This window comes from Lygodium microphyllum, chromosome 8 (genome assembly GCF_053477565.2).
Source record: "Lygodium microphyllum isolate KBCC chromosome 8, Lygodium_microphyllum_v1.1.10, whole genome shotgun sequence".
NCBI lineage: Eukaryota > Viridiplantae > Streptophyta > Polypodiopsida > Schizaeales > Lygodiaceae > Lygodium > Lygodium microphyllum.
In genome coordinates this window covers 17,692,861-17,837,039 of record NC_141142.1, presented here as the reverse complement: position 1 = coordinate 17,837,039, position 144,179 = coordinate 17,692,861, and the positions used below count along the sequence as shown (strand labels likewise).

Genomic DNA, 144,179 nt, shown 5'->3' with positions numbered 1-144,179 from the left:
CAAGGGTTTGTGCAAACCTCAATGCACCATAAACATAGATCTATGCAAGGTCATCTATGGTTGCGGAAGGAATTTACCTATGATCCCTTATGAGTTAGTTAACTAATGAAAAATAAATTCAAGCTACTTGTTGAAAGGAACTCACACACATGCCAAATCGATATACCCTCTATCTTCATGCATAAGGGAGAAGACAATTAGTACATGGACTTTTGGATATGAATTATCCATACCCGACATTGTATTCGTATTTGCGAAAATACCCTGGCTAGTGGCTCCATTGTTGGGTGTGAGATTACCGTTGGTGCGTGTCTCCCTCCATTTGGGGGCCATACTTTAGCTTATGTATCTCCCCCTTTCTCTGTCTCTCATTGGAGAGATGATGTGTTGAGGTGACTTCCCCTGATTCGGACATGGGCTCAATTCACAGGGAAAGGGAATAAATTGCAAGAAAGAGACAGAGTGTGTGGCCACCCTCTTCGGAGGGGAAGGGTGTCAAGAATCTCATGATGGGGGACTTTTCTTGAACTGTTGCGCCAAACGCACACTGTATCCACAAGAGGAAGCTCACTCAAGAACACAAGAAGAGAGATGGAGGCCAAAACGTTTTCTTGCTGGTTTTTTCTTCTTCTACACACTATACAATGTACACAAAGTATAGATAAGATACAACATAAAGGAAAATGTCCTTCTAAGTCAAACAGTGCATAACCAGCTACACTAATCGACTGGCGCTATATATTTTCCAGCTGTTAGTAGGTGTAACAACCTAAATATAATAAGTGATAAGTCAATAGCCATGTGAGTGTCATAATGACCACCAACATGCTAAGTGTAGACGTGCAGACCCATCTACCCAAGCGGTCCATCATCAATGTCCGCATGTGTTGAGCTTGCCATCTCAATACTCCCCCTCAAGCTCAACTCTATCTCTACAATTCCAAGTAAGCTTTCGAACTTTCAAAGCTTCTCTGCACTCAATGCCTTTGTGAAAATGTCAGCTATCTGATCCTGTGTACTAACATATACCAAGTCAATCTCTCATGCAAGTACCTTCTCTCTCACAAAGTGGTAGTGCACCTCAATGTATTTTGTCCTAGCATGGAAGACTTAATTCCTAGCTAACTGTATGCTACTCATGTTGTCATAATGAATGACAACAACTGGACCATCTCCCTGCATATCAAAATCACCTAATAACTTTTGTAGTCATACCACCTCACATGCTGCCATAGCAACACCTCTATACTTAGCCTCTGTACTCGATAAAGCAACTATAGGTTTCTTTTTGCTGCTCCATGTAATTCTGCACTACTAAGGGAAAACATGAATCCACTAGTAGATCTTCTGTCTGACATGCTACCAACCCAATCTGCATCTGTGTATCCAAAGACATGTACGTCCTTACCTACCTCATAAAAAAGTCCATAATGTAAAGTGGCCCTTCACATATCTCAATATACGTCTAACTGCATCCAAATGAGGCTTTCTAGGCATTTGCATAAACTAACTGACAAGGCCAACAACATAGCTCAAGTCTGGCCTTGTGATAGTCATGTAAATCAAACTCCCTACTATCCTCCTGAACATAGTAGGGTCTTCTATCTCATCCCCAAAGTTGGCACTCAACTTTACATTTTGCTCTAATGGTACTAAAAGAGGCTTATATGCTGTCATACCATACTTGGATAACATATCCAAGCCATACTGCCTTTGGGATAGCCATATACCAACATCACATCTGATCACCTCAATACCAAGAAATTATCTCAGCTCACCCAAATCTTTCATCTCAAACTTCTTCTTCAAGAAGTCCTTAACTTCAGCAATCCCATTGTCACTGTCACCTATAATAATCAAGTCATCCACATAGATGACTATGATGACCAATCTGCATCTCCCTTTCTCACATAAAGTGAGTGATCAACATCAAAAATACAAAATCCAATATTGACAAGATACTCTCTAATCTTGTCAGACCATGCTCTAGGTGCTTGCTTCAACCCATAGAGCGCCTTCTTTAACCTACACACATATGTGGGATGATCTAAATCCTCATAACCTATTGGCTGCTCCATATACACTTCTTCTTGCAATTCACCATGCAAGAAGGCATTCTTAACATCCATTTGCTGCAAACTTCAACCTTTGGCTGTTGCCAAGGCAATCACACATCTAAGAGTTGCCGTCCTAGCAACCGGAGTGAATGTCTCTTCATAATATATGCCATATGTTTGAGCATCGCCTTTTGCAACCAGCCTAGCTTTATACCTACTAACTGAACCATTTGCATTATCTTGACTTTGTAAACCCACTTACAGTCAATAGCTTTCTTACCCTTAGGTAAAGGTACCAAATCCCAAGTCTTATTGGCTTCTATTCAGCCATCTCCTCATCCATTGTTGCATCCCAATGAGCATGACCAATAGCATCCTCAAAACAAGTGGGCTCAACATCCTCAACTAGTTTCACCATATAAGCATAATGTGAGCTGCATAACCTTCAAAACTAAATTTTTTAATAGGGTATATGACCCTACTAGATTTGCGTACCACGAGATCGCTCAATTGAGCCTTTACATTACTATGAGCTCTTTGTACACCTAGTGTCCTGGCTGAAGGAATACCAAGCTCATCATCCAAACTCTCTGAACCACTAGGATCTCCATCAAATCCCAAATGACTGGTAGATATATCATTACCATCTAGCACTTTCTTCTTTCCTTTGTCCTTCCTGGCAACACTTATAGATCCACCTAAAGATTTGGGGCTACTCCTTAGTCTCCCAAACCAAGGGCTCAATGTAGGTATAGTACCAGATACTGTTTCTAGTCCATTAAGACTCCGTGATTCTTGTTTTTCTTTCTGCACATAATTGTCCTGATCATTATCATCATCTAATACATCACCACTAGGTGCATACCAGCTCCCCATCTCATCAAAGATAACATTCCTGCTCACTTTGAACTCATCTGAATAGGGTTATAACAATGATACCCTTTCTCCTCTAAAGAGTATCCAATAAAAATGTTTTTTTTTTCCTTTGAATCAAGCTTCTTCCGTAGTTCATCTGGCACATGAACATATGCAACACATCCAAATACATTCAAGTGCGATACATCGAACTTCTTACCAATAAAGCATTCTTTAGGAGTCATCCCATGAACTGCATAGCTGTGGGGGTTCTATTCATAATATAGATAGCAGTATGGATAGCCTCAGACCAAAAATGTTTGGGCATATTCTTTTCAGCCACCACCATTAATGTCTGTGCGACTTCTGCAATATGCCTATTTTTTCTTTCTGCAACCCCATTTTGCTGTGGGTTATACCTGCAAAGTAAATTGCCTCTTTATCCCGTGAGTCCTCAAGAAGCCATTAAACTCATTAAAGAGGTACTCTCCCCCTCCATGTGATCTCAAGCACTTCACTTTTAAGCATGTTTCTATTTCAACAGCTATCTTAAAATATTTGAAGTGCTCAAACACATCACTCTTTTCCTTCATGAAGTATACCCATAACTTCCTTGAATAGTCATCAATAAATGTGACAAAGTATTTGTTGCCACCAAGAGATACTTTATGTGTATGGCCCCAAACATCTGTATGCACTACATCAAGTATTTTTCTACTAACTTCTCTATCATGTGAGAAGGGTTGTCTTGCCTGCTTACCAAACTGGCATGCTTCACAGACTTTATGCAATTTTGCAACTCTAAATGAAGGCAACCCTATAACCAATCCTCTGGACTGCATTAATTTCAACCTTTTCACATTTGCATGTCCAATACGTTTATGCCATATTTCAATATCTGCAACTACTCCTTTTCCTTTAGCATACATAGCAGCATCCATTGTAGGAATTCTAGCATCTAAAGTGAACATGCGACCAACTCTACTTTCTTTTGCGACCAACTTGCACTTATCATTAAAGTCTTCTACAAAACAACCTTTTGCATTGAATCGAGCCTTCAACCCCTGCTCTACCATTTGGCCAACAGGCATTAGATTCTTTATGATTGATGAAACATGTAATACATCTCTCAGACTTTTTGTCTAGCCATCATACAAGGACAAGGGAACCTTTCCAATGTGTGAAATTGGGTGGCATGAATCATCACCCGTCTGCACATAACTTGGATTTTGTAAGTCCTGCATCTCTCCAAACCATTCAACATGGCCCCCTTGCCAAGTCCAGAATGGAGTTGAAGACTGCTATGAGCCCAATTTCTAGGGTGTTGGATGATCCTATTCTAGATGCTGGATAGAAATTATGGTGCCACCGGGTACTTCTGTTGGAAAAAATGGATACATAACTCTCCTCTATGGGCAAGAGACAAAGATTAATGGAAAATAAGTTAAGAAAATTGTTTGTTAAAATTATTGCTTGCACTATTTTTGTGTTTGTACTATAAGTTACACAAGCAAACCTTGTTCCTAAAAGGCCTAATTAATGAAGGTGACTTTGAATGTCATACATAAATGTGATATGACCTAATTAGAAAACTAAAGCTATCAAGGGAAGCAGGTGGGCAGAACCTGACGGGTCTGTCCTATAGTAAGGTGGTCCAAGAGAACTGGGAGGCTTCTCACAAGGTTTTACCATCCTTTGACCTTGAGGTATGGTTAAGCTAGAACCCAATTCATGTTGTTTTTGTTGGGGTAAAGGGGCCTCCGCCGTGCCACCCCGTGTATTACTACACTGACAGTACCCACCACTGCACACTGCAGGTGGCGGGTGCCCGTCACGTCACTTTATTCTTTACATTTATTTTTTAGTGACTGGTAAATAAAGGAAGGCTCGGTCACACATTGTGACTATTGGAGTTCCCATTTCTTGTCTCTCTCTTTCTTACTCTTGCTCTCCCGCCATAGCTCGTGTGCAAGCTTTGATCCTTCTCACCTTTCAACTGGTATCAAAGCTTGGCTTCCTCTTGCTCGAGCTCGACTCGGTGCTTCTCTACCTTCGCATCGACTCCCTTCACGCATTGGATCTCCATCCCAGTAACCATATACGATCTCCCCGAGCTCCCGTCATTCCCCGGCTTCTCGAGCACCTTCAAGGCATTGATACTGAGGTATTTGATCATTCTTTCAGGGTTTTATTTCAGTCTACAGGTTGTAAACAGCAAGGGCAGCCGTGGCTTCAAACCCTTGAAGCTTATTCCCCTCATATTGTGCCTTACACCTATCAAGGCTCAAAGAGGCTTGTCATAGGCCTTTGATAGGCCCTTCTTGAGCCCCCCATTATACCCTTTTCAGCCCATGTGGAGCAGCAACAAGTTCAGCACCAACAAGGCAGATTGCACCATTTTTTTCTAGGCTGTTAGCACTTGTCTACTTTAGCTCCACACTTGGCCATTGCTTCTTGATCTCTACCTTGATCAAGAGGGCTATAGACTTCATGTTTGATGTCATTCAAGCTTTGGGCATTGGTCTTGATCATTCGGGGCTGATTTCTTCAGATTTGGGACTGTCATAAACTGTCATAATAGGCTGAAAATAGGGTAGCACCATTGGCATTAGCATTTGTTGCTTATACTCCATTCCGGTTGTGCTATTTGATGCCCGTATGCGGTCTACATGATGCCTAGTGCCTTGGGAATGTATGCACATGATTATGCCATGATTTTGGCCTGAAATATTGGCTGATTTGGGACTATTATTTACTGTTATACAGTGCTGGAAACAGGGCAGCCACATTTGGCATTGGCATTTGATGCTTATACTCTACTCCGGTTACCTTGTTTGATGCCCGTATGCGGTCTACATGATGTCTAATGTCTTGGGAATGTATGCATTCGATTTGCCCATGATTTGGCATTGTTTTTGGGCTAGAAATTGATAGTTTTGGACTGTTTAGAGCTGCTGTACATGAGTGAGCTGAAGCTCATTTGTCATATGTATTGCTTCTCTATCGATACCGGATGTATGCTATGGGTTATGTCATGATGTATTACACTTTGGGGATCGACTTCAAACTCATGATCGTGATTCTGGAATGCTTTTAAGCATCGCATTTGCTCCATTATTATTGGTTTTTCATTGGCAATTTGGTCGACTTGACTGGCATTTGGACCGCTTATGCCTATTGTCTGTACTTGACGGATAAGCTCTATGCATTACATGCTTTGGTACGTGGTTGATGCCTCTTAGTTCGTCCATGCTTGACAGATATTTTGGAGCTCCGATTTGGATGTTTTGAGCACTTTCGACTCACAAGCATATTGACTTTGGCTTGCTACTGGATGTATTGACTTGACAAAGATCTTGCCATTGGGATTATGTCTTGCTTAGTGGTTGCTACATCAGTTGCTTCATGTATGTCATGCTCTTGGGAAGCGTATGACGCATTGACTTGGTTACTTGTCACTGGTACTTTGTCTTGGGTTGCTTGAGCCCTTAACTTGATTGTACGCCTTTTGTGCCAGTGGGAGCATCTTGCATGCTTACTTGACCTTGAGTAGGGATTACATGCTATTGGAGCAGTCTATGTCATTGAGCAGTTATGGATGTATTGAGACTTTGGGATTATACTCCAACAATTGGATGTTGCATTGAGTATATGTCTTAGTTCACAGGATGCTTATGAGCTGAGTCTCAATTTTGGATCCGCTTTCTTTTGAGCAGACACCTATTTGTGTCAGGTTTTGGCAGTTGGTTCTATATTTTGCCTAGATTGTCTGGGGTGTGCCTCTTACTGGCAGATGCTATTTGACATCTCTCGGTGTTATGCTCATGTATTTTCACTGTCATTTGGCTTTGCTTTGTCCTCTTTATGCCGGCTTTGGACCTAGCATTGTTTAGTTGACATTAGATCCAGTTTTGGGACAGTTTGCTCTCATTATTGCAATTCTGAAATTTATTATAGCAAGCATTTATTGGTGGACTGAGCATTATTTTTTATGCTAAAATATCTTGATTTGGTGTACCGCACCTAGTACTAAGTGGGCAGCATCTTTTGGCACACTTTTCTCGCCATTTGAAGCTCATTTCAGTGGATTTTGGGCATTTTCTGCAGTAAAACAGCCAGCAGTTTTACATTGTCTGTGCATTTCCAGGCTGCATTATGGCATCCTCTTCGACTGGTAATGCCATATTTAACATCACAAAGTTGGATGGTACCAACTACTCTTATTGGAAGAGTCAAATTTGGCAGGTCTTGGTGCGGAAATCTCAAATTAAGCCACTTCGGTTGAGTGGGGAGCCGCCTGAAACTATGGACAATGACGACTGGCTTGAACTTGATGAGCTATGCAAGTCCATGATTATATTGTCTCTCACTGAACATGTACATTATAATGTATTTGAGGAAGCACAGAGTGCATGGGCTCTATGGAATAAGATCAAGAATCTTTATGATAAGAAAGGCGAGTCAGATGTACTGGTTGAAGCAGCTTATGGATCTGCGCATGAAGGATAATGCGACTATGTCTACTCACTTGAGCCAGTTCCATGCTATACTGAAGAACCTGACTTCGTAGGATATCACCTTTGGAGAGGAAGTAACTCCTCTTTTCTTGCTTGGGACTCTGAATGAGTAAAGAGGTTGAGAAACACATCCCTCTTATTTCCCATTCTCCTTGAACCAAGTGCGGCTTGGGTTTGCTTCAGATTATGTATCTCTACGTAAAGTAGGATGTCTAGAATCCAATGCTAGAATATTGTTAGGAGATCTTGACCTCCTAGAAGCCATCACACTAGCTGCCCATGTGGGGGATAAGGGACTGCATGCCACGCCCCCCTTATAAAACCCCCTCCCATAATAACCCTCCCCCCCCCCCCCCCAATCTTAATAAAGAGGGGGATAGGAAGCCTTGGAGGGCCTGGACCTGCTGGTGACCATGAGGGGAAGAGAGAGAGAGAGAGGAAGAGAAAGAAGACATGTGAGAAGAAGAAGAAGAAGAAGAAGAAGAAGAAGAAGAAGAAAAAGAAGAGGAGGAGGAGGAGGAGGAGGAGGAGGAGGGAGAGGGAGAGGAGAAGAAGAAGATAAGAAGAAGAAGAAGAGAGGGAGAGAGAGGGAGAAGAAGAGAAGAAAAGGAGAGAGAGAGAGAGAGGAGAGAAGGAGGAGAAGAAGAAGAGAAGAAGAAGAAGAGAGGGAGAAGAAGAGAAGAAGAGTAAGATAGAGGGAGAGAGAGAGAGAAGAGAAGATAAGGAGGAGAAGAAGAAGAGGGAGAGAGAGAGAGAGAGAGAGAGAGAAAGGAAGAAGAACAAGACAGAAAAAGAGAGAGAGAGAGAGAGGGAGAGAGATTTTTTCCCTTCCCCTCCTTAGACGGTTGCCACATACTCCATCTCTTTCCTGCAATTTATTCCCTTTCCCCGCATATTGAGCCCCCATCGCAATCAAGGGAAGTCACCTTGGCACATCATCTCTCCAATGAGAGACAGAGAAAGGGAGAGATAAATAAGCTGAGGTATGGCCCCCAAATAGAGGGAGACATGCACCAACGATAATCTTGTACCCAACAATGGAGCCACCGACCACGGCATTTCTGCGAATAAGAATACAACGTCAGGTATGGATAATTCATATCCAAATGTCTAGTACTAATTTCCATCTCCGCTATTCATGAAGACAAAGGGTATATCGCTTTCTCCGATAGGTAAATTCATTTCACAACCATAGATTACCTTGCATAGATCTATGTTTATGGCGCATTGAGGTTCGTACAAACCCATGTACTCAAATACTTTGCATCCCTATGCTACACGATAAAGTCATATGTGGCATAAAAGAACATAGTAACCACAGGGTTCATTCGCATAATTTATAGCACAGACACGAAAACAAAGCAAGCAGACCTTTTGACAAACAAGTTTCTTAACTTATCTTCAAGTTAATCTTTGTCTCCTGCCCATACAAGAGAAATTATGTATCCCTTCTATCCAATACAAGTACCCGGTCCAAATGACATGGCACCAAAATTTCCATCCTTTAGCTAGAATAGGATCTTTCAATGCCCTAGACGTTGGGGTCATGGCAATCTACATTTGCGCTCCAGTCTAGGCAAGGGTTGTCTAGATCTCCACTGACCCCAAGCGACCTAGGAGTGAGACACAACTTCCGTGGTTGGCCTTTTTACCACTCGACCTTTGGCCCATGAATCGAGTAAAGCCCTCTCGAGGTAATCCGCAGTGCAATCTTGGAGATGATCCACCCATGCAAAATATCTTTCCTTAATTAATCCAATTAAGAATCAAGCACAATTAAGGAAATCAGTCTAATATCATCTTCCAGTGAAGCATTCCTTTATTTCCCATGGCTACTTGTCATTACTGACCTTTGCCATGCTTTTACCATCAAACACAAGCACTTGGAATATTTATCCAAATCACAATGCAACAACAAATTGATTGTAAAAAGCATTTAGGGTGTTGTTCAATCAACCAACAAAACTAATTGTATTTTTCCCAAACAATACAAGAATAGACGCGATAATAATTCCATCACATATTCGCTCTCCCCCTTGGGATCAAAGAGCGATTCTATGCAAAATTTACTTAATACTTGTATGCACAATTCCTAATGCTATTCTTTTTACGATTATGCTATTCATAACCCCTGACCAATTTCTCTATCAATGAATAAGCCATACACAAATAAGTGCAATTAACTTCCCTTGATACATGCACTTTGCAAACTCCATCTTTTGAATATGTGAGAATAGGCCTATCCCTTCCCATGACCTATTCTCGTACATCATAGTATGGAGCCTAATGTATCTCATGCAAGAATCAAAGCAAGTATCTATCAATTTAGAAATACATTACTTAGGATCGAAACCACGGTTGGATTGGTAGGGATGCCCTCGCCCAAGGCTCCGTTATAATCGTTGTCAATGTTGTCCAAGTAGTTGCATTGCATGGAAATGAATCCATGAACTTGCATGTTGCATGCGAAGATGCTTGCATTTGTAAGTCGGGTTAAGTGCCACTGAAGGGATTAAGTCAACATTAGTCTTATGACATTTGTCATACATGAACTTCATTTATCAAAGTTGTATCTAGAAAAGGTTGCATGTCACATTAAAGCTTGAAATTCAATTGCATTAAACGAAAGGTTGTAGGCAAAGCTCTTGATGTAAATCTATATAGGTTTTATGCGAGTCAATCATCATGATTTTTTCAAGGAAAAGAAATGGTCATTGCAAACTTTATAATTGCATAGAAGTAAAAGTCTATGATTCGCATACTTGCATGGAATGATGCATCTTAAATCTATTTGTTTGCATCTCTTTTGAGCAAAGATCATTCTTGTCGCAAGACAAGTAGATCATTTTAGGGAGATGACTTATAATGGTATAACCCTCAAGGGATTCGTAAAAGCATAACTAGTCGGTACGATGAACACCTCAAAGTGCTAGGTAGGGTTTAGTACATTAAAAATTCTACCTAGTATCACACTTGGGACGCCAAGTTGAGCCTTTCGAACCCAAAGGTCCTACCCACATTCATGGAATGCTTAGGTTAATTGGACGCCCATACAATAACCATCTAGGGTTTTACCCTAAGGATCGATCGACCTAATACTAAACTTCCGATTAAGTTTAGAATCTCTAGGACCAAACGTTATTGGCCTAGTAAGGTTAGGGATTCGGTGGGGTCAAGAGGACTCCCAAGCCCTACATCTTGACATAAGTTGCAATGTCGCATGGCTTCGTGTTGATATCTCAAGATAGATTTGCCACTCCTTGGAACAAGGTTGGCATGTTCTAGTGCAAGTCTAACTTGCAAGAGGATGAGCAGTCATCCTACTACATCACCCTTCTTGGGCTGATTTGCCAAGTTAGGGGAAGTTATGTATTGCCTAGCAAGTAAAGGATCAATCAAGTCAGGGCGATGAAGCTACCCAAGATTTAGTGTCTTAGTTTAAGGAACCTAAGGTGTTGGTTAATTTGGGTTAATAGGGTATAACTCTAACCCAAGGATACAAGAGTACATAAACAATGAAACCCTTGGGGATCTTGCCAAGTCGCAATTGATCTCGGATTGAATGTTGGATGCATTCGAAGAAAAGGATTCACACCTTAGCAATTGGCCAAATAAAACAACCACTAGATTGATTGTGTTTGTACAGTCTAGGAGCACTGTTTGTATTGCTTTGCTCAAAGAACTAAAGATGGAAAAATAATTAATGCTTTAGGTTGAAGGCTTGGAGGAAGAGGCAGCATCAGTGGATTGATTGTGTTTGTACAGTCTAGCAGCACTGTTTGTATTGCTTTGCTCAAAGAACTAAAGATGGAAAAATAATTAATGCTTCAAGTTGAAGGCCTGGAGGGAGAGGCAACATCAGTTACCCCCGACTATTTTCTTGACCCTAACCAAGAGGGTTGTTAGCCGCACCGGGAATGTGGACCGAACCCACCACGAGAGATCTCTCCGTTGGGCACTACTTGGAACAGGAGGACGTTTGGGTTCCAGAGGGGGATCTGGCCGTAAATCCCTTGCCTTCTCGGTCCTGCACAAGAGGCCGACGTGACTCGGGATTGGATCTCGAGGCCTGCATACTAGTCTACGAGCGAAAACTTGAATTATTAATCCCTGAGGATTATTGGATTTTCTTCGGGCAGATTATGGATTAGCCTTAGGTTTGGATTATATAATGTATTCCAAAGATAAATAAGATCAATTGTTGTAAAGGAAATTATTTGACATTGTTTTTCTATGTCAGTGCTAAGAATATGTGAGGGAACCGATGACTGATTGGCTAATTAAGGAAGCTATTTTATGTGTGTCCAACTAAATGTTGTAGGTAATTAGACAACTAAAGCAACCTTGAGGAAAGTGTGGTAGATGTGACCATGGGTCCATTCTACGGATGGATGGTCTCCCGGTTGGCCAGGAACTTTTCTCAAAGAAGTTGACAGCAAGGAACGTTGACCTAGTATCTAGGATACTAGAGTTCCGATTTGTGTTAGTTTAGGGGAACGGAATGGGACTATGCCTTATGGGCAGAGAGGTCGAGCTTCGCATCCCTCTCATTTTCCATTCTCCTTGAACCAAGTGCAGCATGAATCCGCTTCGACCCTGACGTTTCTGTGTAAAGTAGTTCAACGCTAGCTGTTGTTCTAGCAATTTGACCACTAGGAGAACCCTAATTCGATTCGGTCCTAAGTGGGAACGGCCGGAATGCTTCCGCTTCATGGGCAGACTCGGGAAGACCTAGATTGCAAACCCCATGACATTCCATGTGAGTGTCGGGCGGCGCCTTCTGGACTCTCTTCCTGATGGGCTGCTAAGATGTGTCCTGCAAGTGAATAGGTGGACACGTTACATGGATGAATACATGACTACCTAATGTGTTGACTTGGACCCCAATCAATACCATTTTAGGAGATTGAAGTTGTGACTATATTCTATAGATAAAGGGATCAACATATATCACTCCCCCCTTGTTTCTCACCCACTATGAACTAAGTGTGGCATTGATCTACTTCTATTTGAGATAACTTGTAAATACAATGGCTCAATGACTGATGCTAGATAAGGTATTAGGTAACCTTAGCCTTAGTCTAGGTATTTGAATTAAGGTTGATCCTTATAGGTTATGGCTGAAACCTTTTGTTGCAAAGTGTACTCAAGAGAGCCTAGGAAACAAACCTTGTGTTATTCTAAGGAGAACTTGGTGATGTCACTTGGGAAAAGTCTCTTGATGGGCTACTGAATTGTGCCATTGAGAGCTCCTCGGTCAGGCATGTTACACATGGTATTGGAGAAAAATGAATAAGTTATAATAAGCTATACATGTGTTTCCTTAACATTTTGACTTGAAAATTCAAGAGAAAATAAACTGGAGCTATCCTAAAAGGAGTAGCCTAAATGAATTGGTCTTGTTTATCATGCACCTTTTAACAATATGGATGCTAATGTCCAAGAAAAGAAGTTATTCTTGAAGTAGGTTAAGCCACTTGAGTTCACCAAAAAAGGATCCAATGTTGAGATTGATATTGAAGTCTAGATGGAAACCCTTGAAGATTATTTTAATACATCATGATCAAGTGCTACTAAAAAAAGCTATGATTGCCAAGTTGAAGCTCATAGGTGAGGCACACTTGTGGTGAAAGTAGTGGTACTGAGACAATGCTACCACTGAAATGCTCGTAAGTTGGGAGGATATTAAGAAGGCCATAAGATAGAGATACTTGCTACCTTCCTATCATACTATCAAGATGAACAAGCTATTTTTCTTGAGCATCATACATTATAAAATGGACCAGCAAAAGATAGCTATCCTTAGGTTAAGGCTTCGATCAAAAGAGACTGAAAGATCTACTCAACTACTAGTTTCTTTAACCAACATTATTACACATGGGCATGGAGAAGGCAAATATGGATATTTCTCACTTGATCTACGGCCTCATGATCCTAACTTCACAATTACCTCATTGTACTTTGTGCTTTAAGAACTTGGAGAAACTACATAGGCATGCAAATGGTGATCTACAAGTAGATGGAATGCCGAGATCAACTTTTGTGCTACTAAATGCCCTCAACTCAAAAAAAGAACTGGACCACCATCAAGATGTTGCACAAAATAAATCGTGCATGGAAGATAATACACCACATGATGACCATCACCATTTCAAATGATTGCGAAATAACTTAGTACTTTAACTTGATAATTGTGGATTAGAAAATAAAAATTGCTATCTCTTTGCATATCTATCATTGCTTCTTGCATTATGAACATTCAAGATGATCCAGCTTGGGTTTCTCATGGTGGGTCATGCACATGAAGACATTGATGCAATGTTCATCAAGTTTTCAGAGAAGTTAAGGACAAGCATGACCTTCACTTTTCCTCATCTTATGAAACATTTTCAATCATGCTAGATAGCAAGCCCTACACCTTTCTTATTAACACATGTGCTTGACTTTAAGAGATACATTGAGGGATACTTGTGTGATTCCAAAGATACACTTGTTGGTCACTCAAAACCTCTTCAATTTTTGTTTTATATGCAAGGAGATACACCTGTCATGCAATATAAGATGCATCCAAAGTCCCCAGACTAGTTATAAGATAAGGTGGCATTGAATTATGGAAAAGAGACTTTGTAGGAAAGCCTACTCTTCCAAAGGGTGTTCCAATGTTGCTGACCATGTTTGAGTACATTAAGGATCATCATGAAGTAGTAAGTGGAGTTAAAGATTATTTGAAGTATTGAAAAAGATGGTGGTGAAATGTACAAGGACCTGAGGTAGAGTTCACAAAGTTTATAACACCAGTGGTTGATTATTGGAAACATATGATCTATGCTCTTCAAACTCCAAATGTCCAAGTATATATATTTTTCATGGATTTTTGGCCAAGAACACAAAGCTATGTAAGCAATATAGATGTAGATAATGCAGATGAATTTATTGGATTGGAAGAGTTGAATGACCACTATTGTGGTCCTCTGAGAAAATGACCCAAACATGCATTTCAACCAATGCTTGATGTTAAGAAATATGACTTTATGCTTGTCAGACCTTCAGATCCAGTATATCTAATATGGCTTGGTTTTGCACAAAGTGAGACCATGGATATAAATAGAAATTCCAAAAACTTCAACAAGGTATGTATACAACATTGGGCACCAATTTGTAGTCGTCAAAATGCTACAGATGTAGAGGTGTATCTTAATTATAGGGATAAATATTGGATATGCACAAAAAAAAAATCCTAAACAATGGAAAACAATAGATAGCATTGTCTTCTCCTAGATGAAGAAAGGTACAAAATCTCCCAAAATTTTTAAAATTCCCCCAAAGATTTTATTGAAGGCCAAAAAAAGTCTACAAGAGTTCATCGCGAGTGACTGAAGGTTTTCAAGGATATTAAAACTAAGTTGTTTATTAACACCACCTTTTTGAGTTTTTTTCAATCTCTTGGAAACAACCACAAGCAATAATATGTTCCATTGCACCAAGTTCCAAATCAATGAAAATCCCAAAATTCACAAAATCCACTTTGATTTGGAAATCCCATATTGATGGGAAATTTCCAAATTCCCGAATATGGAGTTAGCACCTTGTTGTCTTGTCTTGGCAAGCCATTCTTTCTTTCCATCTTTCCCTTTCTTCCTAGTTTACATACAATATATGTACGGAAATTTTGCATTTGTTGATTCGATAAGCCAAATATACACTTCATTGATTTTAAATTACCTACAAGATGCCATTCAACTTGATAGTCCCCAAATCCTTCAACATGTAAAGTTGCTCCATTATTTTACTTTTGAATAACACTGGATATATTAGTGAGGTTCATGATCCTCCTTTGGTACTTTAAATGTTACAAGACACCATATTTCATTCTCCGATTGCACACTAAAGTATAAAGAATAGTTTTCATTGATGTTGGGATCAAATGCTTGATTCATATATATTATACTACACATTTAAGTTTTTGCCCCTTGATAATCTCACTCTCGTCAAGTTTGAGGAAAAATTAAGCTTTCCTCTACACTCTTCCAAAGACATATTATAGAACTTCACCTTAGACACGTGCACCCTACATATATCCAATACAAAATTATTGGATGCATTCAATACAAAGGTAACTTCTTTGGAACCATACTTCAATATGTGTGTGTATTCTAGATGTGTAGGCTCACCAATTAGTTCTAAAACTTTCTCATTTATTTATTGTTTAGCCTTCTTCACGTAAAACGGTTTTGGCAGAGGTTCTCCTCACTTAGTTTTGAAGACATGCTTGAAACTTGTGTCTAACTGTTGATAGAGCCTACTATATGCTCAGAACTTAGTTCCACCTTGTCACATAATCCTTGAGCATCTATAGCAATAAACAAGTTTCTTACATCCCTAAGATATTCACTTGCGACACCATCCACAATATCCTAGAATTTACAATTTTCCAATGCATTTTTTTACCATATCCTTGCTAAGGACTTTAGCAATAGTGTCATTCTCTACGTGAGGAAACATGTTTCTCATTGTAGCAAATTGAGCATATATTCATCTATGATATTGTCCACTTACTTTGGTTAATTGGTAAATTGGTTTAACTAATCAGATACATTGACATGCTTAGTTGAAAGTGGGCCCAATCTCCAAAGTTTTTATGAGCTTATTCTTTCAGTTTCTATTCTCCTTCTCCAACTCCATAATTTTAGACTATAACTCAATACCTATGTAGCATGCATAGCATCTTCAATGACAAAAATTTCTTGTTGTAGACTCTAATTGTCCCTATCCTTCTTAGCCAACAATCTAACTTTTTCCATCAAAGAATGCACACACCCTTGTAATATTGTCTCCATATTTGTTAAGGCTTGATGAACCCATGATGTGTTGATCCTTGTGTCACAAGTCTACATGTGTATCCATACAATCCTTCATTGCCTTCACAAACTTTATAAATGATGTAAGCTCATTAAATTGTGGTGGCCTTTGAATTAGTGGATCAGGTGGATAAATGCACCCATCAACCCAAAGATCCACATTTTTTTCACTTGTATTTCTTTCTTGTTGCATCTTGTATCTTATCACATCATTCCTTTCTACATTTCTTTTGAGTAGTGGTGCATATTCATCCTCCAATTGAAAGTGGATATCTCTCTTTCTCTTAGTACATCATCCTACACCTCCATTCTACAAAAAAAAAAGAAAGACAATTTTAACTTGGATTAACATTCAAATCACATAATTGCACCCCTTTGATTCACTATATATGTATTCTTTTTTACCCAATTAGATCTTGACTCTTTCACTTGATTTCAGTCGTGATAGGCCCTAATAAACCCCTAGTTAGTCTCTAATCCTATCTTGGAATCAACTTCTTATTAGGCTCTAATCTTATCTTTTGTTCTATCCAAAATATACTCTCTCTCACTCTCTCTCTCTCAACAAGAATTGATCAAAGATTATTAAACACAGTATACAAAAGCTTGGATAGTGAAGAGCAATAACATCATCCTATCTTCTGTCTGAATATACTCTCTGTCACTCTATCACTTATTTTCTTAGTTCATCTCACACAGTCATATACTCTCTCTCTCTCTCTCTCTCTCTCTCTCTCTCTCTCTCTCTCTCTCTCTCTCTCTCTCTCTCTCTCTTGTTGCTTAAGGATTAAACAATAATTGTGAAGAATAATAACATCACAAAGATTGAAAAATAAAGATACCTCCATTATCACTTGATTGCTTGTAGTATACACTATTGAAGAGGGAGATTGCTTATGGTATAGTGTTGAGAAGAGGGAGATTACTTGTAGTAGTGTAGAGAGTGTTGTCGGTAGAGATTATTTGATTTCAGCAAATGGTATCAAAAGCACTCCTCAATGCTACTTCAGAAGATTTCGTACGCAAGAAACCACATTCTTGAGGGAAAGAGAAGAGTACATTAAATTTGAGATAAAAGTAGAGCCTTTAGAGAGAAGGAAAAAATGCCCATAAATGGGCATATACTTGTCCAAAAGAGATAAAAATTTACAAGGAAACTCTGAGTCAAAAAGGTATCTTTGGGTAAAAAATAATCTTAAAATATGGTGTACATCAACTTATACTATTTTTTAACTTCCGTCCTTTTAAGAAGCGAGAATGAGAATGATTCTAGTATATTTTAATATTGAAAAGTCATGAGGTATTAAAGAGTCATTTATCAATGATTGGCTTCATTTTTGGAGAAGATGGAATTGTATTTTTTAGTTGTGAGGATTTTGAGAAAAAGTGAGAAATTCTATTAAAAATACAAATACTAGATTTGCTTGATTATGGAAGATATCTTATTATAACATTATTTTCACTACAAGGATATGGAGGCATAGCGATGCCGCTTTCCAACGCAAAATAGTGGCGTCACTATTTGCGTCGCTATTAGCGTCAATGCTCAGACAAAAAAAACGCAGGCTGAAACCCGAGTGTATTATTTTACGCGAGTACAAGAAAGAGAGATTGAAAGAGAGAGTGAAAGGGAGAGCAAACTCCATCTTGCATTTGAGAGGGAGAGGAAGAGAAAGAGAGAAAGAGGGAAAGTGAAAGCTTCTCACCGTCATCGCCGCCGTTCGCGAAGAAGAGAAGGAAGTGTACGGAGGGCGAAGAGGAGCCGCCATCACAAAGAGGAGCCGCAGAATCCATCCTCGAGCCTTTACAGTGAGTGCATTGTTCATTCTTGCCTTGTTTTTGTGCTTTCTCTTTTTCTTTTACTTGTTTTTGTTAAAAATCATGTGTATTGAGAGAGGGAGAGGAAATGAGAGAGGGAGAGAAAGAAAAAAAAGAAAAGAATGAACGAGAGAGAGAGGGAGAAAACATTGAACATAATAGGGAAAGAGAGAGGAAGAGGGAGAGGGAGAGGGAGAGGGAGGGAGAGGAAATGAGAGAGGGAGAGGAAGAGAGAAAAGGAAAGAAGGAACGAGAGAGAGGGAGAAAACATTAAACATAATAGGGAAAGAGAGAAAGAGAGGAAGAGGAAGAGAAAGGGAGAGAGAGAAGGAGGGAGAGGTTGTTGTTGTTGTTTTATTTCTTCTTTTCTTCTTTTATTGTTTGTTATTGTTGTGGTAGTCGTAGTAGTGGTAGTGGTAGTGGTAGCGATAGCGGTAGTTGTTTAATTTCTTATTTTCTTGTTTGTTATTTTTGTGGTTGTCGTAGTAGCGATAGCAGTAGTTTTTGTTTAATTTCTTATTTTATTATTTGTTGTTGTTGTGGTAGTGGTAGTAGTAGTAGTGGTACTGGTGGTAGTGATAGTAGTAGTTGTTGCTTAATTTCTTCTCTTCTAGTTTGTTGTTGTTGTGGTAGTCGTAGTCGTCGTAGTCATGATTGTAGTAGTAGTACTAGTAGTAGTAATAGTAGTTTTCTTGTTTGTTGTTGTTGTAGTAGTAGTAGTTTTTTTTCTTTTCTTGTTTATTGTTGTTTAGTTTTCTTGTTTGTTGTCGTTGTTGTTGTTGTTGTGATAGTAGTAGTTTTTTCTTCTTCTCTTGTTTGTTGTTATTGTAGTAGTAGTAGTTGTTGTTGTTGTTGTTGTTATTGTTTTTTCGTCCTTTTTTGTTTATTGTAGTGATAGTGGTTTGTTGTTGTGCTAGTCATAGTCGTCGTAGTCATGGTTGTAGTAGTAGTAGTAGCAGTAGTGGTTTTTTTGTTTGTTGTTATTGTTGTTGTTGTTGTTGTTGTTGTTGTTATTGTAGTAGTAGTAGTTTTTTTTTTTCTTTTCTTGTTTATTGTTGTTTAGTTTTCTTGTTTGTTGTTGTTGTAGTAGTGGTAGTAGTAGAAGTTTTTTCTTCTTTTCTTGTTTGTTGTTGTTGTTGTTGTTGTTGTTGTTGTTGTTATTGTTGTTGTTGTTGTCGTTTTTGTTGTTGATTTTTCTTCTATTCTTGTTTATTGTAGTGGTAGTGGTAATGGTAGTGGTAGAGAGAGAGAGTTGTTGTGGTGGTCGTAGTCATCATAGTTGTGATTGTAGTACTAGTACTAGTAGTAGTAATAGTAGTTTTCTTGTTTGTTGTTATTGTAGTAGTAGTAGTTTTTTTTTCTTTTCTTGTTTATTGTTGTTTAGTTTTCTTGTTTTTTTTGTAGTAGTAGTAGTTTTTTCTTCTTTTCTTGTTTATTGTTATTTTAGTAGTAGTAGTTGTTGTTATTGTTGTTGTTGTTATTTTTTCTTTCTTTTATGTTTATTATAATGGTAGTGGTAGTGATAGTGGTTTGTCGTAGTCGTAGTCGTAGTCGTAATCGTAGTCATAGTCATAGTCATAGTCATAGTCATGGTCATGGTCATAGTCGTAGTCGTAGTCATACTCGTCATAGTTGTGGTTGTAGTAGTAGTGGTGGTTTTCTTGTTTTTTGTTGTTGTTGTTGTTGTTGTTTTTTTGTTTTCTTATTTATTGTTGTTTAGTTTTCTTGTTTGTTGTTGTTGTTGTTGTAGTAGTGGTAGTAGTAGTAGTTTTTTCTTCTTTTCTTGTTTTTTGTTGTTGTAGTAGTTGTTGTTGTTGTTATTGTTGTTGTTGTTTTTTCTTCTTTTCTCGTTTATTGTAGTGGTAGTGATAGTGGTAGTGATAGAGAGAGAAAGATCTTTTATTAAAGGAAATGAGAGAGGGGGAGGAAGAGAAAAATGAAGAAGGAACAAGAGAGAGGGAATAAACATACAACATAATAAAGAAAGAGAAAAAGAGGGAGAGATGGAAGAAGAGGAGAGAATAAATGGATAAAAAACAAAGAGACAGTGGTGGCAAGGTCCGGTGAGGTCCGGTGCAATACCACAAGACGGGAAACACTCCGACATACATTAATTTGTGGATGGGTGGAGACTTTACATACATTAATTTTTGCTGAGTTACAAGAGAAGAAATCCATTCTCAAACAATTTAAGAAAGAAAAAAAGAATGATAACAAAAACAAATTGTTTATCGTAACGTAGATAAAATGGAAAACGATGAAGGTGGTGATGTTCAAGATCACGAGACATATCTTAATCAACATGTCCCATGTCCTTGCTCTCAATGTAAGCTAACATTTAGACGAAAACATTGATTGTCCATAGAACACGTACGACGCTTCGCGGCGAGTTTCAATCTGAGATCATTGATCAGGCAATCTTAGATTTTGAGCAAACGGTAAGAAAAGTTTTTATCAATCATGCATTGTATTTGCAAGCTAATTGAATACCATATACAAAAAGATTGGGTGTGGCTAGCAAATTTTCTATCCATGGAAGTGACATCTCGTCCCAAGGAGGAGTGCACCCTTTGTGGCCAATTAGAAGAGTTTGTAGGCATGCGATGGATGGAGTGCCTGAGCCAATCCACTACTTGGAAGATACTAACCAATCTATACCATCAATACCAAAGAAGACAGTCGAGACTTACCTACATGGAACCTGAGATGGAGGCAATGATCAATGCATTGATTCCCATGGATGTCGAGACTTTTCATCCGCTTAGAGAGGAAGCATCCATACCATTATATGATGGGTGCTGAGTATCTCACCTGAAGACACTAGCACTCCTAAGTGTGCAAGCAAAATACAGGTGGAACAATACGAGTGTGACCGAGTTAATCAGGTACCTTGTACATACGCTTCGTTGATTTTTTTTTGGCACTATCATTAAAAACATTTGTGATTTTTCAAGGTGTTTTATGATTTTTTTCAAGTTACTGAAGTATCATATATTACCACTTGAAAATACCATGCCTGAGTCTCGTGACAAGGCACGACATGTTTTACGAAAGCTTGGCATGGACTACAATAGCATCCATGCATGTATCAACGATTGCATATTTTTTCGAGGAGAATACAAGACTATGGAGACATGTCCAAAGTGTGGTTCTCACAGGTATCGACAAGACTTGCAAGGGCAAACCATCCCTCAAAAAGTTCTTAGACACTTTCTGCTTATCCCCCGCATAAACCACATGTTTCGTACGTCTGGCATGGCAAGCTTGACAACGTGGCATGCGCAGAATAGGTCCACAGTTGGAGTTCAACGAATATCAGTGGATTCATGTGCATGGAGCCACATTGACTCTATCTTCCCAAGCTTTGCTCGAGAGCCAAGGAATCTTCAGCTCGGTCTTGCAATGGATGGTGTGAACCCATTCGGTCTGCACTCAACTTCTTACAGTGTGTGGCCTATAGTCCTTGCCAACTACAATATCCCTCCATGGCTTTCTACAAAGAAAGGACATCTCATCCTTAGCTTAATCATTCCCAGCCACTACAAAGTCAAAAATATGGACGTGTGTCTTTGTCCATTAGTTGATGAGATTAAGATTTTGTGGGAGGAGGGGGTCACCATGCAAGATATGAGCAAGCGCGATGGTTGACAGTCCGCCAATATTCGAGCCATTCTCATATGGACGATGCATGACTTTCCAGGATTCGAAGAGTGCTCAAGTAAGTAGGCTTCCGTTCTCGTCGGTAATATCTATCATAACTCATTCAAGTTTGTATTCACTGGATAGAGGTGTTGGGACAGGTCTGGTTACCTCAAGTTATCATGCATGTCCATTGTGCGGGCCACCACATTTAGACTCCCAAAGGTTATGAACCATGAAGAAGATGGTATATCAAGGACACGCCGCTTTCTTGCCAAAGGGTCATGAAATTAGGGAAGGTTTTCTTGGATGACCTCCAACACGTATAAATGCCCAAAGTTGATACAAGCTGAAAATGGTCCACATGGAGTCACATCCAAACGGAATGCGATGATTCTCATTTTTCTACGAGTTGCTATATTGGACCCACCTATAGATCAACCACTTGTTGGATCCCATACATATTTTCAAGAGCGTGGACAGCTTGCTATGGGACCACATCACAAGAAAGAGAGGCACTATAGGGGCATAAATGGATTTGAAGGAGGTAGGCAAGATGGAGGTGCTTTACAGTCGAGTGTTGATGGTCGCTTGCAACTACCTTGCGCTCCTTGTATTTTTTCCACTAAAGAAGAGCACATTATAAAGCAAATAGTCAAGTCTATCTGCACTCCAAAGGGTATGATGCATTCTCTCAGGTCTGGTTTTCTAAAGACGACTAATTATCAGGGCTAAAATCCCATGATTAGCATAAGATATGTCAGGTTTGTACTAGAAATGAATTGTAAGTATCCTGTGTATTTTGATATTTGGAGTGTAGTCATTGTTCATAATGCTTTCTCATTTGTGGCAGTTTGTACTACCGATTGCAATCACAGGATGCCTTCCTCTAGAAATACGCGGGGCAATTTACATGTCAAATTTAGTGCAATGGATCTCACAGAAGGAGATTAAGATATCCTCTATTGAATCCGCGAAGCAGGGGGAAGCAGTGGATACGGTCTGTCTCTTTGAGAAATACCTACCTACCAACATGCTCACGATACAAATCCACCTTCTTGTGCATCTCGTAGATAAAGTGGAGATTGTTGGACCTGTCCATACGTGATGAATGTTCATCTTGGAGCGCTTCATGAAAACCATGAAAGGCTTTGTGCAACAACGAGCTCGGCCAAAAGGTAGCATGGCTGAAGGTTGGTTGGTATCTAAGGTGCTAGTGCATATTTCACAATGGCTACCAATAGTGGATTCAGACAACAGTATGCTATGGTCACTAAAGGACGATGATAGAATAACCGGGGATGTGGTGGTTGGAAGTGGGGTAGAAAAAAGAATGGATACTGCAATGGAGAAGAAAGTAAATTGCTTTTGTGTATTGCACCATGCCTCTATGGAGATATGGCTCGCTAGGTACCAACAAGCTAGGAAAGATCGAGAGAAAGCACGATCTAAATTTTGATGTAGTACACACCATCGACCAATTTGATATCCCGAGGGCATGGAGAAGATACCACGGTTTATGTCAACACAATGGTTGCATGGAGCTTTGACCGCAATGTCTTGTGAAGGGGCGGAGGTCTCAACCGAGGAGTGGGAATTCTCAAGGAGATGTAGTCCAAAGGTGATGGCGTGTTTAGGATTTGTTCTATATTTCATATGCAACAACTAATTGAGTGTTTCAATGTACAGTACAAAATATATAGTGCAGTGTGGTCGCGCGGACGACATTCCCGCACAGAGTGTATTGACAAAATGCACTCCACAACAGATTGTGGTATCATGACAAGGTTCGAGCAAGAGAGCCGATGATGAGCAATGGATCTAAACATGGTTATAGATGAGATTGAGTATTTTGGAAACTTGCAAAGTATTGTTACGGTAGATTACATAGCTTCTCCATGATACTATTCGATGTACAGTGGTTCAAAGTGGTACTTAAAGGAGCTGGAGCAACAGTTCGATGAGGTCCATCTGGATTTCTCAAAATAGATTCTGAAAAAAAATGGACAAATTTGTGCGACACATTTGTGTTGTCGGACCATTGTGAACAAGTGCATAAACTCATTTGTTTTTTAATTGTATTACGACATGGTACATATAACAATAGTTAAATATCTCTTGTACATGATTGTGAACATGTAATATTCTATCCAAACCCCCGACAACCTCGATGGTGGTATGTTATATCTTCAGCTCCCCAAAGCGTGAGAGTATATGATCAAAGTGATGTTCCGAGTATAGATGAGAAAAATATGCAAATAGAAGGGTCGATATTGCAAGGGGTAAAGGCCACCAAAAGCTTGGAGCATGTAGAGGAGCCAGCATCGAGTAACAATGATGGAAATATAGGAGTCTAAGAATTCTTTGAGAACAAGGTGGACTCATCCTTTTGTGGTGACATGTCTATCGACCTTCTAGTGTATGTCGAGTTGTGTCAGGAGATCGACATGGCACCATAGGATACTTCATACATGGAGCATCCACCTACTCAATTCGTTAACGAATCGCTTATAAGTATACATAAGATTTTTTAAGATTTACATTACCATGCTTTGTATGATTTAAATTGATTATGTTAACATTACTTTTTGTTTGTGCAGGTGACCTTTGTGGATATTTAGATCATCATGATGAGTCGAGAGATGAGCGATGAGGAGCTATAGGAGATCTTCATGCGCATGTCTCCAAATCAGATGGCAAGATTCAGAGACTTGGTGGACCATGAGCTATCTCAGACATCGTCAAGCCGCTCTATTAGATCTACTTCGGCGCGATCTGATGCTTCAGTTTCGAGCAGACGAGGTCGATGCTCCAAACTTTGGCCATACAGAGGGAGTCGTTCAGGGCGATGCTACAGAGATCCAGATGCAATGAGCCCACGGTCGGCTTGGGATACAGGTGTTACTCCTCGCTCTCGTGGCAATTCCAGAGACCATGGCTCAGGTGGTTGTTGTGGAGGCACGAACGCAGTGTCTTCATCTCGTCGTTCTACTGGAGTTGCGTCACCTCTGGGATTTGTCACACTTGTGGGGACGTCTACTTCACTCACTCCAGCTTTTTCTCAGTCGTCCACAGGTGGCACCCCTATGGGTGCTACTCCGATAGGTACTACCCTAGTCGGTACACCAAATGTATAGGGGTCTCCTGGATATGCCTAGGAGAATGGTCATAGGTGGAAGAGAACCCATCTTAGGCATACCCCAAAGGGGTATGCCTACCTTGTACATGATAGGTCAGGAGCCATCATCATGAATGATGAGGGAAGGAGGGTGATGGCTCACATGAGAGAGTTGTGCCAACAAGTTTTTTGGCACAACTTCTTAGATCATTGGAAGAACATATCGGAGGGGAGCAAGGACTACATAGTAGCATCCTTGCATAAGGAGTTTCTGGTACCAGCCACAGCAGATAGGTTTTCTTTGGGCTGGATGATGAAATGTATGTGTGCATATATGTCACACAGAGGATCGGACGCACGCAAGGTACTCAAGAGTGGGGCTGCAAAGCCTGAGTGGCTAGACACCAATGACTGGGGCCGACTCAAGAAGGAGGCTACAGATGTCAAGATTGTGGGAGAGAAGGAAGGAGTCCCAATTGAAGCTTTCTTGCTTGCGCAATGGGGGAATACACACAAAGGTGGAGGCTGAAAACAATTTTCCTCTTCTTAGTTGTGGAAGCCAAAAGAACTCAAGTACAAAGAAATAGAAGAACCCTATATATGGGTCTCAAACCAAACTCAACTAACTAAGGTGGCATACTAACTGAGCCACGAACTAGAGTAGATAAGGATAGCTATCATATAGCTATTATTCATGGGCGGTGTACCAACCGCATCTGCAACTGACAAGTCGGTGACATAAATACACAACGGTCACCTTGGCGTATCACGAGTGGAGCTCGATATCTCAACACTCCCCCTCAAGCTCAATCCCAATTCCTGCACACCAAGCAGGTCTCTGAAGTTTCGCAGCTTCTCTACGCCCAATGCCTTCGTGAATATGTCAACTACTTGATCCTCTGTGCTGACATAAACTAGATCAATAAGACCTAATAAAACCCTCTCTCACACATAGTGATAATGCACCTCAATGTGCTATGTTCTAGCATGATAGACTGGGTTATTTACCAAGTGTATACTACTCATGTTGTCACAATAAATGACAACTGGCCCATCTGTAGACTGATGCATATCATAAAGTAGCTTATGCAACCAAGATACCTCACATGCAGCCATTGTTGCACCCCTGTACTCAGCCTCTGTGCTCGACAAGGCAACTGTAGGCTGTTTCTTGCTGCTCCAAGTGACTGCAGCACTCCCAAAAGAGAACACATATCCACTGGTAGATCATCTATCAGAAATACTACCAACCCAATCAGCATCAATGTATCCATGCAACTGTATCTGAATCCCAGTCTCATAAAATAGTCCATACTGCAATGTGGACTTCACATACCTGAGTATGCGTCTAGTTGCATCCAAATGTGGTTTCCTTGGAGCCTGCATAAACTGACTTACCAATCCCACAACATAGCTCAAATCTGGCCTGGTAATAGTCATATAAATCAAACTTCCTACTATGCGTCTGTACATAGTAGGGTCTTCTAGAAGCTCACCTGCATCTGTGCTCAGCTTCACATTCTGCTCCAAAGGAACTGAAATAGGCTTACAGCCTGTCATCCCATATTTGGACAGCATGTCCAATCCATACTACCTTTGCACGAGCTGTATCCCACTTGGTAATCTAATCGCCTCAATGCCCAAGAAATAACGCAGCTCTCCCAAATCCTTCATCTCAAACTTCTGCTTCAATAGCATTTTCACATGAAGGATATCTTCATCACTATCACCTGTCATAATCAAATCATCAACATAAATGACAAGTAGCATAATATCTTTCTCTGTTTTTCTCACATAAAGTGAGAAATCTGCCTTGGAAATCTGAAAGCCAATAGTGACAAGATACTGTCCTATCTTGTCAGACCATGCTCTAGGTGCTTGCTTCAAGCCATACAAGGCTTTCTTCAACCTGTAAACAAACGCAGGATGAACAGCATGCACATAACCTAGTGGCTGCTCCCATATAGACCTCTTCTTGCAAATCACCATGCAAGAAGGCATTCTTGACATCCATCTGATGTAAAGACCATCCCTTTGATGCAGCCATAGCAATGACTGCTCTTACGGTTGCCATCCTTGCAACCGGACTGAATGTTTCTTCATAGTCAATGCCATATGTTTATGCATACCCCTTGACTACTAATCTTGCCTTGTATCTGTTCACAGAACCATCTGCATTGTGCTTCACCTTATAAACCCACTTACAGCCAATTACATTTTTATCTTTAGGCAAAGGTACCAATTCCCATGTAGCATTTGCTTCCAAGGCATCCATTTCTTCATCCATGGCTTTCTCCCATTTTTCTTTTCCCATGGCTTGCTCAAAAGAAGTGGGTTCTGGTTCCTGTATCACTTTGACCATATATGCATAGTGAATGGCTGTAAATCCATCATATTTCAGCCTATCCACAGGATACCTAACTCTCGTAGACCTGCGCAAAGTAGGTTCACTCCCAGATGCTCTCAAAACATCCCTGGTCTTCCTTACTCTAAGTGTAACAATAGAAGGAATACCCAACTCATCATCAATGCTCTGTTCTGAGCCACTAGATTCACCATCCACATAAGAGTGACCTGCATTCACATCAAACATGGGCTGATCAACCTTCTCTTTTCCTTTTCGTGATACCTGCATACCACTATCTGCATTGCTTTGAGAAGATTCTCCTAATCTCAATCTGCCTGTCCATGGCGAAGAATGTGAACCACTGCTAGAGGATGCTCCAGGTCCACTAATATTTTGTGACTGCTGCTATGAATTCTGTGCAGCATTACCATTTTGTGCATCTACATCATCAATCACATTTACTGGTTTATACTAGCTACTCATCTCATCAAAAATAACATCTCTGCTCACTGTAAACTTACGAGTAGAAGGGTTATAGCATCTATACCCTTTTTGCTGCAGAGAGTAACCAATAAAGATGCACTTCTCAGCTTTTGGATCCAACTTGGATCTCAACTCATCTGGCACATGTACATAGGCAATGCAACCAAAATTTTTCAAATGAGAAATTCTGGTTTCCTACCAGTGTACCTCTCCTCTGGATTCATTCCATGTATTGCTGCAGTGGGAGTCATGTTCATTATGTAGACTGCTGTAGCAACTGCTTCATCCCAATAAAAATCTGGCAAGTCTTTTTCATTGAGCATGGCACGAGATACCTCTCCAATATACCTGTTTTTCCTTTCTGCAATTCCATTTTGTTGTGGGGTATGACTGCATGAATATTGCTGCTTTATGCCATGCTCCTGCAGGAACCTTGCAAACTCATTTGAGAGGTACTCTCCCCCTCCATCTGACCTTAGGCATTTTATCTGCAGGCCTATTTCTTTTTCAACCATTGCTTTAAGAGTTTTGAAATGCCCAAAAACTTCACTTTTCTTTTTCATAAAATACACCCAAACTTTTTTGCTATAGTCATCAATAAAACTGACAAAATAATGACAGCCTCCAAGAGATGCAGCTTTAGTTGTCCACACATCAGAGTGGATTAATTCCAATGGCTTCTTACTCTCTTGAACATGTCTAGGAAATGGTTTCCTTGCCTGTTTTCCAAACTGATAAGCTTCACATACCTTATGCATTTCTGCAACCTTGAATTTCGGCAAACCTGCAACAATATTTTGGGCCTGCATTGATTTAAGTCATTGTACATTAACATGACCAATGCGTTTATGCCAGATATCAATATCTGCAACTACACCAGTCCCATGTGCAAACATTGTTGTACTCAATTCAGACATGTCTACATCCAATGTAAACATTCTGCCCTTCTTCTTTCCTTTTGCTATCAAGTGACCTTTATTTTTCATATCCTCAACAAAGCATCCATGAGGATTAAATCTGACCTGCAACCCCTGCTCAACCATTTGACCAACAGAAACCAGATTCTTGGTGATATTCGGGACATGAAATACATCGGACAGGTATTTCTTTTTCCCATCCTGCATAGACAAATGAATTTTTCCAATCTGCACAATAGGATGTGCAGTATCATCACCAGTCTCCACAAATCCTGGTTTTTTCATTTTTCTTGCATCCTCCATCCATTCTGCATGACCTGTCATGTGGTTTGATGCACCTGAGTCAACATACCATACATCATTGCTTTCTTCTGCACTTGTCACGGAATTGTTCATGTGCTGCACCATAAACAAGTGCTCATTTTTGTCATCACCCTGTCTACTAGAAGATGCATAATTCCCTTGTTGCAGTTTTCCATTCATGATGTCATTCTGCTTTTTATAACAGTCTTTAGCCATATGACCCATTTTACCACAGTAGTAGCATTCAACATTACTGTTTGCATTTTGGCCTCTTTGCCATCCACCACGACCTCTTTGGCTCCCCCTGCCTCTAAAGTTACCACGTCCTCCTCCATAGGACTAGTTTTCTTGAGTTTGCTACATATTTTGATTTCTACCACGGCCTCCATATCGGCCTCCTCTACCTCTGCCTCTACCTCTTCCAGCATTTGAGTAGAAGACAGCTTCTTTTGAAGTTCCTCCTGAAGAAGATGCACCACCATTTCTCTGCTCCTCAGAAATTAGAAGAGCAATCAACTCCTCAAAATCAGGAAATCTTTCACAGACGGAAATGGATGTTCGGAACTGTGCATAATCCTTTCCTAGACCATTCAAGGTCACAGAAACTAAATCATCATCTTCCACTGGCGACCCAATGGAAGCAAGTGCATCTGCAATCTTCTTCACCTTCATGTGGTAGTCATTGATGCTCATATTTTCTCTTTGCACATCATGCAACTCTTGCTTGAGCTGCATTTTCCTGGCTTGTGTATTTGTGCTATACATTTTTGACAAAGTATCCCATGCCTCCTTTGGCGTACTTGCATCTTGAATATGCACAATCATAGAGTCTGAAATGCTGATAGACAGCCAGTACATAACTTTCCTGGCTCTCTCATGCCATGCTTTAAATGCCTGCATTTGCTGTTGATTGGGAATATCAGGAAGAACTGGTTCTTTTTCATTTCCTGCAACAAATTCCCAATATCCTTTTCCCATAAGGAAATTCGTCATTCTAAACTTCCATGCTTGAAAGTTGTTCTTGTCAAGCTTTTCAATGACAATCTGTGAGAGAGAATCAGACGCCATTACAAAACACTGCAAAAAATTCTGTCACTGCAAAGAACACAGCTTCAGCCTCACAAAGGCAAATCTGCAAAACTGACGAAAGTGGTATTTGACCACACAGTCACTTCCTAGTGACGATTTTGCATCAACAGGCAACAGGGATGATTCTGTAACTCCCAATGTCTCTGCGCACAAGCATACGATGCAATTTCTACAGTAACTTTTCACCGACCTATAGAACAGTGGCTGTACAGCATAAAACTGGGCCTTTTCCTGAGTGCGTGCAGAAAGCTTCCGCCTCCAAAACAGGCCCCGAAATGGCCTCAAATCAAAAAAACAAGGTCGCCAAGGGCTAAAGCCTATCCCACAGCATATACTGCCCTCTTGCTTCACCGCGAAGGGTGTCTCAACCTGAGACAATGCACTCCTGTACTTTCCGGCTATGCTACCTGCAGAGATCTGCTCCCAAAACAGAAAATGAAAGCAACACTGCTCCTCTTACCAGAACACCGCGAGCTTGGCTTGCTTTCTTGAGCTCCTTACCACGAACAAGGCTCTGATACCATGTCAAGATTGTGGGAGAGAAGGAAGGAGTCCCAATTGAAGCTTTCTTGCTTGCGCAATGGGGGAATACACACAAAGGTGGAGGCTGAAAACAATTTTCCTCTTCTTAGTTGTGGAAGCCAAAAGAACTCAAGTACAAAGAAATAGAAGAACCCTATATATGGGTCTCAAACCAAACTCAACTAACTAAGGTGGCATACTAACTGAGCCACGAACTAGAGTAGATAAGGATAGCTATCATATAGCTATTATTCATGGGCGGTGTACCAACCGCGTCTGCAACTGACAAGTCGGTGACATAAATATACAACGGTCACCCTGGCGTATCACGAGTGGAGCTCGATATCTCAACAGATTCTCCAAGACGTTGGAGATAGCAGCACGAGGCAGCAAGGGCATGACTAGAGGCCAGAGTGGTCCATCATCTTGGGAGTGGTGGCCACAGGACATATCCAGAGGACTTTGTAAGTTTTTCTTTTATTTTGCTTGCTTATTTTTTTGCAATATCCTTTGTACTGACAATCATATTTCTAACAGTTGTATTTTGTTTTCTTTGCAGCACTCCATTACAAATCGCGATCCCACTAGCCTTGAAACTCGATATGCAGAGAGGCACGGTCTCACTGCATTGATCGACCGATTGTATGGACACGGCGGCCCTGTAATTCACTCATCTTTCTTATATGTAGTTACCATGTTTAATTAGAATGCATTATTGTATGGTGGATTGATGTGTAGTTGTTTCTTTTTTTGCAGAGTCCATTCCATGCTCCTTTGCGGCGAGACGAGGTTTCGGATGGCGATGATCTATAGCTCACCCTTGTATCCTTGGAGCTCACACACTCTTCTTTTTTAGTCACGTGATCTGTGTAGACATTTTCTATGTAGTAATAGTATCTTGCCATGATTGTACCGGTCGCTTTCATTATGCGATCATGTATTTATTTCATGTATCAATGTTATGATTTAAGTATACTTTATCTTTATACATATTTCTAAAACTATTTTGTATGGCCCAAATAGCTACCCTACCACAAATTTTTTTCTCCCTGTTACCATCACTATTAGCGTCGCAAATTTACTGCACGCGTCACTATTAGCATCATTATTAGCGTTGTTATCAGTGTTGTTATTTGCGTTGATATCAGCGATGCTGATATCGGCATAAATATCAACGATGATAACGACACAAATACCGACTGTTCTATGGCATTGCCAATAATGATGCTTTTTGTGACGACGAGGGCAAATTTCTTTATTAACATTTTCATCTCTTTTAACGTCGGTATAAGGCCTATATCTTATAGTGTTTGGAATCTCTTTTTGGAGAGAGAGAGAGAGAGAGAGAGAGAGAGAGAGAGAGAGAGGTGAGAGAAACCCCTTAAGGGGCAAAAAGGAGAGTCCAAATTTCTCTTAATGAAATCCAATGTTAACAAGATATTCTCTGATCTTGTCAAACCATGCTCAAAGTCCTTGCTTAAGCCCATAGAGCACCTTCTTTAACTTGAACCTATATGTAGGATTCTCTAAATCCTCATAATCTATTTGGTACTCCATATATACCTCATTTTGTGATTCACCATGCAAAAAATAAATTATTTACATCCATTTACTGCAAACTTTGACCTTTGATTGTTTCCAAAGCAATCACACATCTAACAATGACCATCCTACCAACTAGACTAGATACCTCCTTATAATCTATCCCATATGCTTAAGCATGGACTTTTGTAACCATCCTAGCCTTATACCTACTAACAAAACCATTTTTATTATGCTTAATTTTGTAGATCCACAACCAATAGCTTTCTTGCACTTAGGCAATGGTAATAGATTATCCCAAGTCTTGTTAGCCTCCAATGCAGCCATCTCCTCATCCATTACTACATTTCAATGAGCATGACCAACAACATCCTCAAAAGAAACATATTCAACCACCTTTACCATATAAGCATAATGGTGAGTTGCATAACCTTCAAAGCCAAATCTTTTAATAGGGTATTTGACCTTACTAGGCTTACATACTCCTGAGTCACTCAATGGAGCCTTTACATTACCATGTGCTCTATATACATCTAGTATCTTGACTGAAGAAATACCAAAATTATCATGCAAATTCTCTAAACTAATGGAATCTTCATCAAACCCTAAATGGCTAGCATATGTATCATTATCATCTGACACTTTCTTCTTTCCTTTATCTTTACTTGTAACTTTAGTAAATACACTTGAAGATGTGGGACTCCTTAGTCTCCCAAACCAAGGGTTGCTCCAAGGGCTAACTCTAGATCTGCTCCTTAGTCTCCCAAAACAAGGGGTGTGACCAAGGGTTAGCTGTAGATCTAGTACTAAACAATTTTTTTAGTCCACTAAGGCTCTATGGCTCTTGCCTTTCTTTCTACACATGACTATCATGACCTGCATCATCCAATGTGTCACCACTAGATCCATATCAACTGCTCATCTCATTAAAAAAAAAGCATCCCTACTCATGTTGAACTCCCATGTGACAGGATTATAACATCGATATGCTTTCTATTCTAGAAATTATCCATTGAAAGTATATTTTTCATCCTTTGGATCAAGCTTCTTTTGCATCTCATTTGGTATATGAACATATGTAATACAATCAAACAGTTTCAAGTGTGATACATCAAGCTTTTTATCTATAAAGAATTCCTTGGGGATCATTCCATGAACTGCAGTTGTTGTGAGATTTTTATTCATAATATAACCAACAGTATTAATAGATTTAGACAAAAAATGTCCTGAACCAAATTCTTTTCAGCCACATCAATGCCCTTGCAACTTCTACAATATGCCTATTTTCCTCTTTGCAACTACATTTCATTGTAGGATAAACATATAAGTAAACTATCTCTTTATCCCATGAGACCTCAAGAAGTCATTAAACTCATTAGCGAGTTCTCCTTCTCCATTTGACCTCAAACAATTAACTTTCAAGTCTATTTCTATTTCAACAACAATTCTGAAACTTTTGAAGTGCTCAAATACATCCCTCTTTTTCTTCATGAGATACACCCACAACTTTCTCAAATAAACATTAATAAAATTAAAAAATATCTATTGCCACTAAGATATATATTTTGTGTATGCCCCTTGACATCTACATGCACAACATCAAGTATATTCCTACTCACATCTCTTTCATGTGAAAAAGGTTGTCTTGCATGCTTACCAACTTTACATGCTTCACATACTTTATGAAATTCTACAAATGTAAATCATGCAAACCTATAACCAATCCTTTGGAATGCATTAATTTCATCATTTTCAAATTTATATATTCAATATATTTGTGCCATATTTCAATTTTTACAACCACTCCTTTACCTTTAACATACATAGCATCATTCACAGTAGGAATTCCAACATCTAAAGTAAACATGCAACCAACTATATTTCATTTTGTGACCAACCTATAATTATAATTAAAATATTTTATTAAATAAAATTTTATATTAAACTAAACATGCAACCGTTGCTCTACCACCTAATTAATAGACACTAAATTGCACATGTAATACATCCGAAGCCTCTTTGCCTAACCATCACACAAAGACAATGAAACTTTTCTAATGTATTAAATTGGGTGGCATGGACCTAGATTTTGTAAATCATGTCTCTCTCTAAACCATTGAGTATGACTGGTTATATGACTAGATATACTTAAATCAACATACTATACATCATCATGTGTTTTCTTTCCTATAACATCATTCACGCAACAAGACATCCAACCCTAATATCATTTTCTAGGAAAACATTCCTTTATCCCCATGGGAACTTGTCATCGCAGACCCTTGCCATACATTTAGCATAAATCACAAGCACTTGGAACAATCATCCAAACAACAAACTAACAACCACTTGAATGTAAAAGCATTTAGGATTTTGTTGGATTAACCGATAAAAAACCAATTGTATTCTTGCCAAACAATGCAAGAATAGTCACAATAACATTACCATCGCATATATGTTCTTCCCTGGGATCAAATAGTGAATCTATGTAAAATTTACTTAACACTTGTATGCATAATTTTTAATGTCATGATTATGCCATTCATAACCCTTGACTGATTCCTCCTTGTAATTGCTCTATCAACGAACAAGCCATATGCAACTAGGGATATGGAATATGCGGTATTTAGTGCTTGCAAGAGAAGATCTAACCAATCAAGTTGAAGGTGTAGTTTTTCTTTCTTTCTTGGTTGATACGGGGTTTTGGGTGCTTGCTTGTTGCATCACATGAAGTTTTCAATCGCATATGTGTAGAGGTCATGCCGAATTTTTTCTAGGATGTGGGTTGTTTGGGGTGGTAAATTGGTTAGCTATATTTCTGTGTGTTCTTCTTTTCATTGATTTCCTTTTTATAGCTATTTTTGTTATTTTGCAGGCATTCTTTGTGATTGTCTATGTTTGTGGTGTGTGTGTTTTCCATCTGAATGGCGCCTCACGCTCCTCCTATCCAGTATGTCTCATTGATTAGTAGGGATTATTCTTCCCTACTAGCTTTTGAGCCTATAGCAAAAGCCGAACTTGCAACTTTCGTGGCTGCTTCATTCCCATTGATTCGAGATGATCCATCCCTATGTGATGAGTTTCTTGCATCATACAATAAGAAGTCGGGCATGGTTCATGGTGCTTCCATGGTGTTGACACCCCGAGGATTAGGGAAGGCTTTGTCTCTTCCCTATAAAGGAGAGCCCTTTGTTACAGCCAGACAATTATTCTCCAATGATGAGATTATCAAGTTGTTACAGAAGCAGACTAAAGAGATTCTGGATGTCAAGAAAGTGATAAACACTTTAGGAGTATATTTTTCCATGATCACTGACCCTCTTTGGAAGTTAGTCTGCCAATTCCTCCAAGATAGGTTTATGCCTGCCAAAACACCATCCCATTATTTGTCCAAAGAACTCTTTACCGCTTCGAGGATGGTGTTAAAAGGGGTGGCCATTGATTGGAGTACTTACCTGCTTACAAAGATGGACCAACATTTTGTCAAAGTAACCAAAGGGAATGTCACAAATGTCACCTATGGTTCCTACTTATATGCTTTCCTGACATACTGAGGCCTTAAGAAGGGTGTGCTACCACCTCCTCCATCTGATCCAGTTCCTCCCCCTCCACCTTCAAAAGAGTCAGAACCTATTGACATAGAGGATCTTGATTCCCCTCCTCCATTGGTCATTCAGTGGAAGCGCTTGAAGCGTAATTCATACATGAATAATATCAATTTGTTGGATGTGTTTGAAAATGAATCCAAAAACACATGCTCAAATGGCTTGTCTATACTCCAAGCTTCTTGCGAAGATAGCTCATCTCTGAAATGCAAATTCAACTACATTCCAAGCTTATGAAGATGGCTTGCCAATCAGAGATCATATAAGAAAGATCTCTACAAGTGTGAGCCACAACAAGGCTCCCTTCTAGACCATTATGCTTGCGACTCATAACTCCTCACTTAGACATTGCTCTGATGCCATCAAAATATGAAGGGAGAGAGAGGGAACTTGAGCTCTTACAAGACACACAACACATAGAGAATGCATACAATACAAGATAGGAAGCTAAAAACCCTAGTCCTTCTTCTTTCTTTTATTCACTATAATAGTCTACCAAGAATAAAGAGAGAGTACAACATACATAATATACAATTGGTCCATAGTGTGAACAGGTTAACTAGAAAGATGACTAGATAGATATCACATAACTCCAGTAGGTGGACTAATTGATGTCTAGCTATAAAGTATTACTAAAATTATATGCCGATGTAGGTATTGACCATGATAGTGATATGAATGCAAAAATGGTCATCCAAGTACGTGTGTCAATTCATATTGATCTTGACATCTCAACATGTGGTGAAGCCCTTTTTAGATTCATTTGAGCTAGAAGCTTCCCCCACAAAGATTCCTTCAAGCTCCTCCCATTCTATAGAAAAAGGTAAAGCTCTCTTATCTAATGGCCATTTGGGGTGGGCATCCAATATTACCCTCCTTTTTCCATGACCAAAAATAAAAAAACATGCAAGGATATCATGTAAAGAATCAACTTGTAAGATCCAAAACCTTCCAACAAGTAGAAGTTGACAACTCAACATTCTTGCATATCTAAAGACTCAAAAATTGAGAGTGCACCCAACATTACAACAAACTAGGAAATTAACCCTTCTAACTACCTCAAAATATCATCAACTATTTTAGAATAATAGTGTTATCCTTCTAAATGGGAAATCCTAGTATTTCCAATGGATCCAAATTGATTATGTTTATGTAAGAACAAGGATCCACCATTACATTATTAATCAGAATACCATTGATATAGCCTTGGATCCTTAGGCAATGCATCTCAACATGATCCAGTCATTCATTTCTCTTAGGAAGCTTGCCATGGGTAACTTATGGAATTGCATGTGTAGGGGGAGGGGGTTTTTTTGAAAAAGTGCATAAGCATATACGTTAGGGATAGGGCCTCATTAGTTTCCCCCTCCAACCTTAAAAGTTAAGGGTGGGGGGGGGGGGGGGGGGGTGCAAGGGGGCCCCATAAATATTTTCTCATATGTGACATGTCTCCTTTACAAAGGGTGAACTCCATGCGTCATTTCTAATCCAATTGGACCTTAAAAGCTCAACAATGTATCCCATTTGCAAGATCTTTTTGAACTCCTACACTTATGCACTTTTGAACTCCTACACTTATGTAGAGAAGAGTTGTATCATGATGCTTCTAGCCTCACTTGTGGTTTCATAACTTACAAAGCGGTGGCTAACTAAGCAAGAATTTGGCCTACTTCATGGAATTATTCATGATCATGCATGCAATTGTGGTAATCATTGATTAGGGGTCCCATGAACTTGCAAATTGGAGCTACTCAGCAATGACTACAATGGAGTATAACCCATAAGCACCATATTAGGCACCACTCTAGGGATTGAGAATGTTTGGCCTCTTACTACATGTGCATCTTGAATTCTTGACTAAGCAAGAATTTGGCCTACCTCATGGAATTATTCATGATCCTACATGCAATTTGGTCATCCTTGATTAGGGATCCCATCAACTTGCAAATTGGAGCTACTCAGCAATGACTACAATGGATTATAACCCATAAGCACCATATTAGGCACCACTCTAGGGATTGGGAATGTCTAGCCTCTTACTGCATGAGCATCTTGAATTCTTGACTCACAATCTTCTACACTTCTGATAGGCATATCCAAATCTGGAAGATTTATACTATTGAGATGATTTGGATTGTAAAATCTAATCCTCTCAAGAAAAGTTTCCATTTTTCCATACGAGGCAAAGGAATTAAACTATTAAGCCAAGACCTCTTATAACTTCTTGGAATAGGCTCTTACACTCTCATTAAACTCTTGTCATGTTTCATTTAGGACTTGTAGTGAGTAGTGTCCACCTCTTAGGAAAACTCCCCATGGAAAGTAGCACAGAATTCATTATAGTGATGGTTAACAAGTTCAATGCAAGCCAATAGTATCATTTTACTACATTCTCCTTTAAAGTCATACTCAAGAATATCATGTGTTGTGCCTCTTCATTAATTTGTCAACTAACCATAAGTTTTCAAAATTCGAGGATATGTAACTATGGGATTTCATTAGATCCTTTCCCATTGAATATCCCTTAGCATGTAGAGTTGCTATTCTACCTAGATTATTCTAAATTCTTGAGATGAGACCAATGGTGGTGGCTAAGGTGTAGCCTATCACTATAAGAGTTGTTATTGTACAACTAGAAGAGCCACTTCATAGAATTAGCTCATCACAAGATTGTGGAATTGGGGCTATAATATGATCGAGTTTAGGTAAAGATGTAAGCTACAACTTCTTTGAATACTAATACTAGCACTCTTCTTGACATGAGGGATTGATATACCCGTGGCTTTTAAAGGCTAGTTCTCTTCTTTTTTATGTGTTCTTGCAATCATGAACATTGACTTCGAGAAACATAAAGGCTTTTTAATGCATATATTTAGTTATTTAGGGACACACACACACACACACACACACACACACACACACACACACACACACACACACACACACACACACACACACACACACACACACACACACACACACACACACACACACACACACACACACACACACACACACACACACACACACACACACACACACACACACACACACACACACACACACACACACACACACACACACACACACACACACACACACACACACACACACGTGTGCATTCACATATACGTGGTTGATCATGCCCTAATGAAATATATTCATGAAAATGATAGAGGAAAAACACACATGTACATATAGAGGGTCTTATAAACCATTGACAATGCATTGGAGAGTCGTATGTGTTTTCTAGGCCCTCACATTAATATAACATGAATGTCAATGCTCATAATACATTTATAAGTTTTGAAAATAGCTTTATTGGGTGTGATCCTTGTGGATGCTAGACTCCTACTATCCATCGAAACATATCACCATGTTACAACACATGAAAGTTTGTCCCAGTTTTGAGCACTTTTTCAAAAGCACATTTATTAGAATTTTATAAGTAGCACCAAAGGTCTAGTCTTGAATATTAAAAAACTCAATGACTTTCACATGGAGGAGGGGACTTCTATATATAATCATTTAAATTATTGTAATACAATATTTTATCGAATTTTGTCAACATAGAAGATTGCATCTAAGAGCTCAATGAAGCATATGTTTTGGCTTGTTACTTTGCCTAAAAGTTGGGATACTTTTAGAGCTACACTTAGTAACTCTGTCCGTTGGTGGATTGAGTGGTTGCAAAGCAGCTTGCTTACAAAATAGGTAAACAAGAAAAATATTACAAGTTTCAAAAAAGTGCACTTACAATCAAAGGGAGGTCTATTGCAAGGGAAGAAATCATGTGATAGGGGGAACTCAAGGAGTAAATCTCACGTGAGGAAAGATGTGCAATGCAAACAACAAAGAGGATCATATCAAGAGGGACTAACTCAAGTGGAAAAGAAAGAATAAAGGAAAGTGAAAGAGTGATGATATCATTTCTTGTTACTCCTCATAGGAAGTGTTTTACTTCAGATGATGCTAGAAGAAATGGACATGTCTCTTTAGGGAACAACTTTTATTGTAGCATTGTTGAAGTGGGAAATGTATACTTGTCATTTGCTAATTGTTTCTCCTTTTTTTGTACTTAAGAATGTTAGACTTGAAGAAAAGTTTGGTAACTACTGGATAGTTGGATGACTATGGTTACTCTGTGATATTTGATAATTATGATTGAAAGATATACAAAGGATCCCTCGTCATTGCCAAAGGGCCAAAATCTAGAACCATGTACTCTTTGCATGCATATAGTGTAAAAGACCAAATTGTAGCTATTCCAGAATAGCCATGTGTATCATTATCATATCATCGGTTAGGCCATATATATGTTAATGAGATTTCTTTTGTGTTTGTAGTATCTTCTATCTTTCGATTTTTCTAATCTTGGAATGTGTGAGCATTGTATGTATGGAAAATATATTAAAGTGTTACATATAAAAAGTGTTAGTACTAGAAAATCCAAATGTCTAGAACTAGTACATAGTGATGTATGTGGACCTATTCCTATTGTTTGTTTGAGTGGGGAATCTCATTTTGTTACTTGCATTGACAATGCCACTATGCATGTGGTGGTATTTCATATTCATAAAAATAACGATGTCTTTGATGCATTCCAAAAGTTATTGGCCTATGTATAAAATTAGTCTCATTAGGAAAGAAGCTAACTTATGCTTCAAAACTTATAATGGTAGAGAGTATCCTCTCATGCATTTCAAAAATTTTGCAATACGAATGGCATCAAAAGGGAGTTAACTACTCCCAAAAAAACTAGCCAAATTAGGGTGATTCAAAAAATCAATAGGACTACTCAAGAGAGGATTCATAGTATGCTATTTATTGCATGTCTCACACCTTGGGCTGAAATTGTCAAAGCAACTACTCATTTGACTAACAAGTCATCTACCAAGCCATTGGATAGTAAAATTCTAGAAGAGGTGTGGTCCAGCAAGAGACTCTATTGTAATCACCTATAGGTGTTTGGTTGTGAAGCTTATATGCGTATCTTTAAGGACAAGCAAAGCAAGCTTGATCCTAATTTGACTATGCGCATTTTTCTTAGATACAATGATTTAAGTGAGACAAGTTACTATCTTTGGAATCTTGAAGCTAAGAAGATAGTGCATAGCCATGATGTTATAAGTGATAAGATGTATAAATAGCCCATTGAGACAATTGAGATATGCATGTTGGTATTCTAAAAGGATGGACAACCACTATATGAGAAAAATTTATAACTTATCCCACATGATTCAAGGCTTGGATAGCTAGGATATATTGAGATGGAAGTCCCACAAGCAAGTAGACAATTGGGACAACTAGGGGATCAAGTTGAGCCAATGTCGAGACCATTATGAGAGTCTCTAGATCTCCAGAGAGATATACTCTCTCTTAACTATGTCATGGTTAGAGATGGTGAAGAGCCTTCATGATGTGTTGTTGCTATGACTAGGATGAGATTCAAAAGTGGATGAAGGCTAAATAGTTAAAGATGAACTCTTTAGTCAAGAATGCTACTTGGAAATTGTTGATTTCTTTGCCTAAGGGCAAGCATGCATTATGATGCAAATGTACTTATAAGGTGAAAATGTCTCCATCATGATTCACAACCAATGAATTCAAGAAAGAGAAAGGAATAGACTTTGATGAGATATTCTCACCAATAGTTAAGATGGCCATGCTTCGTATGGTAATTGTATTGGTTGCCAAGGATGATATAGAGCCTGTGGTGCAAATGGATGTTTCGCAAGTTTTCTTATCGGAGGATTTGCACAAAGATATCTATATGTAATAGCTAAATGACTTTGTTGTGAAAGGCAAGGAATAATTGTATGCAAGCTACACAAGAGCTTATGTGGATTAAACAAGGCACCCAATGATTGGTATCATAAGTTAAATACCTTCATGAGCTCTCAATGATACACCAGGAGTGAGATCAATTATTGCTTGTATACATTGAAGGCTATGGATGGCAGCCTTATGCTCTTGATACTTTATGTGAACGATATACCCATTGCTAGAAAGACACTCATGGATGTGGATGCATTAAAGAAAAGGTGCTACATGACCTTTGATATAAAGGACTTAGGGAATGCATGTCATTTCCTTAGTATGTGAATCACATGAAATACAGACAAGAAGATTCTCTATCCATCACAAAAGGAATACACTGAGAAGAGACTTCATCATTTTTAAAAGATACATGAGCAAAAGAATATTTGAAAGATGTACTCACATTCACATATACTACACTTTCATGGATCACTTGATTGCACCCATGTATGGCCTTATCCACCACAGACTAAATATGTTGCAACCACTACAACATGCAAGTGGCTTATTTATCTAGTATGAGATTTTGGGATTACAAGAGAGACCCATTTTGTATTGTGATAATTAGAGGTTCATCCAATTGATACAAAATCATTTCTTTCATACAAAGAGGAAGCGTACTGAGATGAAGTATCACTTCATCAAGTAGACAAGCATATGTTGCAACCACTAAGGCATGCAAGAAACCCATATCACTTACTTGTCTAGTGGGAGATTTTGGGATTGCAAGAGAGATACCCATTTTGTATTTTGATAATCAAAGGTTCATCCAATTGATACAAAATCTTATCTTTCATACAAAGACAAAGCGCATTGAAGTAAAGTATCACTTCATCAAGTAGGTGCTTTTGAGGACAAGTAGATTGAGCTTATCAAGATTCATATAAATAAAAATCATGCAAATCTTCTCACAAAGAGTTTGTCTTTTGAGCATTTTACACAATGTAAACTACTAATGGGCATTCGATATGTTAAAGGCACCCAAGGATTGGTATTAAAAGAGGTCTATGTAATGTTGATGGTGGAAATCCAACCTACGTGTGTTTCGCCTACAAGTTAGATAGAGCAACTAGCTTGAGGCACATTGTATCAAGTTGTTTCGATGGTTAAGTATTAAGAAGAATAAGAATAATGGGCCCTAGTAAATATTGCTAGAATATTTCATGACAATAGATTTCTAGAATATTCCCTAGCAACAAACCCCTAAAATATATCTAGAGAGAATGTCTCTAATAGATTCTTAGAGAGAATATTTTAGGAGATTTCAAAAATATATCCTAATGATAAATTCTTTTAAGATAGATTCTTAAACTATTTTCTAATGATATATTCTTAGAATATTCCTAGATACCTCATATTCTGCAACATTCCTACATAATATTTTGAAACATTCCTAAAGAAAACATTTCAAAACATGGGATATTCTAGAACACTTTTAGAGTATATACTCCAAAGTACTCCTTGTCCTTAGCACATGTAAAATGATGACCTTCCTAGAGCCATAATTGATTCTTCTTTCTAGTCAAAGTTCATCTAGCAAAGCTTTAGGTTCTTCACCTATAATCTGTGGGTTCTTTATCTAAGCTTCAATGTGGAAGCACACGGGTGGACAAACCATCAGTTGTATGAGTCTGCTTTAAAAGAAGTCCCAACTCTCTCATTTGTTGTGTACTAGATCTATCCTCCTCTCTATAGAGTCTATCCATTGCATCATGTAACACACGGTTAAAAGGAGAAGGGGGCTCTTAAGGATCAAAGATATAAGAGAGTAAAAGGATTCAACAGTGAAAGGAGTGATGTCTACATCATCAAGCAATTCTAAAGCTTCAAGTAGTGTTTCAAACATTGAGGATTTCCCATCATCCTTCGCTAGAGGCATCAAACTACACTCTTGGAAATTCAAAAATAATTGCCTCTTGAGATTTTGAAATGAGACAATGAACCTTTTGAATATTTTTTGCATGTTTTAGGAAAAGGGTTTGTCCAAGAACCAAAACGAATAACGAAACAAACACATTTAAGCCTTGTTTGAGCATAAAGTCGTATGCTTGAGGAGTGTGCATTTGAGCTCTTAGCCATAGGTTATTTGTGCCTTGCAAGAGAGCAATAGAAAGGAGTTTTGCTTTTTGCATTGCCATGTGAATTAGTGCCTTCACATGCCTTCATAATTTATAGATGGCTTTAGGCTTTCTATGTTTTTTTTGGTGCAAGTGTATGCTTGAATTGCTTTCAAAAGCATGGGAAGCAACCTTGTCTCAAGTTCAGATTTGCTCATTGAGAAACCTTGTTGCGAAATTATTCTATTGACATCTTTGAGAGGTGAATTATGACTTATGATAGATTGGCCACTCCTTATTGCGATGCTTTTATTTGCTCTTATAGATCATTTTAAGGCATGCTGAAAACCGGGAAGTTTAAATTGAGCAACAGTCCTGGTGTTGAAATCTTCGTCCGGAGATTAACTTCCTTGTACTGATGTCTTTCCTCCATAGATAAATGCGCATTGCCCAACGAAGCCTCAGAGCTTCCCTCTCATAAACATTATGGCAATGCTGTGTACCCATCTTTCTTCTCTTCCCTTGAGAAGAATTCACTAAGGGGCTCGGAGGGCACAGGAATGAGCTTAACTAAAAAGGCTACAAAGAGACTGAAGAATCCCATCCCAACACTGACCGCCCACTGCAGTGCACTGAGAGGTACTGTACTTGCTAAACTCCCAACAAACTCGACAATCACAATTTGGATAGCCACGGTCGAGACAATGACTCCCAAAAACGCTTTATTAGTCAAGATATTACTGAACACGTTCAGCTTCTCCATCTCACGCGAGTTGATCTCATTGAATACCTGTTCAATTCCAGATTAGCCGTGCTATGCCTGATATCGGATGTGTTCAAGAAGGCATGACCAGAGAAAGAAAACCACAATGCATACTATAGACCTCACCTGTAAGAAAACAAAGGAGTTGAAAATCATAGTTCTTAGTTCATCTGCTGCATCATCACCTGTTAGATTCAGGATATCTCTGCCTCGAAATTGCAGGACCCATAGAACTACCAACTGATAGAGTGCCTGACCAAAAATGTTTTTCCACATTACATTGGTGATGAAAGTTCCTTTTCGCCCAACCGGCGGCCTCTCCATCAAGGCATCATATGGAGCTTCAGTTGCCAATGCCAATGCCCCAAGTGTGTCCATAATAAGATTCACCCATAGCAATTGGACTGCAGTCAGAGGGGCATCTCCTGCAAAAAGTAAAGAAGCAATTGCTCAACAAAATTTTACATCAAGTACCCACAGGCACACAATAGAATACACCAGAAAGGTGCAATAAGGTACCCTGCCACATTTAAATAGCTTGAAATTTAGACATTGGGTGTACCTGTAATGCAAGCAGATACAAAATTTATAATCAAAGCTACGACATTCACTGTGAGTTGAAACTGCACAAACTTCTGGATGTTGGTGTACACAGAGCGACCCCATTTTGCAACATTTACTATAGTCGTGAAATTGTCGTCCAATATTATTACATCTGCACTCGATCTTGCTACCTGCAAGCAAATGTACGGCAAACAAGATTGATGGAGTTTGTCTTGTCAAAGCTACCTGGAGTTCATCCACGAATCCATATGACACCCATTCAGTCACATTCAACACACGAGCCAACATTCAGCCATGGGAGGATTTTATGTGCTTGGCAAGCAACACCTAAACATTAGTGTCATGGACCACAGAAAATTCAGGAAATTTGCAAATTATTGAAGGTGAGGCAACATACCAGAGAGAACTTCAGCTAACCTAAGAAATCCAGAAAATATATCCAGTTGCAGTCAAAAATGATGGACATTTTGTAACTACTCTGATCAAAGAAAGTCAAACACAACCTCGTATGCTGAAAACAATTTTGGTGTAGAAGAAAGGCAAGCTCAGAACAGCATCACTTCGAGAAATGAAACTGCAGGAGAAGGTTCTTGCAAAACAAACAGTCTAACATGCCTCAACTGCCTTAAAGCAAGGCCCAAACAAGCTTGGATTCAAAGAGCAACTGGATATCTTGGATGCCAGGACTAAGCCTCCCCTATGGAGACCTTAATCTTTGGTAAAATGTCTAGAAATGTGCTTTCAGGACTGCCATATACCTGACCTTCAGAAGCTAGAGAGTGCAACTTAATATTCAGGCAATTCTCCACATCTTAAAAACAACACAAAAAAGATCACGCTTGTCTCCTATGGATGCTTGTAACTGAACACTCAATGTGGTTGAGCACATCCTCTTCAACATATCGATTCCATTTAGCTCCAAACTGAATCAAGTGTCCATGTCCACATTGCAGAATTTTCACAAGAACAAGAATAGTCCATACCCACCTCTGTGCCGGCAATACCCATTGCAAGTCCAACATCGGCTTCGTGAAGAGCTGGTGCATCGTTTGTCCCATCACCTGTAACAGCAACAACTTCTTCTTGTTCTTTCAAATGTTGTACTAGCAATAACTTGTCAAATGGTGAGGACCTTGCTATAACCTGCAAGCAATTAAAAGTTCCATATTTAGATTGCAAAAAAAGGAATTTAAACTTGACATTTAATACATCTAATAAACACCAGCGATCTTAATGGAATCTTTAAGTGACAAAATTCTGGATTTTTCACACTCCACCTATGGCCTCAGCTAAAGGAGGACTAAATTTCCAAGACCAGAAAACATTTTTGTCCTCTAGGATGTCAGTCACAGTGCAAGCTTTATTGGCTTCATTGAGGATAATAGTCCAAGACTCCAGAAAGTTAGCTACTAGGTGTTACAGATTTGATCACCTCCAACAGGGGTACAGGCATGTGCCCAGCAGTTTGCCTTGTATAGGAGCAGGTCAGGCAGCAATTTTGCGCAGTTGCCAGGTTTGGGCAGTGATTTGGGCAGGCAGATTGAAACAGGCAAGCAAGGTTGTCTCTGTACGTAGTACGGACTGATCCATATGGTACAATTCGTACGGTGCGGTACAGTACGCATCCGTACGCTTTAGTATGAAAAAATGGACACTTGTTGGCCACTCTCCTTTATGTCTACAACTTTCTTTTTTTCTTTTTCCTTTCTTTTTTTTTCTTCTTTCTTTCTTATTTCTCCCCCGAGCCTTCTCACACCCTCTTTTTCTCTCAAGCCTCTCCTCTCTCTCTCTCTCTCTCTCTCAACCTTCTCTCCCCCGAGGCACATTCACATCACGATTGCTCGGTACATGCAAATTGGCATGATGACTCAGTCGGAGGTAGCTTGCATAGTCTTGGTGGATTCCATAGACTGAGGGGGAGATACCCTACACTCTTGATCTTTTTAAACTTAGGTCTTTTTCCAACTTTTTCAGTTATTTCAATTTCCATACATCTCATTCCAATATACCATGTAAACTTACACATAAATTTTATCTCTTCTTATTTGATGAGAGATGATGATACCAGTTGTATTGGTTATGGTCTCATAGGCCACTCTGGCCTTTTAGAGACGTTAATAGATCTTTCTTCTTTCTTTCTCTCTCTCTCTCTCTAGCCTCTTCCTCTCTCTAGTTGCACCAGTACCACGTACAAAAGGTTTGATACTATACCATACTTTAGGTACCGTACCTTACGCATTAGTACCATAAGGTACCAACTTAATGGATACATCTTTCCCATTCGAACTGCACTTCACTTTGGGACATGCTAAATGCTCCTTATATTAATATGATTCTCCCATGAGATTAGGTTATTTGAGATTTAAGCAATTCCTCTCAACCTTCTCTCTCTCAAGCCCACACTTCTCTTATTTGTATGATCATGCATGTATGATGAATCCACTCCCATCTATGTAGTTATAAGTTGTAGGTAGCAGTAGCACATGTTACGCATTAGGTTTTGGCATGTTACCCTCAAGTACTCATCTTATATACTCTAATAGCATTGCTATTTAGACTTGAAATATCTATATTATTATCTTTAGTCCAATATAATCAAGTTTTTTTTTTCGTACTAATATCGTACCGTACCTTATAAAATCTTAAGGTACCATTTAGTACCATATTCTATCGTATCGTACCTTTCATGCCTAACGACTACGTAGGCAGGTCGGACAGTTTTGCCACATGGCAAGGTGCATTTTTCAAAGTAGTTTTTCCACTTTATTTTACTGTTTTTCCAGCAGTGGGCCTGTTTACTGCAGTAGTCAGCCAGGTTTGACTAGCCGACCTGATCAGATTATTGTATTCTTTTCACCTATTTAGGCTGGCCTGTCCCCGGGGCACAGTCACTTCAGTTCTCATGCAGGTTGAGAGAGATCTCCAGCCAGTCACACAGTTCTTGTATGTAACTGCCTTCAGTATCCAGCATTCATTCTCTGCAATCTTCAGCTTTCTACTCTCTCTCTCTCTCTCTCTCTCTCTCTCTCTCTCTCTCTCTCCATGTTCACTTCTTTCTTTCAGTCCGGTCATACACCAAATCCCTTTGGCCGTTCTTATTATAAAATTCATCAATAATATCACCAAAGCTTGTGGGTCTCGTGCAATCTGCAAATAGACAAAGAGGGACCATAAGAGGAGCAAGCTTAAGAAGACTAAGACTTTCAAGTCTGGGGATAAGGACATAAAGTTTGACTCTTACTCCAGTACTCTTACTCCGGTAAGAGAGATCCTACTAAGGCGTTAGCCTTTGTCAGGCAATTTGAAGTTGTTTTTTCTGATGGTAATTTCTCAGAAAAGTCCAAGCTACGGCATGTAGGCATGCACTTGAAAGACACCGCTAGCAATTGGTGATTGACAGTCATTTTGGAGGGGAAGGAAACCTACGACTTGGGAAAAGTTCAAGAAGAAGTTTTATGCTCAGTTCTTGCCTCCTGATTTTGAGAATGATGTTAAGAAGGAGTGGGATTGGCTAGGCCAGAAAGAGCATGAAAAAGTCACTAGTTATGTGGACAAGTTTTGGTCTACTCTTCTCAAGGTTACTCCTTTCATGGAGATCAGTGATGAAAAGAATAAAATGAAGTTTGAAGCTGGCCTACTCCCTCATTTACACAGAACCATGAAGGTGTATCTATTAGCAGAGTATTTGTCAGCTCATGTGTGAGTCTGAGCTTGATCTGGGCTGGGCATTTTTTATTAGGTATTTTAGGTATTTTTTTGTTGTGGCATTTTATGCCAGTGGAGCATTTTATGCACCAGTCGGCCAGCATTAAATGCTGTCCGACCAGCATTATTGCTCCCCACTTTTTCAGCCTATTTATACTCAGTGGCTCCTCCTCAGTCAGTAACATCATCTTCACCATCTGCAGACTCTGTGGAGAGAGGAGCCAGTGCCAGTGCCCACGCAGCCAGTGACTCACTGTTGTATGCGACTGTCTCGTGTTCAGATATATGGATTCCATTTCCCGTGCATACATCTGAGTTCTCATCTGTATCGTGTTCTTTCTTTTCTCTTTTTGTCTTGTGTTTCAGCAGTTTATTTCAGCACATGTTTATGCTTCCATCGCTGCTCCACTTTTGACATGATATCAGTTTTCAGGATTTGTGTTTCTGCTGTGTTTTCTTGCTGATTTCAGGACTGTTTTGTACCCCTACTGATCAGACGACTGCTGTCGCAGCCAGGCGACCTGTTTTGGGGTTGTTTTCAGCCTGCGTTTTTTGCAGTTTTGCCATCGCCTGCTGCCTCCGCACCCTCTGCTGCCTGCGTTTTTCATCTGTAGCTGCTGGTGACAGTTTTCTACCTGTTTTTCTCCAGTTTACAGCCTGCGTTTTGCTGATTCAGCGTCTCTCGTGGCTGGGTGACTGTTACTTCAGGCCGTTTTTGCTGTTTTTGACAGTTTTTGACTGATTTTTTAACTTTCTGCAGCAAATTTTGTCTTCTATTGATCAGATTTTGGGTTATATTGCATGTGAACTCTCATTTTCTGTAGTCTGTGCTTGTGTTTTGGCTGTGTTTCCTCTCTAAATTCCATCTCTTCTCTACTTCTCTTCTTATCCTCTCCATATGGCTCCTCCGTGCACTTCCACTGATGATAAGTTACATGGACCTGATTATCTCACATGGAGTGCTGTCATGAAAGCTTGGTTTGTGCAGAAGCGGTTATGGTACATCGTCTATGGAGCTACTCCTCCTCTCCGTCCTTTTCCTCTTCCTGAAGACTTTGATGAGGACAACCATGAGACATCCTTGAGATTACAGGGGCGGCTTCCAGCACATTATGGAGGTGAGGCTTATGTAGCTTCAGAGAGGGGTAACGGGAAGGCGAAGTCGAAGGCCCAGTGTTACCAATGTGGCAAGAAGGGACATTTGCGGAAGGACTGCAAGAAGTTAGCGGCTTCCAGGAAGAGGGAGCAGAAGACGAAGCGGGATGTTGACTCTACCGATGAGTCCTCTCCTTCATCAGACTCCGACTCCGATCCTCTGACCAAGGTGAAGTCCAAGGTGCGGAAGGGATCCTCTTCTTTGGATCGCGGGAAGGGCTTGGTGGCCCCTTCCTCGGCTGCTTTCTAGTGGTGGTGATGAGGTCATCCCTCACGACTCTCTTGTGCCAGAGAGGGAGTGTGAGCGGGTGTTCAGATGGGGCAGCGGCGCCTCATCTATATTTTTATACAGGTACACAGGTTCCAGAGAGGGACGTCCCTGACGCATCGACTTCAGTCTGGCGGAATCAAATCCTGGAGCTGGGATTGACATCCAGGTTCATGCTGAGCTGGTTATCTGACAGAGAGCGGGAGGCTTTCGTCTGGAGCTCACATGAGGGGACACTTTGGCGGTCTGGCCAAAGGCTCCATGGTCACCTATGTTCAGAGGCATTTTTGACAGGATGGTCTTGTATGCTCCTGCGAGACATTGATGGTGGACACAGAGACATGCTATGATCTTCTCTATTTTCAGATGTTTGGTACGATCGACATCGACATCAGGTTCTCTCCGAGGCACCTTGGTGGTGGCTTGATCACCCACTGCTTGGGTATCCATGGTTCTACTTGGTGGTTCTATGTTGTATAGTTTCTGATCCCTTTTCATTGTACTATTGTATTGTATCAGATCACTCATGATCTGAGAGAGGGTGTTAGCAGAGTATTTGTCAGCTCATGTGTGAGTCTGAGCTTGATCTGGGCTGGGCATTTTTTATTAGGTATTTTAGGTATTTTTCTGTTGTGGCATTTTATGCCAGTGGAGCATTTTATGCACCAGTCGGCCAGCATTAAATGCTGTCCAACCAGCATTATTGCTCCCCACTTTTTCAGCCTATTTATACTCAGTGGCTCCTCCTCAGTCAGTAACATCATCTTCACCATCTGCAGACTCTGTGGAGAGAGGAGCCAGTGCCAATGCCCACGCAGCCAGTGACTCACTGTTGTATGCGACTGTCTCGTGTTCAGATATATGGATTCCATTTTCCGTGCATACATCTGAGTTCTCATCTGTATCGTGTTCTTTCTTTTCTCTTTTTGTCTTGTGTTTCAGCAGTTTATTTCAGCACATGTTTATGCTTCCATCGCTGCTCCACTTCTGACAGTATCCACATGAAACCTTATCTCGCATGATGGAGTCTGCCATCATAGCTGAAATTTTGCATACACTTGGTACATCTCGAAAGTTGGAGACGGGTTCTTACAGAGCTAGACAAGAGCAGCTCTATGATCAACCAAGAGACAAGACTAATCGAAGAAGACCTACCTTTATCCATGACCAATATTCAAAGCCAAAGGGTAACAAGAAGAAGCGCAAGTATCTCTCACCCTCTGAGAAACAAAAGTACAAAGAGGAAGGAAGGTGCTTTCTTTGTGGTAAGTTAGGGCATATGAAGCCTGATTGTCCTCACAAAAGAAAGGAAGCAAATGTGGTTAAAGATTCTCCTCCGCCATCCTCAAATTTTGTTCCGGATGTGCAAGCTAACACTCATTCAAATGAGAAGAAAAGACAACTCTTAAAGGGTTGGGGGACACTCAATAATCAATGAGTTTTGATACTCTTTGATCCATGGTCCACAGATAATTTTGTGTCAACAGATACTGCTAAAAGGCTACAAATTCCACCAGATCGATTGGAAACACCAATTGGATCAGGTTCGGCATTTGAAGAACTTACAACCAATTCTACTCCTATTCAAGGGAAGTTGAATCTTAGAATTGGGGATTACCGCGACCAAGAATCTTTTCTACTTGCACCCATAGGTAACTGTGATGTTATCTTAGGCATGCCTTGGCATTACAAGATTAGACCTCTCCCCGATTTTGTTAAAAAGACCCTTGCATTTCAATTCAAGGGTCGGAACATAGTATGCATTGCTAATGCTAGAGATTGGCCTGTGCCAATGGTTAGTCATGTTAGCATTTCTAAAGAAATGAAGAGAGCTATTTCTCCGTACATGATTTTTGTGAGAGAGTTAAAAGAAACTAATGATTCAAGGACACTTGGTGCCTCTAATGAACACACAATACCAACTAATGCTTCTAAGTCTCAAACTTTTAAAAAACCCCTCTTTAATTGATCAAGCTAGACATGAGTTTGTTAAACAGTATGAAGATTGTTTTAGTGATTCACTCCCAGGAGAGTTACCTCCTAAGCGCCTGGAAGATCACACAATTGATCTTATCCCAGGTAGTTCACCACCTAACCAACCGCCTTACCGAGTAAGTGCAAGTCAGCAAGACGAGATCCTAACACAAGTAAACGAATTGTTGGAAAAAGGGTTAGTTCAATCTAGCTCTTCTCCATACTGCTCTCCAGCCTTACTTGTTCAAAAGAAAGACGGTTCTTTCCATATGTGCATAGACTACAAATCTTTGAACAAGATCACAATCAAGAATCGTTTTCCTATCCCAAGGATAGATGATATCTTGGATAAGTTGCAAGGGGCTAGTATCTTTAGTCGCATTGATCTCAAGGGCGACTATCACCAAATACGGATAGCACTTGAAGATGTTCATAAGACAGCTTTTCATATGACATTAGGACTATACGAGTTCTTAGTCATGCCATTTGGTTTGACTAATGCACCCGCCACATTCAATCGAATGATGGAGAGAATTTTCAGACCTCACTCAAAGTTCACAGGTGTCTTCTTTGATGATATTCTAATATTTTCAGAGTCTGAAGAAGAGCATAGAAAACATATATCTATTGTTTTTCAAGAGCTTCGAAAGCATAAACCACAGGTCAATGCTAAGAAGAGTGAATTTTTCCTTTCCGAAATTCATTACTTAGGCCATATTTCTCACAATTTGGTGAGAATGGATCCTGAGAAAATTCGAGCCATTGTTAAATGGCCTACACCTACTTTTGTACATGAAGTTAGAAGTTTCTTGGGCCTATATTCATACTATAGGAGGTTCATACAAGATTTTGCGTATGTTGCATCTCCTCTACATGACCTTACTAAGAAGCGAATGCCTTTTTACTAGGGATCAAGGCAACTACAAGCCTTTGAAAGAATTAAGTTTCTTGTGACTCAAGAACCAATTCTCATAGTTTCGGATCTTCAAAAACCTTTTGAAGTTCACTGCGATGCTTCTGAGGATTGCATTGGAGCTGTGCTTAACCAAGAGCATCATGCAGTAGCATTTGAGAGCCGACGCCTCAAGGACCATGAGCTATATGCTCCAGTATATGAGAAAGAGCTTATGGCGGTGGTACATGCTCTTCAAGTATGGAAACACTATTTACTTGGTGTAGACTTTGTTATTAAAATGAATCACCAAAGTCTAAGATACTTCCTCACTCAAAAGAAGCTCTCAGAGAAACAGATGTGTTGGGCAAATTTCTTATCTATGTTTCATTTTCAAATCCATCACATATCTGGAACTAAGAATGTGGTTGCAGATGCTCTATCACGGCAACCTCGAGTGAATGCAATCACAACTATTTACCATAACGAGTTCATGGATTTACCCAAAATGTATACAGCTGATTTCGACTTCTCAACCATATGGGATCAGCTTAACTCAGGTCAGTCAATTACACCTTACTTGATTCGAGATGGTTATTTGAATCATCATCAAGCAATTTGTGTAGCATTACCATTGCGACACAAGGTAATGGATGAACCACATGCATCTCCATATGCTGGACATAGGGGTATTCTACCCACTACTCAAGCATTGGAAAGATATTTCTTTTGGCCCACTCTTAGAGCTGACATTGCCTTGGAAAAGTGTAGCTATGGACTTTATCATGGAGCTTCCTTGCACACAAGCATGCAATGATGCAATATGGACTATCATTGATAGATTCAGTAAGCAAGCTCACTTTATACTTGTGCGAAAGACAATCAAAGCCGATCATATGGCTAAGCTATTCATTGCTCATATTTTCAAGCATCATGGCATACCTAAGTCCATTATAAGTGATCGAGATCCCCGCATGACCAGCCTCTTTTGGCAAGCTCTCTTTGAGAACCTCAGGACAAAGTTAAAGTTTTCATCCTATTATCATCCTCAAACGGATGGGCAGAGTGAAAGTGCTAATTCTACTGTTTTGGACCTTTTGAAATCCTATGTCTTTGATAATCAAAGAGAATGAGAAAAGTATTTGTCTTTAGTAGAGTTTGCATACAATAATACGGTGCACTCTAGTACTGGCAAGGCACCCTTGAGATCATCTATGGTAAGCCTCATTTACCACCCATTCTTCTTACGAAGGATAAGATCTTTGCAGCAGATGAGTTTGTTAGAGACATTGATACAACTTTCACTCAAGTAAAAGCTGCTATCCAAAGAACACAAGAGAAGCATAAACACGAAGCAGATAAGCACCGTCGTAAGTTAGATCTTAAGTTGGGACAGTATGTTCTTCTTAAGTTTGAGAAGGCTCGCTTGAAGAAGCAGAAAGGTCAAAAGGGTAAAGTGGTTAAGCTTTCTAATCGCTATTATGGCCCTTTCAAGATTACAGATAAGATAAACGATGTGACTTTTTGTTTGGATCTACCAAGTCATTGGAACATTCATAATGCTTTCCATATAAGTTCACTACGTCCCTATATTGGAGAACCCCCAATGGAACCAATCAAGGAGGATTTACCTGACATAGAAGAAACAGAAGAGTTCCTTGTGCCTGAAAGAATTTTATACCATCAGGACAATACTCTAAGATCAAGTAAGGTATTACGGAAGTATCTGGTTAAGTTTAAGAATTATCCCCCATTGGATGCTCAGTTTATGACTGAGAGAGAACTACAAGACTTTCCAGATCTTCTTAACGACTATGTATCTCCTCTACATTTGAGATCAACTGTTTCGAAGCCAAAGGGATGTCACTAAATTGATTACTTATTACGCATTTTCTATTTAATAAATTCATGTCAATAATTTAATGACTCGCTTTTCTTTAAGTGTTGATGTTGATCTAGCGTGGCCATGAGACCATTTAGAGACCAGTATCCCTAGTGCATTACTTAATGGGGTAATCATAGCACTGTGACGGGGATATCTGGTACAAGCAATACAAGTTATGAAGGGGGGAAGAAGTGTATGCCAAGTGTAAGAGTGTACACAAGAACCAATGAGTTACACATAAATGAAGATGGATTGAGTTCTAAGAAGAGGAAGCGCATTAGCATTGTGTATATGTATTTATGTGTACATCCAAGGACGCTTGGAAATGTTTACTTGTGTGTAATGAGCATTGCATTCATTTGGGGTCATCCTCTCCCCTACAAGTCAAGGTTTAAGGTCTTTTCTTTCATTGAGAAAGACGAGAGAGGGAATTCTCTCACTAAGAAAGACGAGAGACGTGATCCTCTGGAAGTGAGGAGAGAAGTGATTTTCTCATTCTAAGGTCTAAAATGACACAAGCTTTTGTATGGAATTCAATCTTAAGGTTGAGGCCCAAGGCAATCTAATAAACTCTCCTTATCTATGACTCAAGGTGGTTGCATGGACCACAAGTTAAGAGTACAATTTAAAAAACAGTTTTTTGAAAAATCCATTTTTAAAATATCTCAAAATAGAAAAACGATCTCTAAAAACGGGCCGCAAAGATTATCGAAAACAGCGAGATCTACAACTTTCGTGTTGGATGTTTTTTCATCCAAACAATGCACAAAGAGATATCTCGAAATTAGAGCTGCAGAGTGGAACAACCATATCTTGCATGAAGATCAACTCAACTCTCTCTCCAAGAAGAGAAGCTCTTGAAAGCCTATAAAAGAGGAGGCTCTCCTTGGGTGTAAGGGGGAGGTGAAGGAAGCATCACTTTGCATGTATCCAAGAGAAGAAGAGAAGGTGCAAGTGCTACGGAAGCCCTACTGAAATCAAGTGCTGTGAAAGCTCTGCTGAAATCAAGTTCCAAGAGGAGAAGAGAAGGTGCAAGTGCTACGGAAGCTCTGCTGAAATCAAGCACCAAGAGGAGAGCCCTACACATATTGTGTAGGAGAGAAGGAGACTCAAGAAGGATCAAAAGGTGCCAACTTCCAAGTTGTGCAAGTGTTAGCCGGTTGTATACCGTGCAAGAAACCGTGATCTTGTTTCCAAGATCTACAAGTAAGAACTGGCTTATGTGTAACGGAGGAGCTTGCTCCTTGTCAATAATATAACTCCACAAGGGGGGGGACTGGCCCATCTTCCAGTCCCTAGTGTGTTGCCAATTTCTCTACCTCTCTCTCTGTATCTTTCTTTTCTCTCATCTATTCTCCCTTTGTGCCAACATAATATTCGCCATATATATTTTAAGTATATAAGAAAGTCGAGTGTGTATCTCGGATTCTATAACAGTTAAAGTGGAGCAGGCTGAGGTGCCCGTTGTGCACATCCTCCTAGAGGAGGAGTACCTGGAGCCACAACTCTAGGTCTAGCTTCTTCTCCACTGACATAATCCCAAAGATTTTTTGCCACAAGTACATTCTTCATCATGAAGGACCAAAGTGAATAGTTATTTCCATTCAATCTGTCCTCCTTGGATGCATAGATGAAAACATCTCCTCCATGATTTGCCATGATTTTTAATTACCAAATAAAGATGAAAAGAGCAATGTCGAAGCAGGACCACACTGGAAATCTGAAAATTTTCAGAAATTGTAAGAAATAACTTTCTGCAATTAGTGTACAGAGATGGACTTTGTCAAAATTGTTTGTTATGCACGCAGTCCAACATGCAATCGATGTTCAGCAACATTGTACCAGCAAAATCCCCAAAATTTCTTGCCTCGGATTTTTCAAAACAGTCTTTCAGTGACTATAACTGCAGTGCATATGCCAATGTTCCTAGAAAATAAAAAACCCCAAAAATTTTATAAATGTGTCCCAAACACGTTTTTTAATGCTGTGCTAGTGGCATAGGAACCCCTGCTTCCAAAAATTGCAGCTGGAATTTAAAAAAACATATACCACAGAAATCACGTATTGTCAGGCGGCAGATGTCAGGCGGGCTGACTTGCGCTTCAGACGGCCGTGTCAGGCAAGTGACGTGGGGACTATCGGGCGAGCTATACGTCGAAGGCTAGAGTTGGAGCGCTTCAGATGGGCTGTTGCGTCCCTCACGGCGTGGTCAGCGGATCAAACAAGTGGCGAGCTGCGGGTCAGAGACTACGGGAGGGCACAGACGGCTGCACGCGAGCGTGACAATTGGTGACGAGCGTTTGGCAGGTTCGTGCAGCAACTAGCAGGCAACATGGTGGCTGCAAATTGATGTGGCAAAGGGAGTGTCGCAGTAGGACTGGTAGCAAAGCACTGACAAAGCATAGGTACGATGGCCAGAGAGCAGGCGGGGCAGTGGTATTGAGCAAGGAGCTGCTGGAGACTGAACAGAGCCAAGGCAGAGTTGGACTGAGCAAGAAGCTCCCGGAGGCTGAGCAGATCTGGGCGGAACCTAAGCTAAGCAGAGTAGAGCCAATGCTCTGATACCAAATGTGAGAGAGGAAAGGATTGAAGCTCAGCACAAAAAACCAGTAGACAGTAGAGAGTGAAGCACGACACCCAATGCGATAGACTAAAAGAGTGTAAGCTGAAAGCACAAGGTATAACCCTTAAACCTTAGGGTTGTAGGGGGTGTTCACACCCGAACACGGTAAGTGCCCGTAAGTATGTGTCATAAGCACATACGAAATAATACCATAAGTCTGGGGTAAAAAACCTCTCCTACCAAGAGTAAAAAGTGCCCTAGTGTCCTATTGATCACCGACACTCCTATGTGAGCGTAGGCGTAAGTGAGGCGTGAGTAAAATACCCAACACTTAGAAGAGAAGCAGACAAGAAGAAATAGTGGTGTGGATGTTATAGCCTCTAAGCAGGCTTTTATGGCATGACAAAGGGCAAGGACAACCAAGCAAAGAATGCTCCGCAAAGCTCTGGGACTTCAGGCACTTCAGAGGGTAATAAGAAACAACGGGACACACAAGCCAAGAAGGGCAAATGCCATTATTGCAAAAAGCCAGGCCACTACATTACTGAGTGTAGAAAGCGCATAGCCAAGGAGAAGAAAAAGAAGTAAGGGATGTCTATTTCTGATGCTCCTTCCACTACTACTAAGTCAATATCCTTTGTTGCACACACGGACTATTGTTTTTATACATGCAGTTATGACTCTTCTTAGACCGATAGAGCATTTAGCTCTACTAAGGATACAAGCACATGGTTTTTTGACATTGGTGCTTCTAGGCACATCACATCTCGCAAAGATTTTTTTTGATTCTGTTGGTGCAGCTCCAATTGGCAAGTCTGTACAGTGTGCCAACAATGTATCATACCCTGTTAGAGGTATTGGGGAGATTGTGCTCACAGCCATTGATGGCTCTATTCTCTGCCTACATTATGCTTTGTTTGTGCTAGGTATAAAGAAGAATTTGTTATCTATTTATTCTTTGGCACACTATAGATTGCAGGTCACCTCTGAGATGTATGTGGCCCTATTTAGACAAAGTCATTGGGTGGATGTTACTATTTTGTGACTTTTATTGATGACTTTACTCGCTTTTGCTGGGTCTATTCTTTAGTAAAAAAGTCAAAAGTGTATGATGCATTTTTGGCTTTTGTAGTACTTGTTGAGAACCAATTTGACTATAAAGTAAAGACTCTCCATTCGGACGGAGGGGGGAAATATATGTCCTCTATGCTAAATTCTTTTTTGAAGCAGAAGGGCATTGTTTATCAATTCACTATTGCTTATACTCCACAGCAGAATGGGGTTGCAAATAGGAAGAATCGGTCACTCATGGAGATGGCCAGATGTATGCTAAAAGCAACGAGCTTGCCACACAGTTTTTGGATGGAAGCCGTTATATGTGCTTGCCATGTTTTAAACAGATGTCCCACCAAAGCATTAAAGAATGTCACACCTTTTGAGGCTTGGAACAGCCATAAATCTTCTGTTGGGCACTTTCGCACTTTTGGGTGTCTTACATATGCACATATTCCCAAGGTACTTAGAAAAAAGTTGGATAACAAGGCTATCAAATGCATTTTTGTGGGGTTGGAACGGCCGGAAACCTTCTGTTGAGCACTTTCTTACTTTTGGGTGTCTTGCATATGCACATATTCCCAAGGTACTTAGAAAAAAGTTGGATAACAAGGCTGTCAAATACATTTTTGTGGGGTGCAGCAGTGAGAACAAAGGATACAGACTATATGATCTTGTCTCTAAAAAGGTATTTGTTAGTAGGGATGTATTTTTTGATGAAAAATCAGAATTATCCCTTGCCGGTTCTGACACATATCAGGCTGCCAGTGATGTATTTGAAGGGCTGCTGCCCATTTCATTTGGTGATTCCGCTGGAGTTTCAGCAAGTGAACTTAATGTTCAGCCACCTCCTCCATTGGAAAATGTAGAAAATCAGCCAATGGCTGATCTGAATATTCAGCAAAGTGCTGAATCTAAAATTCAGTGAGAGCTAGTGCTCAATCAAAAGGCAAGACAAATACCTAGATGGTATTTACAGACTATGAAAGATAGTCATTTGGATGCTCCCATGGCTGGTCGTACTAGAAGGCAAGCTCGTATGCATGATACTGCACATACCATGGAGTTTGTTATGGCAGCAAATACAGTTGATGATGAGGAGCTTGAATGTTTTGAGGATGCACAACATAGTGTGCATTGGATGGCAGCAATGCAAGCTGAGTTTGATTCCATCATTAAGAATCAAACATGGGATTTAGTGTCTTTGTCTATTGGAAAGAAAGCCATTGGAACGAAATGGATCTACAAGCTGAAAAGAAATCCAAATGGATCCATTGACAAATATAAAGCCAAGCTTGTAGCCAAAAGCTATGCACAAAAGAAAGGCATTGACTATGAGGAGACATTTGCTCCTACCTCCCGCATGACTAACATCAGGTTTATGGTTGCTATGGATGGACTATGAATCAATTAGATATAAAGACAACATTTTTACATGGGAAACTTCATGAAGAAGTATATGTACAGCAGCCCATTGGTTTTGCAGTTGAGGGATCCGAACACTTGGTCTGTAAGCTGAAAAAGGCTTTATATGGCTTGAAACAAGCTTCTAGAGCTTGGTATGCAAAGATTGATGCTTTTTTACTCGGCCAAGGGTTTATAAACAGCTCATCAAAGTCTACTCTTTACGTATGTAAAGAGGGGGGATCCATGGTAATCATTTGTCTATATGTTGATGACCTTTTGCTTACAGGGATACATGCTTATCAGATTTCAGCATCTAAACAAAATTTGCAGCAAAATTTTGAGATGTCAGACTTGGGGTCTTTGCATTATTACTTGGGCATTCAGTTCATACATGATGCTAGAGGTATTGGTTTATCACAGTCAAGATACATTAGTAAACTCCTTGAGAGGTTTGGCATACAAGATTGCAAGCCAGTCTGTACACCGATGGAACCTTGACTGATGCTGTCATTGCATGATGACAATGATTTGTTTAATATACACACATATGCTCCAACAGTTGGATGCCTTATCTACCTATGCAACACTAGGCCAGACATACAGTTTGCAATTTCAGTCCTGAGAAGATATATGCATCAACCACGCATGTCACATTGGCAAACTGTCAAGCGTGTTTTCCGTTACTTGTAGGGTACTAGATCTCTTGGATTGCTTTATGCCAAGGAGGAACCACTGTACTTACATGCTTATAGTGATTTTGATTGGGCTGGTGATTATGATTCACGTCACTCTACTAGTAGTAATTGTTTCTTTCTAGGCTCATCTTGCATATCTTGGCTTAGAAAGAAATTGTCCACCGTTGCCACATCGTCATGTGAAGCTAAATACAAGGCAGCTTTCACTACCACAATTGAATGTGTATGGCTTAGACTTGCTGGCCGATTTGGATGTATCTATCACGGGGCCTACTCCTTTGTTCACTGACACTCAGAGAGCCATTGCAGTGGCACGGAAACCAATGTTTCATGCACACATGAAACAGATTGAGATACATTATCACTTTGCCAGAGAGAGGCTACATTCAGGAGATATCAGCCTTGTCTATTGTCCTACCACCAGTAATGTGGCAGGCATCTTCACCAAAGCTCTTCCTCATTATAAATTTGAAGCATTTCGCAATGCTTTAAATTTGATCTTGTTTGGTGGCGGATGACCCTTGTATTTTGATCACTCTTCACTCCAAGGGGGTTTTGTTGGAATTCACTCATGCCTACGCTCACAGAGGACTGTCGGTGATCAGTAGGACACTAGGGCACTTTTTACTCTCCGTAAGAGAGGTTTTTTCCCCCATATTTATTCTCTTTATTTTATGTGCTTATGTTACACATTTACAAGCACTTATCATGTTGTACACACTTTCGGGTGTGAACACCCCCTTACAACCCTAAGGTTTAAGGGTTGTACCTTATACTTTCATCTTACACCTTTCAATCAATTGCATTGGGTGTCGTGCTTCACTCTCCACACTATCTACTCCACTCTCAACTGAGCTTTGATCCTCTCCATCTCTCACAATGGCAAGGCCTAGTTGTGCCTTCAATTCCTCTACATCATCAGTTTTACTCATAGAAGCTATCACAATAGGCTTTTGGTATACTTCCTGTTGCAAAGAGATCAACACGGACTGCAACTTTCTCTTGCTCGATCATGCCTTTTTTGTGCCTTCTTTTACATTTCCTCTTCCCTTCTAAGTCTGCTTCAATTTTCACGGACTACAACTTTCTCTTGCTCGATCATGCATTTTTTGTGCCTTCTTTTACATTTCCTCTTCCCTTCTAAGTCTGCTTCAATCCGAAGATGAACTTGTCTCATCCTTGCTCCTTTTTCTCTTATTCTTTCTTATTTTGCTTTGCTTCCCTTCTCCTTTTTCGTAAGGAGGATTCTACTCTATATTGCATGGAGGTGAGACTCCCCTAGGTGGAAGAGGAGCACGAGGTAGCATTGAAATCCCCATGATAGATGGTACATTATTAAAAAAACGCCATGTTTCTTGTCCTGGTGAGAATACTGTCATATTCAATAATACTTGCTATTACATTTGCAAATGTAAGTTTTGCTCCAAAGCTTTCCTTAGAACCTTGCAAGCTCCAATGATGGATTCACCAACAACATCCAACCATAGACCATTCAAATCATACTTAACTATTTTGCCCATCATAATGCCTTCCATGAGGCCTTTGGGAATCTTAGTTATGTAAGAGCTTGCCTTGATGTAGGTAAACACATGGTGAAAATTTTGTGCAGTTACTTATAAATCCTCCTCAAGGATGGTGGTGAACAATACTCATCTTGATTGACTTTAGATTTATCATCCCACCTCTATGTTACATTAGGGGTTTGAAATGAGCCTCCCTTCTCCAAAAGGGTGGCAATAACCTAATTAAGCACTAACTACAGCAAGCATTAAATTCACATAAACTAAAAATACAAATGTTAGCAAATAATCTTGGATAGTAGACTCCCATTTGACCCCAAAACTTATGCCCCTTGTGGTATTTCTTTAGCTTTTATTAAATTTCATAAAGTACACTGAGGTTTGGCTCCAATCCGCTTCACTATCCCATGTCTCTTGCTGTCAAAAATGACCGGCAAGCCTTCAATCTGATTTGCCCCTTGATCAAACAAGGGACTAGCCTATGGTTGACCTTTGGCTGGTCAAACTGAGCCCAAAATTCAATTTGGATGGCTGGCTTCTTGAAATCTCTAGCAATTCCTTGAATTCCAGCTGTTGATTCCAAGCACTAAGCCTTCAATTTTCTAGCACATGACCAAGGTGGCTGTTAAACAATAGTTTATGCAATAAACTAGGTTCTAAAGCAGCAAATTCTTAAACTCAGCACCTCCAATGGCTGTAATGGCTGAGATTTTTTGAGAAACTTTGGAAAATGGCTAGAGAATGAGAGAGAAAGTTGAGGAGAGAGAAATTTTCAATTCTATGACAAGAAATTGGCCTATCATTGTGACTTACTTGACTTGCATAACACGTGTGCACCTCACATTTGCACATTTGATTAATAACTAAACCAAATGCTAAGCAAAGCATAAAAAATTCACATCCCCATGACAAAACTTCCCCTTGAAATCCTTGCAATCTCCGATTGCATTGCACTCTGCCAAAAGCAATATAGTGGACTAGAATTTTCCATAAGGCATCATGATAAGACAACATCATCTGCTATTGCTTAACCGTGCTACTGCCAAACACTTACTGAAAATTTCCAGCAAGCATAGCCAGTGAACCCAACCTTCCTTCTTGGATAGGGTAGTAATTCCTAATCAAGTAATTAATTACAGCAATCAATAAACAGGCATAAACTGAAATGCACACTTTAACTTAATAATCTTGGACAATAGACACCCTGTTGGCCCCAAAACTAGCACATCTTTCGATATTTCTTTAACTTTGGATTGGATACAAGTTGAGATTCCACAACTTGCTTGTTTGATCCAAAAGCCCCTTAGATGCAATCAGCACAAAAAATTGGGCAAATTGCCCCTTAAATTTCACCCAAGACTTGCTCTAATTGGATCCCAAATAGTCAAATGCTGCCCCAAATTCACAATGGATGGGTTGGCATCTGAAATCCCTCACAATACCACAAATTGCAAGTGTTGATTTTGGTGTACAATGCCTTACACGAGTGGCACATGTCCCAGGGTGGTTGCTAAACCTTAATTTCTACAAAAATTTAGAGTTTACAATAGAATTCCCTCTGTTGTCCTCCAAATCTAGCTGAGATCTGTTCCAAATGGCTGAGATAAGCTCAAATCTTTTGAGAATGGGCTGGAGAGAGTGAGAGAATGTCAAAGAGAGAGAGACAGAAAAAAAAAATCAGATATTCTTCGTAGAGAAACCCTCCAGAATGGTTGTTGCCTATCAAATCTGCCCTAGAAACTGTCATCTACTGCCAAAGAATCCAAAAACTGCTGTCACCAGTCCTAGATGGTCCTCCTACTGTCACATTCTTGCTAAGGCCCCCAAATGGTTGTCACCTACAACAATCTGCTGAATTCTGATCAGAAATCTGATCTACAGCACCTCTTGCTCTTCCACAAGCTGAAAACTCCTTGAATGGTTGAAATCAGGTCCCAAAAACGTTTCCTCGGTTTGCAGGGGTAACTTGTGCCAAGTGGCAGGCTTCTAAACCCAATTTTCAACATTATCCAGCCATTAAAATATTTTTCAGAATCAAGTCATTCTAAAAATTAATTTCAGCCCTTCTAACCCTACCCAAAATTAAATGTAGCCATCCATAACAAAATTAGCTAGGCCATTTGCAACCTAGAGTGGTCCCCAACCTCTGTGACACTTAGATTGGCATTAATTGATTAATTAATGCTAGTCCCTAGTATTACCACTAATACTTATTGGCCAAACAACCATCCTAGGGTCCAAACTAGCACCAATTGGCCACCAAAGCCCAACTGCATAACTTATTACAACTTTTGGCTTTGACACCCACTACATCCTTCGAGTCCTTGGCCTCTTAACATGTAATAACTGCCATGTGCATCACATGTGCTAAATAACCTTGCAGATTTAATTAGTAACTTAATCAAATGTTATCAACAAGATTAAAGCATCTCAAAAATTTCACGTCCCCGTGACAAACCTCCCCGATTGAAACTAGGCCCAAAAACGTTTTCTTAGTTTACATGGGTATTTATGCCAAGTGGCAACCTTCTAAACCCAATTTTTAGCATTATCCAGCCACTTACAGCTCGAAGTAGCAAACAAAACCGGCTAGAATCAGGTTGATGAAGCTTCATGAAGAGAATGATAACCACAAATCCTGAAAAAGTTGGCTTAGGTCGTCCTAAATGGATTTGCAAAGATTGCAGCTATAATAGGATGCATGAATGAGGACTCATTGACCAACCCTGGATACGATTGCAAAACAATACCGTTGGCAAGTGGAGAGCCGAGTATGGCCACAACGATTTCTGGTTGATAAGAAAAGCTAAATAGTAAACATTTTCATGGACTGCATCAATTGAATTGCATACATATCAGAGCCATGGCTTGCTTCTGTGTTCTTGTTTCTTCATACCCATAATTGGAATTATGATGGTCAACACCTTTTCATTTGTTCCCTAATGTAGTGCATGGAGTCGTCAAACTTATGCCATCCTATACCCCTTCGAAATATCTTCATTGAATTACTTTCCTAAAGTATCAACTTAGTTTGCCATGTCAAGTTTCATAAGTATGTAGTCCTATGAAAAGAGTGGGAATGAACTTCCATTGGGAAAGTAAGGGCAAAGGAGAACCCTATTAATAATCCTGAAAAGTGTGCTTAAAGCTCAAGTTGCATAAGCTCGTAGCCCTCTCCTTTAAAGATTCTTGAGTCTATTCCTCTTGGTCCGTGAGTTGTGATGCTTATAAAATTTAGTTTGTTTCCCTCTCTTTGAAGACTCTTGTTCAACAACAAATACCTTCTTCTTCCATCTTGCTTTCCTACATATCCTCAGCAAATTGTGGCTAAACATGAAGCTCCTCGATATCTCTAGTAAACCCAACATGAAACAACCATGTCAAGCAAGATGGGAGATTCAGTGGGATCTATAGGTATGCCTAAGTCTATAGATGATATGAGGCATCTTTTGCAAGCTTTGGACATGTATATGCAGCAGCAGCAACAGTAACATTAGTAGGAATTGCAACAATAGCAGCAGTTGCATCAACAACAAATCATGCAGCACATGCAATTGCAGGCTACTGTGTAGTATGAGAATGTTGCAACGAAAGCTATGGAAGTTGTGATTCATGAAAAAAACTCGTTTGATGGTTGGTAGAAATGTATCAGGTTATTTGAAATTGTATAAGGCACTGATTGACTTCTTTGGAGTCCCTGCGTACTTGTTGAGTCAATTTTTTGTTCATCTTGTGACCTCTTCATTGAAATTACACATTAACGAGCTCTATAGGCAAGATGCTTCATGGGATATATTCAAGAAAGCATTGAAGGAGGAGTATTTCTTGGAGGACCTAGGGTTGGATACCCAAAGGTCTAGGGAGTGGGTGTATAAGCCTAATAAAGGGCTAATTGCATTAGAGCTGCTTCGGACTTTCAAAGAGAAGTTTAGTCATTCGGATGTTGCAGAGCAAGAAACTTTGCAATCAAAAACAATCAAATTATTTTTGCAAGCAACTAGCATTACAAGGAGAATTGGGGGAACTACTAGAAGATAGAACTAAGCCGATGGGGGCTTAAAACACATTGGCAAGATGCAAAGAATTCAATCTCTGCATTGATAAAGGTTTTTTTGCTCCTATGCCTTCTCTAGCTTCTACTTCTATTACTCCTCTCTTACAGCCTAAGCCGCTGCCTAGGCCACAACCTTTGGCTTCTGCACTAGTTGCAGAAAAGAATGATGCTTTGAAAAGATTGATTAAGGGTTTTGAGGATCTGCAAATTGAAATGACTCAGTTGGTAGATTCTAGGTGAGGTAGGCCTTCACAAGCTCGCCTAGAAAACCTTTTGTGAGGTGATGTATATGGTATGATAATCCTGAACATGAGTGCAAAGACTATGAGTCTTTCAAGGATGTTGAATAGAAGAAGTTGGTTTTTTGGCAAGATAAAAAGATATGTGCATATATGATTGGTAAACCTATTGCTCTTAATTTTGGGAAAGGTGGTATGAGAAAGATCTTTGAGGATATGTCTGCTTGTACGTCTTATGTAGCCACACGTGATGCTTCAGCCTATGGTATTCAAATTGAAAAGAAACCGGAAAGCAAATCAAAGTTATGGTCTTTTGCATTGCAATCTGCAAATAAGGGTAAAGTGCAACAAACTGATTTATTTAATGCACGGAAGTATATCAAATCAAAAACTAGATAGGATTCTCCAATTGACACATGTTGGGTCTATGTATATTTAGCAAAAACTCAAGGTGCAAAGGTGATCGTCGAGGAGAAATGAAAGAGGGATGATGGAGCTCTTGGTAGTTCCAAAAAGACTAAAGGGGGTGAGCCTTCATCACTGCCTTCTAGACCAAAGCCTGTTCATAGTACAGAAAATTTATAGAAACAGATAGGGTATAAGCTTACTTCAAATATTGAGTCAACTACTAATCTTAAGAAGGTGCCAGAAGAAAGGAACTTGAACAACAAGGTTGAGTTCACTCTAGGAGAGGTTTTGGGCATTGCAAAAAGAGAGTTTAACAAGGAGATTATAGATATCATCAAAAGGAAGAAACAAGTGATTCAGACTTCAAAGGAACCTATTATGCACGGCATTATGATTGAGGAGCTCGCTGAGGAGAGTGATGATGATGTTACTATTGAGGGTGCTACAAAATGCATGAAGATTGTGAAGAATGTACAACCAGTGCACTATGCAAAGGATGATGCACATGTGATGATTCCCCGCAATCATTTCTCTAGGAGTCATTGGGCATGAGCAACCACGAAGACACTGATAAAGATTGGTGAGATGGAGAAGCCATGTGTTGCATTGCTTAATCATGGATCGAAGATAAATGTCACAGTACACAGTCTATATAAGAGTGCAAAATGGCCTGTTGATGTTGAGCATGGTTGGCTAATGAGAGCTACTAACAACACTACAGGAGAGCTTTATGTTGCATGTCTGAGTATGAGAGTGACTATAGGAGATGTACAAGATGATTACCATTTTTCTGTACACAATTCATGCTCTTATGATGTTATTTTGGGACAGCATTTTATCACTGAGACATAGATAGAGACAAAAGCAATTAATGATGGTTCTGCTTATGCACAAGTTCACAATAAAGCTGGGAGAAGAGCTGTGCAATTTATGATAGTCTCTATTAATCATCCAAAAAATAGGAACACCTTGTAGGATTTCCCTCTTTCTGCAAGAGAGCCAAATTTACATTAGGTACCACTATCCTACACAAGACGACAATGATGCAAGGAGGTGTTGAGCTAAAAATGCATTAGCTTCACTTGAACAGCCCCAAAACATACTTAATTAATGGAGTAACCTTATTAATTTAAAATAAATGTGTTCCTAGAGAGTGTGTGTGTCCCATAAGCACAAAGCCACTTGGGAGGGCCCAAACTTTCTATAAATAGGTATGGTGCCCTCCATTCAGCTATATAATCTCGTTTTTGCAAGTTTCAAGTGTTTTCAGCTTGCTACCCACACCCCTTTCGCAGAGGACATCGCAGTCTCAGCTGTCCCTTGCTGTCATCTACAGTCTGGCGCCTGTTTCCAGCCTTCCACCCGCAGTTTGCAGCTATTTACAGCAGAGTGACTATTGCTGATCACTCTCCAACTACTGCCTGCTCAGTTTTCTCTCTCCTCCCTGCTGCCACTGCTGTTTTTCTCTCTCCTCAGCCTGTTGCAGCAGATTTTCTCTCTCCTCAGCTTATCACAGCAGATTTTCTCTCTCCACTGCCTGCGTTCAACTGATTTTCTCTCTCCACAGCCTGCGTTTGCTGTTTTTCTCTCTCTACAACATGCATTTACTACACACTCTCTCTCTAGACTGCTATGTGCTTCAGGTCCAACCATACACAGGCTGCGTTTACTGTTATTCGACATCCGGAGGCTGCCTTGCTGCGATTCGAGATCTGTTCGGAGTACAACACACTCTCCAACTCATTACCCCTGCCCTGCTTCTTGAGATATAGGAGTTCGAGGTTCAATATTCATTCACTACATAGTGTGTTTGCTGCATAAGCATTGTATATTCAACAATCATATCACTTCATTTATTTTCTGTGTTCATTGTCTCTGAGTTACCATAACCCTAATTGTGTTCTTTTATCAGTCTGTGCATTGTCGTACGGTTTCTGTTTGTGTCTCTGTGTTAGGGTATTTCTTTACATGGTATCAGAGCAAGGTTCTCTGAGAGAAACCTAGGCCTTGATCTGAAAGCTCTCCGTAGAAGCAAGAACAACAATAGATTCAAATGACTTTGAACACAACAACACCAATTGAGTCTCCAAAAACATCTATGCTGAGAACCAAGCAAGAGCGGGCAAATCAACTTGCTCCACAAAGTTCCGACATGGTGAAAGACACTTCTGACCACAAGGAAGAAACAACGTTATGTAAGTTGTCCAATGAAGAATATCACATGATCATGGCTTACAAACAAAAGAAGATTGAGGAGCTCAACCAAAGAATTTCTCTTCAAGAAAAGCTACTCAATGAAGGTATACATGATTTTTTCTCTTCAGATTTTGTGCGTAAGTCTGATAATGTTGCAACGCCATCGAGACCTCCATCAAGGATGGGCCCCCCCTGTTGGAGAAAGAGATCCGGAGTATATTCCATTCTTTCATTCTCTTCCATCTACTCCGGTGCAAGGTACTTTAGATTCGTCTTTTGTTCCTTCGTCTTTTACCTCTTCTATTTTACTATATACTGGTAGAAATCACGAGGAAGAAAGAGTACAGTCTATTGACTACAGAAAAGGTTCTCTTGAGGACCAATTCTTATATATTAACACACATCGTGGGGATTATAAGAAAAAGCCAAGTACTTCTTCTTCTAGCCTTCCTTCGTTTTACTTTACTTCTCAAAATCAAAATGAATTTGGTGTTCCTATTCCTTCATTACATGGTGCATCTTCATCATCATCTTTTTATTTTCAATCATTAAATGGAAAAAATGAACAAAATGCATCTTCACCTTTCACTCCACAAATTCAAAACTCTCCCATCCCACCATCTTCTTCTGCTGCTTCTCCACTTCCATTCATACCGTTCACATTCCCATTTCAGACACCTCATGTTGCACTACACATCACACCGAGGGGTTATGGAAACATAGGCACACCTTTTAGGACCTCATCCTTGTCTTAGCCGGGTGGCATTCCACCTTCTTCTCACACACTTTTGGGACCATTGCAGCCTAGGTATTCTTTCCAATCTCTCCCGAGTGTGGATCAATTTGGTACCACAGTTTTCCTCCATGGCCTTACCTAGTGGACCTTCTGGTCAACTTGTTGTGCCCCAGCCGAACCTTGGACAGGGCTTACGTGTCCCAATGCCTCCACCTACACCGGCACCTTATGGAAACATTCATATTCCAGTGCCTCCACCTCAATCGGCACTCATTGAACATTCACAACCCATTTCTACCTGCCCATCTCTTCCCTCTCCTTCTTCTTATCAAACCCCTCTACCACCACCACCATCTTATTCCACCGATCCATCTTACCCCACTTTCCTGAAACCTCATGGTTCTACCTCATCTTCAGCCAAGCATGCATTCAATGGCAAGACTCGTTTCAATGGGTCGAACTTTACCACTTGGTCGAACTTGATGAGACATGTCCTTGACTCACAGAACCTATGGGACCTTGTGTAGGGGTTGGAACCCCAACCCGATCCTGCACTTGTTCCATACGAGGTTGTCCGATCATGGAAGGCTAGGAATGCCTCTGTTGTTGTTGAGCTGATGCAAGGCTTATTGCCTAAGTTTCATTCTCAGCTTCAGCATTTTGACTTAGCGTCAGAGGGATGGACACACTTGATTGACTGCTACGCGGCTTACGATAGGATCCGTCATATCAATCTTAACCATGAGGTTCAAAATTTCAAAATCTCTGACCGGAATGACTTGAAAGTAAAGTTGGCTAGGTATCGGTGTCTTCTTGCTGAATTCTCCACTACGGGGACTTTCAAGTTCTCTGACAATTAGGTCACACTGTTTCTAAACAAACTTCCCAGGAAATACTTCAATTTTGTGAAAGGTATAGTTTCAAAGCCTACCATGCCTACTTTCTATGAATTTGAGTGTCAACTATTGCGTTATGCACGGTTGTTCGATCAATTTCATACAAATAATCCCTCAGAGGAGGCTCCTGTTGCTCCGAAGATCAAAAACAAAATCAATCCGAAGAATCACAAGAAAACTCCCAGTCACAACTCAAACCAAGGTGGCATAATGTACCTGAAAAGAATAGGTATTGTCAACATTGTCAAAAGGCTGGCCATTTTTACGACGAGTGTCGATATCAAAGGCAAAAGGCACAGCACCAAAATCTAAGTCTAAGACCTCAGTCCCTTAGTTAGGCAACCCCAAACAGGGGAGGTAGGGTGATGGCAAGGGGTAGTTTAAAGCTCAGACTCACACTGCCACCGATTAACCATCTCATTCGACAACGTTCTCAACTCCAGAGAGCTTGTCTGACTGGTCTGCAACAACCCACATCGTCTCCTTAGAGACATAAGATGCAAGTCTCATCCATATCTATGAGTTGCCTCCTGACAAGGTTTCTACAGAGGCCCCCTCGTCACACTCGAGCACTTCAGCTCTTATTTGGATTGTGGATAGTGGAACTACACATCACACATGACTCCTATAGAGGACATCTTCTATACCTGATCCCTTTCAATCGGGCAGATCCGCGTAGGAAATAACTTCTTGGTCAAGATTCAAACTCAAGGTTGCGCTAGTTTTGCCACTGACAAGGATTCGGATCTGGCTTCGCTGGACAATGTATATCATGTTCCTCAGCTTGGGAGGGTGAACTTGTTATCTATTCAACAACTTTGCCGGTTGGGACAAGTAGTTTTCTTTACACCAACCACAGTCGAGATCCTTGACTCTTAGACTAGTTTAGCAATTGTTCACGGTGAGACACAGCCTAATGGCCTATACCACATGACACACTTTCTAACCGAGCCGACAGCCAAGGGCTCCGTGTTTCATAGCCTCCAAGGCCACATCTCGGGAGCCTACGAACAATGAGCGTCTTTGGCATTTTCACTTAGGGCATCTTGCTTATGACTCTCTTTATGAGTTGGCACGTTGTGAGCTAGTTGAGAGCCTTCCCCTCCTGAAGCTATAGCTCGTGATGTCTGTAAAGCTTGTCAACTCCCGAAGCAGCAGCGTACCCCTTTCCCTCAACAGTCCACACATCGTACTAAGGCGCCTCTTAGATTGATTCATGTTGATCTTTGTGGGCTGACATCCGCTGCCACCTTAAACGGCACGCTGTACTTCTTTTTTATAGTGGATGGTCATTCTAGATACATGTGGGTATACTTCCTCAAGGATAAGTTAGATGCTTTCACATATTTTTCTGCTTAGGTGCTACTGGTTCATAACCAAACTAGATGTCGTGTTGACTGCATGAGGAGTGATAGCGGTGGTGAGTTTATCTCCCACGAGTTTTCCGAGTTTCTACAACAACATGACATCTCTCGCCAGCTCACCTCTACCAACTCCTCCTCTCAAAATGGAGTCATAGAGCATAGGAACCAGACAGTCATGGAAATGGCACGCTCTATACTGTTCGCAGTAGAGCTCCCTGAGCACCTTTGGGTTAACACTACAGTGTACATCCTCAACCGGTGCCCGACTGTGGCTCTTCCTCAAAAGATCCCGTATGAGGCATTCTTTGGCTCTCGGCCTATTATTTTCCACTTCAGAGTCTTTGGATGTGGTGCCTACACACACATGCCTGATGATAAGATAGAAAAGCTCACTTTCTGAGCTGATCTCCTTATTTTTGTCGAATATTCCTCTGAAGCGAAAGCCTATCGATCCTCGGACAAATAAGGTGATCGTTCGGAGGGATGTCGTTTTTTATGAGAGGGATATCATGCAATCCTCTATACCGGATTCCGATCCGATTCCTCCTTCCACATCATCGGAGATCGTGCCTACTGAGCTTGGTCTACTTCCCACTCTTGACATTCCTGCAAATTTTTCAGCCCCTAGGTCCCCTCCGTGAGACCCTTACCTCATTGGTACTAGCAGACCATGCAGGATTCAGGAATCTTACCACCGGATTCCACTCCGAAGGGACCTAGAAGATCTGCCCGACTTGCTCCTCAAGCATCATTTGCATCGTTGTTTACAGCTAATTACATAGCGCATTCTGAGCCTGATACATGGCAAGAGGCTCTTCAGCAGCACCCTCAATGGCGAGAGGCCATGGAGGAGCTAGAGAGTATTGACCGAAATGAGACTTGGACATTGGTGGATCGTTCGAGCCACAAAAAAGTCATCGGGACAAAGTGGATTTTTAGGACCAAGCTGAAAGCTTATGGGACTTTAGACAAGTATAAGGCTCGCCTTGTAGTGCGAGGGTTTCGACAGAAGCATGGCATTGATTATGAAGGGACTTGTCCCTACTGCGCGGTTAGCATCTTTCTAGTTGCTTCTTGCGCTAGCCCCTCACCAAGGTTGGCTAATACATCATACGGATGTCAAGACTGCCTTCTTGAATGGTTTTCTCGAGGAGGAAGTCTATGTGGAGCAGCCATCGGGCTTTCCTTCTGGAACCCGCGGAATAAGGTATTCCTCTTGCAAAAAGCTCTTTATGGGCTGAAGCAAGCGCCGCGGTCTTGGTTCCATAGAATGGATGAGTACTTATAGACTCATGAATACCATTCTACCCCTTATGACCCGAACTTATTTGTTCGATCTACTAAAGAGAAGGTCAGCTATATCCCACTGTACATTGATGACTTACTCATCACAGGCTCAAATTTTGTTGCCATCGTAGAAATTAAGGAAAAGCTTAGTACTACCTTTGAGATAACAAACCTTGGTTTGTTGTCTTATTTCTTGGGGATGGAGGTAGTTTGATCTGGGGGCTGTATTTTTGTGTCACAACAGAAGTACGCACTTCAGATTATTGTGGATGGAGGTAGTTTGATCATGACACCACAGACACATCATATGGGAGTCCACTTTCACTTTTCCAAAGAGAATGTTGAGCTAGGCACTATCCACCTAGAGTTTGTGCCTTCATCAAATAATTTTGCAGACATCTTGACCAAAGTGGTCAACCGGTCGGTTCTTCAGTACTTGCTACCCAGGATCAACTTGGGTACAATGTACACCCTCCCCTACTTCTTCAGATTAATGGGGAGAGGGTGCTTCCCTCTTGCTTTCCCTTCCTGTTTGAGAGGAAGCAGCTTCTTCTCTTGATAGTGACAGTGATGATGCTTACAGTTTTTAGGCATTCATTTATTCTTTTGTATTATATTATGGACATTTGTAACTTCATCTACACTGTCAAGATGATATGATTGTAAAAGGGCGCTTGGGCAAGTGAACAATTCCCTTGCGAGGGCACTGTCCAAGTGGCACTGTTGCATAGCATTTTGTGTGAGCATGACATCTTGCATCTTCCTTTGCATTACCTCATGCATTGGCATTCTATTCATGTAAACATGTATCTGTGCACATTTATCCCTTTTCGGTCTTTTGGAGTGATCGACACTAGATCCACCATATTCGTAGCATTACACATGGCAGTCTCCAAGGCAGTTTTTCCCTAGCTTGCTTGCTTGCTTCACTTATTTACAATATCCACACCTTAGTCGTTTTCCTTCTTCACTGACACTCAGTAATAGTAGGGATAGTATGCTTGTTTTGTGAAGGTCTTGAATCTCTTATCACTCTCCCATATTGGGGCACGGATATTCAATAGGACGAAAACCGATTTGCAACCCTCATTTAATGCTAAATCTATCAAATCTAAAAAGCCCTCAAAACCAAAAAAAAGTCCATAGTTGATTTTATCCGCCTTAATAGAGCTTGGTAGGCTACTGGGCAAGCGACGTGCACCCTTTGTCCGATGCCCTGTCCTCCTTGGGGTGATCACTTGGGGCTCCCTTGGTAAGATAACCATCACCTCTATAGTCTTAGTAGACCACTGAGCAGCCGATACACACCCTTTGTCTAATGCTCTAACTACTTTGGGGTGGGGGATGCCTTGGAGTAAAAGAAAAGAAAAAGGGCTTGGCTTGCCTTCATTCTCGTGGCACCATTGTTGAACTTGAGAGGGGGTCTTGAGCTAGAAATGCATTAACTTCACTTAAGCAGCCCCAAAACATGCTTAATTAATGAAGTAACCTTGTTTATTTAAAAGAAATGCATTTCTAGAGAGTGTTTGTGTCTCATAAGCACAAACCCACTTGGGAGGGCCTAAACTTTCTATAAATAGGTATGCTGCCATCCATTCAGTTATATTATCTCGTTTTTGCAGGTTTCAGGTATTTTTAACTTGCTGCGCACACCCCTTTCGTGGAGGACATCGAAGTCTCAGCTATCCCTTGCTGTCGTCTACAGTTTGGCGCCTGTTTTCAGCCTTCCACCCGCAATTTGCAGCTGTTTACAGCAGAGCGACTGTTGTTGATCACTCTCCAGCTGCCGCCTACTCAGTTTTCTCTCTCCTCCTTGCTCTCGCTGCTGTTTTTCTCTCCTCAGCCTGTTGCAGGAGATTTTCTCTCTTCACTGTGCCTACGTTCAGCTGATTTTCTCTCTCCACAGCCTGCATTTGCTGTTTACAGCCTACGTTTGCTGTTTCTCTCTCTACAGCCTGTGTTTACTATACACTCTCTCTCTAGAAAGCCGTCTACTTCAAGTCCAGCCATACACAAGCTGCATTTACTCTTGTTTGACATCCAAAGGCTACCTTGCTGCAATTCGGGATCCGTTCGGAGTACGACACACTCTCCAACTCATTACCCCTACCCTGATCCTTGAGATACAAGAGTTCGAGATTCAATACTCATTCACTGCATAGTGTGTTTGCTGCATAAGCATTGTATATTCAAAAGTCATATTACTTCATTTATTTTCTATGCTCATTGTCTCTGAGTTACCCTAACCCTACTATGTTATTTTATCAATCTGTGCTTTGTCGTACAATTTCTGTTTGTGTTTCTGTGTTAGGGTATTTCTTTACAGGAGGGAAAAGCTCTCACCTCCTAACAGTAATCCTTTTTCTTTAGGCTTTATTGGCCTCATAGCAAAGAAATCTGTTTGCTTTCATAAGGTTGTGGGGTTACCTAGAGTTGCCAATAAGTATATATGCAGAAAAGAGAGGAAATTGAAGAAAACAAGTTTATTGTTGGACGATAAGGGCATTGATGGATTGTATGATGAATTATTTTGTGTGGATACTATTATTGAGCTTGAGGATGTGCTGAAACTGAGATGCAGAGTGATTCTAGTTTTGTACTTGCATTCCCTTGACATGTATTATGAGATTGTTGGCTTTATGTAGCAAAAAGGATTGAGTACTGAGCATATTCAGCAAAAAGTCATTGGTTAAAGTAGTTTAGCATATGGAAAGGAACGCTGAATTATTTCAAACATCATAGTTGAGTGTTGTGCATTTACAACAAGAGTTGGATTCAAAAGAGGAGAAGAATGAAGCCAAGGTGCAAACTAAGTACAAAACTGTGGATAGAAAGGTGAAGCGAGTTGCTGGTCCATCTCATTTAGACAATGATGAGCAAATGAAGAGGACTGCAAAGTAGCCAAGTTTGAGAGATCCTACAAACTAAAGATTGGAAGTGGAGAGTTCTTACTTCTTGCTGAAGGACAATGTTTTATGCAGATATTGGAGAAACATGGTAGGGCATTTGCATTTTATCCACATGAGATTGGGTATGTAGATCCTTAGATTGTGGCTCCAATGGTGGTATTCACTATTCCTCACATTCCTCGAAATGTTCAACCTTTTTCAATGCCTAAATCGTATCTACCAAAAGTGATTGAGTGGCTGAATGAGAGGATTTGAATGGGAATATTTGAGCCATCTTCAACACCCTATTTAAATCAATGGTTCACAATGCCTTAGAAGAATGAATCTCTTAGATTTATTCAGATTTGCAGCCAATGAACAGGGGGACTATCAGGAATGTTGGTGTAGGTCTAGTTGTGAATGAGTTTGCTGAGGCTTTTGCAAGGCAAGCTATCTATTCTCTTGGTGATCTTTATTTAGGGTATGATCAGTTTCAGCTTGCCCTGGAGAGTAGAGATTCGATCACCATGAAAACCCAATTGGGCCTTATCAAGATATGCACTTTGCCACAGGGGGCTACAAATTCTATAGCACATATGGTGAGCACCCTAAACAATGTCCTGCATAATTCTATCCCTCAAATTGCAATCCATTCCTGGATTGCATGCCTATTAAGGGTTGCGCTGAAGAAGAGAAGGACGAGACATTGGATGTTCATGGATGCAGACACTTTGTGGTAGACCATATTATGGATTCTAAGAAGATTTCGTCTAGTTTAGAATAGGTGAATCTGACTTTATCAAGGCTGAAATCTATTTTTGGGGTAGCCGGTACTTATTGTTGGGCATATGTGTGGCTACTATGGCAAGAAACCTTCGCTTGCTAAAGTGGCTGCCATCAAGATTACGGAGACTTATACTTCAATCTCAGAGGTGAGGAGGTTTCTTGGAGCATGCATCTTTTATATGATTTGGATTCCGCACTTTGCTCATATTGTTGATAAATAGTATTAGTTGCTTCGAAAGGGGTAGAAGTTCTTTTGGGATGAGAAGCACAATAAAGCTATGAGGAAGCTAAAGAAGCTATTGCAAATTGCTCCCACTCTTAGGTAGGTAGATTATGCTTGTGGGAGGCCTATTGTGCAAGCTTAGAGGGGATGGATATCGTGGCATTGCACATTCACTCATGAAGAACCTTAGAAGGTGGATGTTTGACAATCGATTAGTAGGAATAAAGTCAGCATTACTTTCCACATGTTTTGGTTTGACTAGCAAAGTAGGTTGTACAGATAGTGCCACTTGATTTGGTTTTCTGTTAATGAGGTTGAATAATAAGATGAGCATGAAGGACTCAAGCACCAAGAAGAGCATTGGGAACTTGCAGATGGACATGGAGTGAATGAAGTGGGGATCATGAGTGTCGTATGCCAAAGGAAGAGTTGGAGTAATGTGATGTCGCTACACATATTTATTTCACCTCGATGGAGGATGTTTTTTGCCTACCCACATCCTTGCATGTTATGAGATGTTTGCAGAAAGTAGTTATGTTTGTCTTGAGGACTTAAAGAACAAGAGAGGGAAGGTGTAAAGTGAGCCTTATGCATGCCTACATGCCTATGAAGGAGGGTAAACAGAAAGTTGGATTTTGGTGGGCAATGAGTGGTTTTTCTTGGGGGAAACTATGGCATGCTGATTTGGTGGAAATGAGAAAAGGAGGGCATACTTTTAGGTGTGTGCATGATAGGGAAAGAGGGAGAACGTAGGCGCTTGCATGAGAATGGTTTTGTAGAGGGACAAGATGTCGATGAGAACGTAGGCGCTTTGAAAAGAAAGGGGGAGGGGGGGGGGAAGGGGGGGAAGCACTTATCCTCCATCTTTAGAGGGTTGAAGGGACTTAGTGTCTCCTTCTTTGTTTTTGAATTCTCTATCTTGGAGTCCTATCTCTCCCAATCGCAGAGAGACAAGTTTAAACTCTCTCTTCTTCCTCATCACCGAGAAGTGAAGAGCAAGAATCCTGTGAAGACTATACAGAATCAGAGTTTGATGGATGCCGACATAGCCATTTCAATGGAGCTTTCCTTTTGATGATATCAAAAGATGACGTACCAGCGAGACAGTAGGGTTGGCGGGGAGGAACACGGAGTGAACTCGGCAAACATGGAGAAGAGAAGAGAAGAGAGAACCCTAATGAATGGAATGATGAAGATCTAAATCATGGAGTGAATGTGATACAAGGGAACAAGGGTGCCATAGCACAAGGAAGATGATGAAGACAGCCACAAACCACGAACCGCAATGTCCTCCTAAAGGGGTGTGAGGGTAGTGGAGAGGCTAGAGAGAAGAGGTGACGGACTGAATGAATCAACCGTGGTGGATGAATGAGAGAGTGGCCTATAAATAGGCACAGTCAGTCTAGGATAGCGCCCCTTTTTGGGGCTGCAAACCCTAAATGCAAACCCTAGACGCAAAACCCAGAAACGCAAAAAACGCAAACTATGGGTAAAGGGTGAAGGGTTTCTCAACACCCCCTCTCAAGCCCAAAAAGGGGAACAAGAGAAGAGTGAGGTGGAGATGCAATGCTACATGCTGAAGAATGCTCATGCAGCAGGTACCACTTGGACAGTGTCCCTCGTAGGGAAATTGTTCACTTGTCCGAGCACCCTAGTACAAAGATGATGAAAACATACAATGCATAGAAGGAATGTTGGACTTTGTGTGGTGCCGAGAACCATAAGGATATACCCGTACTCGATCTCGGGAGGTGGCTCCATGCTGAGTAACTGACCAAGGCAAGAAGAAGAGAAGGAAGAAGATGTAGGGGATCCCTAACATCCAAGATTTCCATCGGAAAGGGAACCTGTAGTAAAGAACAGTAGACAAAGTGAACTAGAAAACCCGAAACTCAACCTCGGGAGCCACTAGCTCCATGCATCCATGCTAGAAGGAATACGAAGGCCTCATCACCAAGTCGCGGCTGAACCTCAGAGATCCCGATCTAAGTGGTACCTGGAGATCCTAGGTATCAGTAGAAGAGATGACTGGTCAAAGACAGCCACCCCAAGAAAGTAGAGGATGGGTGAAGCGCTTCATGTGGAATAGGTTCCCCCTCTGAGGTGGGAGGTGGAGGGGCCCCCACTGAAGTCAAAGAAGAAGTAGATACCCTCTCTGAGAGAAAAGAAATAACATCCCCCTCTGAAGTAGATAGGAAATCCAAAACTCATGGATCACGGACTCCAAAATGTCTGATGACGAAGGAAGTGCCGCCGGTCGTGCCAAAGAAGGTATCTGGGGTGCTGAAAAGCTCCCACAGGTGGCCTCTCGAACTTGAGGAATCGAGGGTGGGGAAGAGTGGGGCTCAGAATGAGCAAGAGGTGGGCAATAGTCGTTGTCTCTCAGTGGAGCAGACTGGGTAGCCGAAGAAGAGGAAGGAGTCGAGCAACCACTGTCTCTCGAAGGAGCAGACTGACGAGGAGACGGTATCAAACAATCACTGTCTCTCAATGGAGCAGACTGTAGATCCGTAGGTCATGGAAGCCACAGTACCCGAAAATAGATGGGAGAAGACTGCCGCTGGCATTGCAACGATCTCCAGGAGGTCAAAGCGCCAATCGATCCTCCATGTGCTCAAAAGGACTTAGTACGCATCGGATGAGTCTTATTGCCTTGAGCATAGTACTCTGATAGCCGACGCAGAACGATCTCTGTGGCCCAGAAAAGAGAGGTGGCACAAGGAGTGCTTGGTGGAAGATGCATATACTCCGGGAGAGGTGGGGAGCAAAGGTTGAAGTCGGCAAGCATCGGTGGTGTGTCCGGTGATGCCATAGTAGGAGCACCCAATAGTCTGGTCATCTGTTGGTAAAGAAGCCATGGATACCAGTATGCCTTGCTGAAGAAGGAAGAGGTCAGCCACCATGAACCACGAACCGCAATGTCTGCCTCAAGGGGTGTAAGGGCAGTGTAAAGCATGAACCGCAATGTCCGCCTCAAGGGGTGGGAGGGTAGTGGAAGGGATGGAAGTGAGCTACAAGTGGGAGGAGGATGCGACTAACAATAAGAGGTTGCAACCAGTAGAAAAACGCAGGTGAGGAGAGAGAAAAACTAAAAACGAGGCACGACAACCTGCAAGAGAGAGAAAGACTAAAAATAGAGCCTGCAAGAGAGAGAAAGACTAAAAACGTAGGCAACAGAAGAGAGAAAGACTAAAAACGCAAGCAGGACAGCCTGCAGGAAAGAAAAAGACTAAAAACGCAGGGAAAAACAGCGACAGTAGTCAATATGCTGAAATCAGCTTCAAATAGTGTGTGATAGGCTGGAAACAGGCGCCAAACTGTTCTAGACAGCAATGGCCAGCTTGGACCGCGATGTCCTCTGCGTCGAGGTGTGGGCAGCAAGCTAAAATACCTAAAATCTACAAAAAACGAGAATTTGATTCAGCGGCAGAAGAAGAAGAGAAGTGGATGCCGAACCCGCCACCAATCTTTGCCTTCACTAGAGTGGAGGATCTTCGCTGCTAGGTGAGCAGATCCAGCTCTAATACCATGTCAAAAGATGACGTACCAGCGAGACAGTAGGGTTGGCGGGGAGGAACATGGAGAAGAGAAGAGAAGAGAAGAGAGAAGAAACTCTGATGAATGGAATGATGAAGATCTAAATCATGGAGTGAATGTGATACAAGGGAACAAGGGTGCCGTAGCACAAGGAAGATAATGAAGACAGCCACGAATCACGAACCGCAATGTCCTCCTGAAGGGGTGTGAGGGTAGTGGAGAGGCTAGAGAGAAGAGGTGACAGACTGAATGAATCAACCATGGTGGATGAATGAGAGAGTGGCCTATAAATAGGCGCAGTCAGTCTAGGATGGTGCCCCTTTTTGGGGCTGCAAACCCTAAACGCAAAACGCAGAAACGCAAAAAACGCAAACTGCGGGTGAAGGGTGAAGGGTTTCTCAATAGATGATACTTTCAACCCCATTCGAGAGATATGCAGGAGCAAAACGGTGACAAGTGGAAGCCATGATGACAAAAAGATGAGTGTGCTGAAAGGAAGCAATTGCAACTACATGCCAACCTGAGGTGAAACTGATACTATCTTTGAGAATTCTGACTGCAGCAATCTGGGGAAGGCAAAGAGAATACTGGAAACCCACATTCTCACATAATCCGACGTCGTATGCAGAAGCTTGGGTTTACATGATAAAGGACGAAGGAGCGCATGCAAAGAAGAGGATGGTAATTGGATCAAAATGGCAAATTAAAATACTCCGCATTGAAGGACCTTACAGCTCAAAGTAGCAGACAAGACTGGCTAGAATCAGGTTGATGAAGCTTCATGAAGCTGATGATAATCACAAAGCTTGAAAAAGTTAGCTCAGGTCGTCCTAAATGGGTTTGCAAAGATTGCAGCAATAATAGGGTGCATGATTGAGGACTCATCAACCAACTGTGGGCACGATTGCAAAACAATACCGTTGGCAAGTGGAAAGCCGAGTGTGGCCGCAGCAATTTTCGGTTGATAAGAAAAGCTAAATAGTAAATGTCTTCATGGACTGCATCAACTGAGTTCCATACATATCAGAGCCATGGCCAGCTTCTGTGTTCTTGTCTCTTCATACCCATCACTGAAATTATGATGGTCAACATCTTTTCATTTGTTCCCTGATGTAGTGCATGGAGTTGTCAAAGTTATGACATCCTATACCCCTTAGAAATCTCTTCATTGAATTACTTTCCTAAAGTATCAGCTTAGTTTGCCATGTCAAGTTCCACAAATATGTAGTCTTATGAAAAGAGTAGGAATGAACTTTCATTTGTCATTGAAGTTGTTGTATGTATATCCCAGCTTAGGTTTCTAGGACCCAAGGGTGGGAAAGTAAGGGCAAAGGAGAACCCTATTAATAATCATGAAAAGTTTGCTTAAATCTCAAGTTGCATAAGCTCGTAGCCCTCTCCTTTGAAGATTCTCAAGTCTATTCCTCTTGGTCCATGAGTTGTGATACTTATAAAATTTAGTTTGTTTCCCTCTCTTTGAAGACTCTTGTTCAACGGCAAACACTCTCTTCTTCCGTCTTGCTTTCCTACATATCCTCAGCAGATTGTGGCTAGACACGAAGCTCCTCGACAACATGTGCATAAGAGTTCTTGCTTGGCCCATGTCAAGGGCCTTTCTAGGAGCTTTTCATGCACTTAAGTTTGAATTTCAAAGTTGGCATAAAGTTGTGCACAAGCAAGTGATGTTAACATAACATCCAATTTCATGAGGCACTTAATTACCTGTGGTTGATCTTCTTTTTGCACCATCTCTCCTGCCAGCTCCATGAGAGATCCCAGAGATCCCTTAATCAGCTTAGGCTTTAACTTTCCTGGAGGTTCTAGTTGAGAAGAGCACATCTTGCGAATTGATGAGTTCTCTATTTTGGTTTGTCTTAAAGCTGGTGGCCTGTGTTATTGAAGCAATGGGGACTTGTACCTTAGCTGAAGTGACAGGGTTATTCATAGGCTTGCGGCCAAGGGCTGAGACTGATTGGGCTCCACTTTGGATTTGGTAGCAATAACCACCGGTTCAGTGGGTTTGGTAGTCAAAGATGACTACTTGCTCAGATCTTAGGATTGATTGGAAATAGTCTTGGCCTTAGAAGGCCCAAGTATATCCGTGGTAACAATCACAAAGGGAGGTTGTCGGTCCTTGGGAAATTCCTTGGCAGTCCCTTGAGGATTCTTGGATTGGGCAACAGGACTAGGCTATTGCTCCTAGGTCTGGGGTTTTTGTTTGGGCAATGAAGGTTCTTAGTTTTGTGAGACTTTGGATATTGGGATGAACTAGCAATTGCCTTGGGGCCTGGGCAATTGCATGCCTACATTGGATGGGTCTACTATCTCCCTTGTTGGATATTCCCTTTCAGATTGAGTAGCATCATGAGAAAGTTGCAATTTCGTTTCCTCCTTTGAGTAGTGCCTTGATTAATTCCTTCAACATTTCCTTGCTGTGCCCACTAGATTTCAACGGTGACTTTGAGGCCGGTTTCTTGCCTTTCCCTTGAGAATAGACAAGAGTTTCTTTACTGAAAGTTGTGATTATCTTGACATTGTGTAAGCTTGAGTGAATCCAGTGTGCTTCATAGTCCACTTTGTACTTGGTTGAGGGCTCGAAAATTCTTCGAAGTAGGACTTTCTGCACCACATCTTCTCGATTTGGAAGCACATAGAACATTGTTGGCATGCTTTCAATCTCTCTGGTCATGAGAATCTCACACTTCCCTAGTAGAGAATATGGTGTTCCTCTATAAGGATTGATAGTTGATTTGTTGGCACAAGTTCAGGTTGTCCGATCTCAATCCAAGCATAAGTCAAAATTTTGAAATCTGCACCCGCATCTATGAGAGTATTTGTGGCATGCTCTCGCTCAGCAGTGAGTTTGATCCTAAGAAATGCAAGGGCGAACAATTCTTCATCATCAAGGTCAATGTTTATGGTTTTGACATTTTGAATTGAAATGTCAAGCCATGTAGACCCAAATGGCTGCTATCGGATGCCTTGTGTTCAAGACAATCACAACACATATAAGTGATAATGCACTCAATGCATCTTGGGTCGTCGGTCCTTTTGGTTCAAGGGGATTTTTGCTTCATCAAACTGTAGCGTGCTACATGCCCAAGTTGATTGCAGCTCCCACAAAATATGGTTTTGCCTGTTCTTATGGCGGGATACATTCGTTGTGTCAAGTTGTGAGATGACTCCAAGACTCTTGAACCTTGTACTATCCTTCTAAGTTGGTCTCATACTCTTTGCACTTCGTCTTATATCTGTGCAAAATCTTTTTGAAGTTGGCAAGGACTTCCATGTTTCTAGGCACAATTCCTTTATCTGTCTTTACAGCATTTGAAGAGTCAATGATCTCTAGTTCGAAGTCTAGGGCACTCTCATATTTAGTGGAGGTGACATCAGAGCCTACGGCACTCTCACATTTTGACAATGCATCCTAGTGTTCTATATTTATCAGCGAGGTGATGAGGTTGTCCCCACGTTCACATTCAGCAAACCACTTAATGATGAGGTCCTTGAGAGCAGCTAACGACGACTTCTCAATGGCATCTAGGCTTGTAAACCACATTCCCTGTTTTTCACCCAAGCAAAGTCCAAAAGGCTTACATTTGTGTTGCATCAGTGGTGAGGTTCTAGCCTCACACACCTCCTCGAACTACTACATGAAGCTATAAGGATCATCTCCCGTCCTATACTTTGCTATTTGCTTGATAACAAGGGGAATTGCAGACTATTTCTACTAGCAAGCTCCGAGCTATACATGATCCAACTTGGAGCATGTCTGAGTTGTCGAAAAGTTGGCATCGTACTAAGCTAGATATAGTCATAAGATGACCCTACCAAACCTATGTTCAAGAGCATATGTCATATTCCATTCGACTCAACTTGCATCATCACTAGCTGCTACTACAAATCCAATGTGAGGCCTAAAAGTTTTCTGGACATACTTGTACCCTAACCCTCGAGATCATGAGGTTTGCTCTATTGCTTAGGTTGCTAAGGTTCTAATATCAAAGCATGCAGGTCTTTGAAAGCTCTCCAAGGACTCCCAAAGGTCCATTGGAACACCTTCTAGGTAATCTGAGTTACCCATGGTGCTAACATTGAGTTTCAAAATCTCTTCATTGACAAGTTTGATGACTTGTCCCATTAGTTCTAGAACTAGAATGTTCTCAATCTTTCGATTCTCTATTGGTCATTCTAGGCTAGGACTCCTGTCCTTTTTCGAGGCCGAGACCTCTTGGCCACTACCCAAACGCATGCACTTGTAGTTTTGCTAAACTCTTATTTAGCAAGATAGATCGTGATGGGGTCTTGACTTGTGGAGCCTTGTCTCTAGTTTTTGGCTCATTCTTTGTTTCCTTATTCGAACTTGATGTTCCTTTCCTCACTTAGATATTTCGGTTCCTTTTAGTGCCTTGGTTCCTTGTGATTGCGACAATGATCAATCAATTCTTCCTTGGTGCAAGAGATATGTACTTGTGCACACATAGGCTTTTCTTCTTCCCAATCAATGTGATGCTCAATAGTCAAGCGATTCCTCTCATTTATGCAAGATGATGAATTCAAGGTTTTGTGCTCAAAGTCATGGCTCTTCTTGGTGTTCAAGTCTCATTGCCTTGTGGTAGCAAGGGTTTGGATGATGTAGAGGTTTATAGTGACTTGAATGCAACCTATTATAGGGACCAGCAGGCTAGGAGCCAAAGGCAAAGCACGGAGTTGCGTGAGGTACAGCGAGTGCTGAACTTAGCAGGTAGAAACCGAACAGATCACGAGAGAGCCCTAGAAGGAGACTTGACGTTGAGCAAGCTTCTCATGAAGCGACTGCTAGATAACACGGCAGCAGAGCAAAGTGCCGCGGTACTAGCGACATCGCTGCTCGCAGGATTAGGAGCGAACCAAGGCTCAAAGAGCCAATCTAAAATCCCTATTGTTGCCAAGCAACTCGACAAATACCAACCCCACGATGATCCATACAGCTTTGTAGAGCAGTTCGAGCAAGTCTGCGAAGCCAATCCTAGTGGGTTTTTTTACCATGAATGTTTCGTTGCGAGGCAGACTCAAGAATAGGTGACAAACCTCGTAACATTCTGTGGGAGTGCTAGGTGGTGTCACTTAGATTCGTCGACCGTTAAAAATGTGCCTAGAAAACTAGTAGGCGGCACGTTACAATTGGTATTAGAGCCAACCAACAAATAAAAAAATTAAGATAGGAATAAATCGATAAGAGTGAAGTGATGTTTTCACTAGAAAATATTTTTTCTTTCACTCACTTGTGGATTGTTGCTACTTCTAGATCTATGAGGCATGGAGCAGGTTCCTCATATTTCATATCGTGTTTAGGATAGCTATGAACTTTTCAAGTTATCACAAACGATCCGACATGATGGGGATCCTAGATCGACTCTACAACCCTTCACCGATGTATGCAGAAAGGTGTTGGACTTGGAGCGCGGGTTGCAACCCTAGGGTGGATGCTAACCCTAGGATGGTGCCCTAAAGTATATGAACCTGTCCTATCAAGCAAGGTTGTATCTGTGTCTAGGGGTTTAACATAGAGGACATCTAAGAAGCTAGAATTAGAAAAGAGTGTCATGCAACAAGATTCTTAAGGTGCACAGACTAGTGAAGACATAAGCTAGGCCTAGGATTGTGTGGTTCCTAAGGGATTGTGATCCTAAAGGAGAAAGGGGTGTGTGACTCCTTAAGGACTATAAGAATCCAAGTAGGGTGATGACTTGGAGTAGTCTAAAATTGTGGGAAAAAGACCTAGGGGTTCATGAATGCCTAAGGATAGGTCTTGGTGGCTATCCTAAGACATGGGCTACCCAGGACTAGGGGAGTGTGCCTGAGTGTCGCACAAAGAGGGGGTAAACCGTAGCCTAGTGCTCTAGCCTTGTGTAAGGGTTGTGTCCACGTAACTTAGGTGTGCTCATTATACATGTGAGAGTCTATGAGGTGGGTTTCTACAATGATACCTACCTAGATGTGTAGACTATACGTGTTAAGGCTGTATAAGTATGTGAAGATGGTTTGTGCTTATGGGCGTGGGACTTGCAATGAGTACGAGTCGACTGCAGAAGATGTTATGATTGCGAGCCAATAATAGGAATGTGAGTGAGCATCAACTCGTGTATGGTTGGTGGATGGTGTATATGGTGGCAATCATCATGAGATTATGATTGTGAGTGATGAATAGCAATGATTGCGAGTACAAACTCAATTATTAGCGACTGGAGGAGTTGGGAGTGATTGCGAGTGAGCGTGAGCAATGATTGCCAGTGAGGGAACTTGACAATGAATGTGAGTGAGCGACAGTACATCTGTGTACTTCTAAGGTGTGAATGCAGGGCTTACCTGGAGTGGAGATCCTACCTAACCTGGGATGCTCGGCCTAAACAAGGCGAAGTGTGTGCCCCAAGGTGTGTTGGAAGTGGTCGAGCTAGGGCTACAAGTGGGTAGACGAGTGTGGTTGTAACTGGGTGTCTAGTCAGTGGGAGTGAAGAGGGTCAACCTGTGACGATTGCAAGCATGGACTCACCATCAATGCAAGGATGATTGCAAGATGATTGTGAGTACGTGACTCACAATGATTGCGCATGTGGGCGATGTAAATGGGTGAACTGCCTCCTCTGCTTGAGAGTGCAAGGGAAGCTTATAATTGCAACTACCACTTGCCCTGGATCACAAGTGGGTGAAGTCCAATGACTGCGAGTGCAAGAGACTATCAAGCCTTGGTGATGAGTGCGAGTTGCCGGCAATGGTTGGGAGCAGCGATTGTCAACCGCACTGATGATTGCGAGTAGATTTCCCTCACGGTGTTACAGATATTTGTTTCATCTCTCTATGAGTTCTATTGTGAAGATGCCCTTATATACCATGTTCCACCCGATTGTCACCTAAGAATGTGATGTTGTACCTAACCTTGAGGCATATGAGCTTCTGACCAAAGCTATAGTGTGGTGTGTTCTTCTTGGGATTGGAGTTGTTTACAGTTGGTTGTGCTCCGGTGGTTATTCATATATGCATCACAGTCCCCTCAGACCAGAGCACCTAAGAGTCCTATAAAAAGAATTCATTGGTTCATTTGTGCCACATTGTGTGTGATTACCACACTTGGATCTAGGCCTGATGGCTGTCACGTTGCACATCAGGATGGTGCAACAGCCCTTGAGACATGAGTGTGGCCCGTTATGTTGTTGGTCCCAAACTCAAAGGAGAGCCCATTTGGCCATATGACCGGGAGATGAGTATGATGTCCATTTCCTTATATGTTTTTCTACATGAGTATGGCTTGTCTTGTGACTTGTGTGATTGGATCCTAGGTACACATTTCATTTATATATGGTGAAATGTGAATGGGTCAGTGATGATGGCAAACATTGACAGGGTGGCATGCCTAAAGGAAGAGAAGAGATAGAACTGATTCCAAACAAGAACCCCTAAAAGTATCTCTCAATCATAGGTGGGGTTGAGAAATTACACGAGTGAAAATTAAGCATGATTATCCTTGAAGATTCAAGCTGGCAAGGTAAAACAAAATTAGTTATGAGGGAAAATATCAGGTTTGAAATTTCTGCCACAGCCAACTAATTGGATTCTAAATGAAACCAAATGCGAAGTATAACTAATCATAACAGAATCAGAAGAAAAGCTTTTCTTCAGCACCATACAAACCAAAAGTTTTAATTTCTGAAAGAACTAGATGTATAACTTGAACCTTGACCATAGAAATGCTACTAACCTGAACGCTCGGAACCTTCTCCAGCATTTCTGTCGGACTCCATCGCCGAAAATCAGGGCCTTCCACAGCCAAACCCTCATCTGTGAGAATATTGCACTCACGAGCAATAGCCTTTGCTGTCTCCAGATTATCACCTGTTACCATTCTCACTTGAATGCCAGCTTTGAAACAAAGATTTACCGCATCCTTTACTCCAGGTCGGATAGGGTCCTTTATTCCTATGATGGCCAAACATGTCATACCCTTTGCAGAAAGCTCTTCATCTTCCTGAGGCAAGCTATCAAAGTCTACATAAGCCAAACATAGGGTGCGGAGAGCCTCTTTAGCAAATTCTGCAATGACATTTTCCAGATTCTGGGTCTCCACAGAATCTAGAGGAATTGAAAACCCATTTTCATCCATTCTATACTTGCACATTCTCAACACAATTTCTGAAGCACCTTTGCAATAAGATCTATAAGCACCATCTCTCAATTTCACAAGAACAGACATTTTTTTAGTGGTTGAGCTGAAGGGTTCGACTTGGAGGATTTCACAAGCTGATCTTACTTCATGAAAGTCACCTCCAAGCAATAAACCAAATTCTAGGATTGCTGCTTCAGTAGGTGTTCCCTGCACTTGAAGTTGACGAGCAGTTTCGACAACATCTCCAGTTGTATTCAAAAAAATATGTCCCAGTAACAGTTTCAAAGCTCCTTCAGAAATATTTGAAGCTACACTTTCTGCCACACTAACACAACCAGCACAACAAACCTTAACAACTGTCATTTGGTTGCTTGTCAGTGTTCCCGTCTTGTCACTGCAAATACATGTAGCAGAACCCATGGTTTCGCATGATGACAGATTTCGAACAAGTGCCTTATCAGTAATCATCTGTTGCATAGCATAAGCAAGGCTTAATGTAACCGCAAGTGGAAGTCCTTCAGGTACTGCAACCACAAGTATGGTAACTGCAATTGCAAAGTAATTAACAATTTCTGAAAAGTATTGCATTCTCCAAGTGAAACCCTCCTCAAACCTTGCTACAAAAAAGCGTACCAGAAGGACAATGAAAGTGAGAAGAGCAAAAACTAGGCCAATTTTACCAATAGTAGTTGCAACTCCATTCAGACGAACCTGCAGTGGTGTCTCTGTGTCACCACCTTCACTAAGTTTTGACATAAGTTTGCCCCATTCAGTTCTCATTCCAACACCTGTCACAAGCATTCTTCCTGTCCCATTGACAACCTTGCTTCCTGACAAAAGAAAAGGTTCATCTTTACTGGGATGAACAGGCTCACTTTCTCCTGTCAGACTAGATTGATCAATGGTCAAAGAGTAGCCTGACAGAAAAACGCCATCAGCAGGAATTTGATCCCCAGTTGATAGATGAACTACATCCCCTACAACAATTTCTTGGATGAACACTGTCATTTTCCGACCACCTCGGACAACTTGCACTTTTATCTTCTTATTTTCCTTCTCCAAATTTCGGAACTGTAAAGACTGCCTATAATCACTGGTTGCTGTGACAAAAACCACAATAAAAACACTAGCAAGGATCCCAACACCATCATACCAGCCTTGAGTCAAACCCTCAGTTGGTATACCAACAGCTAGTGATACTGCTGCACATACTACTAGTACAATTAATGTCAAGTCTTGAGAAGCCTCCCAAACAAAGAGCCAAAATCCTTTTGGAGGTTTTTCATCATACACGTTCAAATGGAAAACCTGGATTCTTCTGGTTATATCATCTTCAGTACCTAAAATTCCCTGATCAAATGAGTCAACACCAAGCTTTGCAGCAATACCTTCTGCACCACCCAGTTTCTTATAGTGTCCAGGTCTCTCTTGTATACCTTTCAGATGATTTGCAGTCAAGAGAGGCGTGTTATCTGAAGAATTTCCAAACATCCAAGTAAAAAATTAAATGGATGGTTCACTGATAGAGAACCAATGTTACTCAAGGTATCAGGGTAAGAAACATTACCTAGAAATACAACAAGTGCCTTGGCTGCTAGGAAAGCAACCCTTATCATGTCTTGGGCCTGCAAAAGTTATCTGTTCAATGTGAGTCCAAACAATCAAGAGCTCCAAAATGATAAATATCACGCATGGAATGTCATTTATTAAACCATGTTAATTAAGTGCACTGCTTCAAACTCTCGATATTCAGGAAAAGTTGTGGTAGTGACAAAGTGTTTCATTGAGATTTCATTTTGACAGACTATGGGTCCATCTCGTGCCATGGTTCCTTGATGAAGCAGCAAGCCAAGGTAGACCTCTGTCTCAGGACTGATCCCTCGGAGACTTGCAAAAGAGACGACATGCACAAAAAGGGTACAAGTAGGGAAAAAGCAAACTAGGAAACTTGCAGGGACAAAGAAAATTTGTAAGGCTAACACATAATCAACTGCACTGAAGAGGAAAGGAGGTAATTGATGGAGATGTTCAAGGCAAGTGGCTTTGGTAGCCTGAAAGGTACATGCGCAAAAACCAAGCCATCACAATTCAACATAAGCAGGGGCTTGTGTGTCTCCCCATTAGAATTTCTCGGTAAGGTAAGTGAAAATAATTCCAATTATGTGATGTTGAGTACGCAAGGATCAAGACAGAGTGCTCGCAGCTGAGGTATGCACAGCGAGAGAGTGAGTGAGTGTAGAGTAGAGAGTGAGAGCTCGACACTCGATGTGGGTACAATGACAAAGTGTACCACTTTAGGTTTTTGATAATATATATAAAGTACATGTGTAAAGGTACGTGCACACCCAAACACTGTAAAAGGCACAGTGACCCTTTATTCCCAACAACCTCCCACCTAAAGGCAACATGCCTGAAGGTAGAGGAAAGAATCAACTAAGTCTATATATGTACAAAGCTGAAATACACATATACTAACCAACCCCCATCCTCTGGCAATAATGAGCAAACCGCTTTGCTAGAAGACCCTTCGTGACTGCAGGGTTATTATCTATGTGTACCTTGACAAGCTCAATGCTCTTGTTGTCAAGTATATCCCTGATAAAATAATATTCCACCCATATGTGCTTTGTCTTTGCATGAAAAACAGGATTCCATATTAGCATGATAGCACTCTGACTATCACAGTGGAGGATAGGAACCTCTGTAATCCCAGCTCTCTCACCAAAACGTGAAAGCCATAAAGCCTCCTTGCATGCCTCAATGGCAACCATATACCCTGCCCTTGTAGTAGACAATGCAACATACTTTTGCAGCCTGGATATCCAAGAGATTGCTCCCCCTATGAACGCAAACATATATCCTGAAGTAAACTTCCTACAGTCAGGATGACCAGCATAGTCTATATCCATGAAGCCAACAACCAATGACTTCTACTTTCCAAAGCAGATACACAAGTCCTTTGTGCCCTTCAAGTATCTCATGATACCCTTCACTACTTCCTAATGCTTTTTGCCAAGATATGCCATGTACTTGCTAACCGCTCCCACCGCAAATGCAATATCAGGACGTGTAGTAATCATAGCATATATTAAGCTACCAACAACAGCTAAAGCATAAGGAATCTTGGCCATCTTAGCCTTTTCATAATCAAATGTAGGACTTTCATTTGCGCTAAGTTTCACATATGGAGACAACGGTACACCAATGGCTTCCCACCTCTATAATGAAATGCTGCAAAACCTTAATGATATACTCATGTTGTGACAAATAGAGAAGGCCTTGCAATCTGTCCCTAAGTATATATATGCCAAGAATATGATTGGCCTCACCAAGATCCTTCATATCAAAGCTGATGTGTAGGCTTTGTTTCAAGAAGTCCAAGGCATGAACATCCCTGCCTGCAATCAACATATTATCCACATAGAGAACCAAGAGAGGCAAGCTGCCATCTCCTGCCTTCTTGGTATATAAGTAGTAATCAACTTGAGATCTATGGAATCCATGAGATTGCATTAAAGTATCAAATTCATGACAACATTCTCGTGGTGTCTGTTTCAGCCCATACAAACTCTTGTTGAGTTTATAAACCATGTGTTCTTTCCCCTTTGCAACAAAACCCTCAAGCTGCTGTATATAGATCTCCTCATGCACATCACCATGTAAGAAAGCTGTTTTACATCCATCTATATGAGTTCCATGTCTTCAAATGCAACCAAGCCCAAAATGGTTCGCAAAGTAGTCATTTTAACTATAGGAGAAAAATTTTCATCAAAATCAATTCCATGTTCTTGCTTGTATCCTTTAGCAACCAATCGTGCCTTTTACCTTGGCAAAGAACCAAAAGTGACTTTCATTTTGTAAATCCATTTGCATAGTAGCACTTTTTTTCCTTTAGGCAAATGCATCAAATTCCAAGTGCCATTTTTCATAAGAGGTTTCATCTTTTATAGCATAGCCTTATGCCGTTTCTTGCTATCTTTTATGTCCGTTGCTTCCTTGAAGCATGACGGCTCACAACAATCTGTCAACATGACATAATCGGCCACATAACTGACACCAAGAACAAACATATCTGGCTATCTTTGCATTCTAGCCGACCTATGGACCCAATGATCAAGATTTGTTGGTTGTTCAGCTTGCAAATCTACATTAACAGCTTGCTGTTCTGCAAGCTTAGCATGCTATATAGCTGGTTTTGGTTGTTCCAAAAGCATTTGTTATTGCTGAAATTGTGGTACATCATGGGTAATATCTTACTGATCATTTTCAGCATCATTCCTTGCATTTTCAAGGCCATTTACAGCAGGTATTTGTTGTTATCCAACGGGCATTCTTTGTCGTCCTATTGGTATATCTTCCCGGAATACAACCCTTTTGACTTCCTTAGTCTTTTCAAGCTATTTGTACATGCAATTTTCCCAGAAGATAACATCATTGCTGCATACAATTTTCCTTTTTTCGGGATCCCATAACCTATAACCCATTTCACCCTCATCACCATATCCTAGGAAAATACATCTACAGAGCTTTGGATCAAGTTTGTTGCATTCTTCCTTGCGAATGTGCACAAATGCCTTGTAGCCAAACACTCTCAAGTGAGCATACGAAAGTGGCTTGCCCGCTAACCACACTTCTTAAAGGACTCCCCTCTCCCAAAGACTTGTTTGGTGATTGATTAATCAAGTGTATAGTTTTAATAACAACCTTTGCCTAAATCCATGTAGTAAAGCAACATGTGACAGCATTGTACGGACCCTATCTTGAATGGTATTGTTCATACGCTCTATAACACCATTTTGGATGGATTGTGAGGGGCGATAAGCTCCCTTTTAATCCCTTTGCTGTCACAAAAGTCTTGAAAGGCTTTGGACACATATTCCCCATCATTGTCAAAGTAAAGGCACTTTAATGTCTTACTGGTCTAATTTTCAGCAAGTGTCAAGAATTTTTTAAATTTATCCAAGGCCCCGTCTTTACGACGGATTGAATAAACCCATACTTTACATGTGGCATCAAAAGTAATGAAATACTTCTTTTCCCCTAGAGATAACCCTGGCATCTAACATACATCTGAATGTACCAACTCTAAGGGTGAAGACTTAAGAGAGAGATTTATTATGTGACATTTGAGCATGCTTACCATAAATACAATGATCACATTGATCATAATCAACATATCTCAAAGACGGTAAATAACCCAAACGAGAAAACATTTTCATTCCAATTTGACTCCTGTGTCCCAACTAGCTATGCCACAAAGAAACACTTGGCTACTCGATTATGGCAACTACATGGTCACGCATGCTAGATACATGCACAAGATAGAAAGTATCACCGTTGGAGCCCTTGGCAACAATGCAAGAGCCTTTACAAATTTTCCATTCGCTATCCCCAAAGGTGGTGTAATAGCCTTCGTCATCTAGCTCCCCTGTGCTTATCAAGCTCTTCTTGAGCTGAGGTACATGCCTCACATTATGCAAAACAAATACGGAGATATGCTAAAATTCCAATTTCACGCTGTCAGTACCTACAATTTAACGTGCATAGTTTTTTTGACTTGCAAAAGCTTGCTATTTTGCAAGATCCAACTCTCAGAACCCAAATCTGATGGCTCCTTGGCTTCGAAAGGGGGGTAAAACCCCAGGACACCTAATCCCAAATCTCCCAATTCACTTCTTCTTCTTCTTCCAATTCAAAGTGCACTTTTCAATATATCAACTGCCATCACAACGCGCGTGATTTCGCCCATCTTTCTTTTTCATGAAAAATCCCATAACGGGCTGAAAAAGCAACTTGTTTTTTGCATGGCATCCTAATCTAGAAGCTTTTCTAATTTTTTTGGATTTTTATAATCAATAATATCAAAAATAAGCTAAAATTGTCCAAAAATCTAGTATTTTTGGATCATTCATGCCACTCACACTAGTACTAATGACTCAAATCACATTGACTCTCTTGATCAATAAGAAAGTCGGATGATGATACACTCCAAAGTTTTTCACACTGTGCCCACGAAGTGGCATGACACCGTTGGCTCTGAAAGAGGGATAAAATACCAAGACACCTGGCCAGAATTCTCCCAAATCACTCCTTCTTTTCCCAGTTCGGAGTATTGTTCACTGCCTGAAAACTGCGATTGGACATCGCACGATTTCGCCAATCCTTGTTTTTGCATAAAATCCCCTAAAAATGACTGAAAGCCACTTGCTTTTTTTTAACAAGTTATCCTATTCTAAAAGTTGTCAACTTTTGGATATTTACAAAAAATAATATCTAAAATATTTTTAAAATGCTAAACTTATCCAAAAATCTAGTATTTTTTAACCATCCACATTACGAATGGCATTGACTCTCTAGATCAATAAGAAAGCCAAATGACAATGCACTCTAGAGTTTTTGACACTATATCCGCGTAGCGGCACAATATCCACCGTCGGAGCGTTTGGGGTCGAAAGTCTACCACAGGGATAAGAGACAAAAGGGTGAAGGGAGATTCAAGGAGAGGAGTAGACAGAAGAGAAGGGGTTTAAAGAAATAGAAGATGTAGAAAAATACTCATAGAGATAAAGTCTGACAATTTATTTCTGCATCCTGAGAAGATAAATCTCTTGTAGACCAAAAACGTGCATAAAACAATAGCTTCCTCGGTCACGAGGTGGTGATACTTTTTACAGTTGCTTTTCTTATTTACTTATATAAATATTTTTTTTTCTTTTCTTTTGTTGTTGTTGCTTCTTACCCCCAGGGTTCTCTTGGAATAAGCCGGGATCTTTGCATGGCCAGAAGAGGCAGTCATTGGGACAAATTGGACTAATCGTTTGTCTGAGCCTTAGGACCGGTTCCATATTGAATGGGCACTGAATAATAGAATGCCAGTGGTTTGGAACTATGTGCTTAGCCATTGGAGATGGTGCAAGACAATGAGCCTGGCCAAGACAAAAGATGCACATGTGAGAATGCTCACAGAATAAAAGTCACCGTAACTGAGCCACATTACACTTTTTGATATGGTCACAATGATAAAAGTTGCTAAAAACAACTTGAGGAATGCAAGGGTCACCATCCCTAAAATTTAGAAACTTACTATTTTTAGACCCCAGAATCTGTTCGCGTCATTATCTTCATTTTTGCATGAGGATTAATTCTCTAGTCTGTGCCAAGGTCAAATTTTGCACCGATCATGGAGAATTTTAGACCAGAAGATTTAAACATGAAAATTGTTACATGTATGCCATGTGGCACAAATTCCCAAAAGAGAGAGAGAGAGAGAGCATTAAAAAAAAACGTAATAGGTAAAAGGGGCAGATGGGAGAATGAAGTTTGAAACCTTCAATGGTATGCAAGATAAGCTGAAAGCTTTGACATTTATATAGCAATTTGATGCAGCTTATATAAGAGGGAATTTTACTGAGACTTCTAAGGTGCGGAAGGCTACAACTTTTTTGAAAGGTAATGCTTTGCAGTGGTGGAACATATTGTTGATGCAAGGATATGCACCTACCACTTGGGTCCATTTTAAACAGTTGTTTGCAGCCTCATGGTTAACTAACATGTTAGAAGCAGATGTCATGACTGCATGGCATAAATTGGACGCGGCAAATTGTACAAATTTAGAAGAGTACAATAAGAAATTTTGGGAAGTACTTTTGCCCGTGAGTTCTTACAGGACAGTACCCCTGTCAGAACAAATTGAAAAGTATTGTTGTGGCTTGCTCAAAGCCATCAGGGATTTTTATACCAAGACTAGGGTTACAAATATGGTACAATTAATTGAAAATGCTAGTGTGGAAAATGCATTGTTGAAAGGAAAAGCTGACAACTTTAAAGGCACTGAAAGGAAGGATTCTCAGTTTAAGCAAGATCCTGGCAAGAAGAATAAGCAATTTCCAGAAAAGACCAGCTTTACAAAGAAGTCTTTTTGGAAGAAAAGATTTCAGCAACAACCTCAGACTTCTTTTAAACAGGGTAAAGGACAGAAGAGGCCACTTTTTGGTAAATCATTTGAAGAAAGAAAGGCTTTAATGATGGATGGTAAATGCTTTATATGTGAACATAAAGGCCATATTGCTTCTAAGTGCCCACAGCAATCTTCTAAAGATGTGAAGGATAAAGATGCGCCAAGTAAAAAGAAGCCCAGCATTGGCTTAGTGCCCGATATGGTGGGAGATCAATCAGTTCATGATGCTATAGAATTATGCAGAGCTTGGGGAAAGATCAGAGATTCCACAGTGCTTTTTTTTTTTAATCCTGGAGCTCATGCAAACTTTCTCTCACCGGCATTAGCAGCTAAGCTAGATATACATCCCGAGGAAATGGGACCAGTTGGGTAGGCTAGTTTGGCATGCCCAAGACATACTGAACCTGTCACCCCCATTCTTGGCAAACTTCGTATGCATATTCAGAGCTATGTGGACATAGAGGAGTTCCATATTATGCCTTCAGAGGGCTGTGATGTTCTGTTGGGCATCCGATGGTGCCACAGGAAACATGCTATCTTGGATACTTACAATAGAACGATTACTCTTGTACATAGGGGCAAGACTCATGTGTTAGATGTGAAGCTTAAAGGAGAGTCTGTCCCAATTGTTTCTACTTCTACAATTACTTCTATAATGAAAAATCATATTTCTGCGTACTTGGTTTTTGCAAAGAAAGTTAATGAAGTTGACAGTAATGTGTCTGTACTAGATGAAAGTAGAAGGGTTTTCTTGGATAAATTTAGTGACTATTTCTCAGATTTGTTACTAGGAGAGTTACCCCCTAAGAGGCCTAAAGATCATACCATAGATCTTATTCCAGCGACTAGTCCGCCCAATAGGCCACCATACAAGGTTAGTGCAGTGCAGCAGAAAGAGATTATGACACAGGTTAATGAGCTTTTAGAGAAGGGACTAATTCAGCCCAGTAGTTCTCCGTTTTGTTCACCCGTGTTGTTAGTTAAGAAAAAGGAATGCTCTTGGCGAATGTGTATTGACTACAGAGCCTTGAATAAGAACACGATCAAGAATAGGTTTCCAATTCCGAGGATAGATGACATTCTTGATCGATTTACAAAGAGCAAGAATTTTTAGGAGGATAGATTTGAAAAGTGGGTACCATCAAATCAGAATCAAGCCAGAGGATGTCCATAAGATTGCTTTTAGAACAACATTTGGTCTCTATGAATTTTTAGTCATGCCGTTTGGATTGACCAATGCTCCTGCTACGTTTAACAAGATGATGGATAGAATTTTCCACCCTTATCGAAGTTTTGTTGGCACATTCTTTGATGATATGATTATCTTTTCAAAGAATAAAGAGGAGCATAGAAAACACCTAGTTGCAGTCTTTAATGAGCTTAAGCGTAACAGATTGCTCATTAATGGTAAGAAGAGTGAATTCTTTTTGGAAGAGATTCACTTCCTTGGGCACATAGGTTCTAAAGATGGTGTGAAGATGGATCCTACAAAGATAGAAGCAATTGTCTCTTGGCCAAACTTGAAAACCGTTCATGATGTCCACAATTTTCTTGGCATATACTCTTACTACAGAAGATTTGTAAGACACTTTGCAGAGATTACTTCTCCTTTACATGCGCTTGAAAAGAAGGATGTCAAATGGCAATGGACTGACAAAGAGAAATCAGCATTTAGATGTTTGAAGGGGAAAATGACTATAGATCCAGTACTTATTTTGCCAGATCTATCTAAGCCATTCGTAGTGCAGTATGATGCATGTGGAAACAGCATTGGTGCTGTATTAATGCAGAATGGCCGAGTTGTGGTATACGAGAGTAGAGTACTTTCTATCATTGAAAGGACTTACCAAATTTATGAGAAAGAATTATTGGTTGTGATCCATGTACTCTCTAGTTGGAAGCACTATTTGCTTGGTACTGATTTTGTAATGCAAACGGATCATCAAACACTTAGATACTTTCTCACACAGGCTAAATTGTCAGAGAAACACATGCATTGGGCAAATTTCCTATCTATGTTTCATTTTCAAAAAGTACATGTGGAAGGCAAGAAGAATGTAGTTGCAGATGCTTTATCTCGCAAACCACAGGTGTCAACTGTTTCAATTCCTTATCACCATGAATCGGATTATATGAAAGAGTAGCATGCTGATGATGAAGATTTCTCTGAAATCTATAAAAAGTTGATCAATGGCCAACATCATGATCATTATGTGTTCAAAGAAGGCTTTATCATGATGCATGGAAGACTATGCATTACAAAACAATTAAGGCCAAAATTTTTATTAGAAAGTCATGCTCCACCATATGCAGGACATCGTGGTATTGATGCTACAGTCAAAGCAGTAGAGACTTTCGTCTATTGGCCATCCTTGAGATCTAATGTTGATGCATATGTCAGATCTTGCCTTGTATACCAAAAGATCAAATTTAATCGACAGAAGGCACCAGGGTTATTGCAACCACTACCTATTCCAAAAAGGCCATGGGAAAGTATTGCCATGGATTTCATTTTTGATCTTCCAAGAACTTCTTCAGGGAATGATGGAATCTAGACTATCATTTGCAGATTCAGCAAACACACACATTTCATTCCTGTAAGGAAAAAGATTAAGTCAGAATACATGGTAAAGATATTTATGCAAAATATCTTCAAGTACCATGGAATGCCACGGTCAATTGTGAGTGATAGAGACCCAAGAATGACTAGCTTGTTTTGGAAAGCATTGTTTGAAAACATGGACACTACGCTGAAATTTTCATCTTCTTTTCATCCACAAACTGATGGACAGTCTGAAGAAGCAAATTTGATTGTTTTAGATCTACTGAAGTGTTATGTTTCAGATCATAAGACTTCTTGGGAACACTACTTGCCATTGGTTGAGTATGCATACAATAATATAGTGCACTCATCTACTGGCAAAGCACCTTTTGAGATTGTGGAAGGTGGAAAGAAATTGCCTCCCATTTTACTAACAAAAGATAACATCTTTGAAGCAGATCGTTATGTAAAAGATTGGGAAGAAGCATATAAAAATGTCAAGTATGCCCTAGAAAAGTCACAAGCTAAACAAAAGAGCTGCTGACAGTCATCATCGGGAGCTCTTGTTCAAAAAGGATGATTGGGTCTTATTGCGTTTTGAAAAGGCACGTTTGAGAAAACAGAATGGCAAGGAACATTTGTTTCCAAAGCTGAGTATGCATTACTATGGCCCTTTTCAAGTCTCACAGAAGATCAATGACGTAGCATATGGGCTGAAATTGCCAAAGAATTGGAAAATTCATAATACATTCCATGTGAGCCAATTGAGGTCTTTTATTGGTGAAGTGCCAGAAGATATGGTTCAAGAGAAACAGCCTGAAGTAGAGGAATTAGATGAGATTCTAGTTCCTGAGGAGATCCTGGCACATAAGGATAGGAAAGTGAAAGGTAGAGTTATAAAAAGATTTTTGGTGAAGTTCAAGAACTATTCACCAATGGATGCCAAATGGATGGAAGAGGCTGAATTGGTAGATTCACCTCAATTATTGCAACTTTACCGAGAAGCTTTCTTACTGGAATCTACAGTGACTTAGAATGCTTTTTGAAGCAATGTACATTCTCTATTGTACAGTTGAATACTCATCTCATTGAATAATGCACAATGTATGGTTTACATTTAGCATTAACATGTGTATCATTGAATGAAATCTCAGTGCTTTGAAGTTGTATTTGTTACACTTCAATTGAATGAATATGCATATTGTGACACTAATAGTTCGCGCATACGTGCTATCGCCCTATGTTGCATCCGGAAACATGTATATTAGAAAGACTCCTAGTAATCATAGTTGGATACAAGATGTAATCCTCCACGTATGTGAGACTTGAACTTGCAATGACACAAATGGTAGTGGGAAAACTCCTACCATTGCCATGTGTCATCTGTTAGCAAGTAATACATGCGATGGCACTAATAACATGGAGAATCTTGTTATTGCCCTGTGTCATCCATTAGCATGTGTGGCATGAAATCGAGGTCACCTACTTCTTTCAAGAGGGGGGTATGTCACCAAGTGGTGATACTTTTTACAATTGCTTTTCTTATTTACTTGTATAAATATTTTATTTTTCTTTTATTTTGTTGTTGTTGCTTCTTACCCCCAAAGTCATCTTGGAATAAGCCGGGATCTTTGCATGGCCAAAAGAGATAGCCATTGGGACAAATTGGACTAATCGTTTGTCTGAGCCTTAGGACCGGTTCCATATTGAATGGGCACTGAAGAATAGAATGCCAGTGGTTTGGGACTATGTGCTTAGCCACTGGAGATGGTGCAAGACGATGAGCCTAGCCAAGACAGAAGATGCACATTTGAGAATACTCACAGAATAAAAGTCACCGTAACTGAGCCACATTACACTTTTTGATGTGGTCACAATGATTAAAGTTGCTCAGAACAACTTGAGGAATGCAGGGGTCACCATCCCTAAAATTTAGGGACTTACTATTTTTGGACCCCAGAATCTGTTCGAGTCATTATCTTCCTTTTTGCATGAGGATTAATTCTTTGGTCTGTGCCGAGGTCAAATTTTGCACCGATCATGGAGAATTTTAGACCAGAATGTTTAAACGGGAAAATTGTTGCATGCATGCCATGTGGCACAAATTCCTGAGAGAGAGAGAGAGAGAGAGAGAGAGATTATATTAACGTCTCTAAAAGGCCAATGTGGCCTATGAGACCAAAGCAATACATGCAATGATGGTGTGTTTCTCATCTGGAACGAGAAAATATGAAAAACATGCCTATAAGACTAAAAAAATGAAATAGTGTCCTATAAAAGGGAAACATGTCAATGATCTAAAAGTGAAAGTAGAAAAAGGAAAACTCTCCATCAATGAGATGTTTGTCCTCTAAGGAGGTGTATCTCTACATGGCTGAGGCATCTCAGCATCTGTCTCCTATGGCGCTCAATGATGGCTTTAATTTGTCTATGGTGTGGATCTCTAGGCCTTCCTCCGGGTGGACGTGGGCGCTTAGACCGGCTAAGTGCCACTGCTCTATCCAAAGGGACACCTACAGAAGATGAGGTCCAATGATGATGTACTCCTGTAGGCTGTGTGGCAGTAGTAGTGGTATCTACCATACTCTGTCGTGTATCAGTGAAAAAGTCAATGACTGCTCTCTGTCTATATGAGCCGAGCTGTGGGGGCCGCCTACTCCGTAGAATTGTTACTCTGCGCCTCTGGAGCTCCAAGAGGAAGAATCCCAAGCATCTCTGATCCTCAAACTGCATGATCCGTCTCAAGGGTCCAAAACCCTCTCGAAACAGACAGTGGTATCTACCTCGTATATCATAATATAAAGTGCATCGGCAGATGTAGTGTTCCTCTGTCTGTGGCTCTCTGTCGCATAGTGGGCATATGCGTTCCTCTATCTGTATACCCTCCCATATGCCTATCTCAATCCTCAGGTGGTGGGATGAGGTGCGGATCTAACCAATAATTGTGCGTAGTCCATGAGGCAGCTACGTGTCCATGTAATTGGGTCGGGTGATGAAACCATCCTCAAATACCTAAAGAAAGTGGGTCTAGTAGTATGCCATCCTCGTGCCACGGAGGGAGGGGGGTGGGAGACAGGTCTTCTCCGTATCTAACTTCAGTATGTCTGCTCTGATCACATGGTTTAGCTCTGATCGGCTTAGGTAAAATCCAAGGCTATAGTCAAAGGGGGGTAGTCTGCAGCCCATGTAGACTTATCCATGTACTCATTTGAGCATACCAACAATGTCTGTCACCATCTGCTGCTAGTTTTCTAGAAGAGGCCAGGGCTAGTAGTGGGTATCTATCTTGGGGGAGCTCCCATAGTCTATGTATGAAAGTCACTACCTGGACCAAGCCCTCAACCACCATGGGTGATGCTCCCAACTCAGCTCTGATAATCTCATGTGGGGTCGAGCTCTTCGCTCGTATCATACGTGAGATCATCATGACCAGTGGTCTTTCCATGTGCTCCCACCCGTCATAGTATTCCTTCTCTGGTCCATCCTAGTCCCCCAAAGGCTGTCTCCTCGTGTGAAAGAGACTCCGACCCCAAATAGCTGCCCCATATAGGAGTGTGGGTGTAACCAGGGTGTCAAAAAGCCACAATTTGGTGCGCGGCTCATGAAATTGTATGTGAGCACATTGCCTCTCCAATGCACCTAAGGCTGCATATGCTTTTGCCAAACGAGCCTCTGATATCTCTCTCCAAGAGAACTCTGGTCCCTTCAATGTGACCCCCAAATAGACATACTGCCTAACCATCTCCACTGGCTCTCCATCAAAAGTAAACTGGTGCTCAGCTCTTGTCACCCAAGCAGCTGAAGTGTTAAATACCATAACTTTAGTTTTCCCAAGGTTCACCTTAAGATCTCTATCTCTACAAAAAGCTGATAATGCATCCAAGTGTCTGTTTAGTCCCTCAGGTGAGTCAGATATAAGTACAATATCGTCAGCATAAAGCAGTAATGGTATCAGCACTCCAGCTAGGCTGGCTCCGGCTCCACCAGTTCTGTCCACATATTCTGAAATTTCATCTATGTACAACCCAAATAGTGTCAGTGAAAGTGGACAACCTTGTTTCACCCCAATGGTGCTATTGACTGTATCTGAGATGCCCTCAGGTGTTCGTACTCTGCCTGTCACTGTCTCATACAAGGCATAGATACTCCACTGTATCTCTACAGGCACATCAATGTTTTGCATTCTTCTCATGAGTCTAGCACGTGGCACTGTGTCAAAGGCCTTGCAAAAGTCCACAAAACAGCAGTAGATCTTTTTCTCGAATGCCTTGCCTTCTTCAATGATTGCCCTCAATGTAAAGATTCGCCACAGCCCTCTGATCCTGCACGTCCACTCTGTGTATTTTGTGTGACTCTACAGGCAGTTCTGTTGTTGCAGACCTGCGATAGCCTGGTTCTGCACTCGCGCAGAACGTGCAGAGAGAGAGAGAGAGAGAGCGCCTGCGCTGTTTCTGCCTTCCGTGAGCTCTGTGTTTCCCTGTCGTCCTGAGAGCTCTGTCCCTGCACGCCTGCCACCTGTTCGTGTGCCGCCCAGTCCTGTTCCTGAGACACAGACGCCTTGTTGGGAGAAGGGACAGCTCTGTCCTAGACAGACACAGTCCTGCCGTCCGGGCAGTCTTCAGCACACCCCGCTTGAAGGTCGTCTTACTTGCGGATTGTGGCTCTGCATCTGACCTGCACAAGTGGTGATACAACATGGCTGGTCTGGATATGGCCTTTATCGACCAAACGATGGCAGCCCTTGGTCCGGATTCTGACAGAGGAACCAAAGGATATGGTTCCTTGCACAGAGGAGATGCCCCCTGGTCTTGACTTCCAGCCTGCGAGCAAACGTACCAAGCATACTTCGGAAGACACAATGGATCATCAGGAACGTTCTTATGCTCAGGTTGCTTTTGATTCTGTGGATTCTCGGGATGTTGAATGGGATCATTTGTTGGAGTTTGCCAACACTCTGCTTGGTGATTATGTTCAACATAATCATGAAGCGTTTTCTGACTCTGGAACTAAAGATGTTCTGGAAGCCACTGTGGACCCGAAAAACATCTTGCGTTCATTCTCAGTGTCTTATGAACGTGCTGTTATACTCTTCTTCACTAGTAGGATCCCAGTGCTTTCCCATATTCGCCAGTGGCTGCAAAGTCTACTACAAGGGGAGTGTGTTGAAGACTTCACTGGTAGGATCCCAGTGCTTTCCCATATTCACCAGTGGCTGCAAAGTCTACTACAAGGGGAGTGTGTTGAAGAGATTCTTGTTGGGCCCCGAGGCTTTAATGAGGTGCTGTTGAAATCTGAGAAGCATCGTGCCGATCTGCTATCTAAACTGCCATTGTTCTTTGATCCCCGTTTGGTCCATGTTGTGCCATGGCACCCAATGGCAGATTTTCAGCCCCTGCTTCAACATAAATGCCCGGTGTGGGTTGAAGTGGAAAACTGTCCGGCTGTCTATTGGCCACTGTTAAAGGATGCCATGGCCATTGTGGGCACTGTTTTGGTTCCCCTGAGCCTCAGGGCCATGAATCGTAACCATTTGTGCATGCTATGGGACACTGCTCGAAAAAGGCCTGCTTGGTTACGTCTTAATTGCTCGGGCATGCATCCTTTGCACTTTCGTTTGAAATGGGGTAACTTTGCAGGGCATTGTTTTTCGTGTGGAAAATTTGGGCATTTTATGGCCAAATGTCCAGCGAAGCAACCGCTTCAGATGCTGAGCATGTTTTGCCTCCAATGGAAGATATGGTGCTTGATGCTCCGTCGCAGGATGCACCCAGCCACCTAAAGTTTTGGATAAAGACAAACAACATGTTTCGGGTTTGGATTCCCGTGACAATGACTGGGTGGATGCACGTGCAAAAAAAGGTAAAAGATTTTATGCTGGCATGGCGGATACTGTGCCTAATGCTTCACAAGATTCCTTACGTACTTATACGCACAGGAAAGACATGTTGTCTTCAAAGGACACTACTCATGCTAGGGTTTCTTCGGCTCCTCGCAATCAGCCTACTAGGAAAGTATATACGGATGGTCCCAAGGACCCACCTGCTAAGTTGGCTTTTGATGCTAGAGGTAATGTGATTACCCCATGGGATCGTTGGTATCCTCGTTCCATCTCCAAGACAGTGGATACACCATCTACCCCGAAATCTGGCCGTCAGAACTCTTTTGCCGTGTTAGCTGATTTTTTGGATGAGGGAGTTCTTGACATTCTAGCAGAAAAGGTTAAATCGAGACAAGCCTTGCCTCGTTCCTGATTTCTTTTTTGAATACACATGAAGATAGCCATGTGGAATGTGCGAGGCATTTGTTCTCGCAATAAGCAACATGCCATGTGGAGTTTATTGCATGAGAATCAGTGGAATGTCTTATGTGCTGTTGAGCACAAGAGTCATGGTGAAGCAGGAAAAGTTGCAGATTGCAATGGGTTTCGCTTGTTTTATGTAGGGACACATGCCATACACTATTCTAGTGTGCTTATGATTGTCCATGAGAAATATCAGTCGGTTCTTATTAAAAATGATGTACATGGTCATTTTGTGGTGATTGAAGTTTTATTTGAAGGAGAAATCTTATGGTTACTTGGGCTCTATGCTCCAAATGACCCTTTATCCCGCCGGGATCTTTGGAATACTTTGCAGACCTCCTTGTCACTTGGCAGACGGGGTTTTTTGATGGGGGATTTTAATATGTGTGTTGATCCTTCGCAATCCACATCAGAACATTCGGTGATGGACGCGCCGGAAAGCCGTGTGTGGAATGCGTTTGCTCTTGCCGTACTTAAGCAAGATCTCTGGTCATGACTACACCCTTCTTCTACAGGGTTTACTTTTCATTCGGCCCAGTATACAACTACATGGTCACGGTTGGACCGCATGTACATCATGCAGGATTATGCTTTTCTTCCTCAAATGCCGGAAATGAAAGTGTTGCAACAATATGCCTTGTCGGACCATTTTCCTCTACAGCTTGAGATACTTGTTCAACCCATTGCACCTTTTAAGCAATTTCTGAACAGACTCCCTTTGCGTTTCAACTCGTCTTATTTGAAGCATTCAATCTTTCAGGGTTATATGCAGCAATTGATTGATAGATTTTTATTGGACTTCTCCTCTCAGGGCAATGCTTCTTTTGAAAGATTGCTCTCTAATGTGCAACGGGTTATTCGGCAGTATGGGATCCATCATGCCTCTCTTTGACGGCGGCATCGACAAGCAATGGAGGAATTATTGGCTTTGGTTCGTTCTCTACTGGTGGAGACTCCAAATGATGTATTTCTGCTGCCATTGGCTATGCGTTTGGCTGATCTTATTAAAGAGTTTCAGTTGAAATCTTATCAGTAGGCCAAACTGCAAAATTTGACTGAGAATTTGCAAGACAATGCTTGTCAAACTCATAAGTTCTTTCGAGCTCTCCATGCATCGCCTGCTCGAGAGAATATGACTAGACTCCAGGATGCAAAAGGTCAAATGGTCATTGATCCTCAGACTCTTGTGAATATGTGCAGGAATTATTTTCTAGACCTTCTTGGTTTTACTCCTTCACCTTCGGACCAAATTACTCATGCCCGCTCAGTTTTCTATGATTTGGTCTGCAATCAGGTTCCATATGACATGCAAACTACTTTGGAGACAGACATTCGTGAGGCAGAGGTCATGGATGTTTTGTTACACTTGCCCAAGGATAAAAGTCCTGGTTGGGATGGTCTCACCAATGAATTCTTTGAGGCTTTTGCTACCCAACTGGTGAAACCATTGACAGCTATGTTTCAACAGGTTTGGGAAACGGGGTTCGTGCCTTCCTCATGGAAAGAAGGACTTATTAAATTGCTTCCAAAAGTTCCGTCGCCGTCTATGCTGAAACATTGGCGACCAATTTCTTTGATGGGTTCTATGTATAAAATCTTTTCCAAAGTAATGGCGAATCGGCTCCATAAGCATCTTCCTGCCATCGTATATCCTCTTCAATATGGTTTCATTAAGGGCCGAAACATTCTGTATAATGTCTTAAATGTGCAAATGGCTATTGAGGCACTCAAATCAGGAGGTGGTATTCATTCAATTGGACCTGGAAAAGGCTTTTGATTATCTCGACTGGTCTTTCATTGCAGAACTTATGTCTACTATGGGCTTCGGTACTCGGATGTCTCGTTTAATCTACACCATTAGTGTTGAGGCTTCTTCGCGAGTTATGCTGAATGGTGATGTTACCGAGCCATTTGTCCTTGCACGCTCTATGAGACAGGGTTGCCCTTTGAGTCCTCTCTTTTTTGCTCTTGCGACTCATCCGGTTCTTTCGATGTTATCTCATATGGCAGCTTTTACTCAGTTGGCGGGATTGTCTCTTCCTTTTGGTCAGCACTTCATTAGTCAATCCTTGGCTGATGATAGCTTTATGATTTTGAGTGCGGACAAGGATAATCTTCGCAAAGCATTGGATGTTTGGACTCTTTTTGGTCATGCTTCTGGCCTTCGTATCAATGCTTTGAAATCAGCCATTCTCAATTACACGGAGCCAGATTTACAGTCATTGGACTGGCAAGGAATGGTTGTTCCCCGTGGTTCCATTGTCAGGCACCTTGGGTACCCGTTGGGTATTGATGTTTGGCCGAAGCAACTACTTCAATGGATTTCACAGAAACTCACAGTTAAGTTTCTGTATTGGAAGTCGCAGGCTTGGCCCTTCCATGTTCGCCTCAAAGTGGCTCAAACAATTATGTTGCCAATGCTCACATATTTCTTGCCCCACTGCTGCCTTGGACTACTACTACATTGAATGCTCTGACTCAGTACATTTGTTTCATGTTATGGAAGAAGGACTCCTTGCATGCAGGCATTTCATGGATTTCTTGGTCGCATGCATATACCCCCAAACGCATGGGTAGTAGGGCTATTTTGGATGCCGAAACTCATATGCTGGCACTCCGTTGGTCTCTTTTTCGTGCCATGTGCTTGGATCATCACCCGTGGGTCTTTATAGCTCGTTATTTTCTTGAGGATCACGGACTTGTGCATGGTAATACCTAAATTCGGAGCTCTTGGTGGCATGTTCTTAATGCAGACTCGTGGTTTTCTAGTCCTTCATCATCCCTGCTTGCTTATTTGGTATGTTCCTGGAAATTGGTTCTCCAGAAGGCTCAATGGCATCTAGCGGAGGACCGCTTAGCTACTAACTCTTTCCAACTGGAACTGTTGGCAGCCTCGCGATTACTTTCTTGGGAAGGTAAACATGAGCTCAGACCAAAATTTAACTACATGGCACGTGTGGGCTTGACTTCAGTTGCAGATGCCACCCTTGCCAGCCGCAATGTGTTGATATCGTTTCGTATAGCCAGGAGGCTTTTCAGGATCCCTCGTGGATACCGTGATTTATGGGGTCAGCTTTTGATGGTGCTCAAAGCAGACAACCCTTTCCTGCCCTTGCTTTGGATTGTCCTTGGCAGGACTGGGACCTTGCAAGGCCGGCTCAATTTGGAAAAGGCCTCAGCTAACCGGGTCTTCTGATTAAAGATCATCAATGGCTACTTACTAAAGCTAATACTGTATGGGGTTTGTGTAAATCTCAATCATGGTGGAAGGTAACTGTGATGGAGGGCTGGTTGAATAAGACACCTTTCAAATGCAAGGTCTTTCTTAGGAGGGTGATGATTGGTGGCCTTCCTCTTGCTTCATCCCTTTCCAAGCGTCGAATCTCCTACGGCAATTGTTTCTTTTGCACCACCAGTGTGGAATCAGCCCGCCATCGATTTATTTCTTGCCCTCTTGCTAAGAAAATCTGGTCACTCTTATTGGCAGTTTGGCAAGCAGTGGTTGGCTTCTCATTAAGTCCTTTTGACTGGGTTTTTGCGCGGCCCAAATACCCCACACCGGCTCAGTCGCATATGAAGATCTTGTTTCACTTTCTCAGATACTAGGGCTATTGGCACAATTGGACCATTCGGAATGCTTTTCTTTTTTATTCAGCCTATAATGTTCAAGGACATATTGCTAGGCTTAAAGGCCTTTTGCATTGGCAGATAGATCTCCTTCAACACTCTGACTTACTCCCTCGGGAGGACTTACTTCCCTGGCATATGGCAATTTCCTCTACGTCTTTGCCATGACTTTTTGTAACTCTTTTGTCATTTACTACTTTAGAGAGAGAGAGAGAGTTTACACAGGATGGCTTAGAGCCATCGTGTATCTTGTAATCATGTAAACTTGTACCTTTTTTCGTAATTAATACAATTACCTTTTACGAAAAGAGAGAGAGAGAGAGAGCATTTTAAAAAAACGTAATAGACATAAGGGGCAGATGGGAGAAGGAAGTTTTGAGGAGCTGAGGGCAAATTGCTGCAAGAAAATCAGTCATGGAGAGTACTTCTACGTCTCTGACTCAAGTACAGAGGTAGAGCTCGCTCACTCTGATCAACTCTCTCTCTATTCTCAAAGAAAGTGCTTCGCATGATGGGCTGATTCCATCGAAGGTACAATTCTGTATTTTCTCTGAAATTCTGCACATGAATCATCGAGTATTGGTCACAGAAAATGTTGGTCATGCTGGACAGTAAGAACAGTGAATTCAGAGATCTGCAGACTATAATTCTGCACACGAATCATTGAGTTTTGGTCACATGCTAAACAGTAAGAACAGTGAATTCTGCACATGAATCATTGAGTATTGGTCACAAAAAATGCTAGACACACTGGACAGTAAGAACAATGAATTCAGAGGTCTGCAGACTATAATTCTGCACACAAATCATTGAGTTTTGGGCTAAACAGTAAGAACAGTGTGCTAAACAGTAAGAACATGAATTCTGCATATGCTGGACAGTAAGAATAGTGAATTCAGGACATGCTGGACAGTAAGAACAATGAATTCAGAGATCTGCAGACTGCAATTCTGCACAAGAATCATTGAGTTTTGGTCACAGAAAATGCTTTCCTAAAAGGGATGTTGATCCGGATATGTTGTATTGTTCTTATGCAGCTGGGATTTACTCAGAAGGGATGAAAACCAACTAGTTGTTCACAGGTTATGTATTTTGGAACATTATCATTTTTTGTCATTTTCCATCTTTTAATTGATAAAGAAATACCGAGAGGGGCGCCGGTCTTCGAGGTCAATCTGGTGTTGAGCGAGGGAGTGATGTCTCTGCTTATGTGTGTGTGTGTAAAGACCAGGTGTTAATTGAAGGAACTACCGCTTTATGTGAGTCAGAGACCGGTTTCATCTTCTTTGCTGCTCAGACCGCCAATCTCTTCTTCATGGCTGTAAGTTCTTTTTTACTGCTGAAATCCCTGTTACAACAGTTGTATCTGCTGTATTTGCTATTATGACAGTTGTACCTACATTAATGACAGTTGTACTTGCTGTTTTCAGATATGTACCTGCAATAATAGCAGTTGCATACTCATTCCCTGCTGTCATAAAGTCGTTTTCAGCACCTATCACATCGTCCTCTTCATCTTCCATCAACTCCTCTTCATCTTCAAACCTTGCTCATCTATCGCCCAGTCTTTGCTGGCTGCGTTTGGCAATGTTCTCTCTCCTGCAGCTGTCGCCCAGTCCTAACATGTTGCCTTTTATTGTTTTCTCTCTCCTCACCTACGTTCTTAGACTTTCTCTCTCTTACACTGCCGTCTGCATCAAATCTAGCCTTCCTTGGCTACATTTACTGGTGTTCAACACCCAAAGGCTGCCATGCTACGTTTTGGGATCTATTTGGAGTACGACACACTCTCTAGCTCATTACCCCTGCCCTAATCCTCGAGATACAGAAGTTTGTGGTACAATACTCACTCTTTGCATAGTGTGTTTGCTGCCTAAGCATTGTATATTCAGCAGTCATTCACTTCATTATTATTTATTGTGTTCATTGTCTCTGAGTTACCCTAACCCTAACTGTGTTCTGTGTTATTAGTTTGTGCTTTGTCGTACAACTGGTATTGTGTTTTTGTATTTAGAGCATCTCGTCACAGTGTTGTCCCATCTACTATGCAGGAAAAACCTTGGTTAGGATGACCTCCCTAATGAATTGTTTTCAGCCCACGTTGAGTAGCTTAAGTACTCACTGACTTGCCTTTTTGATATCTTCAAATTGGAAGATTGTGATCATTCATTTGCTACGGAGACTCATTTCTATTATGGATTCCTTGTACAAAATCTTTCCAAAAATCACAGCCAACAAATTGCAAGAAAAGTATTTCCACAATTTATTCATCTATATCACTATGGTTTCATTAAGGGATAGAAGAAAATCATGCATAATATTTCGAATATTCAGATTAGAAAAAATTATACCAAAGTCTCTAGCTAGCAGATTGTTATGACTGAGCTAGATATAGAAAAGGCGTTTGATCATGTTAGTTGGTCTTTTATATGGCAACTAATGTCTACCAGGGTTTTAGTCCTCACATGACTTCTCTTATTGATACCATTCGCTCATATGCTATGGCACATATTGTGCTTAATGGTGGGGGTCACAAATGAGATAACCATTTCTCGTTCTCTTCATCAAGGATGCCTTCTTGGTCCTTTATTGTTCACATTAATCACATACCCAATGCTCTCTTTGTTGGATCAGTTGACTAATGATGGGGAGATCATTGGTTTAACTCTTCCTAGTGGTGCTCAACTTTTGGGTCAGTCTGTGGTAGGTGATTCATTCATGTTTCTTAAGGCTAACCCGACCAATGTGAATAGGGCAATGGGTTGTTTGGAGTTTATTTGGTTTGGCTTCGGGGCTTCCTATCAATGCTTAGAAATCTACACTAATTTATTGTACGAAGACAAGTTTGCAAGTTGTGGGTTGGCAAGGAAGCAGTTGTTTCTAAAGGTGAAATTACCCAGCACTTGGGTTATCCTATTGATGTGGATATGGCTCCTCAGGCCTTGCTTGATTGGATGTCTTTCCAAGTTTATGAAAGATTCATGTATTGGAAATCGCAAGGTTTACCTCTTCATATGTGGCTAAAAGTGACACAATCCATCATAATCAGTATAGTCTTATATTTTTTGCCCTTACTTTCCTGGACCAAGATGTCTCTCTTGGAATTGGTCCAACCCATGTTGTGGAAAAAGAAAGGGAATCATCTGGGTCAGGTGTGGATAACTTTGTAACATGTTACTATTTCAAAATGGTTGGGTAGGTTGCTTTGTTGGGTGTCAAGCTCCATATAACAACTTTGAGACTGGCTCTTTTGCACGCTCCATGTGTGCGAAGTCATCCTTGGCTTATATTGCAAAATTTTTAATTGAGGAGATTGATATCTCCCATGGTTGTACTATTCAAGCTTCTTGGTAGTATGTTTTGAATTCGCCACAACCGTACTATCTAGGCTTCTTGGTGGCATGTTCTAAATTCGATGCAGCCTCTTAAAATTTCACGGTCCTTTCTCCTTTTCATTGGATTGGCTTGTGGCAAGAGATTCTCCACTTTACAATTTGACATCCTCCTAATCTCCAAAAGGAGGCTACTTCATTACACCAAAACTGTTGGCCACTTCCAAGCTACTAGATTGGCTTGAGAAAGACTTGCAACGAAATTTAATCAGATGCCAAGATTGGGGTTGTAGACTGTACATGATGTTGTCATTCCTAGTGAGCCTTGTCTTTATGATTTTCGTCACATTCACCACTATTTTCGGGTGCCTAGAGGCTACATGCAGACTTGGTCAACCTTGCAAGAGTAGCTTCAAAGTTCAATAGCATTACTCTGTTGCATGATTATTTTTCAGCCTTCTCCCCCTTGGCAAGATTGGGCATTTGTGAAACCTGATGATTTCCTGAGGCAAGATGCCTTCTTGGACCACTTTGTAGCCAAATCATCCTTGCCTTTGACATTTTTTGAGATGGACTGCTCTCTGCCACATTTGGCACACCTGCAATGCCTTTATTTTTTATTCAGCCTCAGGTATCCATGGTCACATGGCCCATGTTTTCGAGTTTACCATCATGGCAGATTTCTTCCGTGGCTGAAGCTGACCTGGTCCTTGCTGAAGTGGCTGCTCCATGGCTGCATATTGTTTGCTCCACTCCTGTTGTGTCCCCCACACGTTATTTTTGTGTTGTATTTTGGTAGCCTTTTGGCTTCACTTGTAATTTCTGTGATCTTTTTTGGCTAGCCAGAAGGCCTGATGTAAATATTCTCATTTAATTGACTGAAGACAAATGCTGAATACTGAATAATGAAGGCAAAATATATACAAGAGTGTCTGTCTGTGTCTCTATCTCTCAAAGAACCTCACATCGAACGACTGAATCTCTCAGAGACTGTTTGAACTTTGAATATGTGAACCACAAGTGCAAGCAATATATACAGCAATCCAGCAATCAGGTCAGACCTGAAAATGGGCTGACCTGCTGCAAATAATGACAATTGCAGCACACAACCTGTCCACCCAGAATAAACTGGCCAACCGTCCATAAATGCTAACTGACTGTGCATATTGAGACAAAATAGGAGCTGATCCTAGATGGGCCATGAGACTAAGGGATTTGGAATGCAGATGACACAAAGCAAAAGCCAGTCAGCAAAGGCCCTCGGCATCTCTAGGGGACCTAAGACGGCCAGTGGTTTTACCACAGAAAAACAAAAAGGTTAGAAGTGTCAATACATAGCTAACAATGGAATTTACAAGCCAACATTTGCACGTTGTTTATCTACTGACAAATGATTAAGACCAAAGTACAATAAGTCTATACAGCAGTTATGACAAGGACACAACTTCACTTTCCATAGACTACACTTTAGGGATCAACACAGCAAGAAAACTTTGCAGTCCACTGCTTCATAGGGTGTGGTTTATCTGCATTACCATTACTAAGTGCAGAAAAATCTAAGCATGCAAAGGCTGTAATAAGCATCCGTAATGCCTGTTTTGGGGAAGGAGACCAGGTTCTCTTGAAAGTGGGTTTTATGAAACAAACACTCAAGTTGGCTACAAGGGGGAAAAGGAATAAAGAAGAAGAGATTGATCTTGTGTTCCTTTTAGCACTTTCCTCCAGCTGATTCTCTTAAGGTCTTGCAGTCTTATATCGATGAGATTGAGCTCAGGATTAGGGATATTTAAGACATGATATGTCGACTTTAGAGCAAATTGCAACGGCTTACTAAATCTTTTTTGGTTTTCCTCTTCACAAAAGATATGCAGGAGTGAATTTGGGGCCAATGCTAGGACCTGAATGATCTATTTGAGCTCACTGGGTAGCAATGGAGGAGATTGAACAAGCATGTCACTGTCACTAAGCAGCTGGGCCAGTAACAGAACGTTTTGAGTGTGATATACTGATCAGCTAGACAAGCAGAACCAAAGCCGACACATGACCAGCAAAAGAGGAAGTATCAAGGGTTTCAATATGGCGGCAATAATCTTTTTGCCTATAGAAATCTGCAGTCATTCTAATTCAACCAGGTTCAATCACTTTGATCTGTAGCAGTGGATGATATATCCTCCATCAACCCTCTGTAACCTGGAGTAATTACATTTTGAATCTTGAACATTTAGCATGTCGGTGTGCTTGCGTGGTTCAGCTTGCTGGCGCAGCAGGGGTTACAGTCAGCCGTGACTCATGAGTCAGGGATTGCTTACTAGTCTTGCTCAAAGTGCGCCTCGATCAATTAGAAGAGCACATTATGATAGGTATCATAATCACGCTCTCACTCTATTTTCCTTCAACATTGAGGCACAGTAGCTTGCCTCACAGCAGCAACAACCTTTGAAACCCAAAAGCACGCACAACAGAAGTGCCCCAAGTCGGATTATCCCAGCAGTCATCCTTTCCACAGTTACATGATCACATAGTTAACTGTATGTGTTGATTAGACAGTTCAGAGATGATCAGCATTATGTGTTAACTCTTCAGGCAAACCTAAGCTAATAAGACGATGATGGGATTTTTCTTTTCTTTTTTTTTCGGGTGACTGTCCACCTCGCGTCTCTTGTTGACGTCAGCTGTGTAGCGGAACCGTCTGGCCGGGTTGCGCGTGATGACGCCCTCTCTCCATCTGCGCAGGTCTTCCAGTGAAGGCTGCTTGTGAGGCAGCTTGAAGGTATCCATGGCTGTCCCCGCAGCAGCAGCCGCTGTGTGCGTCTACTTAACTCAGCCAGGTTGGTAGCATACTATATCTCACTCACTCACAGGGGTCGCAGACGAGGGACCACGGTTAAAAAAGTTTGACCATGGTAAACTCTTTAATGACGTGGCGGTCTACGAGGAAGTGTGGTGATTGATGGACTTGTAGGTGCTTCTACAACCCGTTGTTTGCTCGATGCAATAGAGGGTCCGGTAGGTGCATCACAAACATCAACAAATTGGGTTGAAATAGGGAACCAGCATACAGGTCACCAATATCCACATTCCTTGTGTCGAAGATAGGTACATACTCCATCTCCCATTGCTCCATTTCCATAAATGTCCTGCTGAGCTCGCTATAGGGCCATCCTGTGCACAATTGTCTTGTTGTGCTCATATTAGGAATAGTAGATGTTTTTCTTTTTTTCTTAAGCATAATTGTTTTGCTATGCTCTACAATTCACGAACAATTGTCCTCATTTTTCTGAGCACAATTATCTTGTTGTGCTTGCAATAGGTCTAGCATTGTTTAAGCACAAAACTTTGGCTCTGAACAAGCTCTTTTTAAGATATTATTAACTGTTGTGTCCTTATGGTTGCACTACTTCATCAAAGAAAAAAAATTGTCATGCCTTCCTCCTTCAAGGGTAAAGATTAGTCAAATATCTACATCATGACTTGATGCATTCCTCTTCTATATTAACCATATCCTCCAAGAATCCTTTGTTCTATTTGCTAGTCATATCTACCTTGTCCATCTTTGCTACAAGCGTGGGGACCTCTTCTCTTTTATTCTTAATCACCTCTATCACTATTGTTGAAGGCATGTTAGGAATGTCCAACATAAGAGAACAATCTAATCGAGCATGCCTCTTGATCGAATGAAATTCACTTCTTTGACTCTTCAGCAACACTTTGTAATGTTTTCAAAGGAAGCCATCTCTCTCTCTCTCTCTCTCTCTCTCTCTCTCATCACAACAAATCTGTTCTGTGGCTGTGTATACATGTAAGGAAATAATTGTCCCCTATCTGTTTCATTTCATGTAAGTTGGGTCATTCTCTACATGCTTGGGCTTTTCATTCATTAGAACATATGATGTCAAGTTAGTTATTCCTCTATTGTTATGATGTTTATCTACCTCCACACAAGTGTTTTCTTTTATGGTTTACAGCGCTCTTCCTAAGTCATTGTCTTACATATGGCATTGCCATTTTTTGGTTGTATTGGTTTTGTGGCAAAGGACAAGAACTTTGTCGTTTATGGTTCATTATAGACTTCACTATTCATGGACTAGTTTATGGATGCAATGGGTTACGACAATGAACTAGAATGTTGGCAACTAATGGTTTATGGCTTGCGGTTTATGAACTTGTTTGTTGTGAATGAAACACTATTAGATCATTTTTGAAACACAGTTTATGATTTCTTGCTGTTTATGAAACACATTATACATATCCTGAAGTTGTAAGTATTTAGAGTTTCCTATAGTGATGCTCAAGTTCTCTTATGGAATCATGCATTTAATTTTGGTTTAATTGCATGTTCCCCTTTTTCCATTCCTTGTATTAAAAAATAAAATCTCAAACACATAGAGGTTTAGGAAATATACTTTGTACCCCGGGGGGTCCACTAGGGTTTACCATATGGTACCGCGTGAGTGTAAGGGAGGGGGGTTATTTAAGGGAAGGAATGTACATTTTATAAGATAAGGTCCCTTAAATAGGGGGTAGATAAGGGGTATTTTCATATATTTCTTGCACGCAGGTGACGTCTCCTTATTACTACTAGTGAATTCCCCCATGCTTTGCACTTTGTAGCAATTGGATTTATGTGCTTGATATTTGTCTCTTCGCATCCTTATATGTAAGTGATATAAGATCTGATATGCTTGGAGTAATGCTTACCATGATATTTTCATTATTGGTTGTAGAATGGACGGAAACATTTCTTTCTTTCGACTACATGCATTTTCTGCATTCTGTACTATCACGTCGCAAATAGGAAATAGGAAGCTATTACAAAACTCTCAGCTGGACTTCCAACCCTTAAATATACATTTCTAGGAAGAGGTGGTCCCAAACTCTCAACAGTAACCACTGCACCTTTTCCCCTATAGGAACACATTCCAAACTTTGATGCATGCAACTCTATTTGAGTTGCCACCTCCACAAGGGCCAAATTCACGTCAATGTCATTGGGAATATGCTAGCGATTCATGAGGATTCCGAATGCATTTTCTATGCACACACAACCTGTAAAGAGGTGGTGATTGAAAAGCTTCCAATCATTGCTAGGTGGAGAGTGGGACTCTTTGAATGGTGTGATAAGGTGTCTGCAAGCACTGTATTCAGAGTTTGCAAGAAGGAAAGATGTGACTTGTAGTCCTCGTATATTAAGAATAAGCTCCTGCAAGATTTTTTGTTCTTTGAAACATTTATAAATGGATGAAGATTTCCAATCCCCCATGTCATTGGCACCTCCTAGTGCCACAACACAAACATCCCATATGCATCTATGGGCATCTCATATTTCTTGAAGGAGGATGGAGCAAAAGTGGTGTCTGTACTAGTATTGTGTAGTTATATTCTCCAGATCGGGCTTTCTTGCAAGGTTGATGTGGCTACCATCAATTGCCCTCCAGACATTTGGAAATAGAGTTAGGGCTTGGAAGTCCATAATTATGTTCCTTAAATGCTCATTAGATGGAACAGAGATGAAGGTGGGGTGTAGTTTTGTAGCAAGGATTTCCACCACAACATGGCAGTACTTTCTTATAGCAAACTCACCAATCTCGAAGGTGTTCGCAATGTGATAGCTGGAAATTTTATGAGCAAGGTACAGTAATGTATAGCTAAGCATTCTCTCTAGTTCAAGGGGAGGATGCACCTTGTGGTGCGCAAATCTGATGCTGTATGCGCGCGGAGTAAACGCTGGAAGGTCCCCAAGAATAAAGAACTCTACTAAAACTCATAAAGTAAGAAGAAGGTTTTGCACGACATGATGCAAAAAGACAAATTGGGTACAATCTCCCCCTATGCCTTGTGTAAGCACTCCATAAGGCATGCATTTATAAATTTATTAATCTCCAAGCTCAAAAATAGCCCAATTTACAATTAGCATGCTTTGGCTTTTGTGTTTGCTTTTATCCAAATAAAGAATAAAGCGGTTGGGTGTCCCAAGAGTTGGAATGTGCCCTAATACAATGTCCAACAATAAAATATTTAAACCAAGTGCCTATGCACATACAAAATAATAAATGTTTGTCAAGTGCTTTAATACATAAGTGCACCTAAATATTATTATCACATCACCTTTAATGATAAGACGCATGCCCATAAAAAATGATAATTTCTTCTAGATAATTTGAATACATGCCATCGCCCGGTGCTTCCCAACGCCAGCGCTGCTTGCTCTACACATCAACTGAAACATTCACAATAGTTAAAAAATAATAAATTTAAACTGACAAAAGTGAATACCTAGTAGTTTTCAGCTACAAAATAAATAAATAGGTTGGAGCTCTGTCCTAACCTTAATTTAATATGAGTGCACTCTAAACTCATAAACGTCTATTAATTTAAATATGTATTTTACGGTATCACCTGCTATGAAATCACCCACGTGCACATTAAATTAACATGACACCTGAAAAGGACAGGCGTCCCCATCAACTTCTCGCACAAGGAATCCACCTTGTGTATGAGCCCCGGCAAATAAATATAGTTTTACGTAATCCATCACAAAACCTCATGAAATCCTGAATAAAAATCTCACAGAATCCACCGTGGTCTCACGAAATCCACCATGGAATATGCCTCCTGGCATCATAACCCCCAGGGTGGGATAGCAATTTTCCTCAATTACTATTAGCTCAATGTGGAGCGAGAAGTGAGGGGTAAGCACTTAGGTCACGGGCTTGCATCCATTGGGTCTCTTCAACATGATGATTTTTAAATTTAATAAAAAATATAGAATATCTACGACCAATTCTAGTGGTCATAAAGTCAATGTCTAGAATAGCTTTAGGTTCAAGGATTTCAGTTTCTTCTTTTGACAAAGGAGGGTTTTCATAGACAAGGTGGACAGGTAATTGGCCTCTAAAAGCTCGTAACAAACTGATATGAAAAGTATTATGGATCTTCCAATGTTGGGGTAGTTATAATTTGAATACATTGTCATTGATCTTGTGAATTATTTTGAAAGGTCCATAAAATCTAGGTGCTAATTTAACAACAAGGTGTTTCTCGATACTTTGCAATCTTCTTTTTTCAATGCGTAACTAAACATAATCATCAACTTTGAAACTCGTAGCTTTTCTTTTCTTATTAACTTGTTTAGTGTATGATTACTAGGCTTTCGCAATCATATCTTTAACTTCAACAAAGATAGTAGCATACGTATTGGCAATTTCATCAGTAGCTTTTAACTTTGTTTGACAATGATGTAACAAGTGTAGGCAATCTATGTCCATAAATGATTTCAAAATGTGCTTTTTGAGTAGCTGTGTGTGGTGTATTGTTGTATGCAAATTGAAGTAGATGTAAGTGTGTATCCTATGTTTGTGGTTTTGAAATTGTGTATGCACGCAAAAGATCTAGAATTGTATTGTTAGTAGCTTCTGTTTGCCCATTGGTTTTAGGATGAAATGCAGATGAGAAATAAAACTTAGTACCTAAACTAACGGACAAAGTAGTCCAAAAATTATTACAGAATCTAGAATCACGATCAGAAATAATAACTTTTGGCAAACCATGGTTAGTGAAAACAGTCTTAAAAAACAATTGTGCAGCTTGAGATACAGTTAATGTTTTCTTGCATGGTAGAAAATATGCTTGTTTGCTAGATTGATCTACTATAGTCCAAATCATATCATGATTAGCTTGTGTATTAGGCAAACCAGAAATGAAATCCATTGAAATATGTTCCCATTGTCATTCAGGAATTGGTAAAGGCATTAACGAACCATATTGCTACCATGGTGTCACTTGACTCATTGACAAATTAAACACTCAGAAACAAAGTTAGAAACATCATATTCCATTTGTGGCCAGTAAAAATCTTCAACCAATGTTCTTAAGTAAAAATAATACCTCTATGGTCTTGATATGGGGACAATGAATTTCGTGCAACACAAACGATCTAAATGGAATAGTGACACACAATCTTTTCTCATAAAACATAAATCCATCAGAATAAGACAAAGAATCAATTGGAATCCAATTATTAGCAACTAATTTGCTCCAATCAGCTTGAAAACTAGGGTCATGGTCATATGTATCTTTCATAGGTATAAGGGAATCAAAAGATAAAATGAAAATATTATGGATACTTGGTCTTCTACTCAATGCATCTGCAACAACATTCTCTCTTTCGGGTTGCTATTGAATAAGTGGATGAAAACTTTGAATGAAAGAAGCCCATTTGATATGACGGTCAGAAATTTGTGCCTGACTAAGGAGATGTTTAATACTTTGTTGGTCAGTTTTGATCATGAATTAAGATCCCATTAGATAGTGTTTCCATGGACGTAAGGCTTGTACTACAACTAACCATTCCTTATCATAGGTAGAATACTTCAGCTCAGAGGGTTTAAGTTTGCAACTAGAATAAGCTATGAGATGTGAATCTTGCATAAGGACAACTCCTATTCCTGATCCACTTGCATCAGTGACTACTAGAAAGAATTATCGATTAAAATCAGGTATTTGCAAAACAGGTGCATGTGTTAAAGTATGTTTCAATAAATCAAAAGACTTTTGCTGATTATCAAACCAATGATATTCAACACCTTTCTTTAATAATTTCGTTAAAGGTTATGCAAGTAATGATAAATTTCTCACAAATTTTCTAAAAAAGATGGCAAGACCTAAGAAAGAACGTAACTTATGCATATTTTTAGGGATTGGCCAATTCAAAATTGCTTGTATCTTTTAGGATCAACTTGAATACCATCAGAAGAAACAATGTGACCTAAGTATTCAATTTGGGTTTGGAAAAATTCACTCTTATCAGGGCTAGTATATAATTGATTCTCTTTCAACAATTTAAAAACCAAATATAAATGTTTATAATGCTCATTCTCATTCTTACCGAAAACCAATATGTCATCAAAGAAAACAATTACACAATGTTGATACTTCAAAAATATAAGATTCATCATACGACTGAATGTAGCTGGTGCATTAGTCAAACCAAAAGGCATAACAAGAAATTCATAATGACCAAATTGAGTTCTAAATGTAGCCCTGAAAATGTTAGATGTATCCAATCGTACTTGATGATATCTAGATTTGAGATCTATTTTGCTAAAAATGGTGGCTCCTTGTAGTTTATCCATGAGGTCGTCTACCTTAGGGATCGGATATCTATTCTTAATAATGATCTTATTTAGGGCATGATAGTTAATGCACATCCTATAGGTATTATTTTTCTTCTTGACTAACAGGACAGGTTCACCAAAAGGAGAACTATTGGGCCTAATGAGTCCTCGATTCAACAATTCTTCAACTTGTGCTTGGATTTCTTTTTGATCGATCTGATTATGTCTGTAAGGTGCTTTACATGGTGGTTGAGAACCTGGGATCTATTTTATGATCTTCAGCACATGTAGGTGGTAAACCAGGGGGTCAATCAGTAGCAAAACAATCTTTGAATTGTGATAGAAATTGTGCATGCCTAGGATGAATCTAATTTTTCTTAACTTCAATTTCATTCATCTATACTAAGTATGTTTTGTTACCTTTTCTCAATGCACGTTTAGCCTGTGTGTGACTAAGCAATGGAAAATTATCAAAGGTGTGCATTCCATGTAGTGTGATTTGTTTTTTGTTAGAATGAATTTTTATGGAATGTGTGGAATAATCTATGTTGGGATTATATTTGTGACGCCAAGGCATTTCTAAAATAATGTCACTAGCTTGCAAAGGTATAACCAAGAAATTTATGTGCTCAACATAATCACCAATTTTAATTTCTAAATCATGAACTTTTTGTGTACCATTGTATCTAGTACCTAAGAATGCAGTTTTTATGCTATAATGAGTTGGAACAGTATGTAAGTTCAATTCTTTTACCAACTTTGCAAAAATAAAATCATGTGTGCTCCCATCATCATGCAAAACAATCTTTTCGTGACCATGCACAAAACATTTCATTATTAATAATGAATGAGGATTTGGCATACCTGGTAAAGTATCTGAAGTAGTATCGATATCATCATCATCATCTTCCGTGAATTTTGGCATATCTTCATGGTCTTCGTCTTCAGTCGCTCCCAAGTAGTTGATTTGAATGGTTGGCTTCTTGGATTGACAGATTATTGCTAAGTGTCCAGGTCATTGACACTTGTAGCAAACTATAGACTTTGCTTTGGAAACATTATTGGCAATGGCTGGGAATTTGTATGTTGGGATTTGGCTAGAGAGATGACTTAGGGTTTGAATTTGTGTTTGATGGTAAAGCAGGGGGTCGTATCCAAGGTTTATGAAAAGAAGAAGGAACAAAGCGATTTTTATGAATCTTCGAAAGTTAAAATTGAATTGCTTTGTACCAAAGTTATCATTAGTTGGAAATTGTTGTGGTCACTTTTCTTGTCCATGAATTTTGTCTTCAACATCATGGGCCAAAGAAATCGCATCCTCCAAAGTCTTGGGCTTGAACATGTTCACTTTCACATAGAAGTGACCAAGCAAACCAGACATATACTTGCACTTGTGGATCGCCTCAAGAACATCTTCAAGCATTCCATGTTGCAGTAAGGCACTCCAGAAACGCTCAGTGTATTGTTGTATGGATTCACGATCTCTTTGTTGTAGAAGATCCCACTGTTTCATTGCTTTTTCATGGAATTGAGATGGAAGAAAATTTTGCAAAATTTTCTTTTGAAAGGCCTCCCAAGTAGTAGGACAATCAATACTCTTGCGGACAATAGTCCACCATAACGATGCTCTGTCTACTAGATGGTTAGTGACACATTTGAGTTTATCTTTTTCAGCATACTGCTCTTTATGGAAATAATCATAAAACTGATTGATAAAAGTGAGAACAGTTTTTCCATCACGTTGCCCATTAAAAGTATGGAATTTGAAATTTCTTTTAGTTATCTTGGCTTCTTTCCTGAGAGACTATGCTTCAAGTGTCGCATCAATCATACATCAAATAACATCTTCGGGTTGCGCTCCATCTTGATGAGCAGTGGATCGTTGAAGTGTAGCCAGTTGTGCTTGCAAATTTTGATGTGCTCTTAGTTCCTCTTGAAGTTGCATCATAATTAGATCCAATTTTTGCTCCATAGTTGGTTCCAGTAAATCACCTTCGGCTATAATATCTTCCACATTTTGATTAGACATCCTGCAAAATCTCAAACAACTTCACACACTCAAAATCTTGTTAGAGGGATGAGCGTAGCTCAAATTTGGATTTACAAGGCTTGCTTTTTATTAATTTTAAAAATGACTTTTTGTGATCTTACTTTTTTTGTGGGTACGGTGATTGATGACGGTCTTCTTCCAAGCAAATACGTCTTCCGTATAATCTGTGTGTGACAGTCTGCTTGCTAGAAATTGACTCTGTCAAATTATAGGTTGAACAGTGGCTTGCTGAAGATACCAGTCACCAGTCAATACGTCTTGCTGCCGTTAACGATTGAATCTCGGAGAGATTAAGCTTTTTAAGGTTAAAGCTTAAGCTTTGACAATTGTATAAGACTTACAATTTCTGTCAGAGAGAGCAGGAAAAAAAAATGTCTTTATGAAGGAACTTCCTGAGTAGTCCTCCGTCGCTTGGAAGTGATCCTTCTCGCGATCTGACATCACAGTAGGGGGTTCTTCACTACTAGGGACACATTGGTATTGATGGTTTATCGCGAGATTGCCTGTAGAGCTCGCTCGTTCTAGGAGCTTCGCCTTCACGTGATATGGTAAGTGATTGGAAGCCCTTGATCTCAGCTTCACTAATGCACCTTGTGATGCGCAAATCGGATGCTGCATGCATGCTAGTGAATGCCGGAAGGTCCCCAAGAACAAATAACTCTACTAAAACTCATAAAGTAAGAAGAAGGTTTTGCACGACATGAGGCAAAAAGACAAATTGGGTACAACCTCCTCCCATGCCTTGTGTGAGCGCTCCATAAGGCATGTATTTATAAATTTATTAATCTTCAAGCTAAAAAATAGCCCAATTTACAATTAGCATGCTTTGGCTTTTGTGTTTGCTTTTATCCAAATAAAGAATAAAGTGGTTGGGTGCCCCAAAAGTTGAGCTATGCCCTAATACAATGTCCAATAATGAAATATTTAAACCGAGTGCCTATACGCATATAAAATAATACATGTTTATCAAGTGATTTAATACATAAGTGCGCCTAAATAAATATTAGCGCCACACCTTTAATAATAAGGTGTAAGCCCATAAAAAATGATAATTTCTTCTAGATAATCTGAATACACGCCATCGCTCGATGCTTCCCTATGCCACCGCTGCCTGCTCTACACATCAATTGAAGCATTCACAATGGTTAGAAAATAATAAAATTAAATAAAAAAAAGTGAATACCTAGCAGTCTTCAGCTACAAAATAAATAAATAAGTTGGAGCTCTATTGTCCTAACCTTAATTTAATACAAGTGCACTCTAAACTCATAAATGTCCATTAATTTAAATATGTATTTTGCAGAATCACCCACTATGGAATCACCCATGTGCACATTAAATTAACATGACGCTCGAAAAGGATAGGCGTCCCTGTTAACTTCTCGCACAAGGAATCCACCTTGTGTACGAGCCCCGACAAATAAATATAGTCTTACAGAATCCACCGCAAAACCTCACAGAATCCACCGTGGAATAAAAACCTCACGAAATCCATCATGGAATATGCCTCCTGGCATCACCTTGTCACCATCACCTTTTGCAGGACAAAGGGGCACCAATAAGCAGAGAAGATGTTGGTAAGATGCATACATCATTCTAAAACTCCTTCGAAATAGCTTGTCACATATGTCAATTTCACAAAGCCAAATGTTTTGCTATAATTCTAGATAGAATGTGTGCTATTTGGGGAATATCTAGCATTCTTGGAAATATGTATGTGCACTAGACATGGCTTGCAAAGCAGATGGAAGGAGAATGAAGAAGTAGAGGAAGGTCCCCAATAGCAGAGCCATGGAACAAGCACTATTTACTTCTAAGAACAACAACATCATCATCAAGCAATGCAGCTTCTCTTCACAACCCATTAGCATCTCAATTCAGTCAGAGAGAGAGAGAGAGAGAGAGAGAGAGAGAGAGAGAGAGAGAGAGAGAGAGAGAGAGAGAGAGAGAGAGAGAGAGAGAGAGAGAGAGAGAGAGAGAGAGGAAAGGAGGAGGATGAGAAGAAGGAACAGAGAGCTCATGTGCACTATTTACTTCTAAGAACAACAACATCATCATCAAGCAATGCAGCTTCTCTTCACAACCCATTAGCATCTCAATTCAGTCAGAGAGAGAGAGAGAGAGAGAGAGAGAGAGAGAGAGAGAGAGAGAGAGAGAGGAAAGGAGGAGGATGAGAAGAAGGAACAGAGAGCTCATGTGTGAATATTTACCATGCATCACCTTCACTTCCTATTTTGTTTATCTGTCCCATTGCTAAAACATTTACATGAACAAAAACATATTATATTTCTTGGGGAAATTTACCAAAAACACAAGTGATAATATATTATCATAAGGCTTGCTTATTTTTATTTTAGAAATATAAATATTAAAAACATTTAATGCCTACCTAAAATTGTCATAATTAGCACATTGTTTTAATGGGATATAGAGAAAGAGAGACTCAAAGCGATGAACTAGATCTCAAGAATAAGTTTTTGTTCAGGTCTCAACAAACTAGATGGTGTTATACCTACATTGAAAGCGGAGATTGTTTTATGTTCTAGATGTATTAAAAGCTAAACACTAGATCTTCATATTGTTTCTTAAGAAACCGAGTGCGATGGCTTAATGCTACGTGGCATCCACTGTTGCTGTACGTAATTTCTTCTTTTGTCTTCAGTACTAACTTACACATTACAAAAAGAAAGAAAGAGAGGTGATGAGGTCTAGGTCTTTAGAGTTTAAAAATATACCCATAAGAATCGACACGTATAAAGAAAGAGATAGAGGTGATGAGGTTTAGGTCTCTAGATTTTGAAAATATATCCATAAGAATCAACAACATGAGTCTTGAGACATACTACTTTTTAAAAAAAGTTTCTTAATATTAATTTCATTAGCTAAAACTCTTCAATCCCCATGGACAAGTGAATGCTAAGGCCTCCTTTAGGAGGGGTAGGCCAAAAATAGCCCTACAAGCTAGTTTGTTTGACAAATCTCCCAAAACACCCCTCAATTTTCAAAAGTTACTAAGTACACTACCCCTTAATATACCACTTTGATTTGGTAAAAACTACTAAAGAAAACTTCACGAATTACTAAATAAAACACCCTTTATTGTGCCACTCTAATTTGCTAAAATTTCCCGAATTACCACTCAAAAGTTTCAAAATCATTCATATATCTTACATAATTTTATAACAATTATTTCATGCATTGCAATCTTTGAGTTTTATGAGAATAATTATTTTCCTTAACTTCTCAATGATAGAATGGCCCTTCTTTATGGTATTATACACAATTGAGGTATAAATGCTTGTGCTTTATGGAGACAAATGCCACTATCCTTGAGCTAATTCAATCATGATTATCATTTAAGATACCTAAACGTAGATCCTCAATTAGAAATCAAGAGACTTTGAAAATCTTAAAGTAGTTTGAAATGAAAATATGCAAGGTATTTTGGTAAATTTTGAAATTTGAGGGGTACTTTGGGAAATTTCACAAGTGATGGGAGAACTTTTGTCTTTTTCTTGTTTTTTGGAAAAGTTATTGAAATGCCTAAATACTAAATATGAATTATATTAGAAAATTTTTACAAGCTCAAATTCTCTGATAAGGAGACAAAAGAAGAAAAATAATATCTAATAAGAAAACCAGTCATACTCACAAAAAATGCTTTAATTTGTTGGCCCTAAAATTGATCAATTAATCCAAACTTCTTTATTAGGCATAGATACCATAAGAGCTTATTTGTGGACTATGTGTTGTGATCTAACTAAGGCTAATTTCAAACTACAGATCAAAGTAAATTTAAAGTACCTCAAAAGATCATATTCACAAGGGCGAACTAGTTGTAACGAGAGGATTAGTTGGAAATGGAAACTATTCAAAGGGATTCCATCATTTCCTATATTTGAAATTGGTGTGACCTAGAGACATCTATCCTATGAAGGCTTACATTTTTGAATGGCTTCCACAACTATCTAGATGGTCAAGTGGTAAGGGTATAACTTCACAATGGGACAATGAAGTGGTTCAATCCTTGAAGTCCTATATTTTACAAAAAGGAAACTAGCCTATCGGCTACAATCCTAAGCAATCCTTTTGCATAATGGATCAAGCTCTCCTTGATTTCTAATGGACTCAAATGGAGATGGATTGTCCAAGTTGAGTTTAGCATCTCCAACCATCTACATAAATGTGAATAAGAACCCTACTTCTTCACAAGTCGATTGGTCCTTTGTAGCCCTCAAATTTTTTTTGCCAAAGTAGTGTGTAAACAACCTAATCTCTCTTGAATCAACTCCCTAAGCTCATCTTGCTCATATTTTTCACACGGGCACCTCAACTCCAATCGACAACAAAGCCTCTTCACTAAACATCAAGGGGATGGTGCAAACCTTGTGCTAGATTTTCTATAACCATACAAAGCATACCACAATTGCACATCCCAAGCCCAAAGATGTCCCATGAAATTATGATGGTGTCATGAAGGAAAATACAACATTAATATTTGCACCTTGGATTAATTCCAGCCTTTGTAAATTTAGCCCTAGCCTATGTGTACATGTGTGAACAGCCCTTAAGTTTGGAAGAGGGTTAGAATAAAAGGGACTAGAGGCCAAAGGCAAGACATCTTTTGATCATTCAATAATCTTGGCTTTACCATTTTCTTGGAGTTAGCTTCTTCTTAGCCTATGAAGTACTCAGCCATGGCCGTCATGTATTTTTGAATCCCCAACCATTAATACATGATGAGGATGTCTTGGTGCAATAGATTTGTTAATTCTTTGTTGTAGCTTAGTTAATTTTTCAATTTCAGTTAGATTTCATTCCATGGTTGATTGCTTTCTTACATTGGTATCAGAGCTGTAGCTTAGATCCTTGTTTGCAGAAGTCATTTTCAAGTACTAGATTCAGTTTCCTAGGCTAGAGAGAGCAAACCATAGTTAGGAATTTGAGTGACAGGACTTGACAGGACATGAAGGCTTCAAACCGGAGTTACATGTGAAAGTCTGCTACAAACAGGGATGAAGATGGTGATTCTTGGCATTACTAATGGAAGAAATGGAGGGCTCCAGCCAAAATAGCAGGACGTGATCAAGATTTGAGCCAAAAATTTAGGTAAGTGGACAAACTAATGGTTACAGGATTTAGAGGAAGGAAAAGTTAGAGTTACTTTTCATGAAACAAAGGGTTTCTTCTCTTTTCCTTCAAGCTGTCCACAAGAATCCATGGCCAAGACAACATCAGATCTTCTCCTTCTCACTTCTATCATGAGAACGTATTGGATGACCTTTTTCCTTGCTTCAAGAGCTTCAAGTGGAGTAGCTAATATAGCTACTTAGCTTCATCGTGGATTTCTGGTACATGAGTATGTATTCACGCTGTTTGCGCCGCCTGCACATACTCCCTTACTGCGTGAAAAAATTTCAAAGATATGATGTCTCTTAAGCATTGCTAATGATCTTCAAACCCTGGGCAAGAGATCTCTCACAAGTTTCTTCAAGATTCTTACTAGTTTGGAGTTTTCCCTCTTCTTCAAAACCCTAGCTATGGCACTTTGGAACAGCATCAAAGATTCCTGAAATTTTTAAAGCAAATCATGGGGCTTTTGTGGGCAAAGCATCTCTGAAGCTTCCTCAACCATTTCCCCTCAAGAATCCATCAACATTGGACCGACATTGAAGGAGATTGAAGCCAATGGAGGTCTAGGTGTCCAATGGACAGCATGAAGCTTTCATGCCATTAAATTTTGGCATTCCCTCTCAAATTTCGGGATCTCTTGGACACATTGAAGCCCTCTCTATTACCTATTGCAACCTACTTCAAGTAGAGAAGGTAATCGGTCTTCATCAACCCTCATTTGGAGCATTCATGGAGTCATGGAGCTTTCATGGGATTAATGAAGCTGAAGCTTATCAAGGAAGGGATTATTCTTGAAGAATGAAGATCTCTTGGACTGATTTTAGAAGGATTATCAAGCTCAACTCACCTATGTCAAGCATTATGGATTGTAGGTCATTCCATCAACAATGCTCTTCTCCAATCAATTAAATGAGGTACTCTAATCACTCTTAATTTCTCTTTACATCCAATTGCTGATCTCATTTCCAATTGTTGAAGAGAAATAAGAGGATTAATGAAGCTTTCATTCATAGCTTAATGCATTACATGAAGCCTATAGGTTATGTCAGTCATTGTCTTTACTAAACCTCTTCAATTTACTGAAATGGCCATCTCTAAATGTCTCAAACTCTTCCATATTGAATGAGCATTACCCATCTACTTTCATTCACTGAAATTAGTAATTTCTTGAGCTTCATTACTCAATCTTTATTGCCTAACCTTGACATGAAATTGATTGCCTATTTTGCCTCTTGATCATAAGAAAATCATTACCCAATTGGTAAGTGAGAAAAGCTTTGTAAGCAGTGAGTCACTGCTGAGGTAAATACCTCTCCATTTCTCATTTACATTTCAGCCTTTTCAATTCCAATCTTGCATATCATGAAAAGGGCAAATGAAAGGCAATTGTATTTCCTTCCTATTCCATGCATATCATACTGATTTTTAGAGCTAGAATTCACTTGCCATGTACTTGCCCACGAGGAAAAGTGGATGCCGGGCGAGTCGGTAGGACAAAAGAGAGGTGACCCTCCCCTACCAACGAGGACCCTGAAGGGGAGCACAACCTGGCCCGAGAGGGAACTTTGCAAACCCCTCGGGTCTCGGATCCCACGTATTTTCAAGTTTAGGTGTAGGTACAAATCTCAAAGGCACTTGAAATCAGCCTACAGCATGAGTTATGGGCAGTGAGTTCTTGAGATATTGGCAAATGTATGGTACTCATGAATGTATGGAAAATGTATGAAGACATATGGCTACAGTAAAATGTATGCATCCTATGGTAAAGACACTATGGTTCAGCATTAAAGTTTGGAACAGAGTATGTATACATACTCTCATTAAAGATTGCAGTCTACATTGAGTTAGACAGCCATTTTACTGGTTACAGAGGTCATTTTCAGTATGGGCAGACGTATGAGACTCTCCTACAAGGTTATGAAGTTGGTACATGCTTGGTATTGATGGTACAAGCCATTAATTGACTAGAACAGGGTATTCACTGCCTGCAGGGATTTTCAGACAGCAACATAAAATCCCTTACAGAAATTTTTGTACTCATCCATTTTCTGCACTTGATAGATCGTTGGATAGAGGGCTCTTCAAGCTTTAAAAGAGCCAAAGACCTCGTAATTTGGAGCTCTAGAAGTGAAGATAATCAAGTTTCTCTATTGCAGGAAATTCAGGACAGAAATCAACCCATGGCTAGGAATAAGAAGAGAGACCCTGTTTTGGATACTATCAATGAAGAATTGAAGGAATATCAACAGGGAAGGGATGAACACCAACAGGAAAGGGGTGAACATGACACTTCTCAAGATGCCATTTACCGAATGCATTATGAGAACGATGAGGTCGATGCAAGTTCCACCCACTCCCCTACCAATCAACCCATAGAGACGTCTCATATCTCAATGAATTCAAACAGTTTTCAACAATTGTCAAATGACATAAAGGATATGAAATCAGGTTTCAAGGGTATGAGGTTGGGTATTGACAAGCTTGTAGCACTTGTTGGTGAGAAAATGTTGCCTACATCTAGTCTTAATATCCCACATCCTCATAGGGTTGAAGAACCACCTAAACCACCTACTCCTAAGGTGGTAGGTCAATTTGAAGTTGGAGAGTCATCTAAAGCTAAGGATTTTGTTCATCCCACTTCACTTCACCCACAGTTCCATCAACAAAAGGGTCACTTTCAGCCACATGGGCAGGATCTTCAAGAAAGAGTGCAAACAAACTCAAAGCATGATGAAGACATCCATGGGTGCAACTCTTTCTACAAGCAATTTTAACCTCAAGCAAATGTTGGTGGCTATGAGCAAGGGCATGTTAATTCAGCCCCAAACTCTTATGGGCAGCCACATGGACATGTAAATTCAGCCCCAAATGCTTTTGGACAGCCACAACATAATTTCTCTACTCAAGTGCAGCCCAATAGGCCAAGTCCCATGTTAAATCATGGTTGGAATCAGCAAAATAATGGGCAGCAACCACCTTTCAACTCACCTATGCATGGGCAACCTCCCAATGTGAGCAACACATACTTTCAGCCTCAAGGACATTGTTTCTAGCCACAAAGTCATGGTATGCATTATGGACAGCAAACTCCTTATGCACAAGGGCATGGAAATAATGAATATCCTAGGCAAGGACCTTTTGGCAATTCTTTTGGGCCACAATACCATAGTGGGCAGCAGTACCCTAATGGACAACCTCCTCAATACGAGAGAGAGTACAAGGAGAAAATAATTATCTCAAACTTTAAGGGAGAGAACCCTTCACCCACGGAGTTGGAGGAGTGGTTTGACAAGTTAGAGATGTATTTTTCCCTTTACCCAAGGCCCGAGAATGCCAAAGTAAAATTTGCAGCCCTTCATCTAGAAGGCTATGCTCACACTTGGTGGAGATATATGGCGAGGATGGGACATGACTTCTTGTCTTGGGATGCATTGAAAAATGCTATGATTGAAGTCTTTGTTTCCCCTATTGAAAAAGAGCGTTTAGAGAAAAAGTGGTATGCACTTGAGCAACGTGGTCTCTCGGTTAGAGAGTACTCAAATCAGTTTTTGAACCTCTCGATGTATGTTCATGGGGTCTCCGATAGTGCCAAGTTGAATAAATACATATTTGGTTTGGAACCTATTCTTTCTTCTGAAGTTGGAGCCATGAATCCTACATCCCTACAAGCTGCCATTCAATTGGCTGAACGTTATGGGCAGAAATACAAGGGTTTTCAGCCAAAAACAGGGCATTCTTTTCAGCCTACGCAGTTCCCAAGGACATCAGGCCATTATGGGCATGCTAAAACTGATTTTCAGCATATTGGGAAGCCATCAAATACTTTCAGCAATACCTATAGCAAGATACCCACTTTTCCTACTGTTTTTGGGTCAAAACAAAGCAGTAATTTCAAACCTAACGCTGAAAATAGATTTGATGGAAAGAGGACTGATATAAGTGCCAAAACTTCAGCCCCTACTCAAGGCAAACATGTATCGAATGACAAGCTCAAAGATATGTATGCTAAAGGTCTATGCTACAAATGTGGAGAGAAATGGTCACCCGATCATAAGTCCAAATGCAAGGCCAAAAATATGAAGATTAGCATGATCATCGAAGATGATTCCGATGTTGAATCTATTGAAGGAAGCTTGGCTTAGCTTGATGTCACAACAACTCAAGAAGAGGCGCATGAAAATGAAGAGAATATCCATGATGAGTTCTATGATCCGATGGATGGGTTTCCTTTCGACCCGGGCGGTCATTATTTGGATGATTCATGGACTGATTTACATCCATCGCTATGTGCCATATCAAGTGATGCATGGAGTGGTTCAAGAGGGGATAATACCCTATGCCTTAAAGGTCAAATCAAGGGAAGGACCGCTCATATACTCATAGATACGGGAAGTACACATAGCTTCATTAATGCTAAGTCACTCAATGGGCTGAAATTGAATACGCATGAAATGCCTACATCACTCAAAATCCAAGTGGCAAATGGAAATTTTGAGATGAGCAATCAATGCTGTCCAAATGTACCTATCACCCTTTCCCCATTGTGCACTACATCAGTGAGCCTAATTGCATTAGAAATGGGTCCCATTGATATAATACTTGGCTGCAACTGGCTGAAATCTTTGGGCAGATTTACCATGGATCTCAACAACATGGAAATGGAGTTTAAATGGTGTGGACAACAAGTAACACTACATGGAGCTGAAAAGAAAAGAATGGAGATGATCAGCCCCAAGAAGGTTAAGAAAGAGATAAATGCAAAGGCATGTATGTTCACCATTCTTCTTTCCAAGATTGAAGAGGATCAGCCCTCTTCTCCTACCAACAATATGGACCCATGTCTTTGTAAATTGCTGAAAGAATATGATGATATTTTTCAGCCACCTACCTCTCTTCCTCCCAAAAGAGAAGTGGATCATCCCATTGACTTGCTGCCCAATACAAAGCCCATCAACAAACTACCATATCGCCTCTCCAAAGTGGAAAGAGAATAGGTAGAACGCCAAGTCAAAGAGCTTTTGGAAATGGGTCTCATTAAGGCAAGCCAATCACCTTTTGCTTCTCCAGTCCTTCTTGTGAAGAAGAAAGATGGCTCCTTTCAAATGTGCATTGATTACCGCGATCTCAACAAGGTCACTATCAAGAATAGGTATCCAATACCTAGAATAGATGATCTCTTAGATGAATTGAAGGATGCCAAGGTGTTCTCCAAAATTGACTTGAGATTGGAATATCATCAAATACGCATGAAGGAAGGGGATGAATTCAAAACAGCCTTCAGGACGGAGAGGGGTCTTTATCAGTTTATGGTTATGCCTTTTGGGTTATCAAATGCTCCAGCCACATTCTAGTCTCTCATGAATAAGATACTTCAGCCATTGCTTTTTAAAACAGTTTTGGTATTCTTTGATGACATTTTGATCTATAGCAAGAATAAAGAAGACCATTTGCAGCATGTAAAAGTGGTCTTTGACATATTGAGGATACACAAACTGTTTGCCAAGGCCACTAAATGCTCTTTTATGACAAAGGAAGTGGAGTACTTGGGTCATATAGTGGGAGAAGATGGAATCAAAGTGGATCCTAAGAAGGTTCAGTGCGTCAAAGAATGGCCTACACCAACCAATGCCACTTCATTAAGAGGTTTCCTTGGTTTGTCATCCTTTTACCGACGGTTTATGAAGAACTATGCTCATGTTGTAGCTCCTCTTACCGATCGGCTGAAAAAGGAGGCCTTCTTTTGGGATGAGATCGCTGACAAGAGCTTTAATGAGCTGAAAGAATTGTTTGTTTCAGCACCCATACTAGTTTGCCCTGACTTCTCCAAGACTTTTACCATTTATGCAGATGCCAGTGGTAGAGGTTTGGGAGCAGTTTTGGTACAGGAGCATGGTGTCATTGCATTTGAGAGCAGAAAATTTGATGACAAAGAGAGAGAGATGCATGTTTATGAGCAGGAGATGCTTGCTATCTTACATGCAATCAAGAAATGGCACCACTACCTCTATGGGACACACTTCAAAGTCAAAAGCGATCATAGGGTCTTGAGATATTTTCTCTCGCAGCCCAATCTTTCTCCCAAGCAAAAGAGATGGTTGGCCACTTTGCAATCATATGATTTTGAAATATCATACATGGCTGGCAAGGATAATGTGGTGGTTGATGCGTTATCAAGAATGTGGGCATGCAGTCTATCTACTGTGTCTACCATCTATAAGGATTGGATTGAAGACATTCAAGAGGAATATGTGCTTGATGAGCATGCCGTCCATATTTTACAGAAATTACAGCAAGGGTGTGATGCTGAATTTCCTAATTTTAAAGTGCATAATGGCCTCTTATGGTTTAATGGTAAAGTGTACTTGATTTCGAGCAGTAAATTCAAGATGAAGGTGCTTCAAGAGATGCATTCATCACCAATGGCTGGTCACTTGGGCATTTTCAAGATGTTTGATAGAGTTCATCAAATCTTCTATTGGAAAGGTCTATGGAAAGATGTTAAAGAGTATGTATCTCAGTGCTTGGAGTGTCAGCAAAATAAGGATTCCACTCTATTACCAGCTGGCTTACTTCAGCCTTTACCCATACCTACGGGCAAATGGATAGATATTTCCATGGATTTCATAACGGGATTGCCTACTACCAGTCATGGATGGAACAGTATCTATGTGGTAGTTGATAGATTGACCAAATCAGCCCACTTTATCCCAACTAAAGTCCAATATTCAGCAAGGCAAGTTGCCGAGCAATTTATGGAAGGTGTGTTCAAACTACATGGTATGCCTATGAGAATAGTATTAGACCGTGATTCGAAGTTTATGGGCAACTTATGGAAAAGTCTATTCTCCTCTATGGGTACTTTCCTCACTCCTAGCACGGCCTATCACCCTCAGACTGATGGGCAAACGGAGAGAGTCAATCATTGGGTGGAAGTGTACCTTAGGCATTATTGTCATGACACACAAGCTTCATGGGATCGTTGGATCCACCTTGCTGAATTTTGCTATAATAACACGCATCACATGAGCATTGGGATGTCTCCGTTTGAAGCTCTTTATGGGTATAAAGTCCAACTTCCATCAGTTTTATTCCATGAAGACATCAACCCACAAGCAAAGGAAGAGTTGGAAAGAATGGAGTTGCTCATGAGGCAATGCAAGGACAGCATAAGGAAAGCACAAAACGTAATGAAGGTCTATGCTGATGAGAAAAGAAGACATTTAGACTTCAAGGTTGGAGATTGGGTATTTCTCAAAGTGCCCAAGACGCATTATGCTTCATTAAAGGGTGGGAACAACAAGCTTGCTCATAGGTTTTATGGGCCATACTTGATTTTGGACAAAATTGGAGAGCTTGCTTATAAACTTCAGCTACCATCTTCCACTAGAATACATGATGTATTCCATATTTCACAGCTGAAGAAGTATGTTGGGCCTGATGTACAAGTATTGGAAGAGTTACCACCATTGGATGAGGCAGGACTGATCATATATGAACCTGAAAGCATTATTGGAAAGAGAGAGAAAGTTCTCAGAAATCGTACTCTCATTGAGTATCTCATTCAGTGGAAGAATTTGCCCATTGAAGAGTCTTCTTGGCAACCATCCACTTATGTCAGTAACTTTCCTTGGTTATTACAGGATGATATATGATGCAGTATGCAGTGACTGTGCAGAGACAGCTTGCTGTATGAAATTTCTGCATACAATAAAACTGTCCTGACTTCATCAAAATTTGATTCTGATGTTATGGGGTGATGCTTGGGAGTGTATACTTCGTTTCTACACCTCATACGCCTTATTTGGACCAATATATCAAAAGTTATGGCAGTTTTAGTGAATCAGCCCTGTTTGGACATCAGCCAGTTTTCTCACAGTTTGGCATGCAAAAAGGTCTTCTTTTCGTGGACAGTGCTTTCTTATCATGGGGAAGATGAATGGGCATGATTACTATCATCCTTGACTTGGATTTAGTCCATTACTTCTTGGTTTTGAGGACAAAACCATCTTTAGGACGGGATGGTTTGTCATGAAGGAAAATACAACATTAATATTTGCACCTTGGATTAATTCCAGCCTTTGTAAATTTAGCCCTAGCCTATGTGTACATCTGTGAACAGCCCTTAAGTTTGGAAGAGGGTTAGAATAAAAGGGACTAGAGGCCAAAGGCAAGACATCTTTTGATCATTCAATAATCTTGGCTTTACCATTTTCTTGGAGTTAGCTTCTTCTTAGCCTATGAAGTACTCAGCCACGGCCGTCATGTATTTTTGAATCCCCAACCATTAATACATGATGAGGATGTCTTGGTGCAATAGATTTGTTAATTCTTTGTTGTAGCTTAGTTAATTTTTCAATTTCAGTTAGATTTCATTCCTTGGTTGATTGCTTTCTTACAGATGGTTTTATTATGAATTTTGATAAAAATTAAGATGCATCGAGGAATTGCAAAAATGGAGGGGTAGAAGGAACTTGGACCCATTGTGATGGTATTTGGGTAAATTTTCAATTTTGTAATACATAAAAGTCACATATATATGGAATTTTCATGTGCTTGAGCATTTCTCTATACATGCTAAGAGAGAGAGGGGTCATTCAAGAAAAAAGGGACAAAGAGGAAGATAAAATACAAAGGTCTTAAAATGTTGGTCAACCTGCACTAAAAAGTAATAGGCCTATTCACTGAAAAAAGTTGAGGCTCTATAGTGGATGAATTATATGTGGCTTCAAGTTCCCTAAAAAAAGATAAGACTGTTGCCTTTGATGGCATCCCAAAAAAGAATCGCAAGTGCTTGTTTGGACTTAATAAAAAATAGCTTATGCGTTGTGTGTAATACATTTTTGGGATCACTATATGCTCCTGGGTATCAAAAAAGCAATCTCATCCAACTCTTCCTCAACCAATATCATAAAAAGGGCCTCATCTAGCTCTTCCTATCACAATTGCTATGCATAAATGTAGCACATTGGAGATCTCTTATCCTTATGGGATGTATACTTATAGATTCTAGTTGGAATGATTAATGCAACACATTCGAGATCTCTTACCTTTATGGGCTTTATACTTACAGATTCTAGTTGAACTAATTACTGATATAAGCAAAATCTTTTTCTCAAATAGATTGGAGAAATTTACATTTGGTCTTGTAGAACCATCCATTGTTGATGATGTGATTCTAATTGTAATGAGCATAGTAGAAAGGACTTCCTTTGGCATAAACAAAGTGTTGATTCATTTGGATCTCAAAAGAGCCTTAGCAAAATGCAATGAAATTAGGTCTAGTTGGTGACATTTGCTATTTGTTATAGTAAGAAAATTCTATGCGTCATAAAGTTACTTTCATAATATGCTCAACTAGGCCTTTGTGTCAATGGCAAGCTATTTGAAGTCACTCCCTTGATAGAGATCTATAAGGCAAGGATGCCCCCATAACCTATTGTTATTGGACATTGTGGTAAAATGAAGTGTGTTAAGTGTTGTCTTTCTGTAGTTATTTGATCACTTGTTCAGAGTCTAAAAAGAAACTTGCATCTTAACTTTTGGAATCCCCCTCTCAATTAGAATTTTGGTCATTCTCCCACTTGTAAGCCCTATAGTAAATTATTGGAGGGTGTGAGGAATTCTATCCACTTTTTGGCTTATCCAGATTTTGGAAAAATTTTAGAGCTAACTTGGGGATAACCTAAAATTTTGTCTTGTCATACAAGTAGTATGAGTACCTAATTTTCTCTCTTCTATGGGTAGTTCTCTTAAAATGCAGAAGATGAAAATGTATTTATATTATCAAGATATTCACAACTTCCATAGGAATAATCAAAAGGCTATTAACTAACATTACATAGCTTTTCTTAGCATCTTGGCAACATATCTAAAAGTATAGCCTTTTAGGCTCAATATGAGAGCCGCAAAGTCATCCATACATCTTCAATGCAAAGAATATATGGTTCCAAAACTATTGTTATTCCTTCTATATAGAACTCTATTCCTTACTCTATATTTCCCTTAGAACCATTTCTCTAAGGACATTCCATTACTTCATTTCTTCTTTAGTAAAGTTCCCTTGATCACCCAACAAAACCTCCTTAGGACCCAATGGAGAGGCTAGACTAGCTAGACCTAAAGCTTCCTATGGTTTGATCAGAGTAGTTTAACCCCAACACATGCCCAAAACAAATGTGTTGTGTCCTCCTCTTTTCTTTTACACAAAGGTCACAAAGAAGAGATATTCTTATGCTTCAGTTAACATGTAGTTTGTCCCTCAAAATTCTCCACAAAAACAAAGCCAACCTTGGCGAGAGAGTGATTCTTCAAGTTGAAGTATTTTCTAGACTTCAACTTGACTAGAGGTTTACATTTGTGATTGATCCAAAATGAGATAGGATTATCCTAAAAAACAAGGTACAAAAAGTGAGACAATCTTCCTTGACTAAAACAAATCACACCCATATTGTCTCCTTTATATAAGTTGGAACTCTCCTAAAATTCTATGAGCAATCTTAAAGAAGATACCAATAGCATCCCATATGTAAGATGACCTCCATGCCCCCTTCCTCCAACAAGATTTAGACAAGGCCCAATTTGCATTAAAGGGGGCAAATTTATCTAATCCAGATAATAAAAAGTAGGGCCTTTTATACCATGCCTTCCTTTAAATGCACAATCTCTAATAACAAGCTTCCAATTATGAACCAAATTCTATGACACAATTGAGTCAATAACTTTCATCTTCCAATTCATCTCACCCAGTGGGCCATGATCTTTAAAAAAACCACTTTAATAGAGCAAAATTTAGCTTGAACACCCTTCTAGCATTTCCCCAAGACTAAGTCATTTATCCTCTTTCATAGAAGTAACTTGCCTCCATGCAACAACATGACATTGTTATTAAGATTCAAAAGATTGTAAGAAACTCCCAATTAGAGAATCCACTTCTTTCTAGCATGAGTGCAAAAATGGAAAATAGTTGCAATATAGAATATAAAAGAAGATATCACTACCTTTGCCACAACAATTGCCTTGCCAAGCTACAAGTTCAATGTGGCCATTTGTGTAACTTCACTTTGATTTAAAGGGGTAGCTAGCAAAGTATTACTTGAGAGAAATCTCTACTCCAAGCAAACATCTTGAGTAAGTAAGTACTTGACCTAATTGAATCAACCTTAATCAATATTACAAAAGCCACAAAGGGGGATCCCTTTAACTAAAAAAGACAGACCCTATTTTAAAACTACTAACAAGAGAACTCCTTAGTGATAATATAGTTCCATTGAGACTTGTCAACTTGTATGAATTAGCAAAGAATTGAGCTACAAAAGACCAATTGTTCAATATTCTTGATGCTTTAATAGTTTTATCTCCCACCAACTTGTCAAAATCTCTAAGAGTGGATTAGTAATCAAAGCCAATAATAGGGGTGCAATGGGACAACCCTGCCTAATTGAGATCCTGATTTGAAAGCATTAGAGAGTATACCATTAACTAAGACCCTTGTAGAGGTATTAGTAAACAAAGCATTGATCATCTTGCAAAATGCAGCATTAAAACCCAAGTCCAACATGACTACCGAAATGAAATCCCACCTAATATGGGTGTAAGCTTTGTCTAAATCCATTTATAGTAGCCAAGCTTCTTGACCACTCCCAATCACATAATCCATGGCAAAACTAAGATTAAGAAGTACTGCATCATGAGTTCTTCCACCATTTGTAAACCCATATTGCTTAGAATAAATAACAATGGGAAGAACACATTTATTCCAAATGCCAAAGCTTTAAAGAGCAACTTGTATGAAAGATCGATTATTGTAAGAGGCCTCCAATGACAAGACTTGGGATCTTTATTGGACTTTAGGAACTAGTTTGACAAGATCTTCATTGACATGCTGATCAATAACTATAGTACTCTAAAGTGATTCAAAAGGTCACACAATCACCAAGGCACACATCTTGCATAGCAAGGTAGAAATCCATCCAAAAGCCATCAATTCTTGGATATTTTTCCTTCTTCACAAATTTATCACAAAAACTTCTTTAATAGAGGGGTCTTGCCAAGGAGTAGCATACACTTTGTGGCCATTTTATCAATGTGTACATGTAGAAACTAAGACACATGACATAGCCACAATCATTAGAGAGCTTTCACTCAACCGCTACAAGAGATGAAAGATACTTATAGAAAACAAAAGCTATATCCCAATCATCAATGACAACAAGACTCCTATTATTTTGGATGAAAGTAATAAATTTTGTTAGATGCTTTGTTTTCAATGAATTGGAATAAAAATGGTTCAAAGCATCAACCAAAATGCCCCATTGTGCTTTTCATTGGACTTGTGCACTTTCAACACAATACTAGTCCTACAACATTTTGTAAGAAAGAAAAGAAAAATGTCATATTTCATACACAAAAGCACATTAAGACACCAAATTATAGCATCTCAAAATCTTACAAGGAAAGATAATTCCTTTTTCAAAACCATATCTTTAGGATAACCATATTGCTTGGAGTAATGGATTACAATTGTCATGCATTTCTACCAATGTAAGCTTGGGTCAAAACCACCCTTACTAGCAACAAGCTACATCTTTTTAAAATCAACAACATGCCTTTGATCATGCAAAAAGACTAATTTTAAAGGGAGGAGGCTCTTAGTAGATCTTGTAGCGCATACAATCTCTCTACAATTCGAGAAGCCATTATGATAGGGAGATGATTTGATGCAATTACTTCAAAGAGTGTATAAAGTGCATTGAGAAACCAACCATCATATAACATATGTCCTATCCCAATGTGGCCTTCTAGGTATGGTCACATCATTGTATGCCAAGTAAAGGGAGCCATCAGTAAGGCTACATTCTTAAGATGATTATGCAAAACAAGGGATTCCATGGACATACCACCTCTTGAATCATACATATAGTCCCATGCAGCTCCTCAATGATCATTTTACAATCCCCCAACAAAAATGTTGAGGGATTGGATTGTTTACCTCCTTAATGTTCATGTTCCCATTCCCTTACAACAAACTTGAGGGATAGGCCAAATGTATTCAAGAATTTTCCAAGAAGGGCCACTCTTTGTTGACACATTAGGAGCATATATAGAGAAAACATCTATGCTCTCTCCATTTAATTATATTCACATTGCCACAACACTCTTGCCACCTTCCATCCAAATGCTCATAGGCTTGAGGTAGTCCCTAATGAATAACATAGTCTCACCCTTATCTCTTTTGGACACACAAAAAATAAAGACATTTCTTTCAAAGTTCAAATCATAGCAATCCTTCATACACACATCCCTGATATCTAGATGGCTTTCAAAAAGAGCATCAAGAGCCTTCTTCATGCTCATAATACATAGGCAATGGATGCTGCATGACATGAAGTAAAATTCCTTCTTAATCTATTAATCTATAATAAAATAAGGGTCATAGGCTTCATCATACAAATCATCTAGCACAACAAAGATGTTCTTCTCAACTAGAGGCTTGCAAGCCATTCTTGTAAGAAAAATTTTCTTACTTTGACCTTATTACATGGCAACTTCCTTACGTTTCTTTGACATCACAACACGCATGCCACCTTCCATCCAAACGCTCATAGGCTTGAGTTAGTCCTGAATCAATAACATAGTCCCACACTTATCTCTTTTGGACACACGAAAAATAAAGACATGCCTTTCAAAGTTCAAATCATAGCAATCCTTTTTTATCTCCTACACATCCATGATATCTAGATGGCTTTCAAAAAGAGCATCAAGAGCCTTCTTCTTGCTCATAGAACATAGGCAATGGATGTTGCATGACATGAAGTAAAATTCCTTCTTAATCTATTTATCTATAATAAAATAAGGGTTATAGGCTTCATCATGCAAATCATCTAGCACAACAAAGATGGATGTTGCATGACATGAAGTAAAATTCCCTCTTAATCTATTCATCTATAATAAAACAAGGGTTATAGGCTTCATCATACAAATCATCTAGCACAACCAAGATGTTCTTCTCAACTAGAGGCTTACAAGCCATTCTTGTAAGACAAATATTCTTCCTTTGACCTTGTTACATGGAAACTTCCTTACCTTTTTTTGACACAAATGCATTTTCTTTAGCATCATCCTTGCATTTACCAAAAGATCTAGCTTGTTAAATCTTTTTTTCTTGCATTTAATATTTGAATTGAGGTAATTTTTTGTAGGAAGACTCTCTTCCCTATAACCACAACCCTAATCGAATCACCTCTAGCAATAGTCAGAGCATTTGAATTGCCACTTGATGTGACACCACTGTTACACTTTTGAGACACACTTATATGAGCTAGTGGTGCTTTTGGTGGCTAATTTGTTCCAACAAAAGTCTCCACTCGAGCAAAGTGCTTCTTACACTAGCTTTTCTTGGGCAATCTAATGAAAAATGATGAAACATAGCAAGCACCTTGGAAAAGGGTGCAAATTTTATATCTAGATATATCTCAATCCCATTAGAATTATATAGTTTTAGAATTTTAGGCAAAACTTGCCTTTGATCCCAAATAATACATGCTTTATTCTTTGCTTGTAGGACTTTGTATGAAATCCTTAGCACATGTAGAACCTTCTCAAACATTCTTGTAGTAGCAAAGCCTTCTACTTCAAGCCATTCAAGGAGAGTAGGAAAAATAACCCCTACAAAACATTAATGATAAAAGATCTTCTCAAGTGGTGTGAAACTAGCATACTACGGAATGGTATATGTATAGTCTCCCTTTAACCAATAGTTCTACCCACCACACAATCTCTCTCTGTAGAGGAAGGAAGCAATGTAAAAAGAATCCTTTTCCCTAAACTCCTCAACTGATGTAGGGTTGCCATAGACTTATAGGTAATCTCTCAAGCTCTTGCTCAATAGGAACCCTTGAAAGGAAATAAAAAGACATCTCTGATGGAATATGAAATACACCTTCCATGAAGTATGAAGCATATCATAATTTAGTCCAATGAAGAGAAAATGTTGCAAGGGTCATGGGTATTTTTCCCCTCCATAGTTAGCCTTGATCTTGTCTTTAAAGACATGTAGGCTAGCATGTTGTGCTTTCTCCACTTTAAGAGGTCGCATTGCTTGTTGTAAACCACATCAAGATATTCCAACTCCATGCTATTGCTAGCCTTATGAGATTTGCATGCCCTTTGACACACAACATACTATATAGAAGCTTCCTAATGGAGTCGTAGCCTTTTTGCCTTACTCACACTCTTCCTCTTGTAAATGCTTGGAGTGTTGCCTATGTTCCTTGGATAGTTGCATCATGAGATGAGGGCCAATCCCTTATCGAGACTATCCTTACTCATTGTGTTCAAGCAGCATGATACATCATGTGTAAGCTTTTGCTTTCCATATAGT

At 40.3% G+C, this 144,179-nt stretch overlaps 1 protein-coding gene across 3 annotated transcripts; it reads right to left on the bottom strand.

The window, feature by feature from the left end:
- Positions 1-43,599: 43,599 nt before the first annotated feature.
- On the bottom strand, positions 43,600-115,376 carry LOC148032024 (calcium-transporting ATPase 10, plasma membrane-type-like). 3 transcript variants are annotated; one of them, XM_087682649.1, is made up of 7 exons: positions 115,154-115,376; positions 90,313-90,370; positions 88,341-90,217; positions 45,862-46,017; positions 44,873-45,044; positions 44,437-44,735; positions 43,600-44,337 (listed from the first exon to the last, which is right to left on the bottom strand). In XM_087682649.1, the coding sequence occupies exons 1-7, from the start codon at positions 115,280-115,282 to the stop codon at positions 44,032-44,034; spliced, it is 2,997 nt and encodes a 998-aa protein (XP_087538775.1). In that variant the 5' UTR covers positions 115,283-115,376; the 3' UTR covers positions 43,600-44,031. The 3 variants fall into 3 exon arrangements, with proteins under 3 accessions (XP_087538775.1, XP_087538776.1, XP_087538777.1); XM_087682650.1 differs by having other exon boundaries at positions 90,313-90,383; positions 115,154-115,267; XM_087682651.1 differs by having other exon boundaries at positions 115,094-115,174.
- Between the last annotated feature and the right edge of the window lie 28,803 nt (positions 115,377-144,179).

Excerpts from the sequence above, each read along its gene's own strand:
- LOC148032024 (XM_087682649.1), bottom strand. The coding sequence starts at position 115,282 with ATGGATACCTTCAAGCTGCCTCACAAGCAGCCTTCACTGGAAGACCTG. Across the intron at positions 46,018-88,340 it reads AGAAGGTTCCGAGCGTTCAG|GTTATAGCAAGGTCCTCACC; the intron begins GTTAGTAGCATT and ends AATTGCTTGCAG. Across the intron at positions 45,045-45,861 it reads TGGGTATTGCCGGCACAGAG|GTAGCAAGATCGAGTGCAGA; the intron begins GTGGGTATGGAC and ends ATTTGCTTGCAG.